Source organism: Ascaphus truei, chromosome 2 (genome assembly GCF_040206685.1).
Source record: "Ascaphus truei isolate aAscTru1 chromosome 2, aAscTru1.hap1, whole genome shotgun sequence".
NCBI classification, from domain to species: Eukaryota; Metazoa; Chordata; class Amphibia; order Anura; family Ascaphidae; genus Ascaphus; species Ascaphus truei.
Genome location: NC_134484.1, coordinates 184686563 through 184830741, shown reverse-complemented (window position 1 = coordinate 184830741; position 144179 = coordinate 184686563). Strand labels below are relative to the sequence as shown.

Sequence of the window (144179 nt, the reverse complement as noted above, 5' to 3'; positions counted from 1 at the left end):
CCATTATTAAACATAACATTAGCAGACATCAATAAAGTAAATAAATACAGTTCTACTTACCACACCAGCATGTCCCTCTGTCCTCCGTTGCCAGAAAGCATATATATATATATATATATATAATAAAGACATTCTAATGGCCCCTAACCCCTAATCACCTTAGCGGTTAATAACCGCTATAGTAATTAAGGGGTTAACCCAACCTGCCCCGATACAAACCCGGGAGGCCTAAGCACCTACCCCGGACTGACTATACCCACCCTGTACCCATTGAGTATAGTGGTACATCATACCCATACTGTATAATAATAATATGGGCATGATAAGCCTCTATAGCACTCAATGGGCACCCTAATTACAGTACATTAATGCACCAGACACACAATAATAAAACATAACTCCAAAAAAACATACTTTACTAAATAAAAACAGTAGCCAGCTAATCCAATGAATACAAGCAATAACAACATCAACAATGAATTAATTAAATCATTAACCAATCAAAACAATTAATTCCTAAAACAACTCGGAATTATTTTAAACAGTAACCAATCAAACCAATTAATTACTAAACCAACTTAAAATTAATAGTCACATTAACCAATCCAACCAATTAATTTCTACAACATTAATGAATTAATTGAAACATTAAACTACAAAGAAATAAATTCAAACAATATCTGAAATAACCATTAAACGCATTAGCTAACATAATACAACATTAAGTAAAAACGAACAACAATCGCAAACATTTGATTTCCATCAAGCAGGAAAAAAAACAAACAATGACATCCACATAATAAACTGTAATTAAAAAAACAACAGCAATACCAAGCCAGAAATGCCCCCCAAATATTGTCATAATAATGTATTAATCTGTACCCTAAAGTGGTACAGATTAATATATTATCAGTCAATGTGCCTCCCCCAAAAAATTTAAAAACACATCCATGAAAAAAACTGTTAAAAAAAGACATTTACAAACATTCAATATATTACTTACCATTAGAAGTGCTGGCCCTCCAACTCCCAGGGAAACAGGAAGCTCACGTACCTTGAAGGCCTCCAACAGCATCCGATGCCATCCGCCATGAAGATCCGGATCAGGTACCCAAATCTTCTTTTTTCTTTCTTTAATCACCTTCTTCTATCTTCATCTGTCACCATTTCTTGATCTTCTTTATCTTCTATCTTCATCTGTCAATCCAAAAAACCCCATGGTAGATCCAACCGATGTTGTCTCGTCGTCTTCTTGGGCTCAAATGAGACGTCACGGCCTTAAATAGGGCTTGTGACGTCACATTTAGCCTCAAAATGGTTAACAGCCACCTGATTGGCTGTTAAAACCATGTTCCGACTTTATTTATTTTTTTAAATGACGTCACTTAAAGGGAATGATGCCAGCCAATCAGCATGGCTGTGCTTCATTTGCCTTTAAGATGACGTCACTAAATCCAAGATGGCCGACGTCACATGGTATTTCAGCCAGAGTGTGGAATTGGTTCCCACGATCTGATTGGCTGAAATACCATGTGACGCCGGCTTCGTGACTACCTGGGCTGCGACGAGACCGACTGGTACTTCTTCCTAGAGACCACGCCTAAAGAGGACGCCAATAGAGGGTTCAAGGTGGTGCCAGAGATGAAGGAGTGGAAGTCTGCACTTCCTTGCCGGTTCAAAGTGACCATCCAGAACATCTCGCCTCATACTATACGATTTGACATCGGTCAAGCCCTTGGTCAATATACCCGGTTACCCAGATAGAGTAATTGACTACTGTACGGGAAGCCCCTGCGGGATTGCAGTTTGACTTCGGTGAATCAACCTTGCCTGCGGAGTGGAAGAAACAGCTAAGCGACAAGCTGGCGGATCGCCAAGAGGTGTTCACCACCAGCGAGATGGATGTGGGCTGCAGCAAGAGTGCTCAACACGCGATCCGGTTGAATGACGCTACGCCATTCTGGGAGATGTGGAGGACGTGAGGGATGTCCTGAAGGAGATGGAAACGGCAGGCATCGTAACGGAGTAGTGCGGAAGAAGAACGGATTCGGTCGCCTACGCGTGGACTACCGCACATTGAACCTCCGCACGGTCCCAGACCAATATACCGTACCGTGGATTGAAGAAATCCTCAGCTCCTTATCAGGCAGCCACTGGTTCAGCGTACTGGACCTGAGGTCTGGATACTGCCAGGTACCCATGAGCCCCAAAGACCTGGAGAAGACAGCATTTGTCTGCCCCCTCGGCTTCTACCAGTTCACCTGGATGCCCCAAGGCATTTGTGGTGCACCTGCGACATTCCAGATGCTAATGGAAAAGACCATCGGTGATGTGAATTCCTGGGAATATCTAGTCTATCTGGACGATATCATTGTGTTTGGCAAAACACTAGAAGAGCACAATGAATGCCTTCTGAAAGTACTGGATAGACTGGGAAAAGAAGGCCTGAAGTTGTCCTTAGACAAATGTCGCTTCTGCCGCACTTCAGTCACCTATGTGGGGCACATAGTGTCTGCAGCAGGAGTGGCCACTGACCCCGCTAAGGTCAAAGCTGCAGTGAACTGGCCCCAACCCGATAATGTGAAGGCACTACAATCATTTCTAGCGTTCTGCGGATACTACCGAAGATTCGTAGAAGTGTACTCCAGCAAGGCCAAAGTCCTCAACAATCTGTTGAAGATATACCCAGAGGAGCCTCGGCAAAAAGCCGTCTCCCCGTGAACACCCTTCAGAGACAAGTGGACTTGTGCCTGCGAGACGGCCTTCACGGGGCTGAAAAAAGAGTCTCACTGAAGCCCCTGTCTTGGCCTATGCAGACCCGGGACAACCGTTGATCCTGCAGGCCTCTGACCGGTAGCATATGTGAGTCGCAGTCTGACGATGAGCGAGCAGAACTACCCAGTTCATAAACTGGAATTCCTAGCACTCAAGTGGGCTGTAGTCGATAAGCTTCCTGACTATCTTTACGGGGTATCCTTTGAAGTACAGACCGACAATAACCCCATGACGTATATCCTAACCTCTACCAAGTTAGATGCCACCGGACACAGATGGTTGGCTGCCCTGTCCAACTACCAGTTCACGCTGAAATACAAGCCAGGGCCCTTGAACATCGGAGCTGATGCTCTGTCCAGAAGATCTGGACTGAGTACAATGCGAGACGATAGCCCATGGGAAGAAATCCCTGGACCTGAGATGTGGGCAATGTGCTCAACCGCAGCAATAGTGGAGGATAAAATCGCTTTCTCCGAATTTAGAGTAGCCGACTCCCTGGGATGTCAATCCAAGGCACTCCCAGCCTTCTGCTTCTTCACCACCGCCATCCCTGCCTTCTGCTTCATTACCACCGCCATCACTGCCTTCTGCTTCCTTACCCCCACCATCCCCGCCTTCTGCTGCCTTACCACCGCCATCCCCACCATCTGCTGTCTTACCACCGCCATCCCCACCATCTGCTGCCTTACCACCGCCATCCCTGCCTTCTGCTACCTTACCACCGCCATCCCTGCCTTCTGCTGCCTTACCACCGCCATTCCTGCCTTCTGCTGCCTTACCACTGTCATCCTTCTTGTCCTGTCTCTGCTGGCTGAATTGTCCTGTTGCACCTGAAATACGAGACAATTATGTGTCCCAACAGACCTATTAAGAGCAATGTGACAATTCATTGAAAAAAGGGACAATCCCATATATATACGGGATGTGTAGCTGAAATACAAGCCAGGGCCCTTGAACATCGGAGCTGATGCTCTGTCCAGAAGACCTGGACTGAGTACAATGCGAGACGATAGCCCATGGGAAGAAATCCCTGGACCTGAGATTCGGACAATGTGCTCAACCGCAGCAATAGTGGAGGATAAAATCGCTTTCTCTGAACTTAGAGTAGCCGACTCCCTGGGATGTCAATCGAAGGCACTCCCAGCCTTCTGCTTCCTTACCACCGCCATCCCTGCCTTCTGCTTCCTTACCACCGCCATCACCACCTTCTGCTTCCTTACCACTGCCATTCCCGCCTTCTGCTTCCTTACACTGCCATCCCCACCATCTGCTGCCTTACCACCGCCATCCCCGCCTTCTGCTTCCTTACCACCGCCATCCCCACCTTCTGCTTCCTTACCACCACCATCACCGCCTTCTGCTTCCTTACCACCACCATCCCCGCCTTCTGCTTCCTTACCACCGCCATCCCTGCCTTCTGCTGCCTTACCACCGCCATCCCTGCCTTCTGCTGCCTTACCACCGCCATCCCCACCATCTGCTGCCTTACCACCGCCATCCCCGCCTTCTGCTACATTACCACCGCCATCCCTGCCTTTTGCTGCCTTACCACTGCCATTCCTGCCTTCTGCTGCCTTACCACTGTCATCCTTCTTGTCCCGTCTCTGCTGGCTGAATTGTCCCATTGCACCTGAAATACGAGACAATTATGTGTCCCAACAGACCTATTAAGAGCAATGTGACAATTCATTGAAAAAAGTGACAATCATATATATATATATATATATATATATATATATATATATATATATATACGGGATGTTTCTATAGGGACACACTTTCAGTTTGGTTTCACCCTAGTGGTAGAGACACAAAAGAAAACGCATTTCCTATTTTTTGTGTCCCAGTCCCATTTCTGTGTTTTCTTTCACCTGAATAAATAAATAATGAATTCAGGAAGCAAAATAAAATATGTCGTAAGATTATTTAGAAAATAAGTGACAACGCTGAGTTATTTGCAGTTGTATTCTACCTTTTAAATAATAATAAAAAATTGTGTTGAAAAATTATTTTTCTTGGCCAGTAACATTTTTTTTTTAATTTGTTTTTTTTTTTTAAATTTGGTTAGATACATAGTACATTTCAAGACAATTTGATACAATATATCATATTCCAGTGGTTACATTAACAGCATTTTTTTACAGCAGCATAACCCTTGCGTCAGAATCACAGCATTTATGGAAACATCTCCTATACAGATTCCTCGGTTTCTGTATTTTTGCTTGGACTATAAAATGCTTTGGTAAATGAATTGATACCTCCCATTGCACCAGTCTTTGATATGATCTGCTAGTGACGTCATTTAATACATCACCCATGACGTCTGCTTCAGCATAATCCTTGCTTCAGAACCATAGTATTGATGGAAATACCATCTACACAGATTTTTTTGGTTTCTGTATTTATGCTTCGATTGCTAAAGTGTGTATATGTTTTCAGACTATGTCAGAGAATAATATTGTTAGTTTAGTATTATTGGTATAATTACAATGATGACTAGTAGTAACTGGATAAAACTAGATCTTTAAAGTTGTATTAATATACTTTAAACTACTTCATGCTGCATTTTATTCCTGATTTTGTGCAAAATGATGCTGTTTGCATTTCCAGAGATGCAAAAGAAAAACGGTGCTACTAATTTTTATGTCTGTAGCTGCACCACTGTCTTTTTAGGGAGAAATGTTTATTACAAAACCATAGCTATCTATATACTTGCAAGCTGTCACTTTTTGTGCTGTGAAGTTGTCATTTTCATATACACCAGTGCAAATATATGGGCTTAATTTGAAGCTCTGCCTGAAATGATTACAATATTGCTTGCACTGGTGTGCGTGACGCAGCTCAACTGAGCAGGTAGCTTTAATTGGACAGGAAAATAAGAACAAAGCTGGAACTAATTACTTTACCATCTATAAAACACTGCACGCCTTCACTTTAAATTTTACCACTCCGGGAAGAAGCCCACCGACGGGTGAAACATGTAGAGTGTTTACTTTACTACAGCCTTTATGTAATCTTCTATTCTGAGGGACTTATGATGGATCTGATGCAGCATTTTGGACTTTATTTTTTGTTCCTGTTATAAGCAGACTTTGGAAACACATCCTGTACAATCAATATGGACACAAACTCTACACAATCTAGCTGCAGCTGAGTATTACCCTCCTTACTGTTTGGGCATTACCTGTCCTTGCAGTGCTGCGCTTTGTGGTGTTTTCAATATGTATGACTCGGTTTGCTAATATGTCTTTATTAGTCATATTTTTCTTTATTTGCTGCATCAGTTCTCATTGATTTCATTTTGGGGAAATGCTGTTCAGGGTATAACTATTATTATTGTTATATTATTTTTCCCTGGTTGCTTTATCTCCTTTTTTTTTTTCTCCGCCTCTGTTTTTGGTATACATATTAATTTTTCCTGGTTATATACTGGGTCATTGACTATATACTTTTTCCAACGCAATGATTTATCATTCTTTCATGCATATGTCAGTGGGAATATATTTTGTATTGCCTATTATGTTAGACTAAACTACTTTGTTGTCATTATTTAAACTTTATTTAGACACATTTTAGTTTTTTTCTTTTTGTAATACTGATAGTATTTGATTAGTAGTCCTCTCTTTATATTTTTGATACATATATATTTTCATAGGCTGTCTTTAGTATTTTTATGTTTTTAAGTTAGTGTGTCTTGTTGTTAAATTAATAAAATCTTGTTCATTTTTTCTGAATTGGCGGAGCATCTGTTTCTTTTCAACAATCTTTATCTTATAGATTAGTTTAGGTGTAATTTAGAGTGCTACTAAGGGGATTGTCTTTGTTCTTTTCATCTGTGTGTCTTATATATATATTTTCTTTTGTGTCTCTACCACTAGGGTGAAACCAAACTGAAAGTGTGTCCCTATAGAAACATCCCGTATATATATATATATACGGGATGTTTCTATAGGGACACACTTTCAGTTTGGTTTCACCCTAGTGGTAGAGACACAAAAGAAAACGCATTTCCTATTTTTTGTGTCCCAGTCCCATTTCTGTGTTTTCTTTCACCTGAATAAATAAATAATGAATTCAGGAAGCAAAATAAAATATGTCGTAAGATTATTTAGAAAATAAGTGACAACGCTGAGTTATTTGCAGTTGTATTCTACCTTTTAAATAATAATAAAAAATTGTGTAGAAAAATTATTTTTCTTGGCCAGTAACATTTTTTTTTTAATTTGTTTTTTTTTTTAAAATTTGGTTAGATACATAGTACATTTCAAGACAATTTGATACAATATATCATATTCCAGTGGTTACATTAACAGCATTTTTTTACTGACGACACCATTTTTTGACTTTATAAACCATTGAATATAACTTTGGTATCTTCCCCCCCGGTTTTTTTATTTTTAATTAATTGATTAATTAATGTTGACTGTTTACCGCACCAAACATTAGGGCCATCTTGCCTCTTCCTATTACTATGTTAGCTGAGCTGCTACAACTCAAACAGTCTAAAATCTAGTCCTAATTTCACTAGTCATCTATGTGGGTTAATTGCGAGTCTCATCCTATCCTATCATATTTCCAGTTGTTTCCTGCGCTAGATTCAAGTACTTTTAGGAGAATCTTAAGTAAACCTCATATTTCGTTTTTGGAGTCTATCTCTACCAAAAGTCTATTGCACATTGCGTTATTTATTAATTAATTATATTCATTAATAAATTACCCCTCGTCGTGGGAGTCAGGGGAATGTTGTAGCACCTTTGTTATTTTACTAGGATGCTGTAGAGCTGCTTTTATTTGGATCTAAATTTGTTTTGGTCTTGATCTGGGAATGTGTCTATAATCAGATCCCATCTGTCATGGTACTTATCCTGCTGGTCGTCTCCTTTCTGATCTTTTGTAATTTTTTCCTTTGTGACCAGTCTGACCAACAGGGACTTGACCAGTTCTAGGTTTCGGGGTGTTTGGTGCAACCATTTCAACATTATCGCTTTCCTAGCTATCAAAAGGACCAGTTCTGTTGGTATTACAGCGTTCCAATTCCTATTTATCTTTAAAGTCCATGGCTCTAAATTTGTGAAGAGTATTGGTAGGGGTTTTTTCTCCCAGCTCACTGTTGTGACCTCCTTGATAAACCTTCGTGTCGGGGTCCAGAAGTCTGCTATCTTTTCGCAGGACCACAAACAGTGTTCAAGTGAAGCTTTGTCCTGATTGCATTTAGGGCATTTAGTGGTGTCTGATTCAATATTTTTGAGTTGTCTAAGAAATGGGATATATGCCCTATGCATCAGCTTGTATTGCATTTCCTTCCGTTTTTCAGATTTTATTATTTTGCAAATTCTCTTATAGCCTGTGATAAGCTCCTCCGTGGACTGTACTTCTGGGAAGTCTTGCTGCCAAGTCTATAGATTCTTGTTATTGTTTCTTAACATTTCCTGATCTCTTGTTAATTTTATAGCTCAGCCAATGTGTATCTGGGAGTTTCACTCTTAGTAAAGTAATTATCAAAGGTATTATGTTCCAGGATATGTTTTCTGTGGTCCTGTAGACTTCTACAATAGTTAGTTATTTGGATGTATGGGTATACCTGATTAGGAGGAAGGTCATATTTTTGGGCCACTTCCTGGTAGGTCATAAAGTCCCGTTTTTCCTCATCAATAATGTTATAAAGGCTTTTTATATCTTTTTTTTGCCCCATGTTTGGAAAAAGATGTTATCATCTCCTGGGGGGAAGCTGAGATTTCCTTGAATGGGCAGGAATCTGGAAATTGAGCAAGACATTGTAACAGGGACTTATCACTGTTGGAGAGAAACTGCATCCAAATCCAGAAGTGTGCTGGTTAATTGTACAGAGCTAATCAACCAGGCTCCACCTGGCCGATTAGGACTTTTAGAAAAAGCCTAGTCTGAGAAATAGGAAAGAGATTCCTTAGCTCGTAAGGGAGCTGACATAAGGAAAAGGAGGGCTGTGTTCTGAGAGCAAGACAAAACGGGACCAGACCTCTCTGCCTGGACCCTCAAGCAGACAACTATCCGGACACCATTGACCTGAAGGGCCACCTGCGTTAAGGTATCGCTGAGACTTTGGGGTGATAAGTGGGTAAGTGTGAGGATTCGCCGTTCGGCTGCTCCTGCCCCTTTAACCCTCACCGCCCATTGGACTATCATGGCACTCAAGAGTGGAAACCTGGCGGCGGTACATACGCGCGGCGCACGAGTTCTGCGTGGGCCCCTTCAGTTCCTGGGCATGGTGCGCGCTCTCGTTCCTCCTGTCTTGGCGTGCGGTGCACGGTCTCCTCAGTGGTCTGCGGTCCCCACCCCTCAGTCCCGCCCCGGCTTGATGTCACCATTACGCAGCACGGTCGTGTCTTATTCGCCTCTACCTCCGCGGGTCTGGCCTCTGGTCTCCGCCCCTGCCATGACATCACGGTTATGGGGCGTGGTGGCGCCTCTCGCTCTGCCTCCTTTCCCGTGTGTCCTGCCTCTGGTCTCTACCCCCGTGTTGGCACGGCTCTTGTGGTGCGTGATGACGGCGCGCGACCGGGTCGCCTACATGTTGCGTGGGTTGCGCGCACATTCTGACACACTGGCTATTGGCTGTGTAATAGGACGCACCTGTGTGGTCCAGCAGCCTATCCTGTGCCATTCTCCTGCTTCCTGGATGCCTTCCATTGGTGGGAGGTCCTATAAATATGTTCTCAGTGCTCCCAGTCATTGCAGAGCATGACTGTTACATGTCTGAAGGAGGAAAGGTACCAGAGTAGCGGAAGGAGTTAAAAATGTGTGTGAGCGTAGGGATTATATTAGGAGCAAGAGGAGATGGGAGGGACTAGGGAAAGAATAGGGTCAAGAGGGCAAGTGGTAGAGGGAGAAGAGGATATCAGCAGTGACACATCCTCCTCTGAGACAGTGGAAAAAGAGTCAAAGAAGGCAGGTGGAAATAGAGGGGACGTTCTGACGTATGAATTCCACCTTTTCCTTTAAATAGACAGTAAAGTCCTAGGGTGAGATGGAGGAAGAAGAGGAGGCAGCTGAGGGTGGTTTGAGTAGAGAGTCAAAGACAGAGAAGAGTTGGTTTGAGTTAGACTTGTGCGTGTTTTTTAGTGAAGAAAAGTAGGTTTGTTTAGCCTGAGAGAGGGCAGAGTTGAAACAGGATAGCATAAATTTGTAGTGACGGAAGTCTCGAGAGTGTGAGACTTCCTCCAGAGGCGTTCAGAGGAACGAGTGAAGGAAAGCAGCATGCGCGTGTGGTAATTGAGCCAGGGTCTGAAGTTAGAAAGGCGGTGACGGCACAGAGAAAGCGGGGCATGTATATCAAGAGAGGAGGATAAGGCAGAGTTGTATTTCCTGACCAGGTTGTCAGGGTCTGTAGCAGAACTGAGAGAGGAGAGGGAGGAGCGTAAAGTGGAATCAAAGGCTGGTAGGTTAATAGAGCGCAGGTTTCTGCAGAAACGAAGGGAAAATGGAGAAGGGGAGAAGCGAGAGAGAGAAAATGAGATGAGGTGATGGTCAGAGAGAGGAAAGGGGGAAATGGAGAAATCAAAAAGAGAAAAGTTTTTAGTGAAAACCAGGTCTAAGTAGTGGCCATTCTTGTGGGTGCTGGCTGCAGTCCACTGTTGAAAGCCAAAAGAAGAGGTTAGAGAGAGAAAGCGGGAAGCACAAGGGAGAGAGGGGTCATCAATGTGGCAGTTGAAGTCCCCAAGGAGAAGAACAGGGGAGTCTGAGGATAGAAAGAAAGAGAGCCAGGATTCAAAGTAAGAGAGAAAGGCAGAAGGGGGATGAGTAGAGGTAGGTGGGTGATAGATGACTGCCACATGGACAGGGAGAGGAGAGAAGATCTGGACAGTGTGAGCCTCAAAAAGGAGGGAAAAGCAAGAGCGGGAGAAGTAGGAAGGAAGATAACATCACACTAACCCCCAACCCCTAACATACAAGATTAAAGCAAAAGCAATTAGACAGTAAGACAGGTGAAGAAAATCGGAGATAAATGTCTCAGCTGGTTTAGTGAGAATCACTGTTCTAAGCTTATTAAATAGCATCTGCAAACTTAATTTTGCTGAAAAATGCTCATTTACATTTGAATTTTTTGGAACAATTTCTTACTCCCCTCTTTGCAACCCTTATACACAGTCTACACTGATACTTTGCCGTGATAATTTCAATATTGAATACAGTGAAGCTATATATTTTGTGATAGAACTCGTCTTTGGACTTCATTGAATCTGAGCTATAGACCCCAGTGAGTGAACTATGAATCTAGCACACTGTAGATGAACCATGAAAAATGCATTCTACTGCTCCTGAATACAGGTTGCTCCATACTTTTTAACAAGTGAACAACATTTATTAGGCAAGTTTAATTAGGCTAAAATGAGAAAAGCACCTTGTCATTGTAATTGATGCATTTTGTACCATTTTAATGGCCATATAATTCAACTTTATAGCTTGGTACATAGCCCATATTATTACAAGAAAATAAGTTTTTTTTAGAGTCTCCGGATACGTATCACTACACAGGGCCGCCAACAGGGGGGCTCCGCAGCCGGGGTTGGTGTCCCGGGCCTGCTGGGTGGAGGGGCCCGGCCAGCGCTGCACATTTCCCCCGACCTGTGACGAGGCCCTGCTGCCAGTTTCAGCTGGGCCCCGACTCTCAGCTGCCTTCATGACCTCTGTCCCACATCGCCAAGCTTCCACTGCCGGCGTGCGACCGTGCTCTGATGTCAGCGTGGCGGAAGCAAGCTTGGCCCAGCTTCAGGCGCACCGCGCACTGACGTCAGCGCACCAGCAATGGAAGCTTGGCCACAGGTCGAGGGAAATGTAGATATATTGGGGTCTTTTTAAAAATGCTTTGGGGTCTTTTTTTAGATGGTTGTGAACACTAGATGTATGCTTGTGAACACTAGATGTATGCTTGTGAACACTAGATGTATGCTTGTGAACACTAGATGTATGCTTGTGAACACTAGATGTATGCTTGTGAACACTAGATGTATGCTTGTGAACACTAGATGTATGCTTGTGAACACTAGATGTATGCTTGTGAACACTAGATGTATGCTTGTGAACACTAGATGTATGCTTGTGAACACTAGATGTATGCTTGTGAACACTAGATGTATGCTTGTGAACACTAGATGTATGCTTGTGAACACTAGATGTATGCTTGTGAACACTAGATGTATGCTTGTGAACACTAGAGGTATGCTTGTGAACACTAGAGGTATGCTTGTGAACACTAGATGTATGCTTGTGAACACTAGATGTATGCTTGTGAACACTAGATGTATGCTTGTGAACACTAGATGTATGCTTGTGAACACTAGATGTATGCTTGTGAACACTAGATGTATGCTTGTGAACACTAGATGTATGCTTGTGAACACTAGATGTATGCTTGTGAACACTAGATGTATGCTTGTGAACACTGTGTATCAATGCAAGTTTGGCATGCAAATTAAGCATTTTCACCCTGTATAATTTACTTTAAATAACTGATGTATATCCCAACTGCATAAATGGAGCACAGCTAGCGACAAAAAGGCTCCAGATTAAACTGAGAGAAAAAATATTATTTCTATGATGTGATTGTTTCTTTGTTAAATTAGCTGCCGCACTTTGCCTCAGCTTATAACGCTTTTGCAGCTGTGAGACTTTGAGAAACAGCCCTCATAGCATCTGTTTTTCCCCATGTGCATCATCTTGAGGTTTTGCCATTGTCAGCAGGAAGAGTTAGGCTGCGGTCCCAGTGTGTTCTAGGGCGTGCACTGTGCGCACAAGCACCGCCCCCCAATCAGAGCGGGCCCAGTACCTGCCTCTGCGCGCATTTAGCAGCCGCGCTGTACGACGAGTTTTTTCAAATACAAAAAAATTGTATTTGGAACTCGCGACGGAGGCGTGGCCACGCCCCCGCCGGCAGTTCAGCCAATGAGGTCATGGCCATGCCCCCGCAAACCCCCCACCATGCCTCCTCCCATCGCAATCTCTCCCTCTCTCCCAAGACCGCAGATCGTGGTGAAGCGCTGTGCACGTGCCCCCCCCCCCTGCCGGGTGCGCGTGCTACAGAACGCACTGGGACCGCATCCTTAGGGAGGAGCTCAGGCTTAAGCAGAAACTATATTGTAATAAGATTGATCAGAGTCTGAGTCTCTCCTCTCCCCCCCGTCCATTGTGTCACATCTCCAGATGTTTTCCCCGCTCAATGACCCCAGTCCCATGTAAAAGCCTTGAACAAATAACCATTGCTGTGCACCATGGCACATCTTTGTTCACAACATAAAGGTCCATATTTACTAAGCGGTGCTATGCCACTAAACACCTTCTGGTCCTGGAAAACACCTTTGGCCCCATTTAAGTGAATGGGTGTAAGAACCAGAAAATGTTTTATAGAATAGCATTGCTTAGTAAATATAGTCCTAAAGGTCTAATCAACCTATTAGCATAAATTGACACATAGATTACATTTGTTTTCTATTGACATTGAGGATGTTGTTATGAGGGCCTTGCAACTATTCTTGTAATGCGAACCTACAACCATTAGGTACACCATTACAAATGTATGTCTCTTAAATGCCATTGCTGTTTTCCCATCTAAGCTTAGAGTTTGGGCAGTTCTATCCTACAATGTCTTATAGGCGAGTCTCTGTCAATTGCTTTACAATCGTAAACCAACTGGTTTCTTTAAGGATCAAGGAGCAGACACAGTAAAAAAAAAAAGAGGTACAGTATTCAGGTGCAGTTGTCTGTGCAGCTGTAAATTAGTCCCAGTTACTTGATATATAAACAGCTCAAGTCAACAACACATACATCAGTAAATAAGCAGTCATAGAACTGCACATGCACATGACTTGTAAGCATATCTAAGAATTAAGGCCACAGGCTTATTAGTGCTCATGTAAACAGTTTGTGGTTGATTGGCTTAATCCATATGTGGCTCGTGTGCCTGGGGAGTTGAACCAATCAGGTTGGGCGTGTAAGTATGAATTGCTTGTCACATCTGCTTATGCAAAGCAGCAAATACCAGTTACCAAGCTTTGCCAGCGCAGGAGGTCACTGGAGATTTTCATGACAGCGGAAGGCGTCTCCATGGAGCATATGTGATGCAGATATACACTGCTATTTTTAACTTTCCATATTTGTCCTGGAGAGGTGTAGATTCATTGCAGGTTATGATACATTTTCATTGCCCAATAGAAGACCTCTTAATAAATGGAGTCATAGTGCACAGAGCTTTTTATACCAATGTGGGTACTACAACTTGGAGATATGTCACAACTGCTCAAAATGTTGGTGCAAAGTGTGAATAATAATAATATTTGTGAAAGGTATACACAATATTTACGTTCCAAGAAAGTCAAATGAAAGCGCCTTTCCTAAAATTAATTAATGAACTTGCTTATTGTTTTTTTTTTTAAAGAAAACAGAAACTATGATCTAGTCATGCCACCCTGAACAGGGAAAATAAGTAAGTAGTGGTACTATACATGCCCTGGCATCACCACAATTTGAACACATATATATATGCATAAGACTTACCATTTAACACTTACACAATGGTGAATTATGTGATGTGGATTTTTGCATAAGTCTTCTGACAGTGACACTAAAGGTCTCATCATCAAAGCAGAACAGATTTGTGATTTGATGCACTTTCATTCTGGCGTGTCGCTCTGTCAGTCATAAAAAGCTTGTACATTTCTTACACTTTATGCAAATCATTACTGAATTTAGTTTTTGCCCTCCAGACCTGGCACAATTATTTTGCTCCAAAAACTATACGGTAGATCAATGTAAAAAGACTGTCAAGGTATTGACGTCAACAGAGGTGGACTTGGGCTCGGAGTCGCGGCCGCGAGGAGGTAGACGTAGGATCCAGCCTCATCACCTGCACCCTGCACCCGATACTCAAGCCTGCGGACGGCACGTCTGTAATCCGACTACAAGATCCCTTAGCATGTGAGGGCATTCTTTTGTGATCGTAGTTATTTTTAATAAATTTGTTACGGTACCGCACTATGTGTGTTATCATTACATTTTATGGGCACCGTGACTGAGAACTTATAAAGCTGTGGAGAAGGCAGAAGTACAGAAGAATCTGAGACCAACTGCTATCCAGTCCCATACACCGAAGCTCAAGACAAAGATACCTTTCAATGTCCTATACTACTTGCATAAATGTAGGTAGTTAGTTGCTAAGTGTATGAGATCTCCTTATTAAGAGATTACTGCACAATGGTCTTTTCTGTCTGTTTGGTTTTAGAATTTGATCTGCCTCCAAGACACCCCAGAAAGTTCATCTGTGCGGCAAGCAGACTGTTTCCATCTCTGGGATTCTGGATTGTATTGTTTCATTAATCTAGGATTCCATATACCTGGTAGTGCGCCATGGACTGTCCTCATACATTTCATGTTTTGATACAAGCCTCCATGGACAGACTTGTTGTTTCCTTGTCCTAAGGCAGCCACCCCCTATTATTTATCACATTACACATGGGGGTTTATATATATTTTTACATGGATGATTGCATATTCATTTGATGTCACTTCATTATCACCAAGGTTTCTTTATTGGTTGATTAATCACTACTATTGAAATAGGTCGAGTGCTTAGTGTATGTATTAGTCAGTTTATTATTATCAATGTATTTTGTCACATTGGATGTAGCATTGGGTATTTTTGTCTTTTGTTGTATGTGAATGGCATGTTGACCAATTTGAGGCACTTAACTGTGGGTGTGGCTTATAGTGTTTATAATATCTTTTGGTGATTGTGTATCTGTAAAACCTGATGAAGGGTGGCGATTACCCCACCAAAACGTTGTGTATTCTTCTAACCAAAAGGTGAAAATAAAAGTAGCTTTGAGTTTTCTACTCTACATATTTGTGTTGCTTATCCCTAGTGTGGCAGTCTTACTATTTTCTTTGTGCTATACTGTATGGAAGAAGGTAGGCTAGAATATTTTTTTAATCTATAGTTACACGCAGCGTAATGGAACGTTAATAATGCATCAACTTCCATTTAAGTGAATAGGGATTTATATGTGTGGGGAAAAGTCATAGTAATTAATTCATCCATTTGTCTGCAAACCAATTGGTGTCAAATGTAGAACATTGAAACTTTGACTTGAGTAAAATATAAAAAAAAATAATGTACAGACGTAAAACAAAATGTTGTAATTTGATCCATCGTGATTAAATTACCCTATTTATTCTCTCTAATAAAGCATCTTCAGAGTCATTGGAGGATTTGTAATTAAACCTCTGACCTCAGATACCACAACAATGGTTTAGTTTGATTTCATCTGTAGATTTGTAGCTAATCTCTAGGCGTTTGTTCCCTGACAGTACAACTGATCAGCATTCATACACAAAGCATGCAACCTAAGGAAATGAAGCAACTGATTAAACAATTTGCAACACCAGTGTGTGTTCCCAATTTACCGTGAAGTTATTCTACAAATACAGTATATTTCTGAACGCAACACTGCATATTCAGCTACTATCAATGAAAATGTGGAGCAATAACTGTGATAGGGCCCATTGGGACACTATAGCATGAAAACTCCTACTGTATTTTAACTTCAGTGGGACGTTCTGTGCGATAAAGCCCTGATTGGATAACCCTTTCTGGGGCCTATTCTTTCAAGTGTAAGATTGCAGTTTTTGAATAAAAAGAGGCAAATTCACTCCAACACATCAAGCATGTTCATGAAATAGTTATCACATGTCTAGACTGAACAAAGATGCATTTTAGATAGCAATTTGGCTCTGGCTGTGCAATCCCATAAATTACCGAAACGAGGAAATCGCGACAGATTACGTATTCATATGGTGTTCAATGCAGACAGAGAGAGACTCGTCTTTAGATTAATTTCTGATTACACATACTCAGTTCAGAATTATATCTGCAAAAGTATATACAAAAGAGAAAACAGTTTCCGTTACAGAAGTGTTCTGATTGTGAGATATGACGGCCTGGTAGGCTTTCCATCTGTTTTGTAAGTTATATGTACAAATTAAACAATATACGTGTTTGAATTGAGTGCAGTGTCTTGTGTTTCTTTATATTACAGCACCATTTTTGGAGGAATTACCACTAGCATATTGGGCCATGTTTATTAAGCAGTCTTCTGTCACATAAGACAGTTTCTGGCAGTGGAAGAAACCATTCAGCCTATTCAAGTGGTATGGCGTTTTCCAGCTCCGGAAGGGATCCTACAGTATGGCAGACGACCTTTTAGTAAATATGCCAACTTATCTTTCCTACTACATCATTCCTCACTGTTCATACATGGACTGTTTGTGAGATATGACAACGTTTGGTTCTTTAAATATGTAACCTCTCACCCTCTCTGACTATTTGATTGTATTAAATACAACACTTTTGACACGAAAGGCATGTAACGGAGATTTCTTTTGTGGCAGTTTTGCTACATACCTAGTTCCTAATGATTATGGCAAAAACAAATGTATCTATTGCTACATATTGTCTTCCATTTACGGGCAGTTGTGCGCTGCTAATCTCGCATTTCTTCTAAAGCTTTTCTCTGTTGGAAATATAAACAAACAAACATAATTGTTGGAACATCCCAACTAGTTACCGATGCAGCAACTATAAAGAAACTTATACTTCAATGAAGGGGAATGCACCCAGTCAGAATTGTAGGGATAGTGATGCATTCAGAGTTTAGTTATTCATGGAGTTTTGTGGTGCTGGAAATGTTAATTAATCATTATTATACAGTATATATACCACGATGTGTATTTTTGGGTAAGAGTGCATATTTATCGTTGCTATACTTGTATATCACTTGCAGAAAGATGACATAGGCTTTTTTGAATAAACACTCCCCTTATAACACTTTTATGAGCCTCCCACAATATTGCCGGGGACATATTCCCTACATTATTTTCTGCAAAATAGTTTTTAAGAGCATCTTCAATTACTAATACCACATTATTATTTTTCAGTAAAGACTCATTTAGTCTCCATGTCCACTCAACTTTCTGCATAAGACCCGCCTCCAAATCAATTTCTAAAATTACGGGTGCGTGATCTGACCATGTAATATTGGCAATATTAACTTTCCTTATTTTACTCACATTAGTTTGATCTGTAAAAAAAATGGAGGGGGGGAGGGGGGGTGGGAGAGGGGGGAGGGGGAGCAAAAGCCAATCATCTGTAGCTTCTTAGCCTTTTCTTGCACATATACATAATATTCTACCTTAAAACTCAAACTTAATAGCAAGACAACATTTTACCCTTGATTTATTATCTATAATACGTTTGTTATGACATCACAGCACTTCTATAGATCTCTTTATAAACCAAACTAGGCAGCTTAAACATCCTGTAAAATAACCTTTATTTATTTATTTATTTATTTTTTAAACCCTTAAACTGTCACATAATCAGACCTCTGTTCTGACAGAAAAAACATAAAAATATATAGCCAATAATCTCAGTTATGTACTCTTCTTCTTCACTCGTTGGTCTCTGTTTGATCTTGTCGTTTCCTCCTGTCTCCATAGTGTCGGCCACTGTTATCGTTGGTCTTTCTGTTCGTTTTACTGCCCACTTCTACCCATTGTTGGCCTCTCCGCTCTGGGTGGGGCCGACTGGTTCCTGAAGTCGCGGAATTCTGCGGCCTTTCACTTACTTTGGGACCTGGAAAATTGAGTCTTTCAAAAAAGTTAGTGGGGTTTTTTTTTCCGTATCTGAGCAAGGAAACTTTCCCTTGTTCTATCACAATCAGTTTGCTAGGGAATCCCCATTTGTATCTCACATTGGCTTTTTGTAGATGCACCGTGACTTCCCTCATATCACTGCGGTGCTGTAGGGTTAACATGGAGAGGTCGTTAGATATAACTGGATCTGGGCCCCTCATATTCTATATTATTGATACTTCTGGCCTTCTACATAATTAGCTCCTTTTCCAAAAAGTCTTGCATTTTTATGACAGTGTCTCTTGGGGGGTCTGATGGTCTGGGTCTAAGCGCTCTGTGTGCTCTGTCCATCTTCCAGGTCCGTTCCTGCGATTCATCCGTCACGTGGGAGAATAATTTTTGTAGATATGGGACCAACTCTTGGGGTATACCCCTGATCCTTATATTGGAGTGTCTCCTCCTATTGTCCAAATCTTTTATATGCAGGAGCATATTCTGTATAGTCTCATCCTGTTCCTGCATTTTCTAAGTTACATTCTAAGTTACATTACATTTCTAAGTCCAGTACTGTTGATACAGTCCCAGCTTCTTTCTCCAGCTCATCAACCCTGTCTCCTAGAGTAACAATATCCTTTTTGATCTCAGACAGTTCGGTTTTAAGCATTAGGGTTAAATCTGGTAACAGATTTTGTATGTCTTCTTTGGTCGCTATTTTTGTCAGATCTGCTTTTGTAGCATATTCTACCTGTAATTCAGCCATTACTAAATCTTTTTCTTTTCCCTGGCCAGGCGAGCCTTGCGGAGAGTGAGATGGCATCTGCGAGTCCACTGCGCCTATGTGCTTTGGCGCCGCTTCCGATCATCGGCACTTCTGAAGTGTGCTTTCAGCTGCTGTAGATTGTTTTTTTGTTGTGTTTGGCATTTTCTACAATTCTGTTGCTGCTTTACACTTCTATTTTGTTTTAGTTTGCTTTAGGGCAGTTTCATTTAATGCTGCTAATATGTGGTTTATGGTTATTTTGTTTGGCTCATATGGTTTTAGTAACTCCCCTGTGGTCACTGTATCTCACCTAGACAGTCGTCTCACCCGTTGCCTGCCACATGTCCCTTAGCTCCCTCACTCACTCCTGTGGGCAGCAGCCATCTTGGATCCTGGGACTGGGAGACACGGGCCAGCTGGCCTGCCAGGACTCACGTCCGCAGTCCCGACTGTGCCTCCTGTCAGGGGGGGGAGGGTGTAACTGCTCACCCTACCACCCAGCAGAGTATCTGCTCTGCAGCCCCAGGAGAGGTGGGGGCTCCGATTCTCCGGTGGGGCGGGGGGTATTGTTGTTCCCGCCGCTTCCCGAGCACCCACTGCTAATTCTTAGCTCCTGGTGGCTTCTTTGGTGCTCGGGGCCATCGGGCTGCTCTGATTGCATCTCCCTTCTTAGAATCTGTCCTCGGGGAGAGCGGAGCTAGCCGGCGCCATCTTGGATCCGCCCCGTGAGCGGCGGCGAGCCCACACTTAAACCCCTTGAAATGTATAAAAATGTAACAGCCATAATTCATACTTTAGATTGTTAAAATATATCCCCAGAGGCATAGGGCACCCACAGCAAAAATCTAAGTTGACAATACCAAATCCCATCATTATGGAACAACCAATAGTGGGATAAGATGCTAACCGGGGAAAGGAAAATTAAAATTGGGGGGTAAAAAAAGGGGAAAAGATTAGGAACCGCCAGGCCCTAAGAAATGAACCTGGGATCACTGGCTCAAACAGCTAGGGGAAGGGAGAAAATCCGTGCAGGTACAAACTAACATGGGCAACACAGCTAGATCCAAGTGGAACAATGCGAACCCGAAGACTAGGGACCCATTATTAAACGTGTAAACATTGGAATCTGGGCAAACAACAAATATACAGTCATGTGAAAAAGAAAGTACACCCTCTTTGAATTCCATGGTTTTACATATCAGGACATATTAACAATCATCTGTTCCTTAGCAGGTCTCAAAATTAGGTAAATACAACCTCAGATGAACAACAACATATTACACTGTGTCATGATTTATTTAACAAAAATAAAGCCAAAATGGAGAAACTGTGTGTGAAAAACAAAGTACACCATTACTGCTTCCATAGGAATTAAGATGCTAAGTAGCAGACAGGTGCTGCTAATCAAATGCCCTTGATTAATTGATCATCAGCAAGTGTGACCACCTCTATAAAAGCCGAAGTTTTAGAAGTTTCCTGGTCTGGAGCATTCTTGTGTTTGTTAACACAATGCCAAGGAGGAAAGACATCAGCAAAGATCTTAGAGAATCAATTGTTGCTGTCCATCAATCTGGGAAGGGTTATAACGTCATTTTCCAAACAATTTAAAGGCCATCATTCTACAGTGAGAAAGATTATTCAAAAGTGGAAAACAGTCAAGACAGTTGCCAATCTTCCCAGGAGTGGACATCCCAGCAAATTCACCCCAAGGTCAGACCGTGCAATGCTCAGAGAAATGGCAAAAAAAACAAGAGTTACATCTCAGACTCTACAGGCCTCAGATAGCAAGTTAAATGTTAAAGTTCATGACAGTACAATTAGAAAAAGACTGAACAAGTATGGTTTGTTTGGAAGGGTTGCCAGGAGAAAGCATCTTCTCTCTAAAAAGAACATGGCAGCACGGCTTAGGTTTGCAAAGTTGCATCTGAATAAACCACTTCTGGAACAATGTCCTTTGGACAGACGAGACCAAAGTGGAGATGTTTGGCCATAATGTACAGCGCCACGTATGTCGAAAACCAAACACAGCATATCAGCACAAACACCTCATACCAACTGTCAAGCACGTTGGTGTAGGGGTGATGATTTGGGCTTGTTTTTGCTGCCCCAGGACTTGGGAACCTTGCAGTCATTGATTTGACCATGAACTCCTCTGTATAGCAAAGTATTCTAGAGTCAAATGTGAGGCCATCTGTCTGACAGCTTAAGCTTGGCTGAAATTGGGTCATCCAACAGGACAATGATCCCAAGCACACCAGCAAATCTACAACAGAATGGCTGAAAAAAAAAAGAATCAAGGTGTTGCAATGGCCCAGTCAAAGTCCAGACCTCAACCCGATTAAAATGCTGTGGCTGGACCTTAAGAGAGCTGTGCATAAACAAATGCCCACAAACCTCAATGAACTGAAGCAACGTTGTAAACAAGAGTGGGACACAATTCCTCCACAATGATGTTAGAGACTGATAAAGTCATACAGAAAACGATTACTTCAAGTTATTGCTGCTAAAGGTGGTTCTACAAGCTATTGAATCATAAGGTGTGTCACGATGGACCCAGCTTATTAACACTTTTAATTACCGGGATCATTGATTGAGCAAGCAGAGAGATAAAAATAAATTGCGTTTATTCACCTAATGAACGCACACAACTATGTTACACGTGGGATAGCAAAACTAATCTTTCCTAATTGCAAACAGCAAAGTATTCCAGGCCACTTTTTATTCCTGTGGCCTCTTGCTGTTGAATTCCGGTCACTTATCCTCTGAGAAATTTAGACGATTTACTGAAGAGGTGGAACTTCTCCAATGGGACTGAATCTCAGGTGAATCACACAAGATGGAACTGATGGACTCATGAAATACTTAGATTTATCTCTTAGAACTGATGCATCTTGAGCGGGGTTCAAATCTGTGATGTTGATAAAACTCCTCTTCACCTCCACCCCCTCCTTCTAGATGTTACAGCAGAGAACACCTTCCCCATGGCCTGCACAAGCTTATAAGACCTTCAAAACCCTATCTGAGTAATGGGGAACCAATGTTGGCTTGGGGGCCAAATTCTGCCCTATTGCAGGATTGCCAGTAGTCCTGGTAACCGGTCAACAAGCTTCGCCCACGTCCCCCCGCTTAGCATGCCTGGACAAACCCCCTGTGCTCAGTGACAGAATATCTGGTTCTGGTCAAGAATCCCCCCAATTGCTGGCCAGCTGTTTAACCCCTTTGAAGCTCTAACTTTTGTATGCATCCTGGAGGGCCTGAGTCCCCAGGGTCCCTTATAAACCAGGCCTTCGGTTATGCTTACTTGCCCCCTGGGTCATAAACTAGCCTCATTCCTGGCACACATTAGAAAAATACTTTTAAAACACTGCAATCCTGCTCAGCTTCATAACCTTAGCGTGAGCATCTTCTTGAACCCCTACTCTCGACTCAGGATACCTGGGCATGTACAGTATGTGGGTACCTCTGCTATACTGGGGAGCTACTTGCTATACTAAGGACTCCGTGTATACCTGCAGATATCTTTAAACCCCTTCGTACCCATTTTTACCTTTTCCTGCTCTGTGCTGAAGCAGGGCGTTCCAGCACCTCTGGAAACTGTAAAACACAAACGGCAATTGTCTCATATTTTGCCCTGTCACAGTAATGCATACACAATGCCCGGGCCCAAGAGCTGACACTCTAGGACCCCAAAACACGTGTCAGGGGTAACCAAGTGGGCTTGACCTTTATTATAACCCTGGTTCTCCCTTCCCCCGCCACAAGGTGTACTTAGTTTTTTACACATGGCTTCTCCATTTTGGCATTATTTTTGTTAAATAAATCATGACACGGTATAATATGGGAGGCAAAAGGAAATGCACCCGCTCGACATAATATGACCAAGAGGGTCAAAGAAAAAGGCTGGTGCAATAGGGCAAGGAGATGATTATCAGACACAAAGAACACTGTATGAAGCAAAGACACTGTGCATACAGATAAGGCCCTATATGATGCACTCGAGGTCTGAGGGAGAGTACCCTACTGAATGTGCAGTACAAAGGAGAGAGTCTGGACCAAGTAGTAATGTAAATAGTGCTTATTAAAATACTTTATTAAGGAAATACTATTAAAATAAGATGGTACCAGTAAATGTAGTGAGTAAAGTAAACTGAAAATGTTTAAGTGCTGATGCCCCGTAGGGGGTCTCTGTTGGCGGATTGCCAAATGTAGTCCAAATGAGACTATAACGTCAGCACATTGAGAAACCAGAAGCACAGATTAGCAATGCCTAATGTGACATGGCTATTTGGGCTGCTTCTGGTAAATGACGTCACTGGATCGCTAAAAGGTCATAGCACACACAATAGGCACTAGTGTGTATTTGATTGAATAACACCTAACATGTAGAGCCTCACATCAATAAGTAATATACTGTAAAAGTAATAACAAATGCGGGCAACAATGTGGTGTGATGAACAACAGTGTAAGGTAACTGTAAGCCCATGCACTGACTAAATACCACACAAGTGCATGCTTGCGGTGTTTGCCACTCAGGTAAGTTGTCAAAAGACTTGGATGTGTAGCTAAATAAGCCAATTAGGAGAACCCCACATAAACTGACCCTGAGCGTCAGTAGCTACACACAGGGACAGGAGATGAAAATGGGAAATCCCTACACACCAATATATACTGACCCTGTGGGGGGAACAATGCAGCAGGATCGTATACTCCCCCAAACTGGGCTTACAGTTACCTTACACTGTTGTTCATCACACCACATTGTTGCCCGCATTTGTTATTACTTTTACAGTATATTACTTATTGAGTGCATTTTATAGGGCCTTTGCTTCATACAGTGTTCTTTGTCACGGTATAATATGTCATGTGTTGTTGTTCATCTGAGGTTGTATTTACCTAATTTTAAGACCTGCTAAGGAACAGATGATTGTTATTATGTCCTGATATGTAAAACCATAGAATTCAAAGAGGGTGTACTTTCTTTTTCACATGACTGTAATCTATATATATATTTTTGAAAACGTTGTATGTTGGTGTCCCTATGGGCAATCTGATTGGTCCGTCGGTCAGCTCCCTGCCTCCCCACGCCTCTCATTGGTCACACTCACCGCCGCTGACACAGTTACCCACGGCCATCGGCGCCACCGCCTCTCCCCACACCCCCCCCTCACACCAAACCCCAACATCCCCAGAGCCGCCAGCACCGCTACCCACGGGTATCGGCGCACGCTCCTCGGTGCCACCACCTCACCTCTCCCCCCACCCCCCCTCACAGCAAACCCCAGCCTCCCCGGCGTCGCCAGCACCGCTACCCATGAGCAGCGGCGCACGCTCACGCCGCCTTCTGCCGAGTCGCCGACGCCGCCTCTCACACGCCGCAGCCTGCCCTCTCGGCTCTTCTCCTCGGGCCCCGTATTACCGCAGGGAGCGCCGGAGGGCGCAAGCAGGTACCACCCCCCCCGAAAAATCAGCAGCTCCGCACGGGGGGGGTGACGGGGGAAGAGTCAGAACACACACACAGAACTCCCCCCCCCCCGCGGCCGGGCCTGGCCGGGAAACAGTCGAAAGAGAGGGGAGAGGGGGAGACAGGGGGGGGGGGGGCGCAACACACTGACTGACACACAAACTGCCTGAATGACACACACAGACACACACACACAGACTGACACACATACCCTGACTGCCACACACACTGACTGCCTGCCACACACACACTGACTGGCTGACACACACACTGCCTGACGCGCACACACACACACTGCCTGATGCGCGCACACACACTGATGCACACACACACTGACTGACGCACGCACACACACCCACTGACTGACGCACACACACACACTGAGTGGCTGACACACACACACACACACTGCCGCACACACACTGACTGACGCGCACACAGACACACTAACAGACGCACACACACAGCCTGACGCACACACACACACACACAATCGACTGACGCGCGCGCACACACACTGACGCGCGCACACACACACCCACTGACTGATGCACACACACACTGACTGACGCATGCAGACACATACTGACTGACGCACGCACACAAACACACACACTGACTGGCTGACACACACACACTGCCTTACGCACACGCACACACTGACTGACGCACACACACAAACACACACACACTGCATGAAGCTGTAAAGGGGGGGAACGGAGCTGTTAAAAGGGGGTGCGGGACCGGAGCTGTAAAGGGTGGGGACCGGATTGATGTAAACGGGGGACAAACAGAGAGGGGGGTAAGGGAGAGAGAGAGAGGGAGGGGAGAGAGAGAGAGAGTAGCGGGAACATTACATCCCGGGCAACGCCGGGTCTCTCAGATAGTATATATATATATATATATATTAGCAGGGTCACCCCTGACTACTAATCTGCCCTTCTCCTGGCAGTTAGTCTTGGTATAAGCAGGCCTTGCCTGCAGTTATCATGGGGTTTTCCTTCACCTTTGGTGCTGCACTTGAGTGACAGCAGGGGGTGGTACATCCTGTTGTAGCTTTGACAACGGGGTGCCCGCCTTCTGGCTATACTTAAGGGCAGGACTGCCCTAAGGTTAGAGGTTGTTCCCAGGGCCGTCTTAACAGCATTATAGGCCCCCGGGCAAAGCAGTGCACTGGACCCTGCCAACTCTTCACTATAAGTGGTAATTTTTCTCCTTCTACCAAGTTAGCGGGAGATATGAATGTTGAGGCGGGTGATCAGAAAATTAGTGTTAAATTCTGGTCTGTGCATAGATTAGCATGGGGCCCCTATGCTCGTGGGGCCCCCGGGCAACTGCCCAGCGTGCCCATGCGTTAAGACAACACCGGTTGTTCCTTCCCTCTGAGGAAGGCAGGTCACACGACTGGGAGCCCGAGATTGGGGTCTACCCATGTGCTCATCCCTGCGGGGGGAGTGAGTGTGATTATACTTACACTGGCGACACGTTTTATCCTGACTTGGCTAGTTCCGCAAGCTGGGACATTTCCCGGCTTGCTAGCCAAATCCCCTCGGCGTGCCGCGTGTCACCGATGCGCGGTCACGCTTCATCGGGTGCCTGCGCCCCATGCGCGCGTGCCCAGGGCTCCCCGAGGGAGCCCTGGTGTCCCGCGATGTGGGGGGTTCCGGGGGACCCGGAGAGGGGAGAGAGAAGCCCCGATCGGAGGGCCGCTCCTCCGAGGCTTCGGCGCGCGCACGGGACACCCCGGCGCGCGCCCGGTTACTGTCGCGGCAAAGACCGGGTAAATGTAAGAATAAACTCGGCCGCGACAGTATGCCTCCGCTAGGGAGGTGGGGAAGAGCTAGGACGGCTGCGGGTGCCCTTGGCCTGTAGTGACAGTCCAGGAAACATCTCCAGTGAGAGCTCATCTAAAGAGACTGTATCAGGCAGAAGACTGCTGCATAGCTGTTGTGTTACTTCAAAATGTGTAGTAATAAACCGTTCCTGTTTGCAATATACCTCCGGCCTGGTGTGTGATCTAACTGGGGGGAGAGGTACAAGTTCTACTGTGGGAGATCATCTCCATATCCCTGGAGCCTACGGCAGATGGAGGCGCTGCACTGCTAAGTATTATGTGGGGTATGGACCCCAGAAGCCTGTTCCTGTGTCCCAAAGTCATTGCGGACGACTCAGCCCTCTTGTTACCAACAGGTATGCACCACATACACCCTGTAATGGCCCCTATCTGCGATTGGGGGGGGGGAAACACTGTTACATATATATATATATATACTGTATATTGTAGCACCTGTAAGTACTATTCTTCCATGATTTGAAGGGTATCTTAGCAAAGGTGGCTGACAGGGCCAGAGGCTTGAAGCATCTTCCCAAACAGTGTACACAAGGCCCGCCCTCGATCAAACAGGTGGTATTGCAGTAGTATTCCCAGAAATGGGTAACACCCCTATGGAGAAAACAAACAAGGTGCTGGTCAGGTAACTCTTTGGGCATTTATGTTGTAGGGCGCTGAAGCAGTGTTAGGTCTCAGTCACCCATTTCCTGACTGGAGCCCAAATCAGTTAAGGCAATTTACCCTCCTAGATGGAGAAAGGGGAGACATGCTGTGGGAACGCCACTGAAGGATTCAGCCCTAGTCTTGCTAGCTCCATCAACAACTGCTTTCAATTAGAGATATTCTGTATCTTGTAGGGAAACCTTTATTTGTATTAAATCTTTTTGTATCTTAATATTTTGGTGATTTCTCCTTTTTGCAATTGTTGATGGAGCCGGAACCTTACAAATTTGCAGTTATGAAATTTCCAAAATAGAGCTCGGATGATGCTCTGGCTGCTGAGTAGATTATTTCCTTAGACTTAAAGTAGTGTATGCAAGTTATAACCTCCTGCGGTCTAGAGGGGTCTTGTGATCTCTCATTGAGAGCCCAATGGACTCTGTCCATTTTCAGCTGTACCACTGAAAGTTCAGGAACCACATCGGTTAAGAGCCGTTTTAAACAGTCTTTTTGGTCATGAGGGCCAACACTCTTTGTGACGCCTCTAAGTCTAAGATTCTTGTACGAACCCATCTATTTTGTTTTCTAGCGTTATCGATTCTCTCACCTAGAGAAGACACCTCTGCCTTCATTTCAGACAGTCTCTCTGAATCTCAGCATGGAGAGAAGCCGTAACCTCTATCAGGAGTTTTTGTAGATTATCAACATTTGTTGAAGGGGCGTGGTCCTCTTCCTGCTTCGAGCCTGATTGAGCATGGATTAAGCATGTGGTAAGGCCCCAAGCATTTGATTTGGTCCGCTTTTGTCTTGCATTGTGAGACCTCATCAAAGACTTCTGGTGCATCATGGGCAAAGATAAAATGCCACATCGCTAGATTTAGGGTAATATTTGAGAGAAATCTGAATTTAATGCTGAATTTAATTGTCTTATGCTAACCAGACACGTGAATTCTCATCTTTCATGCCTCAATGACCTCTTTGGAATAAATGTGATGTGTTATGTGGTAACGTAGATTAGATCATCTACTTTACCCCTTTTATTTTTAAGACTGTCTGTATTTATTGTATTGTATCTTTTTGTAATTATCTTTTTATGTAAACTAAGCACTGTACTATTTTGTATATTAAATCTAAAATTTAATAAGTAATGACCTTGGGCTCTGATTGAACTTTGCACATTTTGAAAAGAGTCATTACATTTCAGACACATTTTGCTACAAGAGATTTTTGTGTGCTAATTGCTGTACATATTTTTGTTAATAAATGTGGACCAAAGACTCAGAAAGTCCATCTTGATACTGTATCTCTTTGGTGGTGGTAGCGAGGATATAGTTCCGGTTTGAGGGGGGATTTCATTCATTTGAGGGACCTTGCGAAGGTGAATAATGGATCAGCTAGATATCTTTGTTTGTAACATATACAAGTCACGTGCTCACAGATGTGCAGTTCGTGACAGACTGAATTGATCAGCGCTCCAGGGATCAAGAGACTCACACATTCTCACTTCTCAAACTTGCGCATTCGCTCCCTATAGCGTCTTTATACATAGCAATTGTGAACATTTTACCTTGTTAGATATATAGCTTCTTGTTTGTTTGGATGTGATCCCAGGTAACTCTCTAAAGACCAATTAAGATTTAGTTACAGCACTTGCTCAATTTATTTGCTCTTTAATGTCAACATAAGACTAATGCATCTGAAAGCTTATACGACATCAGTGGTTTTGAAGTTAAAAACGTATTCCTTAAGTCCAAAGAACATGACTGCAGTATAGTATGTAACTAATAAGAAATAATTCACTTTAAATTGGCTCCACTTACATGATCCAAACATATTTTTTCTAACAATTTAGTAATTAACAGTATACAAAAAATATATATGACCTATTTTAAAAGCACAAAGGTCTTCTGATAACGGACTTTTTATTGACTGGATGGAATGTGGTATGTTGGACATACTGAAGGGTCTATGTATCAATGCAAAAGTGGAGACATTCGGAGGCAACAAAAACTGCAGAAGACGTGTCAAAGAAAAAAATCCCATTGATTTAAAATCAGATTTTGTTCTTTGATACATATGCAAAGAGAAAGCCTGTCCTGCGCTCTGGCAGTGTAACGCCTGTATGCCCGCAGACCTGGCCAGTCCCCAGTACTGAGGTGGGCAAGGTTATAACACGCACCCACAGCAGTGAGGGCGTGCCCGGAGTGTGGTAGTGCGTTGCCGGGCCTGTTGAGAAAAGGTTAACAGATACTTGCAATATCCAGGATATCAGCGTTTGGATAGTAATGTCCGTGTTCCAGAGTTCTGGGGTAATAGAGAGCAGAGTGATCAAGTCCATAAGCCAGTGTTCGAGGATAGGAGAGGGCAGCGTAATCGTATCCGAATGCAGGGTCCAAGGGCAGGAGAAGGCAGGGTAATCCAAATCAAAGCAGAGTTCAAGCCAGGGAGATCCAAAGGTAAACAGGGACAGGAACCAGCGCTGAAAGAGACAGGAGAGCCAAGCATAGAGACTGCACACACAGGGGTCACAAGAAGCTATGCAGAGCAATGAGCTAGAGGACAGACAGGGATTATAAAGGAGGGAGCACCAATGGGAGAGAGAGGAGGAGCAGAGGGTAGAGTGAGGGGTTGAAGAGATCAGGAGTGAGGGAGGAGACAGGTAAATCAGACAGGGATATGGCTTGCACACTATGAGAGGCGGAACCAGGGCTCAGGGAAGACCTACAAGTGGAGCGTGTGCGCGCGCCCTCTGTAAGGGTTGGATGCGCGGGCACAGAGTGTGCCAGGGAGCATGAGGAGCGTCGCGCCGTGGGGGCGCTCGCCAAGGACGGCGAGGGGGCAGGAGGAGCGGCTGAAGGAGGTAATGTGACAGGAGAGGGAATAGAGAGTGCCGCGAGCAGTGAGTGCCGCGGAGGGGATCGGGTGTTTGGGGATAAGCGCGCACCTTGCGAGGAACGCGCGTGACAGCTGGGCGTGCGTCCGGACAGGCCGCAGAGGAACGGGTGCGGGAGGAGGAAGGGAGAGATGAACGAGGAGGCAGAGGAGAAAGGTCAGAGGCAGGGAGAACAGGGGTGACGGGGACACATTGGGAAGCAGGAATCCCCTGAACTGTCACAGGCAGTTAGTTCCTGCACCCGTAGGTGTCAAATAAAGTCACAAAGGATGGAGAAGGAGAGTGTAATGGCGGACCTCAAGATAGGTCAGAGCTGGCAAGGGAAACTCTCTCAGCTTTCAGACCTGGGTCCCGCTCCTCTCTGAGCTCTAGAGCCTGACGTGCAGCCTTCTGAAGATAGGACGTGGAAGAAAGGAATTCCGGCGCCTCGGCCAGTGACAAACATCAAAGGTACTTCCGGGTTCGTAGAAAAAACTTTATTTAAGCCTCACAAACACACGGCTACACCATGATCTCCCCCTCAACGCATTCACGCTATGGAACAGCGCTTCGTTTTGGAGTCCAAGACGAAGCGCTGTTCCATAGCGTGAAACGCGTTGAGGGGGAGATTGTGGTGTAGCCATGTGTTTGTGAGGCTTCAATAAAGTTTTTTCTACGAACCCGGAAGTACCTTTGATGTTTGTCACTGGCTGTGGCGCCGGAATTCCTTTCTTCCACTTTGATACATATGTGCTGTTATTTTGCCCCAGAATGTCCCCACTTTTGCCTTGATACATATATTCCTATGTTGTTATGAATATAAAGTGTACCATTTTCTAGTGAAATGGTAGCGCACATATTTGTAGTACATCCTTTTTCTCCAATAGGAAGCTGTCCTACCACATACCAGTACCATCAAACTCTCCCCCAGTTTTCAGATGTTTAAAAACTCCCGGAAAACTCACCTTTTCAAGGAAGCCTTCTTGCCATACCTCTAACATCTAACTCCCCTCCCCTCCCCTTACAACCTCATTGGGACGAGCTGTTTGGCTGGACCAATCCACATCCTTACTGCACCACTCTTCTTCCGAGCCACCACAATTGAGGAAGCACAGGGGCTTCTGGGCTATGATATTATACCTGCTGCCAGTAACTCCAGTAGATGACGCCTCACATCTTCAACATCGTCTGGGGCCATTCAGGTTCCAATTTCTCGTCTCCAATCTTTGATAGGCTCTCAGACATAGTGGGTGAATGGTCAGTGTACGACCATAATTGTCTCCGCCCACCATCTGGCACCATTTGGCTAGTTGACCAAAGATATTAGCACCTTTTCAAGGAAGCCCACTCACCATACCGCTAACATCCAACTCCCCTCCCCCTACAACCCCATTAGAACCAGCTATTTTTGCTGGATCAATCTCCTCCCCCAACCTTAATGGCTTCAGCTGTCAGATTAGGCCATATTCTAACCTGAGCCACACCTTATCCTACAATAAGCAGCCACCTTACCGTCTTTTTTCAACATTATCCCTCATTCCCTCTAGATGATACGCTCTCACGAGCAGGGCCCTCTCTTCCTCTTTGTAACTGTTTGTGCATGTTTGTCCTCCCCTGTATGTAACTGTTCATATTTTTGTAATATACATAACTCTGTACCCCATTGTACCATGCTGCGAAATATGTTGGCACTTCACAAATAAAACGATGATGATGATAATAATAATGGGTAGAAAATCAGAAATGACAGACTTTTTTGTGGGGTGTGGAATTGGTATCTTGCTTTCTATGGGAATAACACATTCTGTTTTTCTTTTGCTGAAATACAAGGTTGAAGCTTACGGAGCCTCAGAACCCATTGACAGTATCTTGGTAACACTTAACGGTCTGTATTTATTTTAGCATAAAGTGTGCTAAAACAAAAAAATGGAAAACACCCGCTTGTAGATGGGCTGCAAGGTGTCTTCCAGCGCCATAAGATATCTTAGGGCATAAGCCTGCTTATTAAACATGGTCCTGGCGGGAGGTTAGATAAGCCAGAAAATTTGGCTTTGTGAAACTGGCATGGCTACGTATACGTAAGAATATGTTTCCTCAAGAAGGGAAGATTACAAAGAACTGTCACTAGTCACCATTGGTAGCAGCTGCTTGAAATTGAGGATGTTAACATGAAGTTTGAAAATAACTGGGGTCTGTTTTGTTTTGCGGGGACAGACATTAAAAAACCGGGACACTCCCGGCTAAACCGGGACATCTGGTCACCCTACCTCTGAACTCATTCAATTTAATAGAGCTCATAGCTTCCCTGAAATGGAGAAGCAGCTTCACTGCTTAAGTTGTGACCTATGGATTTTGGATTCCATTATAATAACCCCTTCGTTGCCAGAGGGGCCAGCAATGCAAATGGATTAATACAACAGAGCAGATATACACACGTCTGCCACTAAGACATTACTCATTATACATCCCTCGTGCACATTCATAACATGGCAAGCGTCAATCACATCACCCAAATACTGAAGGTCTTTGTTCTTAGTGTCATTGTGGGGCACAGAATAAACAGGAAAGGGATGAATGTCATTTTTTTGACCACTGACAATAAATGTAGCCTCGGGGTAAAAAACCTCCCCAATTGAAAAATAACATAAGGGATTGGGATTTGCACTTCCTGCAGTTCATACCCAAAACATAAATAATCACTGGCAATCAAAATGGCATATTGAATATGCAGTCCCTGATACACATTTTTGTTAATGTCCCCTGTAGCAAACGTTATAATGCTCTGTACGGCAACACTTTATTTATATGATGAAGGGCTGCAAAGGTACTGTATCATTAAAAAAAAAAAGTATCTCTCTGTAAGATTGTTGGAGATTGCAAAGATTTATTAGCCGGAGAAGTGTAAAGGTATAGTCATTGTGAGTTGTCGAGCTTTTAGTGGACCAACTAGACCAGGCCTACCCAACTCGTAAAGCGAGAAGGGCCGAACTGCTCCAAGGAAAAAAAGCTGTGTGTGCTGTGCACGCGCATAGTAAGTGAAACTTCTTTGACTTTTGTCACAGAAATTGTATTTGTGTTTGTGTTGGTGATGTTTTAATTAAAAATCAAAATACAATCTCAATGACAAAACGCAAATAAATTTGACTTAGAATGCGCGTGCTCGGCACACATCCCCTGTATTAGCTATTTGCACTAAGTGTGAATTCCGCGTGTGACAGTGTGCGTGTGACTGAGAGTGTGCGTGTGACTGAGAGTGTGCGTGTGACTGAGAGTGTGCGTGTGACTGAGAGTGTGCGTGTGACTGAGAGTGTGCTTGTGACTGAGAGTGTGCGTGTGACTGAGAGTGTGCGTGTGACTGAGAGTGTGCGTGTGACTGAGAGTGTGCGTGTGACTGAGAGTGTGCGTGTGACTGAGCGTGTGCGTGTGACTGTGCGTGTGCGTGTGACTGTGAGTGTGACTGAGTGTGCGTCTGACTGTGAGTGTGACTGAGTGTGCGTGTGACTGAGTGTGACTGAGTGTGCGTGTGACTGTGAGTGTGACTGAGTGTACGTGTGACTGTGAGTGTGCGTGTGAGTGTGACTGAGTGTGTGTGACTGAGTGTGCGTGTGACTGTGAGTGTGTGTGGGGGTCTGGGGGGTCAGTGTGTGGGGGTCTGGGGGGGTCAGTCAGTGTGTGTGGGGCTCTGGGGGGGTCAGTGTGTGTGGGGGTCTGGGGGGGTCAGGCAGTGTGTGTGGGGGTTTGTGAGTGTGTGTGGGGGTCTGGGGGGTTCAGTCAGTGTGTGTGGGGGTCTGGGGGGTTCAGTCAGTGTGTGGGGGTCTCTGGGGGGTCAGTCAGTGTGTGTGGGGGTCTGGGGTGGTCAGTCAGTGTGTGTGGGGGTCTGGGGGGGGTCAGTCAGTGTGTGTGGGGGTCTGGGGGGGTCAGTCAGTGTGTGTGGGGGTCTGGGGGGGTCAGTCAGTGTGTGTGGGGGTCTGGGGGGTTCAGTCAGTGTGTGTGGGTCTCTGGGGGGTCAGTCAGTGTGTGTGGGGGTCTGGGGTGGTCAGTCAGTGTTTGGGGGTCTGGGGGGGTCAGTCAGTGTGTGTGGGGGTCTGGGGGGGGTCAGTCAGTGTGTGTGGGGGTCTGGGGGGGTCAGTCAGTGTGTGTGGGTCTCTGGGGGGTCAGTCAGTGTGTGTGGGGGTCTGGGGTGGTCAGTCAGTATGTGTGGGGGTCTGGGGGGGTCAGTCAGTGTGTGTGGGGGTCTGGGGGGGTCAGTCAGTGTGTGTGGGGGTCTGTCAGGGTCTGGGGGGGTCTGTCAGTGTGTGGGGGGCCCGGGGGGGGGTCAGTCAGTGTGTGGGGGGGTCAGTCAGTGTGTGGGGGGGTCCGTCAGTGTGTGGGGGGTCCGGGGGGGGTCCGTCAGTGTGTGGGGAGTCCGGGGGGGGGGGTCCGCGCGGGTTGCGCCCGGGTTTTTTGTACCACCGCTTCCTGGGGGGCCCGCAAACGCCCGCGTCACTGGAGGGCTGAATGGCGCCGCTGCCAGCCGCTTCTGCGCATGCGCGGCATGGCAGCGTTAGTGGAAGTTAGGCGGGCCCATGTGTGGGCTGGGAGGGAGGTCCCATTCGGGTTAGGAAAGGGTGGGGGGGGGGGCTGTCCCGGTCGGGCGGTCTCTGCTGTCCCGGCAGCAGACGGGGAACGGCAACACATGTCAACAGCCGTGGCAGCGGGCGGGGAACGGCGCCGCTGCCAACCGCTTCTGCGCATGCGTGGCTTTCCTCCAGTCCCCATGATTACTGAGCATGCGCGGCTTGGCAGCGGATGTGCGGGGGGAATGGCGGCCGTTAGGAGCGGCGCCGGCGGCGATAGCCGCCGCCACCACATATGTCATCAGTCATGTGGGGGGAGCAGCGGCCGTTAGGAGCGGCGCCGGCGGCGCATCTGATTTGTGGAGCGGGTGTGATGTCAGTGTTGGGGTCGGGCTGAGCCAGAACACAGCCCGGCATCAACTGCCAGCACTGACGTCACATCCGTTTCATTTCTGTCTCCACAATCCATTTTTGCCCCATCATGAATGAGGTGCCACTAAGGAAGTTTCACTTCAAAAAAATTTGGGCCGCACGGGTTAAATCATCATCATCCTCATATCTCCCCCAGAACCCCTCCCTATCAACCTTTACGATACTCCCCATCTATCTCTCATACCCCCATCTCTCCCCCTCACCACACAATACCCCCCCTCCACATCAAACACACAATACCCCTCTCCACATCAAACACACAATACCCCCCTCCACATCAAACACACAATACCCCCTCCACATCCCCCCAGCCCATTCCATGTCAGCATCCCCCCCCCCACAAGTCAGCATCCCCCCCATGTCTCTCTTCCCTCAATATGACACTCTCTCCCCCTCCCCTTAATGACACTCTCTCCCCCTCCCCTCAATATGACTCTCCCCCTCCCCTCAATATGACTCTCCCCCTCCCCTCAATGTGACACTCTCCCCCGCCCCTCAATGTGACACTCTCCCCCTCCCCTCAATGTGATACTCTCCCCCTCCCCTCAATGTGACACTCTCCCCCTCCCCTCAATTTGATACTCTCCCCCTCCCCTCAATGTGACACTCTTTCCCCCTCCCCTCAATATGACACTCTCTCCCCCCTGCAACTCACATCACACCCTCCCCCTGCAACTCACATCACTCTCACCCTCTCCCTGCAACTCACATCAGTATCTCCCCCCCCCCCTGCACCTCACATCACTCTCTCTCCCCCCCTGCACCTCACATCACTCTCTCTCCCCCCCTGCACCTCACATCACTCTCTCCCCCCCTGCACCTCACATCACTCTCTCCCCCCACTGCCCCTCACATGTCAGCAGCCCAGCCCCCCCTCACTTGTCAGCAGCCCAGCCCCCCCTCACTGGTCAGCAGCCCACCCCCCCTCACTGGTCAGCAGCCCACCCCCCCACCAACCCGTTTTTCTCTCACACACACACACACACACCCTCTCACCTCTCACCTCTCTCTTAGATCAGCTCAGCACATCCTCTCCCCGGTACTAAGCCCCGCCCCCGGCATGCTCTGACCTCCCCGGCATCTCCTGCTATTGAAAAAAATAAAACACACGGCTGCTGCTGCTGCCCCCGCGCACCACAAAACCTGGGGACTGGGAGGGAGAGGGAGGGGGCTGGGAGGGAGAGGGAGGGAGGGAGGGAGGGGGCTGGGAGGGAGAGGGAGGGGCCTGGGAGAGGGAGGGAGGGGGCTGGGAGGGAGAGTGAGGGAGGGGGCTGGGAGGGAGAGGGAGGGAGGGGGCTGGGAGAGGGAGGGAGGGGGCTGGGAGGGAGAGTGAGGGAGGGGGCTGGGAGGGAGAGGGAGGGAGGGGGCTGGGAGGGAGAGGGAGGGAGGGGGCTGGGAGAGGGAGGGAGGGGGCTGGGAGAGGGAGGGAGGGGGCTGGGAGAGGGAGGGAGGGGGCTGGGAGGGAGAGGGAGGGGGCTGGGAGGGAGAGGGAGGGAGGGAGAGGGAGGGAGGGAGGGGGCTGGGAGGGAGAGGGAGGGGGCTGGGAGGGAGAGGGAGGGGGCTGGGAGGGAGAGGGAGGGAGGGGGCTGGGAGAGGGAGGGAGGGGGCTGGGAGAGGGAGGGAGGGGGCTGGGAGAGGGAGGGAGGGGGCTGGGAGAGGGAGGGAGGGGGCTGGGAGGGAGGGGGCTGGGAGAGGGAGGGAGGGGGCTGGGAGGGAGAGGGATGGGGCTGGGAGGGAGAGGGATTGGGCTGGGAGGGAGGGGGCTGGGAGAGGGAGGGAGGGAGGGGGCTGGGAGGAGCGATGAATCGCCGCCATTTTTTTTAAACTTTTTTTTTTTTAATTTATTTAATTAACTGGCGCCCGGCCAGAGTCATCACGGGCCGCACAGAGAGGCCAGACGGGCCGCACAGAGAGGCCAGACGGGTATGTTGTGCAGCCCTGAACTAGACAATATTCTCTATTAACTGCCTCCTCTCCTTTCATTCGTATTACCCCTTCCAAATATCTGAATGCACACAGGCTTTGATCATATATTGTATGAATCTGTGCGCTTACCACTTACATTTATACCTACAACCACATGCAGCATTGTAAGTGATAGAGGTGGAAAAGTGGTCAATGAGATATTTGCTGTCGATTTCAACGTTATAGAGGCAGGATAAATTAGTGTATATTAGTCTTGCTTTTCCAATAATATTAATTCTGGTGACTGAATAATTTATATGCTAGATTTCCCAATGTAAAAATCTTTGTATTTAATGCAACAACAAAAAATCCTAGTTTAACTAAAAACCCATCATTTTTCACATAGAAGCTTAAATGCATAAATTACTCGCCCTACTAGTCACATAATGACATTACTCGAAGTCTGACATTTTGATTTGCCTTTACCAAGACTAATCTTCAATAGGTTACATAGTTACATAGTAGATGAGATTGAAAAAAGACTTACGTCCATCAAGTTCAATCTATGCTAAATTTAGACAACAGATACTTTATCCTATATCTATACTTACTTATTGATCCAGAGGAAGGCAAACAAAAAACCCCAGAGTCATATCATCCAATGATATATCATAAGTGGAAAAATAAATTCCTTCCTGACTCCAAGAATTGGCAATCAGATGAATCCCTGGATCAACATTCTTCCCATGTTTACTTATTTGGTATATCCCTGTATACATTTCCTTTCTAAAAAGATGTCCAACCTTTTTTTGAACAAATCTATTGTATCTGCCATCACAGTCTCCATGGGTAATGAATTCCACATTTAGACTGCCCTTACTGTAAAGAACCCTTTCCTTTGTTGCTGGTGAAATCTCCTTTCCTCCAACCTTAAGGGATGGCCCCGAGTCCTTTGTACTGCCCGTGGGATGAATAGTTCTTTTGAAAGCTCATTGTATTGTCCACGAATATATTTGTATATAGTTATCATATCCCCTCTTAGATGCCTCTTTTCTAATGTAAATAAATCTAATTTAGCTAGCCTCTCCTCATAAGTTAGATTGTCCATCCCCTTTATTAATTTGGTGGCCCTTCTCTGCACTCTCTATAGTTCCATAATGTCTTTTCTTAGGATTGGTGCCCAAAATTGTACTCCATATTCAAGGTGTGGTCTTACTAATGCTTTGTAAAGGGGCATAATTATGTTTACTTCCCTTCCATCCATTTCCCATTTAATGCAAGATAAGATCTTGTTTGCCTTTGCAGCTACTGCATGACTTTGGGCACTATTGCTAAGCCTGCTGTCTACAAGCACTCCTAAATCCTTCTCCATCAAGGATTCCCCAATTTATTCCCATTTAATTTGTAAGTCGCCTTTTTATTCTTGCATCCCAAATGCATAGCCTTACATTTATCTGTATTAAACCTCACCTGCCATTTACCTGCCCACGTTCCAGTCTCTTCATGTCCTTCTGAAGAGAAATAACATCCTGCTCTGATTCTACTACCTTACACAATTTAGTATCATCAGCAAAGATGGAGACTTTGCTCTTGATGCCAACCTCAAAGTCATTAATAAACAAGTTAAAAAGCAGGGGTCCCAGTACCGATCCCTGAGGTACTCCACTCACGACTTTAGCCCAACCTGAAAAAGTTCCATTTATGACAACCCTCTGTTGTCTGTCCTTTAACCAGTTTTCAATCCAGGTGCATATATTATTACTGAGTCCAATTTTCTTTATTTTGAACACCAACCTCTTGCGTGAAACCGTATCAAAAGCCTTAACAAAATCTAAGTAGACCACATCAACTGCATTACCCTGGTCTAAATTCCTATTTACCTCCTCAAAGAAACAAATAAGGTTAGTTTGGCATGATCTATCCTTCATAAATCCATGCTGACTATTACTAATAAATTTTTTTCCCATTAGGTAGTCCTTAATATTATCACGTATTAAACCTTCAAGTAGTTTCCCCCACTATTGAAGTCAGGCTTACAGATCTGTAATTCCCCGGTTGTGATCTAGCTCCCTTTTGAAATCTAGGCACCACATCTGCTTTACGCCAATCTTGTGGTACTGAGCCTGTGGAAATGGAGTCCTCGAATATTAAATATAATGGTTTGGCTATTACTGAGCTTAACTCCTTGAGAACTCTTGGATGTATGCCATCGGGGCCAGGTGCCTTATTTACTTAAAATCTTTCAAGCCTCTTATGAACTTCTTCCTCAGTTAGCCAATTTTTCATTAATATGCAGGTTGTGGCTTCCTCCTGCGGCACTACTATTGAACTTGATTCTTCCCTGGTAAACTCAGAGGCAAAGACAGTGGGTGGTTACACTACTGTCATTGAAAGCTGATCGTACACACATACATAAACAAACACTCAAACACTCAAAGTAGTACTGCGTGTGACACTTTATATACATTTTCAATACGTTATTTTTGTGTCATAGTCATATTTGTTTTCATTTTTTTACAAAATCAGACAAAGCAGAAGAAACAAACTACAAACCTACAATTTCTAGGGGCTAGAAGATATTAAGACATCAGGTACAACATCTCTCTTACCCATGGAACCCTGTGTTACACGTAATACACTTTTAATGCCTTAAAATGCTGGAAGCTCATTTAGAGTTGCTGTTTTTTTCCACACTTTAGACAACACATAAGCTTCAAACACTTTAGCACAAGAACAGGTTTGTATTATTACTAGCACAGAACAGTAATGGAAATACTTAACGGCAAGAGTAACTGACTAGCCTATGCTTATGATTTGGGCTATATTACAGCCCCCCCCCCCCTTCTCCCCATAAAATTGCAATAGTGTAAATCTAGACATCAAAGCACAGAAACTCCTATTGATTGCAATGTGAGTTTCAGTATGATAGTGCCCAGATTGGCACTATCGCAGTTTAATGAATAAACCCCTTTGTGTACTTTAACAACTATTACAGTATTACTTAAGTATAGCTTTTATTGGATTTCTATTAGTCTGGCACAAGAGTCACCAACTATCCTTTCTTTTTTGCCGCTTGTAATTATCTACTCTTTTAAGGCGATCATTTATACAGCTTTTCATTTGCACCATACTGTATATATATATTAATGTATTGACTTTGTTCTATGTAATGCTACTAGGTATGCTTTATATGATAGAAAATATAGGCCCAAATAAATAATTACTGCGCTAAAGATCTTACAATCTTACTACCGGAGGCAAAGGGAAACAAAATTACTATAGTTGCACAGAACTGGTCCAAAACATTACCTTTAATTTCACAAAGCAGTGTTTAACTACAAGACTGCTGCATTGGTCCAGGCATTTCCCATTAGTAGCATTCTCCCACACTAGATTTTTTTGGAGCAATATTGTAACTCCAAAGTATACTTCCCATTAGGTTTTTTTCTTTCTATGTTTTGCTCTTTTTACATATTTTGACAAAGGTTATCACACACATGCTCAGGTTGATCACCTTTATCAAACTCAAGGTCTACTTTTTAATCTAATTTGTTTTGAAATATTTGTGTAATATATATATCTTGACCATTAACCCCCTCTGGTTCCAGCCACTTTGGTGTGAACTCGACAATTAAAAATAGCCTGTGTTCCGATTGACAAGCAAAAAGTAGTGACATGTTCTATCCCTACGCCTGTCATTTTGGATGCCCGTATGGGCCTCAGGATGGTTTCCCTTTTTAAGTCTGCAGAAAAAATAATAATTTACTTGATGGTGAAAGAAGGGGTATATATATGTGTGTGTGTGTGTGTGTGTGTGTGTGTGTGTGTGTGTGTGTGTGTATATGTGTGTGTATATACTGTTAACTGTGGGTGTCCTTGAATGAACAGGAAACAGTGTATTGTTGGTCTCCAAACAAGTAATCATTGTTCCAACTAGTCAAAAACGATCATGTTTAACAGACAACAGAAGAGTATTAGAATACAACAACTTTTTCATGAAGCTCACACTCTTTTGATAGCACTACGTTCTCCGCAAGAAATTACAATCGTCAGTGCTTACAATGTGAGATGGTTTTACATTGCGTCTTAGTGACTTAATTCAAACTCCTGCCTTTTAAGTTCAGATTTAGGTTATGAACTCATTAGCCTTTTTGATGCCCTAATTGTTACCTAGTTCGGCACAGGACTTGGCACGTACCAGGTGTGCAGGGTGGGACTGGCATTATTCCCGAAACTATTAGAGATGGGAGGGGTGAGTAGCAGCCACCACAGAGGAAGAGATAAGGTAGGTTGTGTCTGTGTGTGTATATTGTATCTGTGTGTGGGTGTGTGTGTATATATATATATATATATATATATACAGTGTTCGACAAACCTATACATTTGCTCGCCCCGGGCGAGTGGATTTAACCCCCGGGCGAGTAAATATTGGCCCAAGCAGCACACATTTGGTACTAGGTGGCGATTAGATTTTTTTGTGTGGCGAGTAGATTTTTTGGTGATTTGTCAACCACTGTATATATATATATATATAAAATGGAGATATTACCAGATTGGAGTCCAGTAATGAGGAGACAGCACACCAGGAATGATATTCAAAATGATATTCTGTATTGTAGAAAAATACAGGCACCCCAGCCAACGTTTCGGTCTGCAGAGAGCGACCTTCTTCAGGGCAGTATTTTTGCCTGTATTTTTCTACAATACAGAATCATTTTGAATATCATTCCTGGTGTGCTGTCTCCTCATTACTGGACTGCAATCTGGTAATATCTCCATTATTCTTACCTATGGGATTAGCATACAGGGTGCTGGTTGTTGCTTTGCATTATATATATACAGGAGGATGTCAGGGTTTGTTTTAATATTTTTTGTATTTTATGTTTGATTATTTGTGCTGTTAAATAAATCATAATTTTCTTTGATATTTGTTCTGAGTATACTTGAGTGCTGAGTTGGGACGCTGTTCTTTTTCTTTTCATTGTTATATATATATACAATTATTAAGGGTATGGTGGGTAAAAAAAGTGACAAAAACACTCCACAGTAAAGCATAAAGCAACTGTAAATATTACTGCATGTTCATTTGCATGTCTTAGACAGGTCTGCAACCAACCCTATCTTTCCCCATATATATATATATATATATATATATATATATATATATATATATATATATATATATATATACAGTGGTTGACAAATCACCAAAAAATCTACTCGCCGCACAAAAAAATCTACTCGCCACCTAGTACCAAACATGTGCTGCTTGGGCCAATATTTACTCGCCCGGGGGTTAAATCCACTCGCCCGGGGCGAGCAAATGTATAGGTTTGTCGAACACTGTATATATATATGTCACATCTGTCAACTCACACTGATTTTTCATATTCAATTGAGTCTCACTGATATAAATTGCCAATTATCCAATATAATTTATGTAATTATTATACATTATGTATGTGTACATGTATATATTTTTATGTGTATTATTGCTCGTTTCTAGGGGCTGATCAGGCTGTGAGCGGCAGCCCCTCCACTTTCATTTACGTCACCCAGGCAGACGCGACTATATGACTCTTACCCAAGTGATCACATGGTTGCGATCCCTGAAGTCCGGTGGCACTATGGGCACTGCTGGACTTCTGGCATCAAAAAGGTTAATTCCAACATACAGGAGTATGAATTAACAGCAAACATGGAGGACAAAGCAGAAACATAATAGTAATCATATTTTGTTCTGTACATAGAATTTTTGCAGGCACAAGTCCCTGCCCCACAGAGCTTACAATCTAGTTTCGATGCCTGAGGCACAGGTAGATTAAATGACTTGCCCAAGGTAAAAAAGGATCTGACACCAGCACATAAACCTGCTACAAATAAAAATGTAGCCATTCAAATGATAAGTACCAATAAAAAAAAATCAAATATATTATCTTAACTACCTACTTGTATGTTGTTAACATGACCATTTGTTCTATTTGTTACACACTAGGACGTTGACATGCAGTCTAAAAATTCATGGCATATGCACTGGCAAAAGCCGTATACCATGAGTATAACAAGGCTAGAAGGAACAAGGCTGACAAAGACAACCCCAAGGGTTATCTTCTTTGATACCAGCAAATAGATCCCTAAGGGCAAGGAGCTGAAGTAAAGCAATCCTAGCAACCAAACAAACACCCGTACAGAGGTCTGGCAGAGGAGGGATGTGAAGTTCCACACTGTCCAGTTCTGGGGCAGTGACACAGTGTCATAATTGGAAGGCCTGTAGAACTCTACCACAGGAGTTGCATTGAGAGATGGAGATCTTTCTCTCTGAACCTCCATGATTGTAATGACAAGGCAATTGGTAGAACTGTGGGATGGGGTAACAAGAGTTGACAGACGTTTTGGGGTTAGCAGCAGCTCTGTAGGATTGTCTGCTGAGCCCTTCTTCCCTTTTCCAACACATGCCAAGTTCAGCAGGATATTATTGTCGTCTGGGAGGCTGCTGACTTCATCCTGAGGCAGACGTGTCTCAAATCTACAGAATGGGCACACGATGAGACACTGCTGGGACTCCACACAGTCCACGATTTTGTAAAGGCATTTGGCACACACTCTGTGACAACACCCTAGGACTTTAGGTTTCCTCTGTCTTAAATTATAGCGGTTATAACATATCTTGCATTCAAGTTCATCAGAATTCAAGCTTGGAGACTCTGATGTGTCTTCAGTGAGCTGGACAGTCATGTTGTTTTCAGATGAGCCCTTGAGGAAGTTGTAGTGAATAGAATAAAAAAATCAGCACTCATATGATGATTGTCTGAGACCTTTGCCAAGGGACCACCGCACCCACACTCACAGTACATAGGAATACACTGGAACAATAGACAGCTGGAATCTTCATTACTTAGCTTCTTTCTGTTGTTCATGCAGCATCTCTGCCTGGCATCGGCTGTAGAGAACTCTGTAAAAGAGGATTTTTACATTGTTAGGATCATGCCTAAAGCAACTGTTCTGTAACAACTTCCACAGCTGATAAAAAAAGGGGGTTGTAACTGGATGGAGTTACTGGATTTTTCCAGGCGGCACTACCACAATTGTATGCAATACTGTACAAATCAATGAAAGACAAATTCAGTTTATTCTGGGTAACATTTCTGTTTTTGCCAAACAGCTCTATAGGACATAAGCAACATCAAATATTTTTTAAAGACAATCATTGCATTAAGTTGAAAGGAAACAAGCAACCATCCCATTATATATCCAATTCTATGGAACATATATTTTATTTTAACAGCAAAAATCCTGGAACCCACACAGAGTGTCATAAGCAAGCAGGAACTTATTTAAATGAATGGTCCATAGTGTATTTAGACATTGATAGTTAGTAAGCCTGCAGCATGTTTTTCACTATAAGAACACCTCTAAACCATCAGTCCTGTTTCCAAACCAAATGAAACACAATACACAAATGACCTTAAGATTAAGAACACATATAAACACTAGATACAAATAAAAACACAAGATTGTGGAAAAATTGTGCATCATTAACCACAGATCATTTCCCTTTTTAAAATAGAATGTAAAAGGCAACATTTTTAGATATTGAATTTTTGGGTCAGTGTTAGACACAATAAAACTACAAATATACTGGAGCTGCTGGGTCAAAAATAGAAAGCTGCAACGTCTCTCCTGAGGTTTCTATTGGCTGCCGGAGGAAGCCTAACCCCACGGTCATATTGTGTCCACCAAACAAGTATTCTCGGCCTGTGCACAAAACCAGTTACACTTCGGGACCCAGTTTAGGCAGTACAAAAAAAATAGCCCCCCTCAAAAAATTATAAACAGCGTTAACTGCTGTTTTAAGGATAATATTATACATTTAGGGCTAGATCCACAAAGCTCCAGTAAATCAGGTCTCATAACGGGAATTTACCTAAAATTGGAATAAACGTTCTTTTCACGTTGCCCTGAGGTTTTGTGCAAAAACAATGTCTGAACAATATCTCATTAGCATAAGCATAATATCACGGTTCCTGTAGCATAAATGTTTCCTTATCTTTCAATAGCGTGAAGTTATGCGAGTCTTGGATTTCCTCCAGATAGTGAAATGTTTTTTTTTGCTGAAGTGGAAAGAGAGGAAAGGTAAATAATGCTAAGAAATAATGCTCCGTTATTTAAATGATGATACGTGTTACACGTATCCAGACCCTTTCAAAGACCCATTTTAGTGTCCGGACAGGAGTAAAGCCAAGCTTTGGTATAACTTAAATAACATAACATTAAGTTCCCGCATGCACCTGTAGATAGAGTTTTGGAGTTCAAAATTCAGTTTCTCTGAAGTTTCCCTTTTAGGGTTAGTTTTGCATGTTCTGTAAAACTGTTTCTGATGGTGGGGAGGATTTGGCCCGGGAGTAAAGGGGTTACACCCCAATTGGCCACCCTCTAACCTCCCCAGGGAGACAAGGGGTTAACTGGGCTGAGGCCCAGACGTGTGATTAAACCCTTGTCATAACCTGAAAATGTATATTCCACTGTTCCCCTGTTTTATTGTTAATCAGTGTCTGCATCACACACACACACTGGGATCCATCGGGGAGCACAAGGGTTAATAGTGGTATAGTGATTATAGCCCTTTGTGTAACTTTTCCGCCTTTTCAGGCACCATTTTGCAGGTTCCCATAGGCCGCCATTAGGGCTCAATGCTTTCTAATGGTGAATCTTGCTGTTTGGGTCCTGTTTCCTGAGAAGACCAGCAGATGGCGTCTGAGAGGGAGAGCGGCGGTTTCCCATTGAAAGTCAATGGGCTCATTGACTTCAATGGAGAAATCCTCGAGAGAGCTTTCCAGGAACGAGTTGGCTGCCGTCCAAACCGCTTAACCGCAAAGCGGATACATTTTCAATAGGAGAGCTTCGATCACTTACAAGTCAAGTTCAACGACAAGTGGCGTGGGAATAAACAGTTCTAGGGCCCCTAGAAATAAAATTCTTTCTGTCCCTAGTTCCTAGACCTCCCCCCACTCGACCACAACCGGGTCCCCGTATCCTGGACCCCCGATGAGGGTCGAACCGAGAAGAGCGGGCCGCGCCATAGGTTCCAATGGCGGCGGCAGAAACAGCTCGAGAAAACGACTAAGTGTGAAAAGCTGATGTCAGGATCGCCTAGATCTCCTGCCTAGCCATAGCTTCCTTGTCCACTGGGTGTGCTGCTGCCTTCTGTTGGCTCTGGGTTCCTCTGTCTGTCTGTCTTCTTGTTGCTCCTGTCTCTGTCCTTTATAGCTTGCTTCCTGTCTGTTGTTTTTGTCTTTGCTTGAAGTCAGACTCCTTATGCACATGCTTCTGCTCCTGATCTGTTTTCTGTACCTGTATTATAGAAGTCTGTTCACAGTAAAAGCCCTTGCTGGTAATCTGGCTTGTCCCTGTTCTCAGTCCCTGCCCCCAGACCTGTCCTTGCTCCCCTGTCCTGTTCCAGTCTCCTCGTTGCCGACCTCTGCTTGTTACCTGACTTCGCTACCTGCCGCCTGCCTCGGACCTCTGCTTGTTTCCTGACTTCGCTACCTGCCGCCTGCCTCGGACCTCTGCTTGTACCTGACTTCGCTACCTGCCGTCTGCCTCGGACCCCTGCTTGTGACCCCTACTACGCTCGTGCTGTTCCGGCCACCGAGATCCTACCCGCCACAGGAGTCTCCCGTGACAGAAAGCAAAGGCCACTTCTGGATCTCGCTGGAACATTCTCTGCCTTCCTGCCTCAGCAGACCCCATGCGCTTGGAGGAAGATAAGTACTTTTTTTTTTTTTTTTTTAAATCCCAGTTGGGATCCTGAAGGTTTTGTTGCTGCAAAGGTTTCTGCAGGGTTTTTTGTGCCACTTTCTCCCTGAGAAGAATTCCCTTTTACAAAAAAAAAAAAACCTCCCTGCAGTACCTGTTTTTGCCATTTTCAGACTTTCATTACCTGGACAAGAATTGTCTCTGCATTGTGGGTGGGCCACTGCAGATTTTCAGACTCACATTTCTATTTAAGACGGTTACCTTGATTTACTGCTTTCCCTGGTTGGACCACTGCTGTTCACAGGGTCCCCATTTCAAAAGACAAAAGTGCTCCCATTATTTTGTTGCTCATACTGTGATTTTTCCTGCAATCTGTAGTTTTTCATATGATTGGTTCTAAGGTTTCAGGTTTACCTGCAAGTTCCCCTAAAGTTTGTTTCTCTGCAACATATGATATCCCTACGCCTGATATCAAAGGTTTCAGATTTGACTGCAGGGTTCTCTGTCTGATATTCCTATGTCCGATGTCAAAAGTTTCAGATCTAACTACAAGTTTTCTCTGTATTAGTTTCCTGCTGTCTATGATATTTCTATGCCTGATATCTAAAGTTTCAGATTCAACTGCAGGTTTTCTTTGTCTATATGATATCCCTACGCCTGATGCCTAAAGATTCAGATGTAACTGCAGGTTCTCTCTGTCTGTATGATATCCCTACGCCTGATTTCTAAAGTTTCAGATATAACTATAGGTTTCTCTGTCTATGTTTTTTCCTTGCATTTATAATCTCTGTAACTGATGTTTAAGTCTCAAAGGGTCAGCTCTCCTATCTTGTGTCTCTCTGTGTCTAATATTCCTGTTGTTCATTCTAATGCTTCTGTTTTAAAAACACATTTCCTCTTTACTGGTTTCTTGGGAAGTGTGGTTTAATTATGGCTCCCACTCAAACAGTCTTGAGCAGTAAATGTGAACACAGTACCACTGATTCTTCAGAACTTCTCAAAGCAAGGAAGAAGAAGAAAAAGAAGGGAGGCATTACTGTGGAAGTTGCAGAAGGAATTAAGAATGAAAATTTAACCTCAGAGTCTGCATTTGATGAAAGAGATATGCTGCAGCTTAAGGCAACTCACAGACGTATCCCAAGAATAGTGGAAGAGAAGAAAGATGCTCCTACTCAGACGCTTCAAGCTGCACAGAAAGCGATTGATTGTCTGTATGGACGTTTAGATAAGGAGCAAGAAGCTAATTCTGCACTACAAAACTGTCTATCCTCAGCAATTGCTAAGTGTGTTCTACAGGAGAAAGAAAAAGAGCAGTTGGAGAGTGACCTGGATGGCATTTCAGCTGAGCTGGAGAAGGCATATACTGATGCTGCTGAGAATCGGTGCCTCGCTTCTAAAAGTAACGAATTCCTGGAAATCTCTATGAAGGAAATTGACAGGCTTAATACAGAGCTTAAAGTCTCCCAGGAGGTTTGCTACTTCAAAAAAGAGATGGAAGTCGTTCGGGAGGAGAGATGCTACTTGAAAACAGAGATACGTTCTATGAGAGACGCCTCCGAAGAGTTAAATAGTAGGTTTGAAATTATAAACCAATTGAGTAAGTACTTCTCTGTCCAAGCCAGTGAAGGAGATAAAAGACTCAATGAATCAGAAGAGGAGAAGAGACTATTGATAGAAGAAAAGTCAAGGATGCAATTAGCGCTGGAAAAAGCAGAGGGTGACTGGGAAAAAGAAAAATATCAGTTGGAGAATGACAGGTTGATCTTGTCAAGTAAGCTGGAGAAGGCCTACGCTGATTCTGCCCAGTACCAGACTTTCATGGCTCAAGTTGACGCAGCACTGGAAGCATCTCAGAAAGAGGTTCACAGGCTTACTACAGAGCTGGAAGCCTCTAAGGAGAAGAGTTGCCACTTCAACACAGAACTGGGTTCATTGAGAGAAATCTTCGAAGGGTTAAATATCAGTTTTGAAACTGTAACACAAGAGTGCAAGAATCTCTATGTCCAAGTCAGTGAAGGAGATAAGAAACTCCATAAATTAGGAGAGGAGAAGAAACAGTTGGCCCAGGAAAAGTTAGATGTGCAGATAGCACTGCAGAATGCAGAGAGAGTGCTGCAAGAAGAACGTGTCTCCCTGGAGCGGCGCACACAAGCAGAAAATATGCTGCAGAGTCAGCTGCGAGAACTGCGTACACATCTGCAGGACACCAAGGAGAAATGGGTGAATGTTGAAGAAAAGCAGCGAGTTCTGCAGGAAGAAAGTTTCCAGACTGCCTACAAAATAAAGATGCTGCAAGATTATTTGAGTACCCAATGTGTCCCCAAAGAACAGCATGAGGAGCTGAAGGCCACACTGAGCATAACCAGAGCCTCGCTGGAGGAAGAGCTGAAAACTCGAATAGCTGGTTTTTCATTGGGTGATGCCACGAAACGGCAGTCGCAAAAAGAGACCACGGAAAGTGAATATGTCCTCTCTGCCGCATGTGAAGAGCCTGATGTATCTGTTCCTGATGCCCCTGCTATGACGTTAGACGGATCCCTGGTGAAGTTCCTTGCTATGCCTAATATTCTTGATGCTGATGCCAACGCTCTTGCGATGAGGATAACTGCACCTCTCACAGATTTCCCATCAGCACTTGACGTACACATTAAATTGGCCTTCCATCAAGATTTCCCTGAAGAGCCTGGAGGGTTGTCCGGAGTTGTTGCTGATCCCTATGTTCCTGCAAAACATGGAGTGTTGTCCGAAGGCCATCGTGAGTCGGCCTTCCATCAGGGACACCTTGCTAAACCTGGAGGGTTGTCAGGAGGATCTACTGGCTCCTCTGCTCCTGCTGTGAAGACAAGCGCACGTTCTTCCGTTTATCTACGAATATCTGATGCGTCATCTGCTGAGCCTGTGACCTACTCTGCAAAGTCAAGCTTACTGCTCACAGATTCTCTGGCATTTGGGTTGATGCATCCTGACATTCAACTGTTCCGAGAGAGAATTGAATTCCTCTGTCGGCTTTATGATGGACTGTACCTGTGGAGTACTTTCTGCCCGCTGACAAACCACCAGAGGTGGGTCACCTTGAGTCCACTTTTCATCAAGGCCTCCGGGAAGAGCCTGGAGGATCGTCCGGAGAACGCTTTTGAGAGGGGGTAGTAATGTCAGGATCGCCTAGCCCTTCTGCCTAGCCATAGCTTCCTTGTCCACTGGGTGTGCTGCTGCCTTCTGTTGGCTCTGGGTTCCTCTGTCTGTCTGTCTGTCTTCTTGTTGCTCCTGTCTCTGTTCTTTATAGCTTGCTTCCTGTCTGTTGTTTTTGTCTTTGCTAGAAGTCAGACTCCTTATGCACATGCTTCTGCTCCTGATCTGTTTTCTGTACCTGTACCTGTATTATAGAAGTCTGTTCACAGTAAAAGCCCTTGCTGGTAATCTGGCTTGTCCGTTTGTTCCTGTTCTCAGTCCCTGCCCCAGACCTATCCTTGCTCCCCTGTCCTGTTCCAGTCTCCTCGTTGCCGACCTCTGCTTGTTACCTGACTTTGCTACCTGCCGCCTGCCTCGGACCTCTGCTTGTTTCCTGACTTCGCTACCTGCCACCTGCCTCGGACCTCTGCTTGTACCTGACTTCGCTACCTGCCGCCTGCCTCGGACCCCTGCTTGTGACCCCTACTACGCTCGTGCTGTTCCGGCCCCCGAGATCCTACCCGCCACAGGAGTCTCCCGGGACAGCTGAATATTGGTAATCCATAGCTTCGGTTCCGGAGGGCCCAGCGGATCGGGGTTTGGGGTATCTGTAGCCACTGCTCTGGCATCGCTGCAGAACCATCCTTGACCCGCTTGGACCAACCCGACGGAGTATGGACCCCCCTTGAAGGTTCGGGACTTTGCCCATAGACTCCAATGGCGGCCAAAACCGATTGACCGGCTACGGCGGAAAAACCCCATTGACTTCAACGGCGGCATCGCCCCGTTGAAAGTCTATGGCGGGGATTCCCGTAGCCGCCAACGGCGGCGGTTTGCCATTAAAAGTCTATGGCGGCGAAGCCCGTTGTTTTCAATGGGGATTTAGTGAAAAACCGTGATTTAATTTACAGCGGAGATTTGTGTATTAAAATGTGAAACGGTTTTAAGTGTATTTGTGTATCTCCGGTTTCCCAGGTCGTAGCAGGTCGCAAATTGGACCATAGGGTGTCCCAGTTCCGGCATTGAGAACTGGGAAGTTTGGACCTGCTGGACCCAAAGGAACCGGATATTTTAATATGTTCATGTTTTATCCATCATACTGTGTTTCAAGGTATGGGTAAAACCCAGAGGAAATTCCTTTGCATACCAGGGTAGCATATGGCCAGAAAGGCGACCCAATGTCTAGGACTTGAGTATGTTTCAAAGGATTTTGTCACCTCCACTGTTTGCATGAGGGCGGAGAGTACTCAAACCAGAGCAGTCTTCAAGTGTTCCATTTCACACCTCACAAACAAAGAATATCCTGCCAGGATCCCAAACTGGTAGACTAGCTGGCATTCCTGAGGTAGAGGAGGGGTTATAGAAATGAGACCCCAGAGCTCTACTGCGCATGTCCCAACTAGCAGGGGGGCATGGATTAAAATGTGTTCCCAGGTTAGTGAGTGGCTGGAGGTAATTGAAAACCAATCAGCTGTACTTAAGGTTAAGGATAGGACCACAAAAGGTATATAATCTGTGGTCAACCCTTTATCCGGTGTTCAGTCTGTTCTATACCATCTTGATTGCTGAGAGAAACGCTATGCACTGTCTTCCTGCCAGAGGTCTTTCATGTCTTTGGTGTCTTGATGACTATGAAGAGTGCTGTATGAACTGCCAGTCCAGATATGACTGCTTCATCATTTCCATTTCAAGTAAGTGTCTATATTTTGCCTGTTATTTGTACATTTTTGTGTGTTCACCTTTATCAAGGAATAAATTATATTTTATCATATCTAAGTCTCGTCCCAGTTCAGACCCAGTTATAAATATATATTATCTTTTATATATTTATGTGTGTAACTATACAGCCTGCCATAAACTCACCGTGACACTGTTGACACATTTTCACAGAATGCAAAATACATTTTCTTGGTACAGTACAATTGGGAGTACACCATAATGAGATAAGACTTGCACGGACAGCAGATAAACAACCTTCGAAAATGAATATTTCTTTTGTTCTTTCTTCTAGCAGCTGTCTCTATATACTAACAAGCAATGTAAGGGTTAATTTATAGTTGGGTGAAAAAGCTATATCACGTCTGTTTGGGAATAGACTATTCAGAACAGAAGAGAAACACCTAACAAAAAGTCTGAAGTTTGGTATAGTTGTAACTGCCTCAAGAATAAATGTATTGGGACTGCAAGACGCCTGTGTCAGACCAATTCATTGGAAACTATATACAGTACAAGGAATCTGTATTTTCACACAAGGATCTTATGGTATCGTCAGCACCTTAACAGACTTTAGTTGATATCTGCTGTTGTGAGTACGCCTCATGTGCATATCATTCGCATGTCATTATCAATAATGTCCTGGAACTAGATTCTATCCTCTGTCTTCCCCGTTATGGGATTCATTTCTCCCTTGTTCAGTCGCCTGTCATTTTCCCCTGTCCCAGCAGCTTGCTGTGTGAGAAATGCAACATTATTGCTACATGTTGTGGCTCCCTTAGACATTTGAGTGAATTGCTATAGCAGCCCCAGCCTTTCTCTCAAATGAGCTAGTCTGCTTTCTCCCCCTCTAATCTGCCCACAGATGGTCTGTCCCCAGGCTATCTTGCTACCCAGCATACATTGGGATTTCCTTTTCCACCTTCACCACCGGCTGAGTGAGTACCCTGCTGTAACTGCTGTAGTGGTAGGATTACCCTTTTCACCTGCCCTTAACTACAAGGCACCCACAGAGAGACACTATTTAAACACCAACATCTCTTCACAAGTGCCTGTCTTTTATGCTACTTTCCCCAAATAAAGTAAAGAAAAGAAACAGAACTTGTTGTGCTTTGAAAAGAGGGCCGAGTTGAAACTATCTGGGCTAATCATCCCATTCATGACCCTGGCCTCCAGAATAGTGAAAAGGATACCGTGTGCCTTACAGACACTTACAGGAGCTGCTACTCCAGACTTTATGATAACACAGAGCTGCTTTTCAAACAGCAGCAGCTTTACACTGCCAGACAGAGCAGCAAGCTTTATACAGCAAACTGCACACAGCCTGCAGCCTTTCAAATAAACAAGCAGATTCACACTGGACACAGCCAGCAAACAACTTTGCACACAAGGCAGCAGCTTTGCAGACAGACAGTGCACCTTACACACAGAGCCTTGATTGCTTTCTCTGTCCTTTTGAGTCCACCCCCTGCACAGCCCCATAGTGAGGAGCCACCATCTCACCTACCCCTGTGCACGTCCCCACGGCTAGCGCCATCAAGGGCCACGCTACCGGACACCCACCAGGACACGAGTCAGAGCCACCGGACACTGTGAGTACAGCTACCCCTACGCTGAACGCTGCAGGACACCGCTCGGCATCATCTGAGACAGACGGCCATCGCTGACACAGGTAAAAGACCGCATGCCACACGCACTGGCTAAAGGCCTACACACACCTACAGCATGGCAGAACTCAGAGCCTCACCAGACATCACGCAGGAGAGTGATCACTCAGACACAGAGACCGCTGCGCAACTGCAACAGGCGCAGGCGGGCGCAAGGCCCAAACGGACAGTCACACTGACACAAAAGGCCTGTGAAAAATACGAGACTGACATTGAAGCGCACCGCGCTAAATTAGAGTTGGCCTGGAACACTACCACACTTGGTATACGCAATGTCGCCGGCGCTGGCAATTCTGTACAACAGCTCGAGCAGGCAATAACTCAATTAAAGATAGACCACTCATGCTACCAAGGGCTGTCAGAGGCATACGTCACTTACTTGGCCAGGGCTAACACCGGTGAAAGCCTGCAAGAAAGGGACTTACAGCACAATATTGACTTGACACGTGACAGTCGCGTGCGAACCGCCATCGCAGATGCCCAAAGCGAGAGAAAAGAGCTCCTCCTGGAGACCGCATCGCAGCGCTCAAACACATCCAGGCACTCATCAAGGTCAGCAAGATCAGCGCAATCTAACGCATCCAGCGCAAGCACAAACGCTACCAAGGCGCGAGCCACCGCAGAGGCCGCACGTGCCAGGGCTGAATATAGTCGCAGAGAGGCAGCCATAAGAGCAGGAAGAGCGCGCATAGAAGAGGAGGAACAGACAGCCGCCGCTAATGCCGCCGCCGCCACTGCTGCCGCTAATGCCGCCACTTCTACCGCTGCCACGTCCGCTACTGCCGCAGCCACTACGCGTAGGAAAGCCGAATTTGATGCGGAACTAGAGGCTTAATCAATCTTAATCTTAATCAAGAGAAGGAAGCCGCCGCCGCCATAGCCCAAGCTAAAGTCCTAGAAGCAGCCGCGAAACAGGACGTCGGGGAGCAACCGTACAGACGGATAGCCTCAGAGGATCCAGCCCAACGCACTGAAGACTACGTAGGGAGCCTCTTCAGTGTAAATACCAGCGCACCATCTCAACACGGAGGGAGTGACTCTACATACACCGAAGACTTGCTAGGTCCACGAGGAGAAGACGCTGCTCCGTCAATGGTACATGCTGCCTGGGATAGCCACAGCCGCAACAGTGATCCACACGCCAGCGCGCACACGGATGCACTACAAACGGCTCACAATCAAGGTACACCCACACGGGAGAACACAGCCCATCACACCGACCAGCAGCCACCACGCATCCACGCCAAGGAAGAGGCGACCGCACGGACCCTCCCAGCAACTACCTCAGAACGCCACCAACACGCCGATGCCTCAGGCCTGACAGACATAGCCAAGTACATGATGCGGCGTGACCTGGTGCAAACAGGACTCATCAGCTTCGACGACCGCCCTGAGAACTACCAGACGTGAAAGTTCATGTTCAAAGACGCAATCAACAGCTTGGACTTCTCAGCAAGGGAAGAACTCAACCTGCTATTCAAGTTCCTGGGGAACGAATCCAGGGAGCACGCGAAGAGACTTCGGGCAGCAAACGCGAACCAACCCCAAGTAGGTCTTGACCTAGTGTGGGAAAGGCTAGAAGAGTGCTATGGTAGCCCCGAAGCAGTCGAGGATTCGCTCTTCAAATGAGTCGACAGCTTCCCCAAGATCACAACTAAAGATTACTCGAAGTTACGAGAGCTCGGGGACCTGCTGCAAGAGCTGGAGTTTGCAAGGAAAGACCATTCCTTAACAGGTCTCAACGTCTTGGACTCAGCTCGTGGAGTGAGACCCATCCTGGAGAAGCTACCCTACAACCTCCAAGAAAGATGGATCTCACAAGGCTCCAGATACTAAAGGGAGAAGCAAGTCGCCTACCCCCCCATTCTCAGTTTTCTTGAGCTTCATTCGCGAAGCAGCAAGGACGAGGAACGACCCCAGCTTCATCTTAGGGGCGCAGACCACATCCAGTGCCAGCCACCCAAGGAATAAAAGGTCAGCAGCAAGGTACAAGGACACCAGAACACACATCTCGGTCCATAGGACAGACGTACCCCCTATGACCCAGGCGAGTCCCGGCCAGGCGGTCAGGGACAAGTTCTCGGTCAGGGACAAGACTCCAAGGGACCTTAACAAAGAATTCCCTATACACAAAAGACCGCATCCGCTTAACAAGTGTATCGGATCCAGGATGAAACCCATAGAGGAGCGAAAGAATTTACTCAGGGAATGGGGAGCTTGTTTCAAATGTTGTGCTTCCAAAACTCATTTGTTCAAGGACTGCAAAGAAGCTATGAAATGCACAGAGTGCGATAGCGACAGGCACATAGCCGCTTTACACCCGGAAGCTATGAATCCCAAATCAAGCAAAGCCCCTAACGCTTCGACAAAGCAGGGCGGGGAGGAAGAAGTGGGCGACACACCCCCTACGACGTCGGTAGCGTCCAAATGCACAGAGGTATGTGGAGAAGGAAGCGACGGTAGATCTTGCTCTAAAATATGTCTGGTAGCAGTGCACCCAGAGGGACAACCCCAAAGAGCTAAAAGAATGTATGCAATCATCGACGACCAGAGCAACCGATCACTGGTCAGGTCAGAATTCTTCGACATGTTTAACATACAAGACAGCGCTTCTCCTTACACTCTCAGAACGTGCGCAGGGCGAATGGAGACTACAGGGAGAAGAGTGAATGGCTACACCATATGCTCAATAGACGCCAAAGTGAACATGCCCCTTCCCACACTCATCGAGTGCAATCACATGGCAGAAGATAGGAGCGAGAGCCCCACACCAGACGTGGCGCGACACCATCCCCATCTAAAAGCTATTGCCGATCGTATCCCACCACTAGACGTAGGCGCCCAGATCATGCTGCTACTTTTCCAGGGACATCATGAAAGCACACAAGATCCGCGAACAGCGAAACGGGGACCACAACGGCCCAAGCGCTCAAAGGCTCGATCTAGGATGGGTGGTAGTGGGAGAAGTATGCATAGACAGGATACGAGGACCTGACAACGTAGACGCCCTACGAACAAACTTGTTGGAGAACGGTCGCACATCCCACTTCAAACCCTGTCCGAACCCCTTCCAGGTCCACGAGAAGCTCGAGACCAAAAGGAACTATGGAGACGCGCTTGTGGCAGGAAAATACCCCAATGACCTAGGGAGTACAGTGTTCCAGACAACAAAGGACGACGACAAACCGGCGCCATCAATGGAAGATAAAGAATTCTTGAGGTTAATGGATAAGGAGCTCTTCAAGGACAAATTAGGCAGTTGGGTGGCCCCACTGCCTTTCCGCTCGCCAAGAAGACGCCTCCCAAACAACAGAGACCACGCCATGTCTAGGCTCGCTTCGCCGTAACCTACAAAGGAAACCGGACACCAAGGAACACTTTGTGGCCTTCATGCAGAAAATCTTCCACAGCGGCCATGCAGAGTCGGCGCCCCCACTGAGAGAAGGCGAATAATGCTGGTACCGCCCGTCGTTTGGCATGTACCCCCTCCAGAAACCTGCCCAAATTCGAGTGGTATTCGACTCCAGTGCTCAGCATCAGGGAGTCTCCCTAAACGATGTTCTCCTCACCGGGCCGGATCTGACGAACAGTCTTCTGGGAGTGTTGATCCGCTTCCGCAAGGAGCCAATCGCCATAACAGCAGACATTCAACAGATGTTCCACTGCTTCCTTGTGCGAGAAGACAACCGTAACTACTGTGGCAGGGCGGCCTCGCGGCGGGGTCAGTAAGACGCTAGACACGAGGGGAAACGTTCAACTTAGTGGTTTATTAGCCACAACCAAAATAAAGTACGGGTGCACTGTCCCATTAAAAAACTACTTTCTAGAAAATAAAGCCTGTTCCCGTTAGTAAGGGCTCAAGAAGTGAGTTAGTTTCCCTAACAGGACAGCCAGCTAATCTGGTCATGCCCAAAACATATGCTACACAAAGGATAACCAATAAGCATAATCAGTGCTCGACAAATAATGATAACCATTCGCCCGTTGCGAGTGGATTTAGGCCGCTGGCGAGCCGTGCTGCAGCTCTATGAATTCCCCTGCTCCTGCCAAATAGTTTTTTTTTTTTTAATAAATAAATAATCTCCCTCCCTGATTGGGTTAACGCGGGGAAGAGCTCCTTCCCCTGATCTCCTCCCCCTCCTGATCTCCTCCCGTGAGTCAGGGGGAGCCCGGCCGGGTGCCTGTTCATTACATTTTAAAAAAAAGTTAAAAAAAAAATGGCGGCGATTTCCTTGGTCCCGGCGCGCATGCACAGGGCAAGCAGGGTGTCCTGCCCTCTGTGCTGCCTGTGGGCCCGCTGCCTGCCCCCCCCAGCAACCCAGAATCCCCCGCACCCTCACCCCCCCCCTCGCTCCCCACGTGGGACGGAGGGGGAAGCCCAAAGCAAGCCCCGCGCGCAACCCACGTGGGACGGAGGGGGAAGCCCAAAGCAAGCCCCGCGCGCAACCCACGTGGGACGGAGGGGGAAGCGCCAACCCAGCTTCCCCCATGCGCGCCTCCTGCGCATGATCTCCCCCTAATCACATGCCCCCGATCCCCGCTTGGTGTTCGGGGAGCGTGCTTCGGGGGGGGAGGGGCCTGCTGCCTTAAGGAGGGGCCTGCTGCCGTGCGGAGGGGCCTGCTGCCTTAAGGAGGGGCCTGCTGCCGTGCGGAGGGGCCTGCTGCCTTAAGGAGGGGCCTGCTGCCGTGCGGAGGGGCCTGCTGCCTTAAGGAGGGGCCTGCTGCCGTGCGGAGGGGCCTGCTGCCTTAAGGAGGGGCCTGCTGCCGTGCGGAGGGGCCTGCTGCCGTGCGGAGGGGCCTGCTGCCTTAAGGAGGGGCCTGCTGCCGTGCGGAGGGGCCTGCTGCCGCGTGCGACCCGGTGAGTGTGTGTGTGAGTGACAGAGTGAGTGTCTGTGAGTGAGTGTCTGTGAGTGAGTGTGTCTGTGAGTGTGCCTGTGTGTGTGTGTGTGTGTGTGTGTGTGTCAGAGCGAGTGTGTGTCTCTGAGTGTTCTGAGTGAGTGTTCTGAGTGAGTGTGTCTTTGAGTGAGTGTGTCTCTGAGTGTCTCTGCGTGTGTGTCTCTGCGTGAGTGAGTGTGCCTGTGTGTGTGTGCCTGTGTGTGTGTGTCTGAGTGAGTGTGTCTCTGAGTGAGTGTGTCTCTGAGTGAGTGTGTCTCTGAGTGAGTGTGTCTCTGAGTGTGTCTCTGCGTGAGTGTGTCTCTGCGTGAGTGTGTCTCTGCGTGTGTGTCTCTGCGTGTGTCTCTGCGTGTGTGTGTGTCTGAGTGAGTGTGTCTGAGTGTGCCTGTGTGTGTGCCTGAGTGAGTGTGTGTCTCTGAGTGTCTCTGCATGAGTGTGTCTCTGCGTGAGTGTGTCTCTGCGTGAGTGTGTCTCTGCGTGAGTGTGTCTCTGCGTGAGTGTGTCTCTGCGTGTCTGTGAGTGTGTGTGTCTGTGAGTGTCACCCTCTCCCTGTGTCGCCCTCGCCTTCTCCCTGTGTCGCCCTCGCCCTCGCATTCTCGCCCTCGCACTCTCTCTGTCTTTGTCTCACATTCTCTCTCTCTGTCTCTCTTTTTCTGTGTCTCTCTTTTTCTGTGTGTCTCTTTTTCTGTGTGTCTCTTTTTCTGTGTGTCTCTTTTTCTGTGTGTCTCTCTTTTTCTGTGTGTCTCTCTTTTTCTGTGTGTCTCTCTTTTTCTGTGTGTCTCTCTTTTTCTGTGTGTCTCTCTTTTTCTGTGTCTCTCTCTTTTTCTATGTCTCTCTCTCTCTGGCTCTCTCTATCTGTCTTTCTCTATCTGTCTCTCTGGCCGAGTCCATAGAAGGACAGGCCACGCTGAGCCGTGCGGACGCTCCGTTCTGAGCCCCTGCATCCTCAATGAGGATGCCTTGAGAGGGGGCTCACGCGAGCGTCCGCAGGCGTGCTGAGGCGCTGGATTTTTCAGCCGACAGCAAAACTGTTTTTCAGAGCACTGTCGGCTGAAAACATCCAATCAGCGCGGAGCAGCGTCAACGTCACGGCGCCATGACGTTGACGTCGGTGCGTCGCGGGGGATTGGCCCAGCGACGTCACTGCCCCGCCTCCGTCAGTCTCCCCCCGTCTCCCGATCGCGCCCGCTGGCTCGCCTGCATGGGCATGAAATCGCGCAGATTTCAGCAGGCGAGCCTCAGCGTCAGCGCGGTTCCGAACTGCTCACCCCTCTATGGCCCCAGCCTTAGTCTCTCTCTCTCCGTCTCTCTGTCTCTCTCTATCCGTCTCTCTGTCTCTCTTTATCCGTCTCTCTGTCTCTCTCTATCCGTCTCTGTCTCTCTATCTGTCTCTCTCTCCCACCCTCTCTTTCTCTCTCCCACTCCCTCTCTCACTCTCTCTCTCTCTCCCACTCTCTCCCACTCTCTCTCCCACTCTCTCTCTCCCCCACTCTCTCTCTCCCCCACTCTCTCTCTCTCCCCCACTCTCTCTCTCCCACTCTCTCTCTCTCTCTCCCACTCTCTCTCCCACTCTCTCTCTCCCACTCTCTCTCTCTCTCTCCCACTCTCTCTCTCCCCCACTCTCTCTCTCCCCCACTCTCTCTCTCTCTCCCCCACTCTCTCTCTCTCCCACTCTCTCTCTCTCTCTCTCTCCCACTCTCTCTCTCTCCCACTCTCTCTCTCCTACTCTCTCTCTCTCTCTCTCCCACTCTCTCTCTCCCACTCTCTCTCTCTCCCACTCTCTCTCTCTCCCACTCTCTCTCTCCCACTCTCTCTCTCTCTCTCTCTCTCTCCCACTCTCTCTCTCTCTCCCACTCTCTCTCTCTCTCCCCCACTCTCTCTCTCCCCCACTCTCTCTCTCTCTCTCTCCCCCCCACTCTCTCTCTCTCTCTCCCCCACTCTCTCTTTCTCTCTCTCTCCCCCACTCTCTCTTTCTCTCTCTCTCTCTCCCCCACTCTCTCTTTCTCTCTCTCTCTCTCCCCCACTCTCTCTCTCTCTCCCCCACTCTCTCTCTCTCTCTCCTCCACTCTCTCTCTCTCTCTCCCCCACTCTCTCTCTCTCCCCCACTCTCTCTCTCTCCCCCACACTCTCTCTCTCTCCCCCACACTCTCTCTCTCCCCCACACTCTCTCACACTCGGGATCTGGATATCTTATTTACCCTATATATCTTAACTGCTCTATACTACACTGAAATAACCTATACTGCTTACTTCCAGATCTGACTCAAGCTTCACACTGAAGACATCGGAACTCCCCCCCCCTCCCCTAACTCAGAAGACAGGTAGGGAACACATCCCCTCCAATGTATAACATTGCCGGAATGAGGGTACCTGGACATTGAGGGACTGCGGATCAGGTAAGATCCCAGGCGGGATTGCTGCTTTAAATATTCTGGCTTTTTATTCTAGATTCGACATTTATACACACACACACACACAGACACACACACACACACACACACACACACACACACACACACACACACACACACACACACACACACACACACACACACACACACACACACACACACACACACACACACACACACACGACTAATTGTAGTATAATGTAATACAATAAATAAACTAATGTCAAAAACGAATGTTCTTACTAGGAATTTGTTTTTTTAAAAATGAGGGACTGGGGGCGGGATTAGAGGCGGGGTTGGGGGCGGGGGTGGGATTAGAGGCGGGACTAGGTGGCGAGTAGATTTTTTGGTTCGGCGAGTAGATTTTTGGGTGATTTGTCAAGCACTGAGCATAATAATAAAGTCTTATCTGCCTCGCAGCAATCTGTATCTTTATCTTTACCCTGGGTTGGGGTCCCAGCTGGTCCCAGCAGCAAAGCTCCTCGCAGGACTGGGGGACCAGAGCAGCAGCAGCTATGGCTTCCTAGCCGGGAGAAGTCTCTCCACCCTCACGTGGAAAAACAAGCTCACCTATATCTCTCCCCACCGCACACAGCAAAGAACTTTGCGTATTCTCAGATGCCTCCACAAAAGCTATAGCAGCGGTGGCCTACCTAAAAACCACGGACGTGGATGGAAGTAACCACATCAGGTTCATCCTTGGCAAAGCTAAGCTGGCGCCACAACCTGACCATACTATACCCAGACTCGAGCTATGTGGTGCAGTGTTAGCGGTAGAACTGGCGGAGCTCATCGAGAACGAGATGGACAGCAAACCAGATGCCGTCAGATTCTACACAGATAGCAAGGTGGTACTGGGATACATATACAACAAGAAAAGGAGATTCTACTTATACGTGGCTAACCGTGTAGAAAGAATCAGGATGTCAACCCAACCAGAACAATGGCACCACGTGCCCACAGATCACGCCACCAGATCAGTACCCGCATCTCAACTGCAGAACACGTCGTGGCTCACAGGACCAATGTTTCTTGCGCAGCCCGCGGAAACGCCACCAACCCCAGTTGGCGACTTTGAACTCGTAGATCCCGAGAAGGATACGGAGATAAGGCCCCCACAAGTATCCGTGTTACTCACCAATGTATTGCACAGAAACGCATTCGAATCACATCGATTCCATCGCTTCTCAAGGTGGACAGCCCTTCTGCGAGCAGTAGCCCATCTCAGGCATATAGCCTCCTCCTTCCGCCAGACACCAGATGGTAAAACTACCGGCTGCCACGGCTGGCACATCTGCAAAGAGTTGCGCACCGTGGAGGAAGTCACAAGGGCTAAGGAAACTGTTCTCAGCCATGTTCAGAGAGAAACGTATGCGGAAGAGATCAATTGCATTCGTGGAGGGAATAGTGTTTCCAAAAAACAGCACACTTTGGAAGTTGAATCCCTTCATCGACGATGACGGCCTCATGAGAGTAGGAGGCCGTCTCAACAAGTCCCAACTGTGCAGGGAGGAAAGCAATCCTCTTATCATCCCTGGCCGGCATCACATCGCTACTTTGTTGGTGCGCTACTATCACGAACAAGTCATGCATCAGGGACGACACTTCACCGAAGGCGCTATTAGGGCGGCGGGCATTTGGGTCGTTGGCATGAAAAGGTACGTGGCCAGTAATCTCCACAAATGTGTTAGGAGCCGAATGCTGCGAGGCAAAAGCCAAGACCAAAGGATGGCAGATTTACCGATCAACAGACTTATTAAAGAACCCCCTTTACCTATGTAGAACTCGATGTATTTGGGCCGTGGATGGTCATCTCACGTAGAACTAGAGGCGGGCTAGCAAACAGTAAACGATGGGCGGTACTCTTCACCTGCATGAGTACGCGAGCTATACACATCGAGATTATAGAATCTATGGATGCTTCATAAATGCCCTCAGAAGATTCTTTGCAGTCAGAGGACCAGTTAAACAAATACGCTCCGATTGCGACACCAATTTTGTTGGAGCATGTAAGGAATTACAAATAAACACTAAAGATAATAGAGACAACAGTATCCAAAGATACCTGCGTGACCAAGAGTGTACATGGACATTCAACCCTCCTCACTCCTCTCACATGGGCGGAGCATGGGAACGCATGATCGGGGTGGTCCGGCGTATCTTGGACTCTATGATGCTGAAAAACGATTTAACTCGACTCACCCACGAAGTGTTAACCACATTTATGGCCGAAATATCAGCGATAATTAATGCTAGGCCTTTGATTCCAGTGTCAACAGATCCAGAATCGCCAATTATTTTGACACCAGCAATGCTGCTAACCCAGAAAGTAGGGAACATCCCCCCCCAGTCAAAGGTGTCAACTCTAAGGATATGTACAAACGACAGTGGAGACAGGTGCAGCGCTTGGCCAACACATTTTGGGATCGCTGGAGACGCGAGTATCTGGTGACACTCCAAGAACGCCATAAATGACAAACGGTTAAACCAGATATCCAAGTAGGAGATGTGGTTCTGTTGAAAGACAAACAGGTGACAAGAAACGAATGGCCCATGGGACTTATTATCAAAACCATCCCAAGCGAAGATGAAAGGGTCCGCAAAGTGGAAGTTCGGGTGACCGAGAATGGGATCGTTAAAACCTTTTTAAGACCTATCACAGAGACTATCCTCCTAATGCCCAAATCGGACTATAACAAGGAAGAACTGACTACCAGTTCTGTGGACTCTGAGAGACATTGTGGTGCATCAAGCTAACCTAGAGCTGCGCATTCACCTACCTTACCGAGATGGCAAAGGACTTCAAGCTGGTGGTACCGGCCGGTATCCCATCGTTATGTGGACATGAATTTTGCATTGTTATGTTATGTTATATTGCACATATGTTCCACATATACCTAGAATAGTGGTATCTCCAGATACCAGACGGGGAGTGTCCTGGAACTAGATTCTATATTCCTCTGTCTTCCCCTTTAGTTATGGGATTCATTTCTCCCTTGTTCAGTCGCCTGTCATTTTCCCCTGTCCCAGCAGCTTGCTGTGAGAAAATGCAACATTATTGCTACATGTTATGGCTCCCTTAGACATTTGAGTGAGTTGCTATAGCAGCCCCAGCCTTTCTCTCAAATAAGCTAGTCTGCTTTCTCCCCCTCTGCTCTGCCCACAGATGGTCTGTCCCCAGGCTATCTTGCTACCCATAATACATTGGGACTTCCTTTTCCACCATCACCTCTGGATGAGTGAGTACCCTGCTGTAACTGCTGTAGTGGTAGGATTACCCTTTTCACCTGTCCTTAACTACAAGGCACCCACAGAGAGACACTATTTAAACACCAACATCTCTTCACAAGTGCCTGTCTTTTATGCTACTTTCCCCAAATAAAGTAAAGAAAAGAAACAGAACTTGTTGTGCTTTGAAAAGAGGGCTGAGTTGAAACTATCTGGGCTAATCATCCCATTCATGACCCTGGCCTCCAGAATAACTAACGTCCAGTATAGTTAATGCTATACATTTTACAGGCGAAAACATGGCTTAGTACAGGTTAAAACCACATTAAGTGACTTAACAGAGGAGTGTGTACAGTATCTGTGCCTTATTGTTAGCATTAACAAATTCTACTACTATTAATATAAACTAAGTGCTCTACCTAATATATCAAAATCAATAAGGTGTCGGTGCCTAATGTACCGATAGTGATTATAGTGCACAAAATAATAAAGATTGAATTGTGACTACAGTGAAAAATGCCAAATAATGGTTAATAATCCAAAACAATATCTGAATCCTACAGTGACTAGTAAGTCAGTGATTAGGATGGCAGCCAAAAGGACATACAGCAAGTCAATCCAACAGACTTGTACAACAATGCAATAATAAAGAGAGTCTCTTTATTATTGTGAGCATTACAAGAGTTCCCCATTGTAGATAATCCAAAATTGATAAATGTAATGTTTTTGTTAATCAAAAAAATGTTTTTTTGTAGGCCACTTTGATGTGCAGAGCTCTTCCAAGTATGTAATGGTGAGGGCCGCCATCACCAACCCACTGTAGGAATGAGGACGAGCTGCAGTGCTTATGTAATCTAATTCAATTGTCATTTATCCAAGTGTGGCCGAGTAAGTGGCTCTTCTGTTCTAATGATAAAGCTTAGATGCCGGGCCTTCACTAATAACTCACTGTTAAATTACCCATTCATTTAGGCAAGTGGGAAGTAGAGACATAAATATTGCACAAGCATTTGATATGAAATAGAGTTGACAGGTTAACATTATCCCCATATTTCGGAGGGACATGGCTGAATCTTGAATACATAATAGAGCGTTATTTCAGTCAATCACACCCTAATGTGATCACTGAGCAAAGAATAGAACATAATAGAACATTCACTGTGTCCCAGTGAGGAACAGGACGTCTCAATTCATTATCTCTTATTTTTAAAAAATAGCTGCCACTTCATTGTTTGCCAAAATAGAAACAGTCAATAAAACAGAACAGTCAATATTTTTTTTTTAAATTAACCTCTTTAAAATAGAACAGGATAAATTTATATGCATTATACACCCCCTGGAATTTCTCCAATATAATTAGTTACATTTATATTTGGATATAGTACAGTCATGACTGCTAGATTCCTTATATATAAAAATAGCTGTTTCATCCAAATTCTCAATAAGGCATAGACACTTTATTTGGATGGAAATGGCCAAAGCATTTATTAAACATAACCATGCCAGCTCACATAACACAAAAAAAACCCCAACTTTTAATCATTAGTGCCAGTCATTGACCCTAAGGCCTTTAACACTCCAAACTAACAACCCCATATTCCCCCCATCTCTGTCGTGCTCTGCACGCACAACTAAATTAACTACACTATTTTCTCTATTTGTAGCACTAGATGCATTATACTCACAACTCAACTCTTCTGTCAGGTGTCTCCTTACTCCTTCTGTGTGCTCTCCTGAAGCTCCAAAAGTCTCTGGCCGGCTCTGCCTGTAATCTTCCAACTCCATCTCATCTTCAGAAGCATCAGCTCTCCTAGTGCTCCAATTGGCTTCCTTCTGCTCTCTAGTGCCACAGGGCACCACTGGGCCACCATACGTCTCCCGTGCACTCAGCATGTGCACTCTCCCAACTTCCTCTTGTTATTCTTTGCTCCTCCATTCCGACACCACAGCTCCCCAGTGGCACAACTCTGGCTGCGGCCTGCTACTGATGCAGTCCCCCACTGACCTTGTGCATAAGGCACCCTTTTGTTGGTGGAGCCAGCCAGTTCAAGGGCTCCTGCATCCCTCCTAGTTAATGCTCTAGATCTGACCCATAGACGGCCTGTGGCATTTCTCCCTGGGCACTTCCCTTCCTTTAATGCCTGCTCCATAATAATAATAATAATAATCTTTCTAATTCTCCAGGTAAAATCCTATCCTCCTTTGCTGCCTCGCTGGACTATCTGCACTACCCTCCCTGCTCATAGTGGAAAAAAATAAGGGCCTACACTGCTACTAACTAGCTGTTAGTTAGTGGCAGTGTTGGCCCTTATCTTTGTTCACTATGAACAGGGAGGGTAGTGCAGATAGTCCAGCGAGGCAGCAAAGGAGGATAGGATTTTACCTGGGGAATTAGAAAGATTATTATTATTATTATTAAAACAGGAAGCTATAGAGAATTATAAAACAGGAAGCTTGTTTAGGGTGGTCAGCCATTTTAGTTAGAAACTTGTGTAGTAAATGTAGTGAGTTTGTGTGCTAGTTACTAGCACACAAACTCACTACATTTACTACACAAGTTTCTAACTAAACTGGCTGACCATCCTAAACAAGCTTCCTGTTTTATAATTCTCATGTTAACGCCCACTAGCCCTCTGCCTCATCACAATTGATTCCCTTCAAACAAAGGTCCTAGCTACCATTAACATCTATCCTTGCCGGAACCGTCACTGCTGTCATGTGGCCCAGTCACTATCTTTCCATGGTACTGTGCTTTATCTTCATTGGTTGTTTTAAGATTTTTTTTCACACAGGGGCATTGAAACAACGAGTATTGCACAGGGTAACTAAATACACAAAACATGAGCTTCATTGAACTATTCAGATATCAGTATGCGGACAACAAGATCTCAAATGTTACACAACTTTAGCCTTTATAGAATTTACCCCTTAGGCCCCTAACCACAGTGGGCTAGAGAGAAAGGAATATAAAACCTGTCACCCCATTCATATTGTGTTTGCATACTGTATTCCTAAAACACTAATGTGTATGTGAGTACCTGAAAAATGTATTTTAATTCTTGGATAGCAGTGCAGTGAATGTAGCAATGTACATGGAATTGTGCAGGCACAGGACCCTGCCCCATAGAGCTCACAATCTAAGTGATTTGCAAAAGGTCACAAGGAGCCGACTGTGGGATTCCAACCCTGGTTCACTAGTTTGAAAGGCAATGACATTACCACTGAATTACTCTCTCAGAGAGTATGTTTGATCAAAAATAGACCTGTCTGTGAGTATAGCAGTCGGCATTCTGTCTTTCGAAGATGTCCTCATTTCGTCTGGGACAGAAAAGCCAGTTCATCATTCACAAAATACCACAGTCTGGTCATGCCAGGTCTATGTATATTCTTGATAAAGGGCATCCAGCTCGAAACGCGTAGGTGGGATACCTACTGTGGCGATGGGGGACTTTGTTTGATCTTTTTTAAGGAATAAAGACCTTTTTGCTTCCGTGAGCCTCCTCCTGTTTTTTCAGGCAGCGCACTGCCTTTTTTCTCACCTATGTGTATTCTAGAATGGCAGAATGTAGCCTTGAGAGCTCACCAATAAAGAAAAGAATTGGAGGCATGAATGCGTGTGCCGCTCTACCGCTAACATATGGATACAGAGATGCTCTGATCCCATATACCGTATAGGCCCGAATATAATACGGCCTCGCACATGATACGACCCTAAAGTTTTGAATGTGTTCTACAGGAAAATAAATGGTGTTAGGCTGCGCATATAATATGAGCACAGTTTTCAGAAGGACATTTTTAAGAAAAAACATAGCACTGTATTTGGGCCAATACGGTGTGCAGAAATACACACTGGGAGGTCAAAATACGTGCATTTCCTCTTGTTGCATGTGTAATGCTGAGAGACACAAGAAAGATTCCACTTGTTGACATACAAGTGACAAGATTCCACAGTCTAACACTGAAGAACACTGACTGAAACGGACATCAACATTTAATTTATAATGTTCTCAGCATTTCCTATCTCAAAGCAGTTGGCCCTCTGCAGAAAAGACTGAAATTTAAATTGCAAAGGGTTGAGGCTAAGAAAAATCATAAGGTTACCGGTTAAACTAGGATATTGGCTACTTTACTATATCTTTCTTCGTGGCTGTTCAATCTACACCCCAACAAGATGGAAGTTAACTCATTAAGAGTAGCTCAACAATAAATAGTAACTGTTTACAACATATAAACGTTGTGACTATAGGGAAGTTGACTCACTTGTAAGGATATACAGTATATACAGTAGTACTGCAACAGCAAAATCATCTAGAAGTACCCCATACTAATTCATTTGGACTCTTCACATAACTGCTGACAATTCAATAGCACTTTCATCATGCTTTAATTACAGGCCTTCCATGGATCGAGTTCTGTAGTAAGTTCCCTTTCTGCAAGAAGAGTAACTCATTAATGATCTCCAAGAAAATGAGTTTAAACAGCACCATCTAAACATTCCTGCTCTCTCACACATGGCATATTGTATCATTCTTCTACACACTGCTCTAAGATATTTGGCATTGATTATAAATTAAATATTAATTTGGTAATGTGAACACTATCAAACCAACACTGGAATTTAGTTTGAAAAAACATCTAAATTATCTGAAGGTACTTAAAATGGGCTACCTCTCCATCATGCAGTCTTGACAACCGAGCACTGAATGCCAAATCATCCACTCACTTTTCTAATCATACAAATAATGTCATTAAGACGTATTCTTCAAATTCAATGACACCAGGAACACAGTAAATTAGTTGTGAGATTCCAAGCAACAATGATGCTGTGCCAAAGCAATCAAGAAGATTCAAAACATTTCAACACAAATGGAAACTTGTTTCAGCTCGAATTAATATGATGACTGAACCTTTATTGCTGCTTACACAATTGCTTCAACATTGAGGTAATGAACTACTACTGTAAATGTACCTGTTACAGCTGGAAGAACTAGCTCGTACAATTAGCTCCACATCTAATGACTAAACTGGAGGGTTTTCAACTGAAGTTACAAATTATTGAAAAAAAGCTCCCTGGGGAGCCATCAGCTCCTATTTCTCTGGATTGATGCAAATGCTTATTCCTTTTAATGCTCTGCAATTTAACGGTGAGTGTTAAAGAAGCTTTACACTCTGCTTGATATACGTCTCTTTTTTTACGTACCTGAACTAGGGTTTGTCCTGCAACGAAAACATCCACTGGAAACCTCCCATTTACTGTACATTTAACTCTTGGTCCTTAGAGGACAAACAATGGCCGCTGGTAACATACAGTAATCTGCCTCTGACCAAGGGAAGTAGGAGAATGACTGCTATCTTTACCAATTATACCATTGGTAGCCATTTTTATTTCACACAAATGCTGTGTGCAATAGTTATTAATATCGTTATTTCTTACAACAAGGGCTTGGTTCCACTCTAAGAAATGTTTCCTAGTTCAATAATCCAATTACCAAGAAATGTAATTTATCAAGCTGTTCTATTCCATACGACACCAACTGGCGCCAGAAGACACTTTACAGCCTATTGAGGTGATTGAGCACTGAGGTGTTTCCCGGTGCTGGAGGGGATCGTTTGGAATAGCACTGCTTAGTAAATATGGCCCTGAATATCAAAATGAAAACGTGATTGTATACCTATAAATCTTTAAATCAAATTGACATGTTCAATACTTCATTCTGCCTCTGCCCCTTAAGGCCTAGAAGTATGCAACAGGACAGTACCAGCTATAAATACAATGCAGCAATAGGAAAAATACAAGAAAAAGGGAGAGAAACGCTGGTATTTCAGCCGCATTTGTTTGATCTTTCCCTCCTATTTGATATGTAGCACAACGCTTTAGATCTGATTTAATAATTGGTCACGATCAATATTCAGGTCACATTTCGTGAAAGCAACATCAATCAATCGCTGGATGAAATGAATGCATCAAGGCGAAAACGAACTTTCCAAATAGAACAGTGTTAACTCAATTAAATAAATTGTTTATTGAAATTAGATTATTTTGGAGGAAACTGTATCAATGTGGTTTTTCCTCAGCAGCAATTTCTTAGCATTTGTCATTTCATAGCAGCCGCAGAAAACCACAGGACTCGAATGGGGACGCCGACTCAAACTGACCATATTTGCACCTCGAAATGGAGCAAAAGTTTTTTTTTAACCTGGAAGGACAATGTTGCATTCACAGCAGTAGCAGTGATAAGGGGCCTTTTTTTTTTTTTAAAAGGCAGTCACTTCTGAGATATTGTTAAAGCATCTAATGCAAATGAACATAAAAGTTACTAGCTAGTACCAAATTACTTATACACATATTAATCAGTTAAATATGATACCTGGTGATAATGGCATTCTACCAAAAAATTGCACAGACTTTTATCTCATACCCATGCTGATGTATATAATGGCCACTACATACATAGGCAAGATAAGACTAACCCATTAACATTGTAGAACTTAATATATGGAAATACATATATACCCACTGGTCACCAAACTTAAACCTTCCACAGCAAATGTTATTACCAACTATTGCATCTATTTGACTTGAAGCAGAAGTCCAAGATGCCGGGTTTTTTCTCCTTGTGTATGTGCATCAATACAATCCACACAATGATAAGTCATTAGCTGAGTTGCTGATCGATCCGTTCTCCTGTGATCGATGGTCGAAGATTGGGCTTGGGGGTTCGCTAAATGACTGCAGAGGAGTATTGACTCAGTATCTGTGACTTTGTAAATGGTTGCTATAGAAATACAAAAAGGCTTTTTACATTGTAATACATTAAAAATGTAATTCAGAGTTGTTTAAAAAAAATGCTACAAGTATATTCTCATAGTACAAAACTGACTTATTAAAAAAAAACACGTAGGATATTGCTTGGTCTGCAGCTTTAAGTCAAAGCTCTTGGTAGCAGCAACAACAGCAGCCGTAACACATGAGAAAAAAACAACAATACTTCATTTTATGACTTGATATCTAAATTACTATTGATTTAGTGTTTGCTTTAATGTTATAAGGACAGGACACTTTCAAGAGACAATATAGACAATGCCGGTGCTGATAAGTTTATGTTTCCTATGTTGCTCACACCATTTTGTCCATAATTAAACGATTAATTTATCTTTATCTCTGTATATTGGTAGACACAGTTAGGTAGAGGGTCACACTGGAGGTTAATGTAATTATGTAGGATCATTTAATATTTCCTGTAGATTGTGCATATTGTGCTTGTGCACTTTATTAGAGACAGGGGTCGATTCACTAAGCAATGATAACTGCTTTTATGTACGATACATGGCTTTTAAGACCGATACTGCCTGCTGCGCGATTCACTGATAACAGTGCTTTATTGGGCGTAAAAGTAATTTTTTCAGCCAAAAAAAAAAAAATATGTCCGATCAGGCAACAAACGGCAAACGTGGCGGTAAGCGCAATTCACTAAGCAGTTATAAGTGAATCGTACTTTAACAGCACGCCAGATTTTTGCACCAGCTAAAGGCTGGCGCAAAAGAAATGGAGCCATGAATAAAATCATTGTTTATGTTTTTTTCACCACACAATTAATACAACAGGCCGGCGGGTAACCCCAGGTGATCCCCACTTGAGTCCGGGGCCCTCTGGAGACCAGGGCCCTCAGGTGATCCCCGCGGGAGTCCGAGGCCCTCTGGTGATCCCCGCGGATGTCTTGGGGTCCCCACTGGCCTGCGGTACCAATCGTGTGGCCAAAAAAACATAACAGGCAATACTTTAAAATAAATACACCCCCCTCCCCCCTAACACATACAGTATATTAATGGTCAAAATTACTATTATCCAGATATGGATAATAGTGCTTTTGCCCATTTAAAATAAAACAGTAAGCTGCAGAAATAAAATAAATAAAACTTGCACTCACCCCTGCCAGGCTGCCATGATGAAGGCCGTCCTCATCCTCATCACCGTCCATGTCCTCCGTTGCCACAAACTGTACAGTACAATCAAAAATACAATCTAATGTCCCCTAACCCCTTAATCACCTTAGCGGTTAGTAACCACTATAGTAATTAAGGAATTAACCCACCCTCTCCCACTACCCACCCAGGAGGCCTAACCACCCTCCCCAGGCAACTACCCCCACCCTTCACCCATTTATTGGTACAGTGGGTACATCATGCTCATGTAATATGGGCCTGATTTACCACGATAGCAAGAAATGGTGAAGGAATAAAAAAAAACAGGCCCAAATAAAACAACATTACATTGCAAAATGAACCTATTACTAATGCCAATCAAACAATTGAATGGCACAGTGGGTACATCATGCCCATTTAATATGGGCATGAGTTAACACTATGCCAGTCAATGGTCAACCAAAAAAAAAAAAACAATCACAAACAAGATCCAATGCAATCAAAACAATCTCAAAATAAACACAAATAAAGAAGTAAACAGAACAAAATTATCACCAATCAATTAATCAAATCCAAAATAAAGACCAGAATAAACAATTGAAACACAGAAACAAAACCATGAATAAATAAAATAAATATCTAAATAAACTGCATCATTCAAAATCAAAAGTCCAAAAATAATCCAACATTAAAAAGCAAACACCAATCAAAAGCCAGAAATAAACTATTTATAACCTTTAGAAGTCTTCATCCTCTGATTCCCGTGGTCACCACAAGCTCTCGAACCAATCCACGATCCCAAACAGCAACGGTCCACAGGTAAAAAAAATCCAAAGTCCTTTTCTTCTTTCTTTTTCTTCATCTGTAAATTGTAATCCAAATTTGGTTCTTTTGGGGTCTTCTATCTTCTTCTGTATCTTCATCTTCATCTTCTTCACCTTCATCCATCTTTATCCGGCACACCCTTGTAATCCTATCGACAGCTTCTTGCCGTAAAATGAGGCTGCACATGCTTTTATAGGCCTGTGACGTCACATTTGAATGCAAATGGTTCACACTATTATCTGAATAATAGTAATTTTGCCCATTACTGTACTGTGTCTGGTTTTTTTTAAGCACAGGATTGGCACCACAGGCCAGTGGGGAACCCTGGACACCTGCAGGGACCTCCCGAGGGCCCCCAGACACCCACGGGGACCACACATTCCTATGCTTTAATTTTTTTTTAATGTATCCTAGGGGGTACAGGGGTTGTTCGGAGCACAGGGGGTGGGTAGCACATATTGCAAGGTTTATTGGTGGCAATTGTCCCCAATAAAGCTGCTATTGGGCCTTACCACATCATTGACTTAGCTGAACCGCTTTGATTTCTGGCTCAGGGACCCCCTGCTTCCCAAGTTATAGACCCCCGTATGGGGTATCGGATGCAGTGTTGCCACCTTTTTTAAAGCGTCTGCGTCACATGACGCGGGACATTTAAATAACGGAGGAGATACTGGCACCCCATATCTGGGCCTGTAACTTGGGAAGAAGGGGGTCCCCGAGGCTGAAATCAATGCGGTTCATTTCGGGAGTCCTCCCGCTCCCGTACACAATGAATAAAAATTACATTAATGCAGCGTTATCACCATAGTGGCTAGCCACTACGGTAATTATTTTTTTATTGATATGTGTGTTTTGATACTAGTGTACATGAGCAGGGTGTCTCTTGAGCTGAACGGCATTGGTTTCAGCCTCGGGGAACCCCTACGGTCATGTGACGCAGGAGTTTTAAAAGCACGGGGGATACCGGCACTCCATAACGGGGCCTGTATCTCATGAAGTAGGGGGTCCCGAGGCTGAAACCACTGGGGTTCAGCGATCGCCTGTAGCTCTTACAGGCTGTTTTTTTTCCTATCAGCTATCACGCTTTAGAATTTTAAGCACAATAGCAGGGGAGGTCAAAACAGCTTGTGCGATCGGGCATGTTTTTGCCCGCACCTACTCAAATGCGCTTCACTTCTTAGCGAATCCCGCGTCTGGCTTCATTTTTTATCGTGGGATTACACATTTCCCAATCGGGCTCAAAAGCTCACTGCTTAGTGAATCGGCCCCATAATGCTCAGTATTTTGCTGTAATTAGTTATTTCCATTATACTTACTATTATTTGTGATCCATGCATTCCAATGAGAATATAACCTATCACAGCTTCACATTGCAAAGCCAGTATAACCAGCCTCATGCTGATGACACCCAAAAGGTCGAAACAGCTGTCCCACCCACCATAAGGCTATATACATCTGGGGTTTTGGGAATGGTACTATTATGTTACCAATTTCCACACAGTACTTCCTTTTTGTACACTTGAAGGACGTCTGCATTAGTGTGGGTTCCGGAGGGGGATATATATGTTACTCTCCAACAGCCATCTGAGATAAAATACACAAACACAAACACTTGGCCATATATAGATGGCTGGTATACAGATTCCTGTTTGTATGTATCTATGTACAGTTATTTTGTAGCGCCACTCAGCACCTATCAGGTTTTACTTGTTTTTGTTCCTTTCATTCATTCATTCAAATAAACTATTTATTATTTTGTATATATTAGTGGAGTAAGAGTGCTTGTTAGAGGATTCTTTCTCTTTACTGCTGCGGCACAGTTTATTCGAGCATTTGCCCGTTCTGTGCCGCAGCAGTAGCCTGGCGCGCGCCCGAGTGTGACGGGCGCACGCCGAAGCAGCGGAAGAGCGCCCTCCGATCGGGGCGCTCTCCCTACCGCTGCCGGGTCCGCCGGGTCCCCCGGAACCCCCTGCCGCTGTCCCGCGATCGCGGGACACCAGGGCTCCCTCGGGGAGCCCCTGGACACGCGTGCAGCGGGCGCACGCTCCCGATGACGCGTGACCGCCGAGGGGCGGCCACTAGCAAGCCGGGAGATTTCCCGGCTTGCGGTACCGACCACACTTCAATAAAGTGTGTCGGTAGTGTATGTGTTCTGTTCTGACTTTTCCTCAGCACCCCTTCATTCACATTAGTGTGGTTTAGTATCACTTTGGTAGTGCGGTCTCCGCTTCCCCTTCCCCATTTATTTGCCTCCATAAAGGCTGTGAGTGACAGCTCCTGTGTGTGTCCCCAAAGCACACGGTCTCTCTTTTACTATACTGGAACCAGGGTCACGTATGGTGTATGAATAATCCCAGTTAGCTTAACTTGTGCCTTCCCTCTTCCAAAGCATAACAAGTCCTTATTGTCTTTCTTAACTTTATTGCAGAAGGAGAAAACAAAGGGGTACTTGTAGGTGCAGTGTGAGTAGAGGGTGCTTCTCTATCTGAATGCTTGCGTTAGGTTAGACTACGGTAAAACAGAAAGGTCTTGCCAGGGTAGTAGCAGGCAGGTCTGTACTCACTGTGTTCTTGGGTGGAAAAGGAAGTGAGGAGCAAGGGTCACACTAGAAGTGAGATGGGACAAACTAACTGTCAGCAAGGCAGGGGGGAGGGCAGAATAGCCCTTTCTGAGAAGGATCTCAGAGGTTGCTATAGCAAATCACAGAACTGATGAACAGAGGCAGAAAATGCAACATAGTGATACATCACACAGGCACAGTGTGTGTGTGTGTGGAACAAATACATGCAGCTGAACTTAAGGAGCTGACAAGCAGAAGCTGCAAAGAAGGAGGGGGGGGGGCAGGGGGGTGGGTCAGAGAGAGCAGAAATTGGCTTACTTGTTCCATGACAGGAACCTCTCTGCACCCATCCACAATGAGATTCAATAGCTTTTTTTTCTCAAATAATATTGGGCTTTTTTCTCCAAAGTTGTGTAAAATTCACCATACACTTTAAATAAATCAGCATAGTAATATAAGATAATACTGACTGCTATTTTTTTCTCCCTCCCCCCATCCTCTCCCTGATCCCTCCCCCCATCCTCTCCCTGATCCCTCCCCATCTCTCATCATCCTTCCTCATCATCATCATCTCTCTCACACCCGTTATGTCATTCCATCTTTTTCCCTTCTGTGTCTCGTTTCTCTCCCCTCATGTATTTCTCTTCTTTCCCCCTGCATTTCTCTATCCCCCCACCACAGCATGTCTCTCTCCTCTCCTCCAGCACGTCTTTCTCCCCCCAGCATGTCTTTCTCCTCTCCCCCAGCACGTCATTCTCCCCCCCAGCATGTCTTTCTCCTCTCCCCCAGCACGTCATTTCCCCCCCCAGCATGTCTCTCTCCACCCCCAGCATGTCTCCTCCACCCCCAGCATGTCTCTCTCCACCCCCAGTATGTCACCTCCACCCCCAGTATGTCTCCTCCACCCCCAGCATGTCTCTCTCCACCCCCAGCAGTCTTTCTCCACTCCCAGCATGTTTTTTCCCCCTCCAGCATGTCTTTCTCCCACCCAGCATGTCTCCTCCACCCCCAGCATGTCTCTCTCCACCCCCAGCAGTCTTTCTCCACTCCCAGCATGTTTTTTCCCCCTCCAGCATGTCTTTCTCCCACCCAGCATGTCTCTCTCCACCCCCAGCATGACTTTCTCTCTCACCCCCACCATGACTTTCTCTCTCACCCCCACCATGACTTTCTCTTCTTACACTGCTCATCTCATTCTTTTTCTCTGTTCTACCCTCCCTCATGTATTTCTTATTTCCCCCTCGTGTCTTTTTTCCTCCCTCTTTTCTCACACATGCCATTATCTTTATTTAACCCCCATATATTTTCCCCTTCATGTCATCCTCTCTCTTACAACCTGAGGTTTCTTTTCTCAGTATTTTTTTCTCTTTTCTTTCCCCTTTCCCCCTCATGTCTTTCTCTCTCTCTCTCTCTCTCTCTCTCTCTCTCTCTCTCTCTCTCTCTCTCTCTCTCTCTCTCTCTCTCTCTCTCTCTCTCTCTCTCTCTCTCTCTCTCTCTCTCTCTCTCTCTCTCTCTCTCCCCTCGTCTCTTTTCTCCCCCTCATGTTGTCACTATTTCCCCCCCTGTCTGTCTCTCTTTTCCCCTCATGTCTCTCTCTCTTCCCCCCCTCATGTCTCTCTTTTCTCCCCCTCATCTCTCTCTTTTCTCCCCCTCATGTCTCTCTCTTCCCCCCCCCTCATGTCTCTTTTCTCCCCCTCATTTCTGTCTCTATTTTCTCCCCCTCACGTCTCTCTTCTCCCCCTCATGTCTCTTTCCCCCTCTTTTCTCTCCTCATGTCTCTCTTTTCTCCCCCACATGTCTCTCTCTTCTTTTCTCCCCCACATGTCGCTCTCTTTTCTCCCCCTCAAGTGTCTAACTCATTTTTCTCCGCTCATGTCTCTCTCTCTTTATTTTTCTCCCCTCATGTCTCTCTTTTCTCCCTCATGTCTCTCTCTCTTTTCTCCCCCACATGTCGCTCTATCTTTTCTCCCCCACATATCGCTCTATCTTTTCTCCCCCTCATGTTTGTCTCTATTTTCTCCCCTCATGTCTGTCTCTCTTTTCTCCCCCTCATGTCTGTCTCTCTTTTCTCCCCCTCATGTCTCTCTTTTCTCTCCTTCATGTCTCTCTTTTCTCTCCTTCATGTCTCTCTTTTCTCCCTCTCATGTCTCTCTCTCTTTTCTACCCCTCATGTCTCTTTTCTCCCCCTCATGTCTCTCTTTTTTTTCCCCTCATGTCTCTCTCTTTTCTCCCCCTCAAGTGTCTAACTCATTTTTCTCCCCTCATGTCTCCCTCTCTTTATTTTTCTCCCCTCATGTCTCCCTCTCTTTATTTTTCTCCCCTCATGTCTCCCTCTCTTTATTTTTCCTCCCTTCATGTCTCTCTCTTTTCTCCCTCATGTCTCCCTCTCTTTATTTTTCTCCCTTCATGTCTCTCTCTTTTCTCCCCCTCATGTCTCTCTTTTCTCCCCCTCATGTTTGTCTCTATTTTCTCCCACTATGTCTGTCTCTCTTTTCTCCCCCTCGTGTCTCTCTCTTTTCTACCCCTCATGTCTCTTTTCCCCCTCATGTCTCTCTCTTTTCTCCCCTCATGTCTCTCTCTTTTCCCCCTCATGTCTCTCTCTTTTCTCCCCTCATGTCTCTCTCTTTTCTCCCCTCAAGTGTCTAACTCATTTTTCTCCGCTCATGTCTCTCTCTCTCTCTTTATTTTTCTCCCCTCATGTCTCTCTCTTTTCTCCCTCATGTCTCTCTCTTTTCTCCCCCTCATGTCTCTCTCTTTCCCCCCTCATGTCTCTCTCTCTTTTCTCCCCCCCTCGTGTCTGTGTCTCTTTTCTACCCCCACGTCTCTCTCTTCTCTACCCCTCATGTCTCTTTTCCCCCTCATGTCTCTCTCTCTTTTCTCCCCCTCATGTTTGTCTCTATTTTCTCCCCTATGTCTGTCTCTCTTTTCTCCCCCTCATGTCTCTCTTTTCTCCCCCTCATGTCTCTCTTTTCTCTCCTTCATGTCTCTCTTTTCTCTCCTTCATGTCTCTCTTTTCTTCCCCTCATGTCTCTCTCTGCTTCTACCCCTCATGTCTCTTTCCCCCCTCATGTCTCTCTCTCTTTTCTCCCCTCATGTCTCTCTCTTTTCTCCCCCTCAAGTGTCTAACTAATTTTTCTCCCCTCATGTCTCCCTCTCTTTATTTTTCTCCCCTCATGTCTCCCTCTCTTTATTTTTCTCCCTTCATGTCTCTCTCTTTTCTCCCTCATCTCTCTCTCTTTTCTCCCTCATATCTCTCTCTCTTTTCTCCTCCTCATGTCTCTCTCTCTTTCCCCCCTCATTTCTCTCTCTCTTTTCTCCCCCTCATGTCTCTTTCTCTTTTCTACCCCCACGTCTCTCTCTTCTCTACCCCCACGTCTCTCTCTTTTCTCCCCCTCATGTCTCTCTCTCTTTACTCCCCTCATGTCTCTCTTTTCTTTCCTCGTGTCTCTCTCTTTCTTTTCCCCTATCATGTCTCTCTCTTTTCTCCCCCTCATGTCTGTCTCTCTTTTCTCCCCCTCATGTCTCTCTCCCTATTTTCCCCCCCCTCATGTCTCTCTCCCTCTTTTTCTCTCCCCCTCATGTCTCTCTCTCTTTTTCTCCCCCTCATGTCTCTCTCTATTTGTCCCCCTCGTGTCTCTCTTTTCTCCCCCTCATGTCGCTCTCTCTTTTCCCCCCCTCATGTCTCTCTTTTCCCCCCTCATTCTCTCTCTCTCTTTTTCTCCCCCTCATCTCTCTCTCTCTCTCTTTGTTCCCCTCGTGTCTCTCTTTTCTCCCCCTCATGTCGCTCTCTCTCTTTCCCCCCCCCTCATGTCTCTCTTTTCCATCTCATCTCTCTCCCTTTTTCTCCCCCTCATGCCTCTCTTTTCCCACTCATTTCTCTCTCTTTACTCCCCCTCATGTCCTCTCCCTTTTCTCCTCCTCATGTCTCTCTCCTTTCTCCCCCTCATCTTTCTTTTACCTCTTATGTATTTCTCTCTTGTACTTAATTTTCTCTTTGTGTCTCTTTCTTCCTGTATCCTTTCCCTTTCATGTCTGTTTTTACTCCTGTGATTTAACCCTGTCCCTCCCTCTCACCCTTCTTTCCCAGTCTGTCTCTCAGGCTACAGCTCCAGCCCCATGCTGCTCAACTTGATGCCCCGCCCCCTGACCTACAGGCCCGCCCCCTGACCTAGGCCCCCGCCCACCTATGGAGGCTCTGCAGAGGAAGGGATTTCCCCCTGTACTTTCTGCTGTATCTCAGGGCCCCGCCCCCTGACCCAGGCCCCGCCCACCTGCAGCAGAAGGGATTTCCCTCTGTGCTTCCTTCCTGCATCTCAGGGCCCCGCCCCCTGACCCAGGCCCCCGCCCACCTGCAGCAGAAGGGATTTCCCTCTGTGCTTCCTTCCTGCATCTCAGGGCCCCGCCCCCCTGACCCAGGCCCCCGCCCACCTGCAGCAGAAGGGGATTTCTCTCTGTGCTTCCTTCCTGCATCTCAGGGCCCCGCCCCCTGACCCAGGACCCGCCCACCTGCAGCAGAAGGGGGTTTCCCCTCTGTGCTTTCTTCCTGCATCTCAGGGCCCCGCCCCCTGACCCAGGCCCCGCCCACCTGCAGCAGAAGGGATTTCCCCTCTGTGCTTCCTTCCTGCATCTCAGGGCCCCGCCCCCTGACCCAGGACCCGCCCACCTGCAGCAGAAGGGATTTCCCCTCTGTGCTTTCTTCCTGCATCTCAGGGCCCCGCCCCCCTGACCCAGGCCCCGCCCACCTGCAGCAGAAGGGATGTCCCCTCTGTGCTTTCTTCCTGCATCTCAGGGCCCCGCCCCCTGACCCAGGCCCCGCCCACCTGCAGCAGAAGGGATTTCCCCTCTGTGCTTCCTTCCTGCATCTCAGGGCCCCGCCCCCTGACCCAGGCTCCGCCCACCTGCAGAGGAAGGGATTTCCCCTTTGTACTTCCTTCCTGCATCTCAGGGCCCCGCCCCCTGACCCAGGCTCCGCCCACCTGCAGAGGAAGGGATTTCCCTCTGTGCTTCCTTCCTGCATCTCAGGGCCCCGCCCCCTGACCCAGGCTCCGCCCACCTGCAGCAGAAGGGATTTCCCCTCTGTGCTTCCTTCCTGCATCTCAGGGCCCCGCCCCCTGACCCAGGCTCCGCCCACCTGCAGCAGAAGGGATTTCCCCTCTGTGCTTCCTTCCTGCATCTCAGGGCCCCGCCCCCTGACCCAGGCCCCGCCCACCTGCAGCAGAAGGGATTTCCCCTCTGTGCTTTCTTCCTGCATCTCAAGGCCCCGCCCCCTGACCCAGGCTCCGCCCACCTTCAGAGGAAGGGATTTCCCTCTGTGCTTCCTGCCACATTGCAGTACCCTGCAGGTATTTAATGTGTGACCATGGAGCTGGGCCCCCTAAAACACCGGGCCATGGACAGCAGCCCTGGCTCTCCCCCCTTATCGGGCCGCTGCATACCATCTCCCCCCGACTGTCGCTTTCTGAGGGGGCGGGGGAGAGCGGGGTCCCCTGGGCTTTGACTGGCTGGAGCTATGCCCCTGCTCACACGTGATGTGTTTATTTGCTGAATGAGGATATAAATATACATGAATTTGATGAAAAACTGAGAATAGTTGGCAACTTACCCTAGCCGTAAAATTTCTCAAAATGGTGACCAGCATGGTGTACATGTATTTTCTTGTGACACACAGCTGGGCTTGCAACATTTGTGCCAAAAAAGTAAGATGACCTGTGAAGGGCAATCACTGCCCCAACAGAAACAGTATTAAATATGTCTACATTTACATAAAGTTTTTTTTCCAGTATAACGACAGTCATTTTGCATGTGTCTACATAATTACATACCTTTAGTTGCTCCAGTTATTGCAATAGGGAATATGCTGTTCTGGATACATGTTTTACATCCTCTAAGTGACTATGAATGTTGTAACTGCACATATTTGTGTAGCCAGGTCCCCTCTGGCTCCCCAGTTCCCCGTTCCTTTCCCCCTTATTTCCGCCGGTGAGAAGGCAGCTGCGGGGGCGAGCGCGTCGCCGGGGGCTCTCGGCGGCGTCAGAGGCAGGGCACCGCCATCTTGGTGGTGCGCGCGCATGCGCAGACGTGATGCGGCGGCCATTACAGAAAGGGAGGCAGGACCAGGATGGCGCTCGGTAGTGTAGGGACCCCGAGAAGTCGCGCATGCGCAGTTAGGGCGATGCAGCGGCCATTACATGGATGTGCAGGAACGGGGAGACTCGCGCATGCGCAGTACACATCGCTCACGCGGCCCCAATGATAAAGAGGGCCACTGAGGACTACAGCCCCCAGAATGCTTAGAGGCAGGTAGGCCACCTGACTCCAGGGAGCCAATAGGGCTGCAGGATTCCCTGGAAGGGAAGGATATGTTGGCGCGCTCAGAGAGAGGAAGTCAGTTGGTGCTGGGATAAGGTAGGGAGAGGTAGTGTGTGTAGGGAGCAAGTGGCTCCTACACTAGGCCAGGTTACCCCCCTAGGCCCCAGCTAGGCCCAACTCACCTTTCAGTTTGTGGCTGCTGTAGGGATGGCCCCTTAGGTAGGGACCCTGCCCTTAGCAGAGTGTAAGATTAGGGACACAGCTGCCATGCTGCAAGACCCTGATAAGTGTGGTCTAGGACCAGATTACCTCACTGCAGATAGAGACTATCTGTACGGTGAGATCGCTCAGAAGGAGACTATTCCCCAGGAGGAGGACGCAATTACTGAGGCTTCGGCGTTGGACTCAGACCAATCTCCTGGCTGTTGTTCTGCTGTACCCGGGTGCAGGAGCACCGGGCAGGTACCATCAAATCACCAAGTGCACCACCTATAAACCTTATCTTAGTGGGCAGCGCTGTTCCACACTTGGGTGGGGTTGCAGGACTATTGGTGACTTTTGGGAAGTGAAGTGTGGGGTTAAGGCCCTGCGAGGCGGAGGATAGTTGCGCCTATTAGTGTTGCAGAGGGACACTGTTGTATGGTTATGTGTTCTGTGTTATCTGCCTATAGTAAACTTTTACCTACTGTATACTCTGGTTTATGTGATTACTATATGTGGGTCCTGTGTCAGGGGTCATTCTACCCTTAGAATCCTACACAGGTGGAGGCGCTGTGTTTATATGAGTATCGTTCCAGAGGATACACCCCAGGCTCTCACTGACAGAGGTTCAGGCCTCCTGAGAACCTGAAAGGTAAAAGCACCACACCTGGTAATACATATAGATTCTCCTCACATGCACTCTATCTGCGATTGGGGGGGAAGAGGGGGGGTAAAGATCAGACCTGGGGTGCCCAATAGCTGTAGAGCACCCAAAAGTGCCAGAATATGTTACTACCCTCAATCCATGAGGTCCATACTTGGGCCTGCCATGATAAGGTACTGCATAGTCACGTGGTGGTAGTAGGGAACGTTCCCACTCATGTGGATGGGATTGAAATTTGGGAGGCCCTAAAGGAACTCCTGGGCCTAGACCAAGGGTGGAAGCAGATGGAACAAAGGTTTGACATCACTCAACAATGGAGTAGCCTATGGATAGTGGCGGGTAAGGAATTATGCCGGGAAAATGGCCCTTGGCCTTTATCCGCCCCAGGTGCCCCACCAGAAGGCTATCCCCTTGTATATGCAGAAAGCCCTAGCGTAGTTAATGGGACTGTGCACAAAATGGAGGCTTCCTCATCAGGGAATGCCCACAGTGAGTCACACCTAAAATGGCATCTCCCGCCAAGTCAGGAGAGCGCACATGCTGCTGACCACCATTCTGCACAGAAAAGTGTTGCAGAAATCTGTCCGGGTTTGGCGCGAAAACCAGAGCCCCACCCCTGCGATGTGAGTGGCTCAGTGCAGAGCCAGAAACACTCCATGATAGAATGTGCCGCCCCTCCTCTAAATTCCACCAGGGGGAGTGAGCACAGTGAACTGCCATCAGCAACTTCTGTTCCCCATAAGAAAGGTACAGGATGCAGCAAACCACAACCTCAGTTATCAGGGGCATGGCGAGCGAGAGGAGTAAGTTACCCATTTCTTTTTTGCCCGTGTCTGCATAAAGTAAGGTCAGGCGATATAGTCTTTGCCCACTACTCATTGCCTAAAGGGTTCCTGGAAGTGTCCACTGATGGGATCACGAGCTTGAGGTGTTTGGGCCCTGATTGTGTATTTCTGGGAGAAGAACTTGTTTGGGGGGCTATTTTATTTGTGAATGGAGCGAGTCATCTTGTGTCTAGTCCTCTACTGCCTACAATTGAGGAGTACCAAGCCCCGATGACAGAGACGGTTCCAGATACTGTTCCAGACTCGGTTCCAAAGCTGGAACTACAGATGCTCGAGCAGATTCACATTCCTGCACTGGTGGCCGGTCACAACAGTTGTCGCCGGCCCCGGCTCAACCCGGCTGCAGGCTTCTCCCTCACTGCCTGTCCCACATCGAGGTGTCTGCTGCTGACGCACGTCGGACTCTGACATCAGCACGGAAGTCAACTGAGCTAAGCTTCCGGTGCGCCAGCGTGAGAGGGAGGCCCAGCGCACGTGACCTCAGCATCAGACACTTCGGTGTGGGACAGACAGTGAGGGAGAAGCCTGCAGCGGGGGAGGGCCAGGGCTGGTGGCAACTGCTGTGACCTGCCCCCAGCCCCTCCACAGCCACCGGACCCCTGCAGCCACCGCCCCCCCGTAGCCACCTCCACCGTCCATCCCGCAGCCACCGGTCCCTCCGCAGCCACGCCCCCCCCCGCAGCCACCGCCCACCCCTATTCCGCTGCCACCGCCCCCCCGCAGCAACACCCCCCGCAGCCATCGCCCCCCTATCCCGCCCACTGGACCCCCACAGCAACGGCCCCCCGCAGCCACTGTCCCCCCACCTGCATCCACCGGCCCCCCACAGCAACAGCCCCCCGCAGCCACTGCCCCCCCATCCCACAGCCACCAGCCCACCCGCACCACCAGGCCCGACCTGAGACCATCCCCAAGGTAAGTCTGATTTTTATATGTATTGAGTAGGTGGGGTGTATTTTTTTTATATGTATTGGGGGTGGGGGTACTTTTTATATGTATTGGGGAGGTGGGGGTATTTTTTATATGTATTGGTGGGTATTTTTTAAATGTATTGGGGGGGGCGTGGGGGGTATTTTTTATTGGTTTTTGGGGGGGTATATTTTTATATGTTTTTGGGGGGGGTATATTTTTATATGTTTTGGGGGGTATTATGTGTGTGGGGGGGAGAGGTGGGGTGGGAGGGTGTGGGGGGAAAGGGAGAGAGAGGTGGGGTTGTATGTGGGTGTATGTGGGAGAGAGGTGGGGTTGTGGGGTGGGAGAGAGGTGGGAAGGTGTGTAGGGGGGAGAGAGAGGTGAGGGTGTAGGAGGGAAAGAGGTGAGGGTTTGGGGGAGAGGTGAAGGTGTGGGGGCAGGGAGAGGTGGAGGTGTGGGGAGGAGAGAGAGGTGAAGGTGTGGTGGGGGGAGAGAGAGATGAGGGTGTGGGGGGAGAGGTGAGGGTGTGGGGGGAGAGAAAGGTGAGGTGTGGTGGGGAGAGAGAGGCGAGTGAGAGGTATAGAGGGGGGTCTCACAAGGCCGCCGACTCTGTGGGTCGGTGCGGGAAGGGGGATGGGGGCAGTGAAAATTGTAGTTCTGGGCACTGGGAAAGCTGTCTCATTATATCAGCAGAGATTTTGTGAGATGATTTATAAGCTACCAAAGATTCCAAGGGGTTTTTAAAGTCCCCATATACCGAGTTGCCTGATCTGTCAGGATAATAAAAGCTAGTATTAAACCCTCAGAATGTATTACTTAAAATATTCTTTACAGTTAAATTGTCTCCAGAGCGATGATCTGTAGTAAGGCTTAATACTGCAGCAAAAATAAAAAGATACAGTTAATTTCTTCCAGAGTCATATCTTTCAACGAGAAGTAATTAAGAAAACATATTATAAACAGAATCAATATAACCTATCATAAAACAGCAAATATATTACAGTATTCAGCAAGTTCTCTTTTCGGAGTAGAAACGCTTTGATTAATAGTTTGTTCAATAACTTGTATCATCTGATGGGTTATTAGTTGTAAGTAATGACCATCAATTGTAGTTGCTTCCTGAAGCTCCTTCCTCGGTCTGCGTGTGCGCGTATTACCCATTTTTGCCGGCAAGACAGATGTTGTAGCGTTAGTCTGTGATCTCTGAGCTACAATGCATTGGCTGGAAGGCGGATTACTTCCACAGCAACACTGCTCCTGGCTCACCAAAAGCTCTGTCCACAACTAGTTGTTCTGACAGCACATACACCCACAACTCACAGTAGTGGCAAGGATCACCAGACCCAGCAGCACATTCACAGAGACAGTTTATGTAACAAGCAGGCCTTGAGCATGGGCTTCCCTGAAACCTCTACTGATGCCATATAGGGTAAGCTTCAGATTTTCTTTTAAGTATTGCGTCTGGGAAAATGACTGATCAAACCAATAATGGTCTCAGTAAAGCAGGTTGATGACACACTCCCTAGCGGCTCCTTTTAATCTGCACCTTTGCTGTAGAAAAACAGCGATGCCTGCGGATTATTAGTAGGCCGAATGAGAGCTGAGAAATGCAGCCACCTTAGAGCTTTGCCTCACGAAAGTCCTTCTTCCTGTTTTTTAAAGGGGATTTAGATAACCATCCAATTGGAAGCCGCAAACGATGATGTTGCAGCTTTCTATTGGCCCGAGATTCTGTCTATTAGCCCGAGATTCTGTTTCCGCTGATAGGAGATTGAAACCCCAGTTATTTTACTTAAAGTATCTCAGGAACCCAGGGGTCCCTGGAGCTGAATGAAAATAGTACGGTTCAGCTCAAAAAGACTCCTCGGTTCCCACCCTGTAAAAACAAAAGAGTAGGGGGACTTCTGCTCTAATAAAATGTATTATTTTTACAGCATGTTATCATAAATAGTATTACACTAATAATTTCTTGTTACTAATAGAAGATAGAAGTTATAAATAAAAAATATGCATAATTCTGTTTTTTGTAAACATTTTATCAATCAGACATTCAACATGAAGCAATGCAACAAACTTCATTTCCAACAGCAACTATTTGTATGAAGTCACATACTGTATAGACCTGTATGCATATAATACACATAACAGCAACTATTTGTATGAAGTCACATACTGTATAGACCTGTATGCATATAATACACATTTTATAAAGGCTTGTACTACATTTTAGCACTAAAATTATGCCACACAAAAAAAAATCAAATATAATCTTGATACATAGCCTCCCGTGTCAAACGGGTTACTCAAATGTTATGTTTGAATTCTATGTTATATTTGTAGAATTAAAATTACTACTGCAAGAAGGTCCATTATATTTGATAAGAACATATTAATTAACAAACAACATATAAAATTGGCTAAAGTGCATTGCCTTCCCCTGCAATGTTGATATCGGGGATTATAAAAGACCTAATTTAGTAACAAACTAGCAATTTTACTACACAGCAAATTCAAAGGTACTAAAATAATTGCAGATAACCAACAGCAAAAGAAAACGAACCTACCAACAGCTGTGTTCTATATATCTACTGACTCAGCCGCAGCCTCCGTAATATTGTGTTGTTAGTATCATGGATGATTTGCAGGGCTTTATAACAGAAACAGCAAGGGTAGTTAGTACACAAAAGTGTTGTCCAACTAGCAATTCATGAGCCAGATGTGGCCTTAATGTGGAATTCATTTCAGCACCCGAGCCAACAAAGCCCACAGTATGAGTCAAAGCAAGCAGTGCTGTAATACAGCTGAGAAGGCTATAAGAGCTCTGTACAAGTGCCACAGAAATACAGTAGTAGGACATACACACATAGGACACTGATCCTTATTTCATAAAGGGTTTTTTTGATAAGTCGTCTGATGTTGAATGATAACCAAATCACCATATTCACAGTAAATGATCAGTTTTTTTTTTTGCCATAGTAGCTGGGATTTGTTTGTATTGATCACAATGAAAACTATATCACTTACAGCACACTACAGAGAGGAGGCACTTCAGTGCATCTGGGTGTCTCACATAGGGTTGCCAGGTGTCCGGTATTGAACCGGACAGCACGGTATTTGGTTACTCTGTCCGGTAAAAAATGAGAGATAATACCGGACATGTATGTGTTCGGTATTACCTCTCTGTACATGTATGTGTACGTTATTACCTCTCTGTACATGTATGTGTGCGGTATTACCTCTCTGTACATGTACGTGTGCGGTATTACCTCTCTGTACATGTATGTGTACGTTATTACCTCTCTGTACATGTATGTGTGCGGTATTACCTCTCTGTACATGTATGTGTGCGGTATTACCTCTGTGTACATGTATGTGTGCGGTATTACCTCTCTGTACATGTATGTGCGGGATTACCTCTCTGTACATGTATGTGCGCGGTATTACCTCTCTGTACATGTATGTGTGCGGTATTACCTCTCTGTACATGTATGTGCCCGGTATTACCTCTCTGTACATGTACGTGTGCGGTATTACTTCTCTGTACATGTACGTGTGCGGTATTACCTCTCTGTACATGTATGTGTGCGGTATTACCTCTCTGTACATGTATGTGTGCGGTATTACCTTTCTGTACATGTATGTGTGCGGTATTACCTCTCTGTACATGTACGTGTGCGGTATTACTTCTCTGTACATGTACGTGTGCGGTATTACCTCTCTGTACATGTATGTGTGCGGTATTACCTCTCTGTACATGTATGTGTGCGGTATTACCTCTCTGTACATGTATGTGTCCGGTATTACCGCTCTGTACATGTATGTGCGCGGTATTACCTCTCTGTACATGTACGTGCGCGGTATTACCTCTCTGTACATGTATGTGTCTGGTATTACCGCTCTGTACATGTATGTGCGTGGTATTACCTCTCTGTACATTTACGTGCGCGGTATTACCTCTCTGTACATGTACGTGCGCGGTATTCCCTCTCTGTACATGTATGTGTGCGGTATTACCTCTCTGTACATGTATGTGCGCGGTATTACCTCTCTGTACATTTATGTGTGCGGTATTACCTCTCTGTACATGTATGTGCGCGGTATTACCTCTCTGTACATGTATGTGTGCGGTATTACCTCTCTGTACATGTATGTGCGCGGTATTACCTCTCTGTACATGTACGTGCTCGGTATTACCTCTCTGTACATGTACGTGCGCGGTATTCCCTCTCTGTACATGTATGTGTGCGGTATTACATCTCTGTACATGTATGTGCGCGGTATTACCTCTCTGTACATATATGTGCGCGGTATTACCTCTCTGTACATGTACGTGCTCGGTATTACCTCTCTGTACATGTACGTGCGCGGTATTCCCTCTCTGTACATGTATGTGTGCGGTATTACATCTCTGTACATGTATGTGTGCGGTATTACCTCTCTGTACATGTATGTGTGCGGTATTACCTCTCTGTACATGTATGTGCGCGGTATTAACTCTCTTTACATGTATGTGCGCGGTATTACCTCTCTGTACATGTATGTGTGCGGTATTACCTCTCTGTACATGTATGTGTGCGGTATTACCTCTCTGTACATGTATGTGTGCGGTATTACCTCTCTGTGCATGTATGTGTGCGGTATTACCTCTCTGTGCATGTATGTGTGCGGTATTCCCTCTCTGTGCATGTATGTGCGCGGTATTACCTCTCTGTACATGTATGTGTGCGGTATTACCTCTCTGTACATGTATGTGCGCGGTATTACCTCTCTGTACATGTATGTGTGCGGTATTACCTCTCTGTGCATGTATGTGTGCGGTATTACCTCTCTGTACATGTATGTGCGCGGTATTACCTCTCTGTACATGTATGTGTGCGGTATTACCTCTCTGTACATGTATGTGCGCGGTATTACCTCTCTGTACATGTACGTGCTCGGTATTACCTCTCTGTACATGTACGTGCGCGGTATTCCCTCTCTGTACATGTATGTGTGCGGTATTACATCTCTGTACATGTATGTGCGCGGTATTACCTCTCTGTACATATATGTGCGCGGTATTACCTCTCTGTACATGTACGTGCTCGGTATTACCTCTCTGTACATGTACGTGCGCGGTATTCCCTCTCTGTACATGTATGTGTGCGGTATTACATCTCTGTACATGTATGTGTGCGGTATTACCTCTCTGTACATGTATGTGTGAGGTATTACCTCTCTGTACATGTATGTGCGCGGTATTAACTCTCTTTACATGTATGTGCGCGGTATTACCTCTCTGTACATGTATGTGTGCGGTATTACCTCTCTGTACATGTATGTGTGCGGTATTACCTCTCTGTACATGTATGTGTGCGGTATTACCTCTCTGTGCATGTATGTGTGCGGTATTACCTCTCTGTGCATGTATGTGTGCGGTATTCCCTCTCTGTGCATGTATGTGCGCGGTATTACCTCTCTGTACATGTATGTGTGCGGTATTACCTCTCTGTACATGTATGTGCGCGGTATTACCTCTCTGTACATGTATGTGTGCGGTATTACCTCTCTGTGTATGTATGTGTGCGGTATTACCTCTCTGTGCATGTATGTGTGCGGTATTACCTCTCTGTACATGTATGTGTGCGGTATTACCTCTCTGTACATGTATGTGTGCGGTATTACCTCTCTGTACATGTATGTGCGCGGTATTACCTGTGTGTACATGTGCGCGGTATTATCTCTCTGTACATGTATGTGTGCGGTATTACCTCTCTTTACATGTATGTGTGCGGTATTACCTCTCTGTACATGTATGTGTGCGGTATTACCTCTCTGTACATGTATGTGTGCGGTATTACCTCTCTGTACATGTATGTGTGCGGTATTACCTCTCTGTACATGTATGTGTGCGGTATTACCTCTCTGTACATGTACGTGTGCGGTATTACTTCTCTGTACATGTATGTGTGCGGTATTACCTCTCTGTGCATGTACGTGTGCGGTATTACCTCTCTGTGCATGTATGTGTGCGGTATTACCTCTCTGTACATGTATGTGTGCGGTATTACCTCTCTGTACATGTATGTGTGCGGTATTACCTCTCTGTACATGTATGTGCGCGGTATTACCTGTGTGTACATGTGCGCGGTATTATCTCTCTGTACATGTATGTGTGCGGTATTACCTCTCTTTACATGTATCTGTGCGGTATTACCTCTCTGTACATGTACGTGTGCGGTATTACCTCTCTGTACATGTATGTGTGCGGTATTACCTCTCTGTGCATGTACGTGTGCGGTATTACCTCTCTGTACATGTATGTGTGCGGTATTACCTCTCTGTACATGTATGTGTCTGGTATTACCTCTCTGTACATGTATGTGTCCGGTATTACCTCTCTGTACATGTATGTGTGCGGTATTCCCTCTCTGTACATGTATGCGTGCGGTATTACCTCTCTGTAAATGTATGTGTCCGGTATTACCTCTCTGTACATGTATGTGTGCGGTATTACCTCTCTGTACATGTATGTGCGCGGTATTACCTCTCTGTACATGTATGTGCGCGGTATTACCTCTCTGTACATGTATGTGTGCGGTATTACCTCTCTGTACATGTATGTGCGCGGTATTACCTCTCTGTACATGTATGTGTGCGGTATTACCTCTCTGTACATGTATGTGTGCGGTATTACCTCTCTGTGCATGTATGTGTGCGGTATTACCTCTCTGTGCATGTATGTGTGCGGTATTCCCTCTCTGTGCATGTATGTGCGCGGTATTACCTCTCTGTACATGTATGTGTGCGGTATTACCTCTCTGTACATGTATGTGCGCGGTATTACCTCTCTGTACATGTATGTGTGCGGTATTACCTCTCTGTGCATGTATGTGTGCGGTATTACCTCTCTGTGCATGTATGTGTGCGGTATTCCCTCTCTGTACATGTATGCGTGCGGTATTACCTCTCTGTACATGTATGTGCGCGGTATTACCTCTCTGTAAATGTATGTGTCCAGTATTACCTCTCTGTACATGTATGTGTGCGGTATTACCTCTCTGTACATGTATGTGCGCGGTATTACCTCTCTGTACATGTACGTGCGCAGTATTACCTCTCTGTACATGTATGTGTCCGGTATTACCTCTCTGTACATGTATGTGCGCGGTATTACCTCTCTGTACATGTATGTGCGCGGTATTACCTCTCTGTACATGTATGCGGTATTACCTCTCTGTACATGTACGTGTGCAGTATTACCTCTCTGTACATGTATGTGTGCGGTATTACCTCTCTGTACATGTATGTGCGCGGTATTACCTCTCTGTACATGTATGTGTGCGGTATTACCTCTCTGTACATGTACGAGTCCGGTATTACCTCTCTGTACATGTATGTGCGCAGTATTACCTCTCTGTACATGTATGTGTCCGGTATTACCTCTCTGTACATGTATGTGCGCGGTATTACCTCTCTGTACATGTATGTGCGCGGTATTACCTCTCTGTACATGTATGCGGTATTACCTCTCTGTACATGTACGTGTGCAGTATTACCTCTCTGTACATGTATGTGTGCGGTATTACCTCTCTGTACATGTATGTGCGCGGTATTACCTCTCTGTACATGTATGTGTGCGGTATTACCTCTCTGTACATGTATGTGTGCGGTATTACCTCTCTGTACATGTACGAGTCCGGTATTACCTCTCTGTACATGTATGTGCGCAGTATTACCTCTCTGTACATGTATGTGTGTGGTATTACCTCTCTGTACATGTATGTGTGCGGTATTACCTCTCTGTACATGTATGTGTGTGGTATTACCTCTCTGTACATGTATGTGCGCGGTATTACCTCTCTGTGCATGTATGTGTGTGGTATTACCTCTCTGTACATGTACGAGTCCGGTATTACCTCTCTGTACATGTATGTGCGCAGTATTACCTCTCTGTACATGTATGTGTGTGGTATTACCTCTCTGTACATGTATGTGTGTGGTATTACCTCTCTGTACATGTATGTGTGCGGTATTACCTCTCTGTACATGTATGTGTGTGGTATTACCTCTCTGTACATGTATGTGCGCGGTATTACCTCTCTGTACATGTACGTGTGCGGTATTATGTCTCCGGACTTAGTAACCAATCAGGGGATTTCCCCTGAGAAGGGAGAGAGCAGGGCTGCGGCTGCTAGGGGGCTGGGCAGCTTCCTCCATCCTGATTGGCTGCTGCTGAGTATTGGCAGGAGCCTGGGGGGTGGGGCCAAAAAGCGGAGGAAAGGCATATAGCAGAGGGAGGTGAGGCTGTGTGCTGTGTGTATTTGTTCTGTTTGCCTTGGGTGTGTGTGTGTGTGTGTGTACTTGTATCTTTTGTTTGTGTGTGTTTTCTCTGGCTGTCCTGTGGGGGTAATAATGACAGGGAGGGGGGGGGGGCGGAGGTGAGAGGATGCAGGGAGGGGGGATGAGAGAGGATGAAGGGAGGGGGTATGAGAGAGGATGAAAGGAGGGGGGACGAGGGGGTGGGAGGGTGAGAGGATAAGTGGAGTGAGAGAGGATGAGGAGGGGTACAGTATTGCTCGCCATGTACAGTATAACTGCAGGTCAGTTATTTATAAATGATCTGACCATTACGTCATTTGTTCTAAATTTCACTCCAAGCATGCACCAATTTACATCCATATGGACTATTTCATATTCTATTTCCTTAAAAAAATCCTCGGAAAAGCACTCCCTCCCAAGACTCTTCCCCAGATTTTTTACGAAACAGAATATAAAGTGGTGCAAATTGGAGTGAAATTTAGAAAAAATTACGTAACAGTCAGGTAATTTATAAATAACATTCTTCCCCAGCAACGATTCACGCGCGCGTCGCACCTTTCACCATTTTGTCCAGTATTTTTGGACAAGCCACCTGGCAACCCTAGTCGCACATGGGTTCCCTAAGCCTGTCTGTGACAGTATATCAAACATCTTAAAAGGAGCAATTAAAAAAAAAAAAAAAAAACAGTTCTGTAGTATTAGATAATACTTACTACCTCTTTAAATTATAAATGTCAACATAGGCTGAATTTTTAATGAATTTTAATATACTGAGCATCATTAGATTTCTATAGCAGGCTTTAGTACATCCACAGCAGTGCAAGATCTTTGTAACACATTCCTGTTTGTGATAATATTTCCAGCAGTTTGAGTTGTAAACTGTAATGTTACTTTAATGTTATAATGTTACTTTAGTAATATAAGCAAGCTCTTGTGCATGCGCAATTGGAACTTTCTGACCGCGCATGCACAATCGGCATTTGGTGATCGCTCCTGCGCATACGTGACTGGCAAGCTCCGATCGCGCATGCGTTGTTGGCAAGTGCCGATTGCTCATGTGCACAAACAGCTGGCAAGTGTGGATCATGCATGCACGGTCGGCAAGCGGATTGGTCACTCTAGAGAGCGGGCCTCCAGGCTATAGCTAAGCACCTGTATATATATATATATATATATATAGTGGTGTGAAAAAGAAAGTACACCCTCTTAGAATTCTATGGTTTTACAAGAATCAAGGTGTTGCAATGGCGCAGTCAAAGTCCAGACCTCAACCCGATTGAAATGCTGTGGCAGGACCTTAAGAGTGCTGTGCATAAACAAATGCCCACAAACTTCAATGAACTGAAGCAACGTTGTAAAGAAGAGTGGGCCAAAATTCCTCCACAACGATGTGAGAGACTGATAAAGTCATACAGAAAACGATTACTTCAAGTTATTGCTGCTAAAGGTGGTTCTTCAAGCTATTGAATCATAAGGTATTCTTAGTTATTCACACATGGCTTCTCCATTTTGGCTTTATTTTTGTTAAATAAATCATGACATGGTGTAATATGTCATGTGTTGTTGTTCATCTGAGGATGTATTTACATAATTTTAAGACCTGCTAAGAAACAGATGATTGTTATTATGTCCTGATATGTAAAACCATAGAATTGAAAGAGGGTGTACTTTCTTTTTCACACAACTGTATATATATTTTTAAAAGTGCTGCTTGAATTGCCTCTTTTTCAATGGTACATACAAAGATTCTGTGCTTTTATTTAGCTTCAATCTTTTTTAAACCCATTTTGCTAAAGGTTCATCATTATTTATGTCTGGTTTAAAGGTGCAAAGAGCAAACAACCCATTTCATCATTTTGAATTCATCAGCTCCTCTGCTTGAGTTGGCACTAAAAGGTGGGGACAGTTTGCAAACCAGACAACATGTTTGTTGTATGGGGGGTTTCAAAACTGGTTGTTAAACAAAAATATTAGAACTGTGGCTCAGTGGAATAACTGCTGAGCATTGTTACTTAGGAAATTACTTTAATAAAGTGGCTGAAACTAAACCCAATTTTTGTAAATATATTACATGATGGACATACTTCTTTTTTCAACCTCATCTACTATGTAACATGTATAGACATGTATAGACTGTATAGATTGCAGAATGAAAGCGGATAAAGTATTGTGCCACATACTCAATCACTCCTAATGTAATATGTAAATGTTGTATCTTTATAGGACATCCAAAGATCCATTAAATAAACATGACTTCACAAGTCATTGTAGGAGGCATTCTCGAACCCAAATTCTTAATTAGATTAAATTCCTATCTTGACCCACTTACAGAATCCTGTACGTAATTTGCATTAACTGCATAACTGTGATACTTCTGACCCAATCTGTTCTCTGCCTCCTAAATTATTGCCATGCATAAAGTAACACTAGTGCTACTAAAACCGATGCAAGAAGAAACGTTGACATAAAAAATGATGTTAAACATACATATTATCGAAAAACAATAGTGTATGAGCAAAATCTGCAAACCAGAATATCATACAAAAGGAAACTAAGGGGATTAATTAAAATAAAGTTATGGTAATGTAATGATGTAGATTGCCTTACCTGGTTTTGAACTCCAAAAACCTGCTTCAAATGCACATGGGAAAAGAAGAGTCTTGACAAGACTCATAAAAACACAGTGATCTTACTGATGCATCCATACATGTTTTGATTTCTGAATGCAAACTCTTTATTAGCTCGCTGAGTTCCAGATCCGCAAAAGGGTGCTAAAGCTTAGCACCCTTTTGCAGATCTGGGCCTGACTGCTCTATTGCATAAATAAAGCATTTCAGAGAGAGTGCATTTCGAAAGGTGATCTGGGATATTTTGGTAGCAAGCAGAGGTTTTATCTTTCACTGTCAGTCTATCCAAACTCTCACAAATGATTAATTAGATCAAAGGTCTGCATGCATTTACACAGCAGATGGCTAACTTCCCATTATTTAAAATGTAACCTATAAAAAAAACAGAGAAGATAGCACTTTAACACTGATGTTGCCAGTAGAACCTGCAGTACACAGCAAACCAGATCATTCAGCAAACAGGCAGGACCACTGATGGGGAGAGGGTGGGGGAGACCCGGGAAAAATGTCCCGGACACGGTGGCTGCAAGTTGCCAGGCTGGCCGGTGTTAGAGGTTGGGCTCAGGCTCTCTGGCCGTCCCAACTTCTTTGCCCGGCTTCTGGTCTTCTTGTTGTCGCCTGGCCCCCGCCCTCCACAGCTGCGGGCCTCCCTCACTAACACTGTCCTGTGCCGAGCCCCTGACACCGGGCCTCTAACTGACGTCGGCGTGAGCCGGAAGCTAAGCTGGGCCCAGCTTTTGACGTGCACCGGCATGAGAGAGAGGCCGTGACGTACCGGCATCAGAGGCTCAGCGTGGGACAGTGTCAGTGAGTGAGGCCCATAGCTGGAGAGAGCCAGGGACCAGTGGCAATGAGAGGATGGTGGGGGATGGTTCGTATGTATTTGAGGGGTGGTTTAAAAAAAAAAATATTTGGAGGAGGGGGTTTAATGTAGTTGGGGGTGGTTTAAAGTATTTGAGGTGTGTTTTTTGTATGTATTTGGGAGGGTTGTCTGTATTTGGGGGGATTGTATGTATTTGGGGGTTGTATGCATTTGGAGGGTGTTTTTTTGTATGTAATTTGTGGGTGGGGGGCATATGTGCGATGAGGGATTGGGATTGAGTGGGGTAGTTGATGGAGAGAGGAGGTGAGGGGAATAGCAAGTGAGGAAGAGAGAGGGTAAGAGTGAGATGTGGGGGAGAGAAATACATGAGAAGAGGGGGGAAATAGAGGAGGGGGCTCGCAAGTTGTGAAATTGGCTCACAAGGCCACCAACACGGAGTGGAGGGTGGGAGGGCCCGGTTGTAACTCTAGTCCTGGGCCCCGGGAAGTCTGTCGGCAGCCCTGAAAACTGGTCACCACCTAGAATGAAAGTGACTAGGATATGTTTAAAGCAACAATCATCACTGAAACCTACGGTATGAGTTTAACTCATAGGGGCTTATTCTAGTAGCTTCGAAATGTTACTTAACACATCTAAAGTACACTCTACAAGCAATTTAGCATGTTTTGCTATTCTGTAAGCCTCTATCGCATGCCCAAACCGCCTGTAAACATCTTTTCTTGATGAGTTGTCACTCTTGCTCTGACAATCAGATCTGTTGGGCAAAAAAAGGATGAAACTGCTATTCTTGTAGCTCCGCAATGAAAATCGGGGCTGAAACACTCACTTTTTTTTACACCACCTAAAGGGTGGCAAGATAGGAATTTCAATTTCCCACTAGAACCTCAAATAGGGCGGCGACTGCAGCACCTTATAGTATCTCCACATGTATATGTCCCCTCAAACATCCCTCCAAATAAAATAGGGAGAGATGCTTAAAAATTAACATACCTGAGGTACCCTGGGAGTTCTGCTAATGTCTATACAAAATATATTAAATGAATCACACATCCTAAAATATATCCTTAATACCAATCAGTTTAAAGACCCTTGTCATGAAGGGGGTACCAGTGTCAGAGCCAACAGGATTAGAACCCACAACACTGCTATTCAGGGTAGCAGCTCTGCACTGAAGGCAGCCTGGGAGAGGAGGATCTGCAGGGCTCTGCAGCGCCATCTGATGGCGGAATACATAGTGCAAAAATCCTTAGCGAGATATATAAACACATACAAAAGTCCTTTGGGGCAGTCTTACTTTTGTCGAGGACACACTCTAACACGGTCTTTACGGGTAATATACAGGACATGTAGCAAAATATTAGGGTCCTCAGGCTTCTGTCTGCTTTATTCGTTCCTCTGAGTGGGACTGCAACATAACAAAATACTGTAGATGCTGTAAGTAAGGCAAAAACCAAAACCATAAAAGTAAAAACTACTCCACTTTAGGGAGGCTAGCTACCCAGCCATGGCCCAACTGACCAACTTGGTAGCTAAGCTAACTTCTAGTTTTAAACATCACACAATACTGTATAACGTACAAAATATAAAGTTCTTATTGTAAGGTGATGGGAAATCTGAGTATGGAACACAGATTCCTCCAACCAGCATCCTTCCTGGTTGGGGAAAGTCTCTCTTCTGACAGCTTGCTGACTGTCTTTTAAACCCCGTGCAATCAGGAGTTCAGCCTGAATTAGGTGCACCCGCAGATTGCCACTCCAGAGGAGTTAACCTCTTGCACACTGGAAAGGCTGCCAAATGAAACCTCCTGCTATGATACAGAGTACATGACTGTCACTATATATACAGTATATATATACAGTATATGACTGTCACTATATATACAGTATATATATATATACTATTGCATCTCATCCCAGCCTCTGTTTAAAAGCTGTGTTTAAAACAGCATGCAGTGGCTTGAGGATTGGCTTGTGTAATATGAGCTTGAGACAAAAGGTGGCACTGAGTGCTCATTTGCATGTCATTTCCCAGAATCCCTTGCTGCAGTGGAAGCGCTGTATGCTGGGTGACAATGGGGAAAGACAGGGTTGCAGACCTGTCTAAGACATGCAAATGAACATACAGTAATATTTACAGTTGCTATATATATATATATATATATATATATATGTATATATATATATATATACATATATATATATATATATATATATATATATATATATATATATATACATATATATATATATATATATATATATATATATATATATATATATATATATATATATATATATATATATATATATATACATATATATATATATATATATATATATATATATATATATATATATATATATATATATATATATATATATATATATATATATATATATATATATATATATATATATATATAGTGCCTACATATCAAGCACCCGAAAACTATGTTCAGATTTGCACCATGTTAGGGATTTTAATGTTTGATGCTGTGTCAAATATAACAATCTTGTGAACCATGTTTCATACATTTGACACAGATCAGTTCACCAGAGAGATTTATTCAATTTCTGTCCAAACTGATGTAGATACACTAGTTAGCACACCTCATTGTAATATGTGTATTATGTGGGTTCTTCTTAACTCGTCCCATTGCTCCATAGGTATAACCTCTTCTTAATTCATAAGCTGTGTTATCAGATTGTGATGGTGTTTTGGTTAATTTAATTAAGATTTTGACAGTGGTTACACTTAGGGTTGCCAAGCGTCCGGTATTGAACCGGACAGCCCGGTATTTGGTTACTATATGGTTATGAGAGATAATACCGGACATGTATGTGCGCGGTATTACCTCTCTGTACATGTACGTGCGCGGCATTACCTCTCTGTACATGTACGTGCGCGGCATTACCTCTCTGTACATGTACGTGCGCAGCATTACCTCTCTGTACATGTATGTGTGCGGTATTACCTCTCTGTACATGTACGTGCGCGGCATTACCTCTCTGTACATGTACGTGCGCAGCATTACCTCTCTGTACATGTATGTGTGCGGTATTACCTCTCTGTACATGTATGTGTCTGGTATTACCTCTCTGTACATGTACGTGTGCGGTATTACCTCTCTGTACATGTATGCGGAATTAACTCTCTGTACATGTATGTGTGCGTTATTACGTCTCTGTACATGTATGTGTGCGGTATTATCTCTCTGTACATGTATGTGCGCGGTATTATCTCTCTGTACATGTGCGTGCGCAGTATTACCTCTCTGTACATGTATGCGGTATTACCTCTCTGTACATGTATGTGTGCGGTATTACCTCTCTGTACATGTATGTGCCCGGTATTATGTCTCCGGACTTAGTAACCAATCGGGATTTCCCCTGAGAAGGAATAGAGCATGGCTACTGCTGCTAGGAGGCTGGGCAGCTTCCTCCATCCTGATTGGATGCTGCTGTGTAATGCAGCCCATCAGGAGGAGGTGGCAGGGGCCTAGGGGTGGGGCCAAAGAGCGGAGGGAAAGCATGTAGCAGAGAGAGGTGAGGCTGGGTCCTGTGTCTTGCCTGTGTCCTGTCTGTGTCTCCTGCCTGTCTGTGTCTCCTGCCTGTCTGTGTCTGTGGCCTGCCTGTGTCCTGTCTGTGTCTCCTGCCTGTCTGTGTCTGTGGCCTGCCTGTGTCCTGTCTGTGTCTCCTGCCTGTCTGTGTCTGTGGCCTGCCTGTGTCCTGTGTGTGTCTCCTGCCTGTCTGTGTCTGTGGCCTGCCTGTGTCCTGTGTGTGTCTCCTGCCTGTCTGTGTCTGTGGCCTGCCTGTGTCCTGTGTGTGTCTCCTGCCTGTCTGTGTCTGTGGCCTGCCTGTGTCCTGTGTGTGTCTCCTGCCTGTCTGTGTCTGTGGCCTGCCTGTGTCCTGTGTGTGTCTCCTGCCTGTCTGTGTCTGTGGCCTGCCTGTGTCCTGTGTGTGTCTCCTGCCTGTCTGTGTCTGTGGCCTGCCTGTGTCCTGTGTGTGTCTCCTGCCTGTCTGTGTCTGTGGCCTGCTGTGTCCTGTGTGTATTTGTTCTGTTTTGTCCTGGTGTGTATGTGTATTTGTACTGTTTTGTGTGTGTGTGTGTGTGTGTTTTCTCTCTGGCTTTCCTGTGGGGGTGATAATGACAGGGAGAGTGGGGGTGAGAGGATGAAGGGGGGGGGGGGGGGGGGGGGTGTGAGAGGATGAAGGGAGGGAGGTGAGAGAGGATGAAGGGGATGAGAGGATGAAGGAAGGGGGTGAGAGAGGATGATGGGAGGGGTGAGAGGATGAAGGGAGGTGGGTGAGAGAGGATGAAGGGAGAGAGGGTGGGAGTGGTTGAAGGGAGGCGGTTGAGAGAGGTTGAAGGCAGGGGGGTTAGAGGATGAAAGGAGGGGGAGAGATTAAGAAGGGAGGGGGGTAGAGATGATGAAGGGATGGGGGATGAGAGGATGAAGGGAGTGGAGGTGAGAGAGGATGAAGGGAGGGGGGATAAGAGGATGAAGGGAGGGGGGTGAGAGAGTTTGAAGGGAGGGGGTGAGAGAGGATAAGGTGGGGGTGAGAGGATGGGGGGGTGAAAGGATGGGGGGGGGGTTGATAGAGGATGAAGGGAGTGGGGTGAGAGGATGAAGGTGAGAGAGGATGAAGGGAGAGGGTGAAAGAGGAGAAGGGAGGGGGGATGATAGGATGAAGGAAGGCGGGTTAGAGGATGAAGGGATGGGGGTGAGAGGATGAAGGGAGGGGGGTCAGAGAGGATGAAGGGAAGGGGGTCAGAGAAGATGAAGGGAGGGGGGGTGAGAGGATGAAGGGAAGGGGGTGCGAGGATGAAAGGAGGGGGTGTGAGAAGATGAAGGGAGGGGGGTCAGAGAGGATGAATTGAGGGGGGGTGAGAGAGGATGAAGGGAGGGGGGTCTGAGAGGATGAAGGGAGGGGGATGAGAGAGGATGAAGGGAGGGGGGTCAGAGAGGATGAAGGGAGGGGGATGAGAGAGGATGAAGGGAGGGGGATGAGAGAGGATGAAGGGAGGGGGGTGAGAGAGGATGAAGGGATGGGGGTGAGAGGATGAAAGGAGGGTGGTAAGAGAGGATGAAGGTAGGGGGGTGAGAGAGGATGAAGGGAAGGTGGTGAGAGGATGAAGGGAGGGGGGTGAGAGAGGATGAAGGGAGGGGGGTCAGAGAGGATGAAGGGAGGGGGATGAGAGAGGATGAAGGGAGGGGGTGAGAGAGGATGAGGGGAAGGGGTTGAGAGGATGAGGGGGGTGGGAGGGTGAGAGGATAAGGTGAGTGAGAGAGGATGAGGAGGGGTGCAGTATTGCTCGCCATGTACAGAATGATGGCAGGTAATTATTTATAAATGGTCTGACCATTACGTCATTCACTAAATTTCAATCCAAGCATGCACCAATTTTCATCAATTTGCACTATTTCAAATTCTATTTCCTAAAAAAAAACCTCGGAAGGGCGCTCTTTCCCAAGTCCCCTCCCCAGATTTTTTACGAAACAGAAAATAAATTGGTGCAAATTGGTGAATGCTTGGAGTGAAATTTAGAAAAAAATTACGTAACAGTCAGGTCATTTATAAATAACATTCTTCCCCACCAACGATTCACACGCGTGTCACACCTTTCACCATTGTGTCCAGTATTTTTGGACAAGCCACCTGGCAACCCTATTTACACTATAAAGTACCGTTTAAGTAAAGTTTGTAGGAAAAACAGTGTAAAACTGGGCCTCATAAAACTCTGTGTTTCTGTTAGGATATTTACAAAAAAAAATTTATATAATTTATATACCTTAATTAAAATGTTCAGTTTTATTCAATATATGCGTAATGCCCAAATTTCAGAGTGAGATGGGAATTTTGAATTGCTGTTATATTAAATATGTCAAGTGTGTCAGATTTTTTTAACCTGAGAATCATTGCCATTTACAACATTTAATTCAGTTTGTTGGTGGAACTGATGCATACAGTAAAGGTGCTTCTACCTCCTATCTGCTGCAACATGTGGGAATAATTAACAGGGATTGTTCAGCAGTGTTAGTGTTACTAAGCACCTTCCAATAGGCAGTTCCAGTAAAACCCACAGTATTACTCTCCTTCTGACACAGGGCACACCATAAATAGACCCTCAACCGGTTACAGGTGCAGTCCCTCCGGGGACTAAAATGAACAAATGACAGTGACATGTTTAAGTGGAATCAGACACAAAGAAGTACTCATAAATCCTGTTTTAAAGTGACACATGCCCCACATGACGAAGACACAAAATGTGTTGAAAAGACGAGGAAGTTACGCAATTGCACGGGTCTGGATCGACTGAGTGCCACGGGTAGGCTTTGTGAGCTAAACATGCATATTTTCTTTATGCTGTGGATTTGTGAGGGTATGAATGTTTTTTTACTGTTATAAAAACACAAATACCCAGCAAGCTCCCAGAAACCCCCCCAAATTACCACAGAATATATATATATATGTGTATAATTGTCAAAAGGAGTGCTACTGGGCGTGACTAATTGTATAAAACAAGAAACAAAGAAGTCCAGAGCAACATCCAATGTGACAAAAATAAAAATAGAACAAGGGAGGGGTTAAACAAGGTGTAGTTTATTGAAGTACAGTTTATTGTTAGTACTTATAAACTTCACAGTTGCTACAATGAGCAGGATTGAAAATGCCACTCATTGCACATCTTGCCACGTGTATGTGCACTTGGAGCAACTGTTCCAAGGAGCATACCACTATGAGAAGTGTGAGCGGGTGGTCTCTTTAGAGTCAGAGATTGTTGATCTGAAGAGAAAACTTGCAAAATTGAACGACATCGACAATACTGAATGGGGTTTAGTGCTCACTGAGCAGGCCCTTGCTTTGACTTGTGGTGCAGATGGTGGTGCTGTTGGTGAGGAGCAGGTAGGTAGCTGGGTAACAGTTAGAAGGGGAAGCTGGGGCATTAGGAAGAGGCAGGCCAGTTCTGAGCTGACCCATCCCAATAGATTTTCCATGTTGAGTGAAGATATTGGGAGTGTCAGGGCAGAAATGGCAAGGCTGGGGGAGACTGATTCCTCTAGCAGCCAGGGGAATAGTTCCTCCAGCACAGAGGGGACACAGGATGCTCAGAGAAAGATTGTGGTGGTAGGGGACTCCATTATTTGGAAGGTAGATAGGGCAATCTGTTGCCGTGACCACATGAACCGAACAGTTTGTTGCCTCCTGGGTGCCCGGGTTCAGCACATTGTGTATAGGGTAGACAGATTGTTGGGAGGGGCTGGGATTGACCCGGCAGTGTAAGTGCATGTTGGCATCAATGACAAAGTTAGAGAAAGATGAAGGGTCCTAAAAAATGATTTCAAGGATCTAGGCCAAAAGCTTAAGGCAATGACCTCCAAGGTAGTATTTTCTGAAATACTACCAGTGCCATGCGCTACCGCAGGGAGACAGTCAGAGATCAGGGAGGTTAATGCATGGCTAAGAAAGTGGTTTAGGAAGGAGGGTTTTGGGTTTTTAGAGCATTGGAACTCTTTTTCTGAGAGGTGCCATCTTTATTCTAGGGACGGACTGCACCTCAATGAAGAGGGATCTTCTGTGCTAGGGGAAATAATGTTAAAAAGGTTGGAGGAGATTTTAAACTAGGATGGAGGGGGGAGGGGAATGAAACAGATAACGAACTAAATAGAATAGATGAGGAAACAAGGGGTTATGGAGGTAGAATGGGGGCAAGTGCGAGTTTGACAAGCAGCGAGACACTCATAGTAAATACAGATAATACTAGATAACTTCTGAAGACTAAACCAAGTTGGCGCAGAAAGGAAAGAGAAGATAAGATAATAGTACAGGCTGAAAAAAAACTTCAATGCATGCTTGCTGATGCAAGAAGCCTGACAGATAAAATGGGGGAGCTTGAATTAATAGCTACAAGGGAGCAGTATGATTTCATAGACATTACTGAAACATGGTGGGATAAAACTCATGATGGGGCAGTTCATTTAGAGGGTTATTCCCTTTTTCAGAAGGATCGAGCAAATAGAAGAGGAGGTGGAGTATGCTTATATGTTAAATTGGATCTAAAACCTATTATTAGGGATGATGTTTATGAAGGGAATGATGAAAATGTAGAGACCTTGTGGATAGAAATTAGCAGTGGAGGAAAAAGTATAAAGAAAATGTTTGTAGGGATATGCTATAAACCACCAAATATCTGTGAGATTGAGGAAGCTAAAATACTTTTGCAAATGGAGAAGGCATCAAAACTGGGTCATGTTTGCGTAATGGGTGATTTTAGTTATCCAGACATAGACTGGGGCAATGAGATTAGCATTACAGCAAAAGGAAACAGGTTTTTGGGGGTGCTTAATGACAATTATATGACCCAAATTATTGAGGAACCAACCAGGAGAGGGGCAATAGTGGATTTGGTCATATTAAAACAATGTAGAAGTAATAACAAATATTCAATCCTGGAACATTTGGGTAACAGTGATCATAACATGGTCTCATTTTAAATAAATGATCAAAAAAAAACATTACTTGGGTTCAACAAAGACTAAACTTTAGAAAGGCAGCTTTTAATAAATTGAGGTCTAATCTACACATAATACAATGGGATGATGTTTTTGCAGGGAAAAATGTAGAAGATAAATGGGCAGTCTAAAACATTGTTAGAAAAGCACACTCATGAGTGTATACCGTTGGGTAATAAGTATAACAGAAATAAGTCAAAACCAATATGGCTAAATAAACAGGTAGGGGAGGAAATGGAAAAGAAGAGGCAGGCGTTTAGATTCGTTAAGTCAGAAGGGACAGAGGCATCGTATCAGAATTATAAGGAATGCAACAAAAATGGCAAAAAAGCAATCATATTAGCAATAATGGATAATGAAAAAAGGATTGCAATAGAAAGTAAGAACAACCCTAAAAAGTTCTTTAAGTACCTTAATAACAAAAAAAATGAGAAAAGAAAATATAGGACCCTTTCAGTGTGAGATGGGCAGGCAGATTATTGGAGATAAGGGAAAAGCAGGGGTATTAAACACATTATTTGCCTCTGTGTTTACCAGGGAAGAATCAATTTCAATTGTAGTACCGCAGGAGGAAGCCACAACCTCCATATTAATGAACAATTGGTTAACTGAAGAAGAAGTTCATATGCAGCTTGAAAAAATGAAAGTAAATAAGGCACCTGGCCCGACGGTGTACTGTACATCCAAGAGTTCTCAAGGAGTTAAGTTCAGTAATAGTCAAAGCATTACATTTTATATTCAAGGACTCTAATTCAACAGTCTCAGTACCACAAGATTGGCATAAAGCAGATGTGGTGCCTATATTTAAAAAGGGAGCTAGATGGGTGCCTATATTTAAAAAGGGAGTTTGGATGCTGTTGACACACTACCTGAAGAAGGCTGGTTCTTTACATCATCTTAATGGAGAATTTATTTTAAAATCCATAGAGTTCATCCTCACACATAATTATTTTTTGTTTCTTTCCCAGTTCTATGTGCAGGTTTGCGGGACTGCTATGGGAACTAGTTTTTCCCCCAGTTACGAAAACCTGTACATGGGATTTTGGGAACAGGAATGTATTTGGTCCCATAATCCTTTTGCCACACAAATAATAGTGTGGTGTAGATTTATAGATGATATTATATGCATCTGGGACGGTGACGAGGAATCATTAGAGCCTTTTTATGAATATCTTAACCAAAACACTTTTAACCTTAAAAAATCTTTGTTACAATTGCTTTAGTTATAAACTATTTGGATCTTCATCTTGAGATTATGCCAGGTGGTGTCATAACTACCAAGACTTTCTTTAAGGAAGTGGAAACCAATAAATTTATATTAGCATCCAGTAACCACAAGAGGTCATGGGTGGACAATATACCATTGGGTCAATTCATGCACCTCAAAATAAATTGTGGACTGGATGCTGATTTCAAGATTCAGGCTGATCATTTGTATGAGGACTTTGCAAATAGGGGCTATAATAGAGATTTGCTTTCCAAAGCCTTGACTATGGCCGAGGGGATGGATAGACAATCACTATTGGTGAGTAAAGAACAAAAAGTAACTGATACTAATGATAAGACCATTAAAATACCTTTCATAACTAACTTTAACTCAGGAAGCAGAGAGATTCAGATAATTATTACTAAGCACTGGACTATACTAACCAATGACCTGATCCTAGGTTCCCACCTTGGCACTAAACCAAATTTTATCTACAGGAAAGATAAAAACCTAAAAAATAATTTGGCGCCTAGTGATATAGGACCAAGTGTGATTAAAGTAGTTGAACCAATGTGGTTGGCTTCTAATCCTGTGGCCAATTTTGGTTGTGGCAAATACCGGGCTTGTAGTCATCTACCTAGTGACAGAAAATGTGTCACATCAATGGTCACTAAAAATAAATATCCTATCGATGACTGCATTTCCTGTAAGACTTCTTATGTTGTCTACATGTTGGAATATCCATGCGGATTCCAATATGTAGGCCGTACAAAGCGTTTTTTAAAAACTAGAATATTGGAACACGCAAGGAATATTAGATTGGGCATAGCAAGTATAGTGTTCCCCGTCACTTTAAATTACATCATCAAAGTGACTTTAGTGTAATGAAATATAAAGGTATTCAAGTAGTGCACCCCATCAGAAGAGGGGGTGACAGGTTAAAGGCTCTGTAAGGATTCGGGGAACATTTCCCTTGTGGCGTGTTCCCTCCTTACCTCATGCTGCACAGCATCCCGCTGCAAGTAATCCAAGAGCATGTTCTCCGCTGCGAGCTTCCTCCTTGCCTCCTGTTGTACAGCCTTCCGCGCACCTTACAGAGCGCGCGCGCCCACGCAGGGCTTTCACAGTTCCCACGGAGCTTGGTTCCGCCCCTCCGCTTGTGCCGCGCTGCCCTCACATGTGACGCGCGTGCACCGCTACCCAGCTGTGCATCAACTCTAATATCGCCCTCACCTGTCTCCTGCTTCTCACAGCCTATCCCTGCCTCCGCAGAGGCCGCTTCTCCGCTCCACCCCCTTCTCTCATTGGACTCCGGCCTCCATATATGCTCAGCTCTGTCACTTCCTCTTTGGCTGAGCATAGTTATTGGTAGCCTTGTGTTCCCACGTCTCTGTTTCTGCCTTGTTCCTTCTGCTTTATTTTACGTATTGCTGCTTGCCTCCCTGTGTACCGACCCGGCTAGACTTTGGACCCTGCTCTGTATTATTGACCCCGGCTTGCCTCAGACCATCCAACCTTCTCCATTCCTGACCACAGCAAACAGACTATCTACTGCTCTCCAGGCTCCAACCCTTGACCACGGCACTACGGACTCTGACTATCCTCCTGGCACCTACCCACGACCTTGGCAAGTATCACGACTAACCCACTCTCTCCAACACAGACCCGGCGATCTTGACTATCCACCCTCCAGGCGTGCCTCCGCTGCTGTGGGTGCGCAGCTCTATACTTTCCCACCTTAGTACCGGGATCTCGCCTTGTTCGTGGTGAGCGCAAGCGTTACAGGCTCTTTCCAAACAAGAAACTTTTGGGATATATCAGCTTAAAACATTGGCCCTTAGGGGCCTAAATGAAGAACTTGATGTATGGTCCCTTTATTAAGTCAATTAAGTTTTTCCATATCTTTTCATTAAGAAGGCATTTTTATTTCAAATATGTATTTATTTTTTAGTTTTTGTGGTATGTCCCTTGCTTTAAATGACCTGTTCTTTTTAAAGTCATTTAATACCGTATTTCCTCGATTGTAAGACGCACCATCGATTTGGCCCTTACAATCGAGGAAAATAACTTTTTCACTTACCATGTTTCAGGAAAGGTCCCATGTCAGCGGAGGATGAAGCGGGGGCCGACAGCAGGAGAGGTCCCACGTCTGCAGATGGTTGAAGATGGACAGCGGGCAAGAGTGCGGCGGGAGTGTAGCGATGGGAGTGCGGCGGCGGCAGGACAGGTCCCAAGTCTGCTGGTGAATGAAGATAAGAAGACAGCATGCAGTGGTGGCAGGGGCAGGAGATCATAATAGCAGGAGAGCTGAGCAGGAGCAGAGCGGCATAGGGGAATGGCTTGGGAGGTGCACACTGTAATCGGAAGTCAGACACCGGTCAACTTCCGGTGTTACAGTGTGCACCTCCCAAAGCCGTTCCCCTATGCAGTTCTGCTCCTGCTCAGCTCTCCTGCTATTATGATCTCCTGCAACCGCATGCCTGCCCGCTGTCTTCTTATCTTCAATCCCCTGCAGACGTGGGACCTCTCCTGCCACCGCCCGCTTTATCCTCCGCTGACATGGGACCTCTCCTGAAACATAAGTGAAAAAAGAGGGGGTTAGTACTGCAGACACTTTTTTCTTTTCTTTAATACATCGATTCTTAGAATCGAGGAAATAGGGTATTTTTAATGTACAAGCTTTCTCCACTTTAATATCAACCATAATGGTGTCTCATTGATTAAACATTATATATACAGCTCAACCCCGTTATAGCGCGATCCGTTTACAGCACACTGCACACTGGCAGGCACACAGACACAGCACACTGCACACTGACACAGGCAGGCACACAGACACTGCACACAGACAGGCACACAGACAGGCACACAGACACAGGCAAGCACACAGCACACACCCCGCTCCCCACCTACCTCTGGTAATTGCTTATGCTGCTGGCGGGATCGTGTGGGGCTGCTGCTGGGGAGATCGTGTGCTGCTGCTGGGGGGATCGTGTAGGGCGGCTGCTGGGGGAAGTGCGGGGGGAGTGCGGGGACTGCTGGGGGAAGTGCGGTGACTGCTGGGGGATCGCTGGCGCTGCTGGGGGAAGTACGGTGGCTGCTGAGGGATCGCTGGGGCTGCTGGAGGAAGTACGGTGGCTGCTGGGGGATTGTGTAGGGCTGCCGGCGCCTCACTCCACCTCCTCCCTCCTCCTCCCGATCGGGCGTACGGCGGCCATTTTTTTTATATTAGCGCGACCCCGGTTATAGCGCGGTCGGATCGGGTGGCCCCCGAGGACCGCGTTATAATGGGGTTGAGCTGTATACGGTTTTATGTATACTGTTTTTTAATATTTTTTTCTCATTTCAGTGTCCTATTCATAAGATTTTTTTTATATAATATATCTGTTTAATAGTACTTATGATCTTGGCATCACTTGTGTTAACTACGTGGCTTATGTTGTGATAGGTTGATTGGATTTTTTTATCCACCAATTGTTGTTCATTATGGGGTATATATGCCATTGTATTCATTATGAACAAACATCCCTGACGAAGCAGAGTTATCTACGAAGCGCGTAGGATTGTACTATTACCGGACACTCTCCTATGGTATCTGCACCGTGATATTGACTTTATTTGAGGCTATCCATGGGACTTTGAAAGTTTGCCGCGTTCCGGAGTGATGTCAACATCTCGCTCTACCAATCCGGTAGCACGGAGTTCCTCTGCTTCTTGGCGGGCACCAGGGGGAGCTGCGGTGCAAAAGAGTTGTTCCAGTGTTACTTCTGTGTGCTCTGGGAGTTACTTTGTTACGGACACTTCTTTATTATTGACTGGATACCCGCGGCTACAGCGTGAGAGACTACAGACCAGACCAGAGGCTGTATATGCAGAGGGTTCCCTACAAGTCGGGTCATCTGTATCCTGAAGTGGTAACATGTACCCAGAACATGCCCTGCTTGTTTAACTTAACTTCTTGTACGTGCATTTATTACCTTTGAATTGTCACATTATATGTACTTTATTACCCTATGAGAGTCGTGCGCTTTGTTTTCTCTTTTATTACATGTTTTCCTGTGTGATGTCGAGCCATCCACTTTGACAGGCAGAAGACTCTCCACTTATGAGTTAAGGTTTTTAAATGATTTTTTAACCTTTATTCACTGTTTTTGGAAATTAATTTTGTGTTCCCCTAAATCACATAGTGCACTGATATTTTTCTTGAATTGGAAGTTTTTATTTAAGAAATCACATTAGTGAATTACTTTATTTCACATTTAGTGCGCAATTTCTTTTTTCTTTATTCAGTACCACAAGATTGGCATAAAGCAGATGTGGTGCCTATATTTAAAAAGGGAGCTAGATCACAACCTGACTTCAATAGTGGGGAAACTACTTGAAGGTTTAATACGGGATAATATTCGGGAATATCTAATGGAAAACAAAATGATTAGTAATAGTCAGCATGGATTTATGAAGGATAGATCATGCCAAACTAACTTTATTTGTTTCTTTGAGGAGGTAAGTAGGAATTTAGACCACGGTAATGCAGTTGATGTGGTGTACTTAGATTTTGCAAAGGCTTTTTATACGGTTCCACACAAGAGGTTGGTGTACAAAATAAAGCAAATTGAACGCAGTAAAAATATATGCACCTGGATTGAAAACTGGTTAAAGGACAGGCAACAGAGGGTTGTCATACAGTAAATGGAACTTTTTCAGGTTGGGCTAAGGTCGTGAGTGGAGTACCTCAGGGATCGGTACTGGGACCCCTGCTTTTTAACTTGTTTATTAATGACCTTGAGGTTGGCATCGAGAGCAAAGTCTCCATCCTTGCTGATGATACTAAATTGTGTAAGGTAGTAGAATCAGAGCAGGGTGTAATTTCTCTCCAGAAGGACTTGGAGAGACTGGAAACATGGTCAGGTAAATGGCAGATGAGGTTTAATACAGATAAATGTAAGGTTATGCATTTGGGAAGCAAGAATAAATAGGCGACTTACAAATTAAATGGGGATAAATTGGGGGAATCCTTGATGGAGAAGGATTTAGGAGTGCTTGTAGACTGCAGGCTTAGCAATAGTGCCCAAAGTCATGCAGTTGCAGCAAATGCAAACAAGATCTTATCTTGCATTAAACGGGCAATGGATGGAAGGGAAGTAAACATAATTATGCCCCTTTACAAAGCATTAGTAAGACCACACCTTGAATATGGAGTACAATTTTGGGCACCACTCCTTAGAAAAGACATTATGGACTAAAGAGAGTGCAGAGAAGAGCCACCAAATGAATAAAGGGAATGGACTATCTAACTTATGAGGAGAGGCTAGCTAAATTAGATTTATTTACAATAGAAAAGAGCCGTCTAAGTGGGGATATGATAACTATATACAAATATATTCGGGACATGACAGAGAGCTTTCAAAAGAAATATTCATCCCATGGGCAGTACAAAGGACTCTGTGCCATCCCTTAGGTTGGAGGAAAGGAGATTTCACCAGCAACAAAGGAAAGGGTTCTTTAAAGTAAGGGCAGTTACCATGGAGACTGTGATGGCAGATACAATAGTTTTGTTAAAAATATAGGTTGGACATCTTTTTAGAAAGGAAAGGTATACAGGGATATACCAACTAAGTAAACATGGGAAGAATGTTGATTCAGGGATTAATCCGATTGCCAATTCTTGGAGTCAGGAAGGAATTTATTTTTCCCCTTATGAGATATCATTGGATGATATGACACTGGGTTTTGTTTGTTTGCCTTCCTCTGGATCAATAAGGAAGTATAGATATAGGATAAAGTATTTGTTGCCTAAATGTAGCATTGGTTGAACTTGATGGACGTATGTCTTTTTTGAACCTCATCTACTATGTAATTATGTAATTATGTAACTATGTAACTACGTAATGTTCCCATGGCTTTTGTGTGGTGCTTTGTGACAGGCCCCAAATGTCTATAACAATAAGTATTACATGGTGGTTTGCCTTTTGTGTTTTATACTGCAGATGCGCAGTAATGAGACAGGAGAAGAGCACTTACTATATGGAGAGCACTTATTTAGGTTAAATTGAGTGGCTGCATGCAAAGAACCTTAACTGGGGTAGACTACACTTTGATTTGGCATGCCGGCTACTGCCCTTAAGCAAAAAATCATTGCTCTTAATGTAATTGACAAAATGTGGTGCTGTAGTTCAAAAGGGCTGATAGTGTTCAATTGTCATGTTGATAGTAATTATTCTTCCTGCACACCTTGATCTTCCGGTCGCACACAAGTCTCAGGTTAGGCTCTGTTTTCTCTTTCAATGTGATCTTACCTCTATCACTCTGAGTAATCCCTTCTTACATTAGCCTAATGAACATGCCAATATCACAAATAACCATTACTAAAGGTCTGGTCTTATTTTTCAGACCATATTTAGAGCTGGTAAATTAGTGTTTTAGACATGTTATTGTCACTTTTATATATCTAATATAGTTAGTGTCACAGGAGACCAGGTTATTTACACTTTTTTACTGGGATCATTCATTGAGCAAAACAAGGTAATGAAATAAAGTGTAATTTATTCGGCATAAATTCGCTTACCCACAATGATACACAAATACAGACAAAAAGACACACTTACTTTGGGACTGGGGTCGAAAACTAGACTTTCCTAGGTGCAGGGAACTCTATAGAAGAGTTTTACCCTGACCGGGACTTAGCCTGGAATCTCCTGGAACCCAAATCGGCATAAGATTCCATACACCACCGGTACATTCTCTTCTGAGAACTTGGTCCCTCCTGACTGCAAGTCAGCCCAAATCTCCTGGAACTCAAATCGGCATTAAATCCCAGCCGTGTACGCTACGATCGTTTCTGAGAACTTGGGCGCAAAAGTCGGGACGTAGACTCTGGCGGGCAAGTTTCTCAGGCTCAAAATCAAAGCCGGTTGCTCTGCTATTCGCACAGAAGTAACTTTGAAAAGCCCGTCCGCGCTCTTACTACTGGGGGCTGAGAATCTGATTGGCTTATTGATTCTTATAGTATTTTCAGTTTAGTTCACAAAACTGAACAGCCAATCATCGCGTGGGAACTTTCCCAAGCAACCAATCAAAGCAAAGCCGGATATAAAACAAAAGCCGGGTCAGCGGGAAACCGAAATAGCCAAGAGACATGCGCAAGCCTGCCACCTTTCTACCTGGCTATCTCAATGCCACCCGCTGGGCAGGCTCCACTAGGTCTGGCAGGGCAAGAGACTGCTATTGATCTCCGGACCTGGTACTCTGCCTTTCCCCGCTGACCAAATGCTATTCACACCTCTGGGCATCCTCTGGTTGCTTTGAACGCCGATGTACAGCAGACTTACCGGCGCATATGGGTTAGCTCGGGCAGCCTGTTTGGACATCGGTTCCGAATGTAAAAAGCACATTACATTATGAAAGTATATTTTAATACACTTCTGAGTCTCTGGGTACAGGAGACAGAAGAGGAAAAATCTTGTAGGTTTATTTCTATCTGCCTTATTCCCCACACACTTTCCCTAGGACTCAGTTTCGACTCTCAGAGTCCCCCCTCAACCATATATATGGTTGGGGCTCCCACAAACCCTATACTGGTTGTGGGTCACCTTGGCAAAAGCTGGGGTACCCCCCTTAACCTAGGGATTCTATCAGCTATAGCATTACATGTTTTATCCATGTGCATCATTCTCCTTTCTGCGCTGTGCTGAAGCAGTGTGCCCTAGTGGTGAGTCGCGCTTTCGTTTTCAAGGGGAGGTATTGCTGGGACCATGTGCCTACATATATCCGAGAATCAGGCATGAATCCCGGGTACATTTATAGGGGAACCGACAACTCCGGACCCCAACCTCCTAGGCATATTCTGTCCAACGGTTCCTCCACAAAAAAAAACCCTTGAAACTCATACCCTAGCAATCCCTGCTTGTTGGCATGCCCAGAAAGACGGAAAACACAAAAAATACTTTTATTACCGACAGTATATTGGAATGGTACACTGATACGGGGCCCAAGAGCTAACTCTCTTGGACCCTTATACACGGATCAGGGGTAACCAAAACAGGCTTTACCTTTATTTTAGAGCTTGGTTACCCCCTACCGTCACAGTTAGTACTCACACTTTTACTTTCTTGTTACTAACACTGTCTCACACTAAGAAATAGGCATTATTTTTGAGACTGGTTGGTAAGCAACAGTGTAAAAAGTTAGTTTAAACTTTGAAAAAATCCCTATCAACCCACTGAGCCGGTAGCTGCAGAGCAAAGTTGTAACTTGGTATCCTATGAGTTTTAATTTGTATTGATGTCATCTGGAATGAGTTGGTTGCATCATACGAGATTGTTTAACAGCTCCATATCACCTTAGAGACTCATCAGCTCCTTATGAGCCGTTCAATAATAGGTGTTAGAATCCCCACAGAGCGAGAGAGTGAGCCAGAAAGAAATGAGAATATAAGGACAGGGAGGCAGACATGTAGAAATAAGAGTGCTCGCAATCCACATTCATCTATTGCCCACTGTTTCAGTTTCCTGTCTGCCAACAATCTGCCTTCAAATTTCTGCTTGTCTTCTGTGGTTACTTTGTGCCTTTCTATTATGAATAAAATCTTTTCATGCCGATTCTAGTAATGTACAAAGCTCTATGCTTTCAGGACATATGAATTGCCAATATGAAGTGAGGCCAAATGCCCCATAAAGCATTGTATCGTGTCTCTGGGCAGAGAAGAGAGTGGTCATCTATGATGCTACACCATCCAGGTTTCCAGCAACAGGATGTGTGAATAGAATCAGAACATAAGAGGATGGATTTTTGCAAACATTATGGATTTGCCCTCCGTAAATATGTCTAATTCTCCTTTAAGGCCACCATTGCCCTTTCACAAGGCTTCCATTCAATATAGATTTGGCTGCCATCAGCTTTAACAATTACAGTACATTCCCATCAACAATTACATTTGCCAATTACAACTTACACACTTATTTCCAAGTCCTTTTTATCCTTAACAAAATATCCACATTTGCTCTAAAGTAAACTATCGTCACACCACACACATTCCTTTTTTATTTCAAATCTAAAAAATTTAGAAGCTGTAGAGTGCTGTTCATTCACAGCTGACAACTGAATAAAGCATAAAGCATATCACTTCACATTTCAATTTAACGTTGCATGTTTTTTTTGTCTGAACGAAATATGCTTCTGATAATAATAGAACATCATTTGTTTCTTCACTTTACTAAAATGTTTGAATTATTATGCTAGAGAATATTGCCTTGTACTCTGCAGATTTTGACCTGAATAAAACGTTTTACTTCCTATACTTGATGCACGATGACGGACCCTGAGAGGTTTGAAAGCTTGTAACATATCAACTACGAGTTAGTCCAATGAAAGGCATCATAGCACCTACTCTCTCTCCGTCATTACTACATGGAAGAAAGGACTAACATGGAAGAAAGGACTAACATGGAAGAAAGGACTAACATGGAAGAAAGGACTAACATGGAAGAAAGGACTAACATGGAAGAAAGGACTAACATGGAAGAAAGGACTAACATGGAAGAAAGGACTAACATGGAAGAAAGGACTAACATGGAAGAAAGGACTAACATGGAAGAAAGGACTAACATGGAAGAAAGGACTAACATGGAAGAAAGGACTAACATGGAAGAAAGGACTAACATGGAAGAAAGGACTAACATGGAAGAAAGGACTAACATGGAAGAAAGGACTAACATGGAAGAAAGGACTAACATGGAAGAAAGGACTAACATGGCTACCCGCCCTTCTCTGCTTGTCAGATTCGACATATTTATGTAAATGTAAAGCATTACATGTGTGAAACACAACCGAAAAAAGAAGCACTCACAGTAACAGCAGGTACGGTATCTTGCTACGGGTGCACATTGCTCCAATTCAGGAGATGATTGACGTTGATACTTCTTTTGCTATGTAATACATTTTTCCAGTGGAGTCGCATTTTTTCATCTTAAGTATTATATGTGGACATATAACTACCTGTGTTTACTTGTAAGATCTCTGTTAATTATGATTATATTTTAAAAGTCATAAACACAAATTCTATGTACAGTGCTTTGTTCACTGTCAGTGCTATATGAGTATAGCCATGGCTGGTCCTGGCTATCTTTCTGCCTCCCTGTCCCGTAAGCCCTAGCAGATACAGGCTATCCTGTGGGTTTACCCCCTCATGATGCCTCTCTGAGTGAGGGGGAGGGGGTGGGGGAGGGGGGAAAGCAGCGCTACACGAGAAAAAATATGATTATTATATAGTAGATCTAGCAAGGGAGTTTTATGACTATGTAACAAGATCCCAGGGGGTACACCTGAACCTACAAACTTTATTCTTTATTAAGAAATCTAATTATATAAAATGTTGTATTTGTTGCTGATCAATAGAGAGACGGAATAAAAAATAACAAGTTTGAAAACTGCTTAACGTTGAGGTAATATTTTCAATAATCATTATAAATGTTAGAATACGCATTTATCACTGAAGCGTCATCCCATTGACTTCTATAGGAAATGGCAGCCATCTTAATTTTGGTCAAAAGTCTGATTTAAGAGGCTGATATCTTCACATTACAACATCATAAAAATAACAGGAAAATATCACGTTAAAAAGCTCAAGGAATGATGTTAAAATGGCTACATTAACAACAACAAAAGATGAAGAATAAAAAAGTGAAGTACTCGGGACTGCACCTTGAAACAATGTATTTGTTGTTGTTTTATTTCACACTTAACTGTACTGACATTGCTATCGCACAACCGGATTAGATAGAAAAAATGCTTTAAATAGTTCCCCTGTAAAACAAAATATCTAAATAAAACCCATTAGCTCTTCACATCTTGTTTGCTTTGCAGTTCTGAATAACATTGGGTTATATACATCCCATAGTTACAGGGCACATTGAGAATTTAATGCATAAAAAATGGCTCATGACATTAAGTGACACTTTTCATCGCAAAGAGCTGTGTACCGTACAGGGACTGGTATAAACAAACGGGGGTTTTCAGTCCAACATTTGTGCAAAATACATTTTTATTTTCTTTTTACCACACTTAGTTAAGTTATGGTAGGTAAAAAAAGTAACAAAGACCCTCCACAGCAAAGCATATAGCAAATGGAAATATTACTGTATGCTCATCTGCATGTCTTAGACAGATCTGCAACCCCGCCTTTCACCATTATCACCCAGCATACAGTGCTTCCACTGCAGCAAGGGATTCTGGGAAATGACATGCAAATGAGCACACAGTGCCACCTTTTGCTTCAAAACCATAAACATTGTTCCCTATAGGCTTAAGCTTGCTGCATGGTCACAGCTTTGAGCACAGCCAGGGTTAAGATGCATAGCCAGCATCTTTTCCTTTTGAAAGACATATTAAAGGGATTAATGCTGGGAACATAATTATTCTATTTAAAATAATATAGCTAATATTATAACCATGAAATGGCCTGTGGTGTTCATAGTATCTAGGATGGATATGAATGACAGGAACAGAGGATATAAAAAATGTTGAACATTTGTTACCAAAATGTTAAGAAATACATCAAAAAGTTGTAAAAAGGATTTTCAAAGATCCTGTTTAAAAGCTTAACCAACATGGCTACCCACCCTCCTTTGCTTATAAAAGCCTTGTGAGAAATAAAATTATAGTAATTGTTTCCCAGACAATATTTTCTAAAATCCTAAAATTACCAAGGATATTGAAAAAGCTTGTAAAATAGTTAAAGGTGCTCTAAGAATACTCAAAATCTCTAACGCTCAAAAGAAAAAGAACTTCAATTGTTACTCTAATTGTGACGCCTTCCGTCACGCGATGATGTCATGCGAAGCATGGGGCCTCTTGCCTGCCCTTGCGTTACGGAATGATGTTGTGATGTCACACGGCGATGCGTGGTACCTGGAGATGCTAGCTCTTACAGAGGCCCCGCACTCTCCCCCTGTCCAATGTTAGTAGTCATAGTTTCAATTTATTTATAAAATATTTTACCAGGAAGTAATACATTGAGAGTTACCTCTCGTTTTCAAGTATGTCCTGGGCACAGAGTTAAGACAAATAATACATGGTTACAAGTACAGTTACATAAATGAACAGGGTATACATTATATACAAGACATTGCGTGCACAGTTAAAGAAAATATATATTAATATATTATTATATATATATATATATATATATAAATGTTATGGTGGTTAATGTACTCACCACATTTAAACACTGATTATGGAAGTTGGGCCAGAAAAGATTGCGGGGCGTCTGTATGTGTGTGGCCCGGTGCAGTCACAGAACTGGCACCGCCATCAAGCCGGCCCTGATTTATTTGCTGTCTATACCTACAGATGCAATTGTCGGCGTTGGCCCAGATTCTGAGGAATTCCATGAACATGTCGGGGAAAATCCTCAGCATAGTCCATAGACACTGTAATGGCCCATCGGACTAACACAGCCAGGGTCCCTGCATTGGAATGGGACTCACGCTGTGTGAATCCTACAGGGTTGCGAGTCCCATTCAAACGCAGTGACCCCGCTGTGTTAATCTGATGGGCCATTACAGCATCTATGTACTATGCTGCAGAGTGTTTGAGAGATGCTTGTGGATTTTCCTCACACTCTGGGCCAGAACCGACAGTTGCATCTGTATGTATTTCCGACCTTATAGATTTTCGTTGTGGACTTCATTAAAGTGTAATGAAACACTGTGGGGGCTATGCACTAAGCAGTGATAACTGCTATTAAGTGAGATAAATGTTTTTTAGGACCGATACTGCCTGCTGCGTGATTCACAAAGCAGTGATAACAGTGCAGTATCGCTCTTAAAAGGCTTTTTTTTTACAAAAAAAAAAATTCTGTGAAAAAAAGTCGTGCGATCAGGCCAAAAATGGCAAACCTGCCGTTTTTTTGCCAGTCAATGCGATTCACAAAGCAGTGATAAGTGAATCGCACTGTAAAACGCAGCATTTCTTTTCACCAGCTAAAGGCTGGCGCAAAAGAGATAGAGCAATGAATAAAATCATTGTTTACGTTTTTTTCAGCACAGGATTAATACAAGAGGCCGGCAGGTGTCCCCGGGTGGTTCCCACGGGTGTCCGGGGGTCCTCGGGTAGTCCCTGTGCATGTTCGGGGGCCCTCGGGTGGTCCTCGCAGGTGTCCACTAACTGCTGGCCTGCGGTACCAATCCTGTGCCACAAAAAAACACAATATCCAACTCTTTTAAATAAATACACCCCCTAACAGGTACAGTATAGTAATGTACAAAATTACTATTATCCAGATATGGATAATAGTGCATTTGCCCATATAAAATACAACATTAAGCAGCAAAAATAAAGAAAATAAAACTTGTACTCACCCCTGTCTGGCTGCCGTGATGAAGGCCGTCCTCATCCTCATCACCGTTCATGTCCTCCGTTGCCATAAAATAGACCTGCACAACTCCAGTCCTCGAGGGCCGCAAACAGACCAGGTTTTCAGGATATCCCTACTTCAGCACAGCTGAGTCATACTGAGCCACTAATTGAGCCAACTGTGCTGAAGTAGGGATATCCTGAAAACCTGGCCTGTTTGCGGCCCTCAAGGACTGGAGTTGTGCAGGCCTGCCATAAACAATGCAATCAAAAATACAATCTAATGTCCCCTAACCCCCTAATCACCGCTATAGTAATTAAGGGGTTAACTCACCCTCTCCCACTACACCCAGGACACCTAACCTCCCTCCCCAGGCAACTACCTCCACCCTCCACCCATTCATTGGTACAGTGGGTGCATCATGCCCATATAATAGGGGCCTGATTTACCACTATATCAATAAATAGTGAAGTAAACAAAAAACAGGCCCAAAATAAAACACATTACATAGCAAACTAAACACATAACAAATGCCAAGAAAACAATTGATTGGCACAGTTGGTACATCATACCCACATAATATGGGCATGATTTAACACTATGCCAGTCAATGGTTAACCTAAAAATAAACAATCACAAACAATATCCAATGCATTCAAAACAATCACCAAATAAACAGCAATAAGCAAGTAAACACAGCAACAATACCACCATTCAATTAAGCAAATAACAATTAAACACCTGTCATGGAACAGGTATACCCCTGTCTACACTTCTGTTTCACCCCCCCCCTTTTTTCCTCGCAGCCCTGCTTGTCAGCTTATTTGTGCCAGCTGTATGTGTTTGGTTCTGTACACAAACTCAGTGCTTGTGTGATAAATACAGTGCCATTTCCCCTCTCCCAACAGCTTGCTGCATTAAAGATGCAACATTATTGCTATATGTTGTAGCTCCCCCAGACACTCCTGTGAGTTGCCATGGCAGCCTCAGCCTTTCTCTCTAATGGGCTAGTCTGCTTTCTCCCCCTCTGCTCTGCCCACAGATGGTCTGTCCCCAGACTATCTTACTACCCAGCATACATTGCTTTTTCCTATTCCACCATTGCTCTGGACTCGTGAGTACCTCGCTGTAACCCCTGTAATGGTGCTGCAGGATTATCTTTTCACCTCCCTTTACTACTAAGCACACACAGAGATACCTACACCTCTACACAAGCAACTGTATTTACCTGCTTTCCCCAAAATAAAGTAAGAAAAGAAACAGACCTTGTCGTGCTTGGAAAAGAGGGCGAGTTGACACTATCTGAGCTAAGTCATACTACACGTGACCCTCTGGCTTCCAGAATAGTGAAAAGAAATCGTGTGCCTTACAGACACTTACAGGAGCTGCTACTACAGACTCCATTATATACAGAGCGGCCTCTACAGCAGTACAAGCAAGCAGCTTACACAGCTAATACAGAGCAGCCTCTACACCACACAAAGGAAGCACCAAGTAGCTCAAACTGCACACAGCCTGCAGCCTTAACAGACAAGCAGCAGTTTACACTGCACAGCAGCCTTGCAACAAACAGTGCTTCTTACGCAATACCTAACTGCCTTTTTCTCTGTCTGAGTCCACCCCCTGCACAGCCCCACAGTGAGGAGCCACCTTCCCACCTACCCCTGCGCACGTCCCCATGGCCAGCGCCATCAAGGGCCACGCCACCGGACACCCGCCAGGACACGGGTCAGAGCCACCGGACACCTGTGAGTACAGCTACCCCCACGCAGCACGCTGCAGGACACCGCTCGGCATCATCTGAGACAGACGCCCATCGCTGACAAGGTAAAAGACCACACGCCACACGCACTGGCAAAAGGCCTACACACACCTACAGCATGGCAGAACACAGAGCCTCACCAGACATCACGCAGGAAAGCGATCACTCAGGCACAGAGAACGCCGCGCAACCGCAACAGGCGCAGGCAGGCGCAAGGCCCAAACGGACAGTCACACTGAAACAAAAGGCCCGTGAAAAATATGAGACTGACATTGAAGCACACCGCGAAAGGTTAGAGAAGGCCTGAGAGGACACTGGTCGTGAAATATGTAACGTTGCAAGTACTAGTGATCAGGAGAAACAAATTAGGCAAGCTATAGCCCAATTGATGTCAAGTCACAAACGTTACCAAATGCTGTCACAAACATATCTCGCATACCTAAAAAGAATTAACACGGAGGAAAGCCTCAGCGAACGTGACCAGCAGGAGGCAACTGACCGGGAGCGTGACGGCTTCGTGCAGACCACTGTCACTGAGGCCGAAGACCAGAGAAAGGACCTTTTGCTGGAAACTGCATCACAGCGCTCCAGCACATCCAGACACTCATCAAGGTCAGCAAGATCAGCGCAATCTAACGCGTCCAGCGCAAGCACAAGCGCTACCAAGGCGCGAGCCACCGCAGAGGCCGCACGTGCCAGGGCTGAATATGGTCGAAGAGAGGCAGCCGTAAGGGCAGAAAGAGCGCGCATAGAAGAGGAGGAGCAGAACGCCGCCGCTGCCAATGCCGCTGCCAATGCCGCCGCCGCTGCTACTGCTGCCGCTGCCAATGCTGCCGCCGCTGCTACTGCCGCCGCTGTCAATGCCGCCGCTACGCGCAAAAAGGCCGAATTAGACGCGGATCTAGAGGCACTCAATCAAGAGAAGGAAGCCGCTGCCGCCATAGCCCAAGCCGAAGTCCTAGAAGCAGCTGCGAGACAGGGCGGTGGGGAGCTACCGTACAGACGGATAGCCTCAGAGGATCCAGCCCGATGCACTGAAGACTACGTAAGGAGCCTCTTCAGCGTAAACACCAGCGCACCATCTCAACACGGAGGGAGTGACACCACAGACACCGAAGACTCGCTAGGACCACGAGGAGAAGACGCTGCTCCATCAATGGTACATGCTGCCTGGGATAGCCACAGCCGCAACAGTGATCCACACGCCAGCGCGCACACGGATGCACCACAACAGGCTCGCAATCCAGGTACACCCACTCGTGAGAAAACAGCCCCTCACACTAGCCAGCAGCCATCACGCGTCCACACCAAGGAAGAGGTGACCGCACAGACCGTCCCAGCAACTACCTCAGAACGGGACAAATACACTGATGCCTCAGGTCTGACAGACATAGCCAAGTACATGATCCGGCGCGACCTGGTACAAGCAGGGCTCATCTGCTTCGACGACCGCCCTGAGAACTACCGGACGTGGAAGTTCACGTTCAAAGACGCAATCAACAGCTTGGACTTCTCAGCAAGGGAAGAGCTCAACCTGTTAGTCAAGTTCCTGGGGAACGATTCCAGAGAGTACGCAAAAAGACTGCGGGCAGCGAACGCGCATCAACCCCAAGTAGGTCTGGACCTAGTGTGGGAAAGGCTGGAAGAATCCTACGGCAGCCCCGAAGCAGTCGAGGATTCGCTCTTCAAAAGAGTCGAAAGCTTCCCCAAGATCACAACTAAAGACTACTCGAAGTTACGAGATCTTGGAGACCTGCTGCAAGAACTGGAGTTCGCAAGGAAAGACCATTCCTTAATAGGTCTCAACGTCCTAGACTCAGCTCGTGGAGTGAGACCCATCCTGGAGAAGCTACCCTTCAACCTCCAAGAAAAATGGATCTCACAAGGCTCCAAATACAAAAGGGAGAAGCAAGTCGTCTATCCCCCATTCTCCGTTTTCTTGAGCTTCATTCGCGAAGCAGCAAGGACGAAGAACGACCCCAGCTTCTTCTTAGGTGCGCAAACCACATACAGTGCAAGCAGCCTGAGGAACGAGAGACCAGCTACGAGATATGGTAACCCCCAAACACCCATCTCGACTCGCAGGACGGACGTGCCTCCCACGACCCAAACTACTCCCGATCAGTCGGTCGCCGAAGACAAGGAACCAAGGGACCCAAACAGGGAATGTCCCATACACAAGAAGCCACACCCACTCAACAAGTGCTTTGGGTTCAGGATGAAGTCCCTAGAGGAACGCAAGAGGTTACTTGGAGAATTCGGAGTTTGCTTCAAGTGCTGCGGTTCCACGACTCACCTAGCCAGGGACTGTAAGGAAGAGATCAAATGCACAGTGTGCGAAAGTGACAAGCACGTGACAGCATTACACCCAGAGGCGATGACACTCCACCAGCTCAAGAACCCATCCTCCGTAGCGGAGCATGGCGGGGAGAAAGAAGAAGGAGAGTCAACATCCGTCACATCTCAGCGCACTGAGGTATGCGGAAAAGAAGGTGACAAAATGTCCTGCTCCAAAATATGCCTTGTCGCAGTGCACCCCCAGGGACAACCTGAGAAGGCTATTCGGATGTACGCAATCCTCGACGACCAGAGCAACCGATCGCTGGTCAGGTCAGAGTTCTTCGACATGTTTAACATACAAGACAGTGCTTCTCCTTACACTCTCAGAACGTGCGCAGGGCGAATGGAGACCACAGGGAGAAGAGCGAATGGCTACACCATATGCTCAGACGGCAAAGTGAACATGCCCCTTCCCACACTCATCGAGTGCAACCACATGGCCACAAACAGGGCCGAGATTCCCACACCAGACGTGGCACTCCATTACCCCCACCTCAAAGGAATAGCTAACTACATCCGGCCGATAGAACAAGGCGCCAAGATCCTGCTGCTGCTCGGTAGGGACATCATGAGGGTACATAAAGTCCGTAAACAGCATAACGGACCCCACAACGCGCCATACGCCCAAAGACTTGACCTAGGATGGGTGATAGTGGGCAACTCGTGCACCAACAAAGAGCACGGGCAAGACTACGTTGATGCCCGCAGAACGGTGGTGACAGAATGTGGACACACAAGTCTCTCTGAACCATGTCTTGGCCATCTCCAAGTGACCGAAGGGCCAAGTGAAGAGAAAAGACAAGGTCATACCCCTGAGACCAACAAAGACATCCTCACGCCGATGGGATGCGACAATGGCTTAGGATGCTCAGCAGTCCAGACAGCTAAGGATGACGAGTCGATTCCACCGAAGGAAGAACGTAACCTCCCAAAGGTGACCGACAAAGGGATCGTCCAAAAGGCAACGAGCGATCAAACAGTCCTCTCGCGAGCAGTGACACGACTAAGATGTACAGTTGTTCCTCTCCACAGAGTATCAAGCGACAAAGCAACCAGCTGCCACGGCTGGCATAGCCGCAAAAGATTGCGCCCCACAGGTGAAGCCACAGTGTCAAAAGGACTGTCCTCTCACACATCCAAAAAGAGACAGCCACAGAAACATTTCATAAAGGGTTTTTACTAGGGCAAAAGAGACTGTTCTTCGTTACGTCCGGGGAGACAATAACCTCCTGATGGTAGTCAACAAAGAGACACAAAAGTGCTTAACCAAATTACGGGGAGATGTTCTCGTGCAAGAGGAATGCACCAATGACCTACGGTGCACAGCGTTCTAGACAACAAGGGACGATGACAAGCAAACATCATCAAGGGAAGATAGAGGATTCCCGAAGTTAACAGTCAAGGAGCTCTCTAAAGACGGACTAAGCGGTTGGGTGACTCCGCTACCATTCCATTCACCAAGAAGGCGCTTCCCAAACAATGGAGAACGTGCCATCTCTAGGCTCACTTCGCACCTCTGCGACCTACAAAGGGAACCAGAGACCAAAAACAACCTTGTGGCCTTCATCCAAAAGATATTCCTTACCGGCCACGCAAAGCCAGCACCTCTAATGGAGGAAGGTGAAGAATGTCGGTACCTCCAATCACCTGGGGCCTACCACCCTCAGGAACCCGATCAAATCCGGGTAATGTTCAACCCCAGCACTAAGCTTCAGGGAGTCTTTCTGAGAGATGCCCTCTTTACTGGACTAGATTCAACAACCAGTCTTCCAGAAGTGTTGTTCCACTTCCGCAAGGAACCAAACGCCATCTCCTTCTGCCGAACGCCAGGTGACAAGCTACCACGACTGGCGCACTTACAAGGGGATGTGCTCTGTGGATAAAACTGCAGAGACAAAAGGACTATTTTCTCACAAGGCTAAAAGGAAACAGAGCCAGAGACTCTTACAAAAGACCCTGTGTTGCATCAAGCTAACCAAGAGCTGTGCATCCACCCGGCTTCCCTTACTGGAAGGTTGGCCAAAGAACTTTAACGCCAGTGGTACCGGCCGGTATCACCTTGCTATGGGAATATGGACCTTTGCATTGTTATGTTATGTTTGCATTGCACATATGTTCCACATAGCATGTTATAAAGTGGTATCTACAGATACCAGACGGGGAGTGTCATGGAACAGGTATACCCCTGTCTACACTTCTGTTTCACCCCCCCCCTTTTTTCCTCGCAGCCCTGCTTGTCAGCTTATTAGTGCCAGCTGTATGTGTTTGGTTCTGTACACAAACTCAGTGCTTGTGTGATAAATACAGTGCCATTTCCCCTCTCCCAACAGCTTGCTGCATTAAAGATGCAACATTATTGCTATATGTTGTAGCTCCACCAGACACTCCTGTGAGTTGCCATGGCAGCCTCAGCCTTTCTCTCTAATGGGCTAGTCTGCTTTCTCCCCCCCTGCTCTGCCCACAGATGGTCTGTCCCCAGACTATCTTACTACCCAGCATACATTGCTTTTTCCTTTTCCACCATTGCTCTGGACTCGTGAGTACCTCGCTGTAACCCCTGTAATGGTGCTGCAGGATTATCTTTTCACCTCCCTTTACTACTAAGCACACACAGAGATACCTACACCTCTACACAAGCAACTGTATTTACCTGCTTTCCCCAAAATAAAGTAAGAAAAGAAACAGACCTTGTCGTGCTTGGAAAAGAGGGCGAGTTGACACTATCTGAGCTAAGTCATACTACACGTGACCCTCTGGCTTCCAGAATAACGACAGAATTAACAATTAAACACATTTATTCTGTATTTATTTCAAAGTATTGGTTGTTCTTTTTGAGGGGAGGGGGGGGACAGGATTGGTACCGCAGGGATGAGTGCAAGTTTTATTTACTTTATTTCTGCTGCTTAATGTTGTATTTTAAATGGGCAAATGCACTATTATCCATATCTAGATAATAATAATTTTGCCCATTACTGTACTGTATGTGTTATGGGGGGAGGGTGGTGTATTTATATTTATTATTGGTTGCTTTTTGGGGGGGGGGGACAGGATTGGTACCAAAGGCCAGCGGGGACCCCCAGACACCCCTCTGGGACCACCCGAGGGCCCACAGACACTCGCGGAGACCACCCAAGGGACCCCGCTGGCTTATATTATTATTTCTTTGCTTAAATATTTTTTTAATGTATGTTAGGGGGGTATAGGGGTTGTTGGGGGCACAGGGGTGGTTGGGTAGTACATATTGCATTGTTTATTGGAGGCAAGTGCCCCCAATAAAGCTGCTATTTTGCCTTAACCCCTTCATTGCCTTAGCGGATATCCGCTAAGGTAATGAAGCTGATTTAATGTATTTTTTTTTAATAGTGTGCGGGAGCAGGGGGTCTCCTGAGCTGAACCGCTTTGATTTCTGGCTCAGGGACCCCCTGTTTCCCGAGTTACAGGCCCTGGTATGGGGCATCGGGTGCCAGTGTCGCCGCCATTTTTAAAGCGTCCGCGTCACATGACGCAGGACATTTAAATAAGGAAGGAGATACCGGCACCCCTTATCTAGGCCTGTAACTCGGGAAGCATGGGGTCCCCGAGGCTGAAATAAATGCGGTTCAGCTCAGGAGACCCCCTGCTCCTGCACACTATTAATAAAAATTAAATTAAAGCAGCTTCATTACCATAGCGGCTATCCGCTACGGTAGTAAATTATTTTTATGTGTGTTTTGATACTAGTGTGCATGAGCAGGGGGTCTCCTGAGCTGAACCGCATTGGTTTCAGCCTCGGGACCCCCCTACTTCATGAGATACAGTCCCCGTTATGGGGTGCCGGTATCCCCTGTGCTTTTACGTGATCGGGGGATTTAAATCCTGCAGGGGGATATGGCACCCCATAACGGGGACTGTATCTCATCAAACCAATGTGGTTCAGCTCAGGAGACCCCCTGCACATGTACACTATTATTAAAATGTATATTTATACTGTACGATCGCCTGTAAGAGCCGTGCATGGAGACACAGCGTCTCCATGCAGCTCTTACAGGCTGCTTTTTTTTCTATGTAGCCAGATGATCAAGAGATGATCACAAAAAGAAACCCAACAAGATTGCACTCATCCTATGATAGAAATAGTAGGATACACCGTAATGAATATATCTAGGAGGGGTAAAATCCCCAAATAATAACATTTTATTAGTAAACTCTTCTAATGTGTCTAAATATGTAAAAATACAAAAATAGATAAAATATCTCACGGTGAGATTTCTATCAGCTCTCGTGTTGTAGAATTCACAGCCCAATAGCAGGGGGGAAAAAAAACGGGTCGCGCGGTCGAGCATGTTTTTGATCGTATGTACCAAAATGGGCTTCAATTCTTAGTGAATCCGCGTTTGGCTTAATTTTATAACGGATGAGTCAAAATGTCATACCCGAACGCAAAATCTCACTGCTTGGTGCATAGCCCCCTGTGCGTCTCAAGGCACTTTTCCGTATCATTTAAAAAACGTTCTCAAATGTGTTGTCTTAATGGCATTTTTGTTCTGATATCATATTGAAGTCCACGAGGGCATTCAAGACGATAAACTACATCATTTGTTTTGCAATTTATAAACTGTTTGCTACTGTGTTGCTCTCCAGTAGCATTTGCTTAAAAATCAGTTACTCAAACTTAGGCACCCTGCTTAAACATATTCTCTCAGCAGCTAAATCTGCGGTTGCAAGCCACTGGAAAAAAGAGAAATCACCATCCATAAACGTAGTAAAAAATAAGAGAAATGATACAATGATTACGGAGAAACTTACAAGTTTATTAGAAGAGAAACACACAAACGTCTAAAAATCGGTGAACCATTTAAAAACCAGGAAGTAATACCAGTAACTTCCCCAGTTAGTGTGTAGACAGTGAGAAATTCTGCCTTTTTGTTGATCAATTTGCGAGATTCTCCAGAGACAATGTTTGTTTTTCCTCTCATTACAGTATGTACAGTATGTATCTTACCCACTGACTGTATCACTGTAATCGCTATATTCCCTTTTACCTTAACCCTCCCTTTCCCCCAACCATTCTTTATTCTGCCCCCGCATATACAAAATAAATAAACTTTACGTTATATCTCTAAAAAAAATGTTTTACTCAGTTTGCATATAAATAACTTGCATTTAATAATAATAATAATAATAATAATAAATAATACTATATATATATATATATATATATATATATATATATATATATATATATATATATATATACATATATATATATATATATATATATATATATATATATATATATATATATATTATAATATAAATTGCATAGGAATAACTATATATATATTTTTAATTTTGGGTAAAGTTGTTTTTAAGTATGCTAAGGAATTGGCAACTAAACGGTTAATGAACCCTGTAAAAGAGAGGACTATGCACGTTCCATATCCCTGACGAAGGAGGTACGCGCTGTTGAGCGTGGGAGGTCTGAGAGAGGCATAGGCAGCAGTGAGGATGCCAGTCAGGCCTGGAAAAGGGCTTTGACGGCTTCTCCAGGTGGCAACAGCACCAGATTCACGGAGCTTCAAATTATACCCAAAGGGACTCCACAAGCGATACCCAAAGGGACTCCACAAGCGATACCCAAAGGGACTCCACAAGCGATACCCAAAGGGACTCCACAAGCGATACCCAAAGGGACTCCACAAGCGATACCCAAAGGGACTCCACAAGCGATACCCAAAGGGACTCCACAAGCGATACCCAAAGGGACTCCACAAGCGATACCCAAAGGGACTCCACAAGCGATACCCAAAGGGACTCCACAAGGGATACCCAAAGGGACTCCACAAGCGATACCCAAAGGGACTCCACAAGCGATACTCAAAGGGACTCCACAAGCGATACCCAAAGGGACTCCACAAGCGATACCCAAAGGGACTCCACAAGCGATACTCAAAGGGACTCCACAAGCGATACTCAAAGGGACTCCACAAGCGATACCCAAAGGGACTCCACAAGCGATACTCAAAGGGACTCCACAAGCGATACTCAAAGGGACACCACAAGCGATACCCAAAGGGACTCCACAAGCGATACCCAAAGGGACTCCACAAGCGATACCCAAAGGGACTCCACAAGCGATACTCAAAGGGACTCCACAAGCGATACCCAAAGGGACTCCACAAGCGATACCCAAAGGGACTCCACAAGCGATACCCAAAGGGACTCCACAAGCGTAATGGGACATTTGCTTACGGACGTTTTGCCTCGACCAAATTACCGCTGGCATTTGGCCGCAGATGGATCCTGCACCTATCAGTTTTATTACTGTTTAGAGTAGGGGGGTTAATTTAAGGGTTTTAGTGATTAGGGTATGGGGTTAATTTAAGGGTTTTAGTGGTTCGGGAAGGGGGTTCTTTTTAGCGGTAGGGTTTTTTAGGGTAAGGGTTTAGGGCAGACGGTTTTAGGGTAAGGGCTTAAGGTTGTGGGTTTTAATGCTTAGGGCAGGGGGGTAATTTAAGGGGTTTTTGTGGTTAGGGGGTTCATTTAAGGGGTTTTAGTGGTTAGGGTAGGGTTTTAGGGTAGGGTGTTTTAGGGTAAGGGTTAGGGTTGAGGGTTTAAGCACTTACCTTAGTGGTGAAGTGGTCAGCGAAGGCAGGTTCTGGAGGCGGGGGGGAGTTACAGCAAAGCGCCGGTGGTCATTTGGTCATGACCAAATGTCCCAGACCGCCCCACAAGTACAGCAAGAGACCCTGAAAGGGTGATGAGCAGAGTACAATAGAACATCTTGTGAGTGTATGTGCGTATAGATACTCTCTGTATAAACAATATACTATACTATATATGGTCTCTCTTGTCTTTGTGCTTCTTTCTTTTTAGAGTACTCTATATAAAGAAGGTTCTTTGTGGAATGTGACGGGATGGGGAAAACCAGGCTATCTTATAAATGTTAAACCCTCTGGTTCCCCCTGAAACCGTAGGGTCCCTGGTAGCTCCATAAGCACCATAAGCCAGGGACCAGGGATAATATATGTTGAAAATAAAGTGAACCCTGCTTTTTTCTGTTTTCATGTTCCCTTGGACCTAGAACTGTGAGATTTCTTGTGTGTCAGTTTTAGGGGGGGGGGGGGGGATATTTGGGTAGAAATAGAATTATTTTATTTGCAGGAGTTCAGGGGCCGAAGTTACCGGTAGTCCTTTAATTCTCCCCGGTGAGCAGGCATGATTTTTCGGTACGCGGGGTGAATTACACCGGGACAACCCAGTGTCCTCCACACTCCTGGATTTTGAGCCCAAATATCCCAAATCCTTGTTTTGCCTATTGACTGATCCCTAAAATATAAATGTGTTAAAAGACCTTGTCTACCGTGACATGGAGCATTTAAAGTTAAGCAGCAGAAGGAGATCCATATTAAAACTAAAGACTAACAACTACTGTAAACAAGAGGTTAAAGTGCGCAGCTAGTAAATAAAACGTGATAAATAGTGATAAAGTAATTAAATAATTAATTACGTGACCTTGAACAGAGTGTCTGCAGCTGTGATGGAAGGGGGGGCTCAGGAACCCCCTGGAGCTAACAGATAAATACAAAAAAGACACAGCGCACAACGCTCATAGTGCAATTACAAAATTATATTGACATGAACAAATTATTAGGTGAGTATTGTGCGTACATCAGTGCAGTTAAAACAAGCAGTTTCGGGATATGTTACCCAACGCCTCAAATGACTGGAACAGATGTCCTCACAGGGGTAGAATCGCTGATGGCTCTGTGGCAGGATTTCAGTAGGGCAGACGGAAAGCCTCTGTGCGTCCTTGCTCCCCAGAGCATGAGTCGAACGGGAGCTGCTGGCCCATGCAGTGTTTGTTCAGAGAATGGCTGAACACCAGCTGGGTACTCTCACTCCCCTCCGTGTGCAACACTTCCTGGTGGATGACGTCACCGCGGGGAGTCACCGATTTCGGCGCCGTTCAGTCTGTCAGCTCGCGCAGTAGAGTACTGGTTGGAAGGTAGAGCTATTGGCAAGAATGTCCTACGCGTTTCGAAAACAGCAGTTTTCTTCATCAGGGACTGATGAAGAAAATTGCTGTTTTCGAAACGCGTAGGACATTCTTGCCAATAGCTCTACCTTCCAACCAGTACTCTACTGCGCGAGCTGACAGACTGAACGGCGCCAAAATCGGCGACTCCCCGCGGTGACGTCATCCACCAGGAAGTGTTGCACACGGAGAGGAGTGAGAGTACCCAGCTGGTGTTCAGCCATTCTCTGAACAAACACTGCATGGGCCAGCAGCTCCCGTTCGACTCATGCTCTGGGGAGCAAGGACGCACAGAGGCTTTCCGTCTGCCCTACTGAAATCCTGCCACAGAGCCATCAGCGATTCTACCCCTGTGAGGACATCTGTTCCAGTCATTTGAGGCGTTGGGTAACATATCCCGAAACTGCTTGTTTTAACTGCACTGATGTACGCACAATACTCACCTAATAATTTGTTCATGTCAATATAATTTTGTAATTGCACTATGAGCGTTGTGCGCTGTGTCTTTTTTGTATTTAACAACTACTGTAACTGTAACACAAAAACATAAACAGTGCACTACATAGAAATAGTCCCTCTATATGATCTTAGAAAAAAGCTGCTAATAGTTAAATTCTGATGGGCTGCTGTGGTGGATTACGTATAGGATATATAAGTAAACAAGTGAACAAGCTTCTGATAAAAACAATATAAAATGCACAATATGTCGCTGAGTGTCTGAGTAAATAGTTAAGAATAAAGTTCTAAATCAAGATTGGCCTCTGTATGCTGCTCCAATCCATTGGATCACCAATCCTCTTATCTGTATGTACCTCGAAACAAAAACAAAAGAGCGCAAAAGCAAGGCATCAACATCTTTATAGAGCACTTAAAAACGTAATAGTGAGATAGGTTACTCACACTTACAGTAAAATAATGTAATCACTTGGGGAAAATAATAGATCTCACAGACTCATTAGTTGGTCCCCTGCGTCACGTTTCCCCCGAGTGTCCGGACCTCCTGGAGCATGTTGAAAACCGGAGACAGAGCGGGCAGCACCTGGTTCCATCCCAGGGAACGTCCGCTACCTTGGCGTCGTCAAGCAACTGGTGTCCTCTTTGGTCATAGTCTCCAGGAAGTGATGTGTCAAAACAGGAAGTCACTTTCCGTACTGTGATCGAGTATGCGAAAATTGCAAAACAGGAGCACCCAGACTGTTGAAGTCTGCCGTTTAGCTATGGGTCAAAAAGCACAAATGCAAAAGAGTCCCAAAGTACAAGTTTGATCCTCCCTATGCATTTTACCCCTGGTTGTGGCTTCGTCAGGGAGTTACCTACCTCACCATTAAGTTTTTAAGTGTTCTATAAAGATTTTGATGCCTTGCTTTTGCGCTCTTTTGTTTTTGTTTCGATGTAACTTGCTATCAACTAACCAAACTATCTGCATGACAATATGAATACTAATATTTGAAATTTAATGGAATATATCTGTTTCTTTCAAACAGGGGACCTTCTCATTTTTACATTTGACCTTTTTTCTCACTTGTATTCATTTTTGATTCATTTAAGTATATTTTTGTTTCCTGTTTTTATTCATTGATATGTTCCTTGATTTTTTCATTCTTGATTTTATCCAAGCGCACTATTCTTTGTTTTGTTTTTAGTTTTTATATGGATGGTTTTCAATTCAAATTTTTCTCTAGTTTCTTCATCTACTTTCTCCCATTTCTTCTAAATGTTTTCTTATTTGTATATGTAAAGCGTGTGACATTGCACAAGTCTACAGTCTTACCTAAGCTGGCAATCGTTTGTGCTCCTGTTATAAATCTGTAAAAATTCTGATTGTGCGCCACCTTTCAGTTTCAATCAATCCTTCAGTCAGTCTAACTCAGCAGCTACAATGTAGCCTTTTATTACTAATGTAACATTATCTATTGTTACAGTTAGCAGCTCAAACTGCTGGGAACATTGGCAACAAATTATCACAAACAGGAAAGTGTTGCAAATATCTTCACTGCTTGGTGAGGTGGGCTAAAACCTGCTATACAAATCAAAAGGATCAGGGGCGTAGCTATAGCCTGGGCAGCCCGGGTAAAGCCCAGGGGAATGCGCTCATTGGGGGCCCGCACTTCCCGCCTGTCGGCAGAGGCAGTGCCGCCTTAACGCATGGGCACACTGGGCAGTTGCCCGGGGGCCCCACGAGCATAGGGGCCCCGTGCTAATCTATGCACAGACCAGAATTTAACACTCATTTTCCGATCACCCGCCTCAACATTCAAATCTCCCGCTAACTCGGTAGAAGGAGAAAAATTACGACTTGTAGCGGAGAGTTGGCAGGGCCCAGTGCACTGCTTTGCCCGGGGGCCTATAATGCTGTTAAGACGGCTCTGGGCAGAGGCAGGCACGAGGAGATAATGGTACGGGGTGGGGAGATGATGGTACGCGGCGGGGAGATGATGGGAGTGGCGGCAGTCCCCCAGCGTTGATCAGAAGAGCAGCCAGCAGAGGAGGTACGAGTTGTACTGAGGCAAGAAGGATAGCCGGGGAGGAGCGCGCCCTGGCGGTCTGACCCGGAAGTCTTTTTTACTTCCGGTGTCTGCTGCCACAGTGCGCTCCTCACCTCGTGCTGTCCTACTTGCCTCAGTACAACTCGTACCTCCTCTGCCGGCTGCTCTTCTGATCAACGCCCCATCATCTCCCCGCCGCCGCGTACCATCATCGCCCTGCCAAAGGTAGGCATGGGAAAGAGAGCTGAGGGGGGAGAGAGCAGAAGGGGTAGAGAGAGAGAGAGAGCTGAGGGGGAGAGAGAGCTGAGGAGGAGCGAGAGAACGGAGAGAGAGCTGAGGGGGGAGAGAGAGGGATCTGCGGGCGGGGGGAGAGGGAGAGAGCTGAGGGGGGAGAGAGAGCTGAGGAGGAGCGAGAGAACGGAGAGAGAGCTGAGGGGGGAGAGAGAGGGAGCTGCGGGGGATGGGGGGGGGAGGAGAGGGAGGGAGAGAGCTGAGGGGGAGAGGAAAAGCTGGTGTGGGAGAGAGAGAGCTGTTGATGGTGAGGAGCAGGGGAGACATGATGAGGGGGGAGGGAGAGTGCTGGTGATGGTGTGGGGGAGGATGAGAGAGAGCGGATGAGGAGGAGGGGGAGAAATGATGAGGGGAGAGTGAACTGGTGAGGAGGAGGGGAAGAAATAATGAGGGGAGAGAGAGCTGGTGAGTAGGAGGAGGGGAAGAGAGAGCTGATGAGGAGGAGGGGGAGAAATGATGAGGGGGAGAGAGATGGTGATGGTGAGGAGGAGGGAAAGAAAGAGCTGGTGAGGAGGAGTGGGAGAAATAATGAGGGGGAGAGAGCGGGTGATGGTGAGGAGGAGGGGTGAGAAATGATGATGAGGAGGGATAAAAAAATTACAGTTAGTATTAATGGGGCCGGGAAATTTTATTTGCCCGGGGGCCCACGCATTTCTAGCTACGCCACTGCAAAGGATGATTTAAAACTAATTAAGATGGCATTAAAATTTGAATAAATAAAATAAAGAAACAGTCACTATTATCTAATACTGCAGAACTGATGTTTTTTTAAACATATAAGATTTCACATGGTTTTCTTCTTTAATCGTTTCTTATGTAAAAATATTCAATGTGATCCCTACGCATAAGACTTTAGGACAGGGATGCCCAACCCCAGTCATTCTGACTGAGCCACTAATTGAGCCAGCTGTGCTGAAGTAGGGATATCCTGAAAACCTGGCCTGTTGGCGGCCCTTGAGGACAGGAGTTGGGCACCCCTGCTTAAGGACATATAGGATCTTGTCTGTTGATGCTTGTTGAAGTATGAAACATTCAGTATGATTGACTGGAATAATGACGGACCTTATATGCAGATATGGGCCAAACTGTCACAATCCGATCCGCGGATTTTTCATCTGGTTTTACCAAAATTTGATCCGCACACGGAAATCCAAAGGCAGATTGGACACTAAAAAAATCCAGCTGGATACATCTGAATCCGCCATCAGATTTGTTCTGCCTGAATTTTAATGAATCATACATTGGATTTTATCTTAAATCCGAGAGAGACCTATTTTAATAGAATCTCAAGTTCTATATATCCTCTCAAACCTCCCTCCAAATAATAGCGCTCAAAAAGGAGCACACCTTAGATACGAGATATGCAAAGAATATGTAAATGACTCACATCACACAATAGCTTAAAGGATTTCTATAATAACCACATTGACAAGTCTAAGGTAAATTGTGAGGAATGGGGAACTAATGTCAGGCCCAACAAGATTAGAACCCACAACCTCTGCTATTCTGGGCAGCAGCTCTAGCAGTGTGAGCTACACCAGCTGCTGGGTAATCTCACTTTCTCCCATCTCTCCCTCCCCCCTCCTTTTATGCTTCTAATTTACCACCTGGTACACATCATCTTGCAAAGAAATACAATGTAATACATTATGCATGCTACTCCAAGGTAATAATGTACAATGAATTGTTTGGGGTTGCGCATGTACTCTCATCTACTCAATGTATTTGAACACAATTGTGTGATGTACCAAGTGATGTCCGGGATATTTTCCTGCAGTTGATCCCAAGTATACATGTAGCACCAAATAAGAAGGCAGCGGCTACTCAAAAATATCTTTCTCAAAAGGTTTCTTTATTGGCTACATAATCTTTCTTTCTTGAATGATCATGTAACCAATAAAGAAACCCTTTGAGCAAAATATTTTAAGTGCCAGTTGCCTATCTCCTTTTTTTGTTAGCACAAAGTAATAAAATCTGTAAAGCATACTCATGCAAACAAGACCAACCAAACCTACCCCATCTCATAACAAAAGATTAACCATTGCCATGCTGTATACACTTTGCTCCTCCAATGTCTTGTAGAATCCCACAAAATGTCAATCACATTCTATTATCCAGAAAAAAAATGATCCTTCTGTGTTGTGTCCACTTAAAATGACTTATCTGGTTTCGATCAATTCTATTTTTTTTTTAAAATTCCAATCTCAAATTGTTACCGAGAGCAGATCAGATGTTATTGACCATAAAATGATTGCATTGCTACAGTTACAGTATTGTTCCAGTTTATACTGTGCACATCTAACTGTGAACTTGTTCAATTATGCAAAATGATTATAACTTGAACAGGCTATAGAAGTGCTGTGTTGCTAATATTCATCATTAAATGAGAACAATACCTACCCCTGTTTGCTACATTTTCAATATAATTCAGAATGTAAAAATACATTTATTTTGTAATGTCTGTCATCCAGCTACACTGTTGAATGTGCCCTACATGTCCAACTGGTGCCTCCAGGTGCTGTACTCCCAGTACCTCAGCAGGAAGCAAAACAGAATGTAATATATTTCCTATCACATATAAAATCCTGTTGAAATGACAGATGGGCAGTTGCAATCAAAGAATAGCCACTAGAAATGGGTAATGTGACTTCTTGCCAGCTTTGTTACAACCAAAGAGTAAAATCCACCTTCCATTACACATTATATTAACCTTTCCTTGTTTTCAAGGTAATGACTGCAATAATCTGCCTCGGATTTGGGTAGCACAGATCAGACAGCCCTTCCTTTGTTCTAAGGTGATGTTGTTAACACTGTATAGAATCTTAATTCCAACCCATCTTCCTATGTCCCATGCAAAATATGCAACTACAAAAAATCACATTCATTGTATTCAATAATTACGACTGCCAGCATCATTGCTGTGTTCGATATTAACTATTCCTGCTCAAAGTCTGCTTATGCTTATTTTTGTCCTTGTTTCTTTTCCACTATGAAATGGCTTAATAACTAAAAATACAAAACAATTGGTCAAACGTGAAATCCTATGGAAAAAAAAGACACACCTACAGTACACCCATAACTCGAGTATGGTCTGTTTTGTTTCCATGTTTCTGCTGATCTGTTTAATCACCTGCCTTCCCTAGGCACTTCATTTACAGATCATCGGTGCAGTAATACAGTGCCTGCAATGGAAGTGCTAGGGAAGCACATTTTGTCCACAGCAGAGGCAATGTGGCACTACCAACCCTCTTTCTGATATACATATAGGCGTATTTAAAATAGGAGAACATTGCTTTCTTTTACCTGGGGCTATGGCTGGATAATGGTGCACTGCTGCGTCTGCTCCTCCTCTCCCTGTGTTTTCCCCATCAGCAGATAACAGTATCTGAGAAGTGAAGCTTTGTTACTACTACCCAACAGGCTGGGCTGCTCATGGAAGTCACTATAGCAACAGGCCGCCTGAAGACTCACTCATTCTGCAGCTCTGGTTGGTACAGTAGCTTTGCCCCCTCCTGAGTTCATTCAAGAATTCCCACTGAGTATGGAGGAGAGGATGCAGGAGGAGCTGGCATCTTGGATACAACACAAGGTTTTCAGCTCTGCTCACTACAGCTGCTGTGCAGGGATGTTACTCATGCTGCTGCTTGAAATAGGTCTCGTGATGGGCATGTGATTCTGCCCAATAAATGTATTTTGCAGTTTACATTAGGTAGGTGACATTTCAGCAGTGGTGGGTGGGGGTAGTGGGAGATGGGGAAAGAGAGCACCCACTATTATTTGTTACAAACTCATGCTTCACTTCCTTTTTTCTTTTTTTTTGTTGTTGAAGAAAAAGGGATTTATATTAAACATTATCTATATGTTATTTTTTTTTAAATAGCACGTCTTTAAAAAAAGTTGTTTATATATAATTATATTATAATTATATTATAATTTGTTAGCTCCAAATGTACAATACAGTATAATTAATACGTGTTAAGAGATAACAATAAATGATAATGTATCTGTTATCTGTTAAAATTGATATTTTTGTGAAAATACAAATAAAGAGATTAAAATAAAATAAAAAAATGTGATGTTAAAAGAGCTCTGCACTCCATATGCAACAGAATTGGACTTTCATTACAATGAGGCAGGTATTTGAAATCTATAATATTCCATTTTAGAACAGATTGAAAGTAATGTGGTTTTTTTTGTTGTTTTTTTTATTTTTTTATAGCATTTTTCATCTCTGCTCAGAATCTTACCGAGTATGATACTACAATACTTTGTAAACCCCCCTGGCACTGAAAGTGCAAAAATAATGTTGACCAATGCAATGGCAAGGGAGCAATTATGAAGGGAATTTGGGGAATATACTGTATTCAGGGCCGCCAACAGAAATCATGGGGCCCAGGACAAATGAAAGCAGCAGCCCCCCCCCCTCCCCAAACCCATAGTGCACCTACCACGGAAAAATATTTTTTAGCGCGCAACTTTTACTTAACTGTTTTCTTCTTATTATAACATGGAAAAAAACATTACAATGCAATCTGTTAATTTTTTATATTTTCAACAAAAGACAGATGACTGCCTGCCTGGGTGACTGACTGCCTGGGTGGGTTACTGACTGCCTGACTGACTGCCTTGACTGACTGTCTGGATGGGTGACTGACTGTCTGGGTGGGTGACTGACTGCCCCTTGACTGACTGCCTGGGTGGGTGGGTGACTGACTGGGTGACTGACTGCCTGTGTGGGTGACTGACTGCGTGGGTGGGTGGGTGACAGACTGCCTGGGTGGGTGGGTGACTGACTGCCTGGTTGGGTGACTGACTGTCTGGGTGGGTGACTGACAGCCTGGGTGGGTGGGTGACTGCCTGCCTGGGTGGGTGACTGACTGCCTGGGTGACTGACTGACTGCCTGGGTGACTGAGTGGGTGGGTGACTGGATGGGTGACTGGATGGGTGGGTGACTGGATGGGTGACTGAGTGACTGGGTGGGTGAGTGACTGGGTGGGTGACTGGGTGGGTGACTGGGTGGGTGACTGGGTGGGTGGGTGACTGAGTGACTGGGTGGGTGACTCAGTTTGTGGGTGACTGACTGATTGGGTGGGTGACTGGCTGCCTGGGTGGGTAACTGACTGCCTTGACTGAATAACTGGGTGGATGACTGAGTGACTGGGTGGGTGGGTGACTGGGTGGTTAGGTGGATGACTGGATGGGCGGGTGACTGAGTGACTGGGTGGGTGACCGAGTGACTGGGTGTGTTGGTGGGTGGGTGACTGAATGACTGGGTGGATGGGTGACTGGGTGACTGAGTGAGTGGGTGACTGAGTGGGTGACTGAGTGGGTGGGTGGGTGACTGACTGACTGGGTGACTGACTGACTGGGTGACTAACTGACTGTCTGGGTGTGTGACTGACTGCCTGGGTGGGTAACTGACTGACTACATATGACTGACTGACTGACTGACTGACTGACTGGGTGGGTGACTGACTGCTTGACTGTCTGGGTGGGTGGGTGACTGACTGACTGCCTGAGTGGGTGACTGACTCCCTGGGTGGGTGACTGACTGCCTGGGTGGGTGATTGGCTGACCACCTGGGTGGGTGGGTGACTGAGTGACTGGGTGGGTGACTGAGTGACTGGGTGGGTGGGTGACTGGGTGGGTGACTGGATGGGTGGGTGACTGGGTGAGTGGGTGGGTGACTGAGTAACTGGGTTGGTGACTGAGTTGGTGGGTGACTGAGTGACTGGGTGACTGGGTGGGTGGGTGACTGGATGGGTGGGTGACTGGATGACTGGGTGGGTGACTGGGTGACTGAGTGGGTGACTGAGTTTGTGGGTGACTGAGTGACTGAGTGGGTGACTGAGTTTGTGGGTGACTGAGTGACCGGGTGGGTGGGTGACTGGGTGGGTGAACCAGGCAGGCATCTACGAAACATACTTTTTATGAACTTGGTTGAGCAACGTTTTTCTCTTTTCAGTCTAGAAGTTTATGTTGTCTTAGATTTTTCTGGGAAGGCAGTGGGCTGAAGAAACTGCATGTCGTAAAAAAGAAAAGGTGCAATATGATGATTCCGAATGTAAAAGTCTGTTTATACATTTTATAATGTATTTCAGTTCAGTAATATTATTTCTTAAATGTTCTAATGAAAAATGTTTATACCTCTTTGTAAACTTAAAGCCGTTTGGTTTTGTGCTGATAAGTGATAAGATGTTTATTTTTATTAATCATAATTGTTTGTTGAAAGTTTTTTTGGGGGAGGGGGGGAGGAGGGAGATAATTAACATTGATGGATTTAGTCTTACCCCCAGTTAAAAAATCGAATTTCCAGCAAAACACACACACACACACACACACACACACACACACACACACACACACACACACACACACACACACACACACACACACACACACACACACACACACACACACACACACACACACACACACACACACACACACACACACACACACACATCCAAGTGGCACATATCCAAGTGGCACATTATAAGTGGGAGGACTACTGAACAACTCTTGGAAAGGAGTAAATCATCTATACCAGACTGCATCATTACTGCTGTGATGCTGCCTTTACCATTTATATTTGATGTGACTTCACTTCTTCTCAAATTATGCACTTCTTTTTACCAGCCTCAGTATGTCTCTAACTCTATTCATATATCTCCATCTCTCCTTCCTTCCCCACTTCTCAGTTCACATGAACTCCTTTCTTATCTGCGTCCTCTGACACCACACAGCTATATCCCCTGCACTAAAAAACACCCCTACAAATCATCCTCACACATCCTCTTTCTATCCATGCTTCTCCTCCTTGCTTCTGGGGATATCTCTCCCAATCCTGGTCCCTGCCTTATTCATACATGCGCTCGTCCTCGCCTGCCAAATGCCACCTCTACTCCTTCTGGTGTCAACCCCTCCAACATAATACCCATCCCCTGCCACCCTCCCTCCTCTCTCCCTTTCTGCTGTTCCCTTTGGAATGCTCGCTCCCTTTCTAACAAGTTCCTCTCTGTACATGACTTCTTTCTCTCTCACTCTCTGCTCCTATTTGCTATAACTGAGACCTGGCTCACTCATTCTGACTCTGCTCTGGAAGCTGCCCTCTCCTATGGTGGCCTTTCCTTCTCCCACACTCCGCGCACTGTTGGCAGGGGTGGAGGCGTGGGGCTCCTGCTCTCCCCCTTCTGCCGTTACCGAACCCTTCCTATTCCTCCATCTCTTGCTTTTCAATCATTTGAGGCTCACACTGTCCAGATCTTCTCTCCTCTCCTTGTCCATGTGGCGGTCATCTATCGCCCACCTACCTCGACTCATCCCCCTTCTGCCTTTCTCTCTCACTTTGAATCCTGGCTCTCTTTCTTTCTCTCCTCAGATTCCCCTGTTCTTCTCCTTGGGGACTTCAATTGCCACATTGATGACCCCTCTCTCCCTTGGGCTTCCTGCTTTCTTTCGCTAACCTCTTCTTTTGGCCTTCAACAGTGGACTGCAGCCAGCACCAACAAGGATGGCCACTACTTAGACCTGGTTTTCACTAAAAACTTCTCTCTCTCCAACTTCTCCATTTCCCCTTTTCCTCTCTCTGACCATCATCTCATCTCATTCTCCCTATCTCGCTTCTCCCCTTCTCCACCTCCATCTACCCCCCGGTTCTGCAGAAACTTGCGCTCTATTCACTTACCTGACTTTGAGTCCACTTTAAGCTCCTCCCTCTCCTCTCTCAGCTCTGCTACAGACCCTGACAACCTGGTCAGGAACTACAACTCTGTCTTGTCCTCGTCTCTTGATCTACATGCCCCGCTTTCTCTCTGTCGCCCTCGCCCTTCTAACCCTAGACCCTGGCTAAATTCCCACACGCGCATGCTGTGTTCCTCCACTTGTTCCTCTGAACGCCTCTGGAGGAAGTCTCACACTCTCGCAGACTTCCTTCACTACAAATTTATGCTATTTTCAACTCTGCCCTCTCGCAAGCTAAACAAGCCTACTTTTCTTCACTAATCAACATGCACAAGTCTAACCCACGCCGACTGTTGTCTGTCTTTGATACTCTACTCAAACCACCTCAGCTGCCTCTCCTTCCTCCATCTCCGCTCAGGACTTTGCTTACTATTTTAAGGAAAAGGTGGAATCCATACGGCAGAACATCCCCTTTGTTTCTTCCTCCCATCCTACACCTCTTCCTAACTCTCCTCCTGCCTTCCTTGACTCTTTTTCCACTGTCTCAGAGGAGGATGTGTCGCTGTTGATTGACTCTTCTCCCTCTACCACTTGCCCTCTTGACCCCATTCCCTCCCATCTCCTAAAACCTCTTGCTCCTGCTATAATCCCTACGCTCACACACATTTTTAACTCCTCCCTCTGCTCTGGAACCTTTCCATCCTCCTTCAAACATGCAACAGTCATACCATTACTCAAAAACAGCAAGCTTGACCCTACCTGTCTTTCTAACTATCGACCTGTCTCCCTCCTGCCTTTTGCCTCAAAACTCCTTGAACGTCTTGTATTCTCTCGCTTGCTCCATTTTCTCAACACCTATTCTCTCCTAGACCCTCTACAATCTGGCTTCCGCGCTGCTCACTCCACGGAAACAGCCCTCACTAAAATAACTGACGACCTCCATGCTGCCAAAGACAGAGGTCATTACACTCTGCTCATATTACTCGACCTCTCTGAAGCATTTGACACAGTGGACCACCCTCTTCTCCTCCACATTCTCCATACTCTTGGTATTCGGAACAAAGCTCTATCCTGGATCTCATCCTACCTCTCCCATCGTACTTTCAGTGTCTCTTCTGCTAACACCTCCTCCTCCTCTATTGATCTCTCGCTGGGGGTACCCCAGGGCTCTGTCCTGGGACCTCTTCTCTTTTCTCTGTACACACTCTCTCTAGATGACCTAATAACATCTTTTGGGTTTAATTATCACCTCTATGCCGACGACACACAAATATACTTTTCAACACCTGACCTTACACCTGCTGTACAAACCAAAGTTTCTGAATGTCTCTCTGCTATATCATCCTGGATGGCCCTCCGACGCCTTAAACTCAACATGGCTAAAACAGAGCTCCTCATACTTCCTCCCAAACCTGACCCTACTACCTCCTTCCACATTACTGTTGGAACTATAATCATTCACCCAGTAGCCCAAGCACGCTGCGTAGGGGTCACACTCGACTCCTCTCTCACATTCGCCCCTCACATTCAAAACATTTCTAAAACATGTCGCTTTTTCCTCCGCAATATAACAAAGATACGCCCTTTCCTCTGTTGCTCGACTGCTAAACCTCTGACTCAGGCCCTCATTCTCTCCCGTCGTGATTACTGTAACATCCTGCTGTCCGGCCTTCCTGCCTCTCACCTGTCTCCCCTACAATCTATCCTAAATGCTGCTGCCAGAATCACTCTACTCTTTCCTAGATCTGTCTCAGCATCTCCCCTCATGAAATGCCTCTCCTGGCTTCCGATCAAATCCCGCATCTCACACTCCATTCTTCTCCTCACTTTTAAAGCTTTACATTCTTCTGCCCCTCCTTACATCTCATCCCTAATTTCTCGTTATGCACCATCCAGACTTTTGCGTTCTTCTCAAGGATGTCTTCTTTCTACCCCCTTTGTATCTAAAGCCCTCACCCGCCTTAAACCTTTTTCACTGACTGCCCCACACCTCTGGAATGCCCTTCCCCTCAGTACCCGACTAGCACCCTCTCTATTCACCTTTAAGACCCACCTTAAGACACACTTGCTTAAAGAAGCATATGAATAGCACTGGGGATAATACTGGACACATGTTACATAGAGCTTGGCCCCCTGCAGACGCACTTACCAGAACTCCCTCCTACTGTCTCTGTACGTTCTCCCTACCTACCAATTAGACTGTAAGCTCCTCGGGGCAGGGACTCCTCTTCCGAAATTTAACTTTTATGTCTAAAGCACTTATTCCCATGATCTGTTATTTATATTATCTGTTATTTATTTGATTACCACATGTATTACTACTGTGAATCGCTATGTACATTAATGGCGCTATATAAATAAAGACATACAATACAATACAATACACACACACACACTACTGCTTACAAGGGAGATTAAGAATCCATTGTTTCATTCACTTTACATTAACTAACACTAGGCTTTCTAATCCAGAATCATTTGCTCAGTACCAGAGGAGCCTGTATATATAGTTTTATATATATGTGTAGCCAGGTCCCCCAGGTCTATCTTTACCTCCGCTGCAGTGGGAGCGTTAGGCATGGTTGCAGAGCGTGCTGGGAGCGCTCCGGTACATAGGAGGCTATGCGGCGGCCCGAACGGTCAGGGCGCCGTAATTTTAAGGTTCACGTATGCGCAGTTAGCATGGTAGGCGACGGCGCCTAGAGAGCTAGCGCATGCGCAGGAAGTGGCTGCGGTAGCGCGCGAAGCCCGGACCTATGAGAAGAGGGCTAGAGCAGGGGAATACAAGTCC

The 144179-nt window shown here is 45.3% G+C and overlaps 1 protein-coding gene across 4 annotated transcripts; it reads right to left on the bottom strand.

The window, feature by feature from the left end:
* Positions 1–41737: 41737 nt before the first annotated feature.
* Positions 41738–137300, bottom strand: RNF182 (ring finger protein 182). Of its 4 annotated transcripts, none has more exons than XM_075585663.1 (2): positions 137008–137300; positions 41738–43861 (listed from the first exon to the last, which is right to left on the bottom strand). In XM_075585663.1, exon 2 carries the CDS (start codon positions 43642–43644, stop codon positions 42901–42903), a length of 744 nt encoding a protein of 247 aa, XP_075441778.1. In that variant the 5' UTR covers positions 43645–43861; positions 137008–137300; the 3' UTR covers positions 41738–42900. The 4 variants fall into 4 exon arrangements, with proteins under 4 accessions (XP_075441778.1, XP_075441777.1, XP_075441779.1 ...); XM_075585662.1 differs by lacking the exon at positions 137008–137300 and adding an exon at positions 94893–95168; XM_075585664.1 differs by lacking the exon at positions 137008–137300 and adding an exon at positions 86549–87079.
* Between the last annotated feature and the right edge of the window lie 6879 nt (positions 137301–144179).

Bases quoted from the DNA above. Each gene is read 5' to 3' on its own strand.
- RNF182 (XM_075585663.1), bottom strand. From the start codon at position 43,644: ATGACTGTCCAGCTCACTGAAGACACATCAGAGTCTCCAAGCTTGAAT.